The sequence below is a fragment of the Phalacrocorax aristotelis genome, chromosome 4 (assembly GCF_949628215.1).
Source record: "Phalacrocorax aristotelis chromosome 4, bGulAri2.1, whole genome shotgun sequence".
NCBI lineage: Eukaryota > Metazoa > Chordata > Aves > Suliformes > Phalacrocoracidae > Phalacrocorax > Phalacrocorax aristotelis.
This window is the reverse complement of record NC_134279.1, coordinates 53,675,880-53,820,058: the sequence shown is the minus strand read 5'-3', so window position 1 is coordinate 53,820,058 and position 144,179 is coordinate 53,675,880. Positions and strand designations below refer to the sequence as shown.

At 44.3% G+C, this 144,179-nt stretch overlaps 1 protein-coding gene and 1 long non-coding RNA gene across 3 annotated transcripts; both read left to right on the top strand.

The window, feature by feature from the left end:
* The first annotated feature begins 38,853 nt into the window (after positions 1 to 38,853).
* PDGFRA (platelet derived growth factor receptor alpha) lies at positions 38,854 to 74,339 on the top strand. Of its 2 annotated transcripts, none has more exons than XM_075091461.1 (23): positions 38,854 to 38,876; positions 46,531 to 46,591; positions 47,992 to 48,306; positions 51,325 to 51,588; positions 52,313 to 52,443; positions 53,801 to 53,972; positions 54,076 to 54,265; positions 54,779 to 54,894; positions 55,374 to 55,500; positions 56,461 to 56,654; positions 57,087 to 57,181; positions 57,281 to 57,413; positions 61,552 to 61,656; positions 62,355 to 62,465; positions 62,731 to 62,884; positions 64,002 to 64,168; positions 65,325 to 65,440; positions 66,015 to 66,137; positions 66,751 to 66,862; positions 68,644 to 68,743; positions 68,865 to 68,970; positions 69,657 to 69,892; positions 70,942 to 74,339. In XM_075091461.1, the coding sequence occupies exons 1-23, from the start codon at positions 38,862 to 38,864 to the stop codon at positions 71,087 to 71,089; spliced, it is 3,291 nt and encodes a 1,096-aa protein (XP_074947562.1). In that variant the 5' UTR covers positions 38,854 to 38,861; the 3' UTR covers positions 71,090 to 74,339. The 2 variants fall into 2 exon arrangements, with proteins under 2 accessions (XP_074947562.1, XP_074947563.1); XM_075091462.1 differs by lacking the exon at positions 38,854 to 38,876 and adding an exon at positions 39,200 to 39,372.
* A 10,763-nt stretch (positions 74,340 to 85,102) lies between these two features.
* On the top strand, positions 85,103 to 88,145 carry LOC142056941 (uncharacterized). Its single transcript, XR_012660488.1, has 4 exons — positions 85,103 to 85,181; positions 85,325 to 86,405; positions 87,232 to 87,332; positions 87,687 to 88,145. It is a non-coding gene; the product is annotated as an uncharacterized LOC142056941 (long non-coding RNA).
* Positions 88,146 to 144,179: the final 56,034 nt, after the last annotated feature.

Sequence of the window (144,179 nt, the reverse complement as noted above, 5' to 3'; positions counted from 1 at the left end):
CTGAGACAGGGTTGCAGTGCTCTGCAGTCGTCTCTGGGCAGCACCCGGCCACGGGCCCGCCCTGCCCTGCCCATCCTGAGCTGGGTGCAGGGGGCTGATGCAGAGTGGGATGGAGCTGGAGCTGGTCAGTCCCAAACAAGCCTCTGTATGACTTTCTGCCTAGCTCCTGTGATCCCAGCAGACAAGTTGTTCAGAAGTGCCTTTTGCACCCTATGTTATTCCCCACTCATGTTTTCCTTGGGTGGGTTTCCCACTAACCCAACTGACACTTTTGATTTCAGCCTCTGAAACTATTGCAAGATTTTTTTTGTAAATAATTCCCTGAACAATCCCTAAATTTCTCACGTTTGATCCCCAGCCTCAGAGCTTCAGCTCAGAGGTATGTCTCCAATTTCTCTTGCTTGCTCAGTCTCTAATCAGAAAGCAAGTAATAAGCCTGCTTGGGGTTTCTGTTGCAATATCAGGGACCCCAGCACCGTGGATGCTGTAGAGAGACACAGCCCCAGCACGGTGACACTCACTGCTTGCTTGTCTGGAGGAGAGGTCAGGTGCAAGGGGAGCTCTGGGGTAGGATGGGGAGGGACTGGTGTGGGCACTGCCCCACAGCCTGGGCCAGCTGCAGGGCTTTGGGCAGAGGCAGCAGCCAGCACACCCGCAGCATAACAGGAGGGGAAAGGAAAGGCAGGACTAAAGTTTCTAGCCTGGACTTGGGAAACAACCCTAAACCTCACTCTTCCATATTGCAACCATTTTGCTGCCTCAGCTGTGGGCCTGTGCAGAGGCCAGCAGCCCACACCCCAGCTCAGCCGGTGGGCATGTTGTTTACCCAAGCGGCAGCCCCTCACTTACTAAGCTGGGGAGACCAGAGGGCCGAAGGCCTGTGGGCCCTGTGACTTCCTCCCAGGGGACCTCATGGAGGACCTGTCTGAGGGGGCTGCTTCCTCTTACTCTAAAATCTGCTGAGGTGGGCTCTGGAAACTGTTGCACCTCTGCTTCCGTTCTCCTGTGTCTAGCTTGCTCCTATAATCCCACCAGGTCTTTTTCAGCCTAGGAGCTCTGGGAGGAGGCATCAGCACCATAGAAAGTCCTGCCCACTTTCTTGGCAGTGTCATCCCTGTCCTGTGGCAGGGAGAATCAACAGGCCTGCAGCAGCCTGGGAAGGCAAAGCTTTTCAGGGGGAGAAAAAGCGTCATGCTCTTTGAACTTGAAGACTGGGTGATATTGGAGAACTCAAAGATATTTTAAAACTGCAAAAATATTTCTTGGTAAAATGTATCTGTTCTCAGTGTAACTGTGTGGAAATACGCACTTCAGTGAATAAATGGTTATTTCCCTCCGCTTCTAGAAGATACACAAGAAGGGATCTTTTCATTGCCCTATTTAACAATTTTTAAAAAATAAAAGGAAAATGAAATTAGTAGCTATCTTTTGTGGTGATCAATGTTCCCATGTTTCTTTCAAGGGTTGAAAGGAAATAGTGGCATATTATTACCGCATACAACCTATACCGTTGAGGCAGTTGCTGTTATCACCAGATCTCTTTTTATTTCAAAATAAATGTTTCATGTTAAAAATTTTGGAAGAGGGGAACGATGTCTTGCCCTGACACATCTCAGAAGGCTGGTACAACCAGCTCAACCTGAACCTAGCACTGGGGAGTCGGAGCCAGTGTGACAGGAGCACTGCTGGAAGTTGTATGTACCCTTGTTGCATTAATGGTAAGAGTCTGAAGAGTGTCTGGGGGGAGACCCTACCATTGAGTCACGAGGTTCAGACAGGACCCCCTTGCTTTCTAAACTCCTTCTCAGAGAGGAGTCTAGGTGCGGCTAAGTCCAGTCTTAGCCTCAGACTTGGTCAACAGTTTATTTTCTAAGGGTTGTAGAAGTAACCACTCATCAGAGTATTTGTTGTTAGTAACAAATTTGCCAGGTGCCCTAGCCTGTAGCATTCAATGAGAACAATCGCGGCTAGATTAATGAATAGTACGATTTATTAAAGCAACAGATACAGAGGTTCTTTGGATTACTGGTGATAAGATTGCTGCTTACAAGACAGACACAAATACTAAGATGAGTAACACTGCTAGGCTGCAAATGCATTAAGCAAATATTAAGCATTGGAGATTTAAAGTGGAGCTATAGAGAGGTTTCTAAGTTTTCCCCGGGAAACAGTTGGTATAACCAGATGTTTTGATCTTACCCAAAGGCGTCCCAGTGGGGGGGGGGGGGAAAGAGGCTCAGCCCGTCGACTGGTCCCAGAAGTCAGAGTGGTACGGGATGGTATCTTCCCCAACACCCTCTTTCTCTTCACACATTTTATATTATTTTTTACCTTTCAGGTGGAGCTTGAGTGACTCTAGTCATACATACCTTTATTATGACTGGTGTAGAATTTCCTCACTTTACTTTTAAAATCATAGACTAGAAGAAATTCAAATCTCATGCCCAGTGAGGGGTGGTCACACCTTAGAGGCGGGTAACTTTTGGGATGGAGGTGTGTTTTGGTATCATAATGATATTATAATGAGCGAAGTTCACCAAACAGACAGCATTTTGTCAAAAGTATGACAGACTGTTGGACCAGAGTGGCAAATACGCAGTGTACCAGCTCCATGGTACCTCGAGTTCCCATTTATCACAGAGCCTGGCTGTGATGCCTCCACACCGCTCCACCCTCTGGACAACTCCTCTTAGAGTCAGTACGCCAAGTTCTCCTGGCATTGCTGACATCTATGGTTACTAGGGAACTTAATGAAATGGATTCCTCTCATGCCAGCTGCACTTCACCCTGACAGCTTCTACAATGCTGTACCTTTTCTAAAAACATAAGTTTAATTTCTAAGTCACCTCCAGCAATTATTCCACATAATCCAAGCCGTGACTATAGTCACTCAAGCTTCACGAGATTTGAGATGCACTGGGTGTGTCGCATGGGTTCTTGTGGTGAGGATTATCGAGGACATACATATCTTGTGGGGACATTTGGTGAGATAAACATTTCATCATTATCCAAAGTATAACATAAAAGGTAACTGTTAAAAATACAACACGATATGGTAAGTATTAGTAAAACTACAACAGGATGCAACATCTTGTTGAAAATTCCTGTTGCAGTCGGTGACCATCCAAATAAAGTGTCCCACCAGTGGTGGTGTTCTTCACTCTAAGACGTGGTGTGTCTCCTCTGCATAGGGATGGACATGAGTTCATTTTCCTTTGTTTTGAATTCTTTCCAGCAACTGGTTCAGATCATCATGTTGCAACAGTTTTTTCACCAGTGTGAGATTCATTCCAATGGGGGTAGGTAACAAGTCTTGTTATGTAGTCAGATTATAGTAATTGGTAGGATGTGACAACCCTAACTTGGAGGAAACCTACTGTAGGGTTTCAAAGTCCAGCATTCAACAGTTAGAAATTTAGGCAAATTGACGTTAAAATGTGTTGGGTTTTCTTCTTCTTCTTTCAATTCTTTTTTTTCTCCCACAAAGTGCAAAGTGCAGGTTCCCCTCTCTGCTCATTCAGTGCCCGAGACAGGCAGTGTTCAGCTCCCTATTTAGCATTGCTCTTATCGTTAGTTTTCTAAGGAAATAAGGATTATGCAGTCACTCTGCTTATCTGTCTGCCACTTACCCTCATTCCCTCGTAACTCTTAAACCCGGTGGTTGATACCAACCAGTGGGCTGACATGGTGGCTCTGCGAGGGTCTCAAAGATGTCGAGTTCCTACGAGTTCTGCAGAGCTCAGCAGCGGTCTGGGGAGGGGGACGGGACGCAGACCCGGGAGGGACCTCAGCTGCCACCCATCCAGTCTGGCAGGAATCGGGTAACCTGTATCTGGGGGGCAGCTGTGGTGCGGATGTGTGTTACCCAACAGCCTGCTGGAAAAGGATGTCTGCAGAGGGAGCGAGATGGTGTCATGGAGGCAGAACTTAAGCCAGAGGGTAGGGTCAGCAACAGGGCTGGGAACAGAAGCTATAGAGGAGGCTGAAGGGCCTAGGGGACACGGGACAGCACCCAGGTGACAGCTTACTGTACAGTGTGGTCCCAAGCCTTATTTGTTGCAAATGCAGTGAATAGGAAACAAATGTCACCCTCTTCTTTTACTCTGCTACTTTGTCACGACGATGTTTGAGAGTACTGGAAACAGGACTGCATTTATCTTTATTGCTCCCATGGGAGCAATAAATTTGCTTCTCTTGAGAGGTCGAGAACAAAACCCCAGAGAGGTTCAGACCGCCGCTGCAGCGCTGCCCTCACATCGCGAGGCTCAGCCTTATTCCAGTTTTTAGCACCGGATATGACCCAGGCACGGTCCCGACAAACTCCAGCTGCAGTTACTGCACTTAACTGCGCGTTTTCCACCAGATATGCCCCACTCCGGGCAGTCAGGAAAAGAGGAGCATGTGGCGGCTAGCTGCCACCGCTGCTGCTGGAGCCACTCATCTAGGTGTAACTGGACGGCAGAGGAGGTGCCGGTTCCCCAGGGCGGCCGTTTCGGGCGGCGGTGTGTCTGCCGGGTGGATCTCAGGTACGGGACAGCCCCGAAGGCGAGGCCCCGGCCGCCCCCCCGGGCAGGCAGCCGCAGGGGAAGGGCGCGCAATTAAACCCGCGCGTTTGCGCGAGGGATGCCAGTTAGTTTGTGTGAGTGACCCCGCTGCCGACCTTCTGTAACCTTTCGGGGCTTGAATGAGCAAACACAGCATTCCTCCGGCGAAGCTCCCCCCTCTTAGACGTTTATTTGCTTCCTTTAATTCGATTTAACTCTTTCCAATTAAAAAACTCGGAGGAGGGAAACGTCCGTCTTGAAGTTTCTCCCTAACCACCGTCTGCACAGCAGGGATCAGATCCACACCACACACCCCTCCGGCTGCGGATCCCCTGATTGAACCTGCTACCGTGCTTTGGGCGGACCTGTTCGCCCACGGGCAGCGCCGGCCGAGGGCTGGGGCTGCCGGCACTTGGCAGTGCTGAAGGCACCGCTCCCTCCCGGCTGCCCTCCCCAGCCCTGTCCTGGACCCCCCCCCCACCGAGCACTGCCGAAACCTTTCCCCGCTGTCAGAGCTCTTGCCGCAACGTCCATCACCGGCGTCTCGCACCTCCGTCCCGGACCTGAGGGAGTGCAGCCCTTGGTGGTCGCTCCCGGCTCCCACCCGCGGTGTGGCCGGGGCACGGCGGCAGGAGCCCGTGCCTCGGGGAGCGGGGATCCCAGACCGAAGGGCTCAGCGCTTCCCGGCCGGCTGCCGATCCGCGCTGGGGTGGACGGAGCGGGCCCGGCCGCGCCAGCCAGAGCCTGGGAGCTCACGGAGGGGAGGGGTCCCGGCGCAGGGACCCTGACACCCGCGCCCGGGGACTGCAGGAAACTCCTTTCTCAGCAGTTTTGGAGCTGGGAAAGAGAGGGGACGATCCACCTCATTCCCCTTGCATTCACCTCTAGCTTCCCCTAATTTCCTACTCCCGCCCCTCCGGCTGACCCGACCCCACGGGACATTGTCCCGGGGGCGGCACCCTGGTGCTGGCGCTGCCCCCGCGGGCACGGGCGGCCCCGGCGGCGGAAGCGCGTCCCGGGGCTCGCTTCGCCTCTTTGCACGGTTCAGCCGCAGGACGAGGCCACGGCCGGAAGGATCAGGCCCACTCGGGACTTTCGACCGTGCCCACAGGGACAAGACGGCCGGGAAGGGGCGAGTCCGGTTGCCACCGGCGCGGAAAGCGGGCGAGCATCCTGCCACCAGCCCGGCGGTGCAGGCAGGGCGGGAGCGCTGCCCTCCTGCATGCGGGGCCCGAAGCACGCAGTCCTTCGGGAAAGAAACCCGGCCAAACCCCTCAGGAGTACTATTATGGTGGGTTTTGGGTGGGTGGTTTATATTTTGTAAGTCTTCGTGGCTGCTCGAAAAGGATGCCGGGGCACTTGTGAAGGTTTGGGGTAGGAGCGCGGGAAGCGCGCCCCGCAGCCTCCGCACACCTCCGTCGGCTGAACCGGGTTTCGGTCCCGGAGGGGGAGAAATCCCCCAGTTTGCGGCCCGGGCCCGGGGTGCCCGGCGGGACCCCGGCCCTGGGAAGGCGCCCTCGCCCCTCCGGGCCCCCGCGGGGCGGAGAGCCGTGCGCCGGGCAGCTGCCGGGGAGTCCCGCATGACAGCGGAATAACAAACAGCCCGAAACCAATGTGCCACTCGGGAAACCTCGGAGCGTGTGTCCGCGCTGCAGCGCGCTAAGCCCTCGCCGTGAAAGCACCGATTTCACGCAGGATCTGCTCCGCGCCCCTCTCCACACACCCGCCCCCCCGCCCCCACTCCCAGCCGGCCCCGCTCCGGGCGATGCGAAACCCACGGCCCCTCCGCGCCCCCCCTCTTCCCCCCCCGCCCCTCCCCGACCCCAGCCAGCGGGATTTAAGCTCTTGGAAGGGAACCCAGAGAGATCGGAAGCGTGTGCTGTGTGCTCTGGAAAAATAACTAGTTTCAGATTAATGAAGGACTGACAATTTCAAGGCTAACGTTGGCACTGCCCAAGCCAGAGCGTGGGGAGCTCGCCAGGCTTTGCTTTATATTGTCTACTTTTCTGAAGAGCAGACAAAGATGGATAGAGAGACATTGAAAAGCAGGAGGCGTATTTCAAACAGCTCAATAAAGAGGGTTGTCACTTAAAGACAAGAACCATAGTGCTTTGATGACTTTGTATTAGCCTCACCGTTTCAAATAAGTGACTCTGCTTTCTTTGCGGAATTCACCGAGTTTTAGTCGATGACACTTCAGTGAAGCCGCTTTAGACGGGGACGAGAGCTTGGCACTTCGAGGCAAAACTCCTCCTCGGGCGGGTTTTGCAAAGAAGAGTTTTCTTTCAGCCCTAACTAAGGAACCTCGGTAAAATCAAGCTTTACAATTTACGCGGAACCGCCCTGGAAAAGGGAGAAAACGCTTCGGTACCGTGCGAATGTAAAGAAAGCGGCGGGGAGACCTGGAAACACCGGGGAGAACCGCGGCCTCCCGGCGGACCCCGACAATACAGGGCGGTCTTTTCTAAATCGCTTTCTACGTCCTCGGAGAAAGCACCGTCACGGGGGTCTTGGAAATAAAGTTGTATGTAATCCTCCGGAGCAACCCACGCGTGTCCTCGCCCGCGCGGGGCCAGGCTCCTACGCGTGGCGGCCGTCCCGCCTGTGCGCGCAGCCTCTCCCGCGTCCTTGTCCCCGCAGCTTCCCGGGCCTCCCCGTCCCGCGGGCGCCTTGCCCCGGGTGGGAGGACACCCTCCTCTGCCCGGGGAGCAGCCGGGGTGCCGCAGCCCCGGGTCTGTGGGGCGGGGAGGGACGGCGCAGCCCTGCCGGCTGGGGTTTTTCTGCCAAAACGGATGATTTTTATATATAAATATATATATATGTATTTAAGTTGGGGACCCCCGACGGCTGTAGCCCCCCAGGCTTTGAAGGCACAGCGAAAGGGCTTCTCTGTGGGTTTGAGCGAACCATTTAGTCACTGTTTCATTAGGCACTATTTGAACCTTGCAACATGTGGTAATTTCTGGGGCAAGCTGAAAAGGGGGGATTATGTAGGAGGGACACAAGGAAATTAGCTAACGGTTAATTTAACTCGTTTTCTGGTAGAATTTTCGATACATTCCTAATTGACTGAGGAGGCAGGTGAAGTCTTCAGTTCCAGGCAGACTCATTCACGGTGAGAATAAATGGCTCTTTTTCAACTCACACTGCTCACAATATATCATCAGGGAAAAGACATGCAATGAATATGTTGATTTTTAAAAATTATTATTAATGGAATTACACCCTGCTACGCAGGTGTGAGGGTAAAAACCTATACTGCGATGAAATCAGATTAACAATGAAATGAGAATTTTATTAGCTTTCTATGTCACATAGACCTGGATTTAAACTGTCAAAACAAGAAACAAGAGGGGGAAAAAAATATACTCTGAAGGCAAAAGTGCCAATCACCGGGCAGAAGTAGTGGCTTGGTATCCAAATAATAATTAGCTGTAATTCACGGTGAATATCCACACCCCACACTCTATTTATATCATATAGAGAATGTATGATTAGCCTATAATAGCAAATCTCTTTTGAGTCCGGGGTTTGCCAATTAACCCTAATCACCCCGATTTGCTCCGAAACGGGAACCGTTGTTCATAAAGTCCGAGTTTTAATAAAACATTAGATCGTGTCGGAAACAAGCCCCGGCTGAGAGACTCTTGCCGTGTTCGCAAGGGAAAGGGGCCCGGCCCGATCGCAGCGCCCCGGGGGCGGCGGGGCCAGCCCAGGGAGCAGCGGGGCAAGAGCTTGACCCCGCACCGGGCACCGGGAGCGGCGGGATGGGGGTGACCCCGCACCGGGCACCGGGAGCGGCGGGATGGGGGTGACCCCGCACCGGGCACCGGGGGAGCGGCGGTACCTGCGCGGCCTGAGGAAAGGTGCCGGGCGCAAGCGGGCAGGGCCGGCGGCCAGGGGAGCCCGCCACGTCTGCCAAGGGCCCCTTTGTAACCTGCTATAGAAAATGGAGGTATTCTGCATGACAAAGCCCAATTAAGCTCGCTATTCAGGACCTCTGCAGCTGGTAGCCCATTGGGAGAGTGGGAGGAAACGCGGACGTATTAATTATGCGAAGGGGCGGTGAAAAAATACCAACAACGGCCGTTCTGGGCTGGGTGTTGGCTATGTTTGTTTGGTTTTTTATGTGTCAGTCCCGTTATTTATTTATGCATGTGCTTGGCGGCAGTTAGCGGTGGGAGGAGGAGGAGCGGGGTGGGCACAAGCCCCAGTCCCTGGCCCCTCTCGGAGCTGCCGGCCGCGGAGCTCCCCGGGAGCATCCCCCCACCCCCCTCTCCTTCGGCCTCGGGGTGTTTGCAAAGAGGAGCAAGGGAGGCTGCCTTCCAGGCTGTAGGAGAGGCTTACAGGCTCTGGTAAAACCGTGGTTTAATACACCAGCAAACTTGTCTTCTCTAAGACTTCTGTCTCTCTTTTTATTTTTTAATTGTCACTCAACAGGGGTCAACTGTAAGCCTGCCAAAGGGCACTAAACCCTTGGACAGACTGAAGGCCAACCAAAGAAGAGAGAATACTGGAGACCTAAGGTTAAGATTGACCCGGACAATCCGTTTGCTTTTCAGTTTTGCCTTTCCAAGCCAACGGGCCATAATATACGCGTGTCTATAGTTGGTACCCAAAATCCAAAGTGTCTGCAAAATATCTTGCATGATACTGTCACCTCACTCGAAATAATTCAACTTTTGTAATAGCAAATGAGTTTTAGTTCAGAACTATGTGCCACTGTACATAGAAATGTGCTGCTGCTGTGATCACAGAGTTTTCAACCATGCCCACAAATGCAGGGACATGACCACAGATCCTTCTGTAGAAGGATACAATGACAGAGAAAATTCAAGCTGTTTTCATGCTATGAGTGCTCTCAATCCTCTCAAAATAGCATGAAGTTTAGGTCAGAATGTGGTCAACCATACATGCAGAAGATGCAAATAGTAATGAGCCAAGTATACTTGGCATAAGACATATGCAATGCATTTGAACAAAAATTTGATATTCTAATTTTTCTCCAGTAGACTTAGATCTTAACTAATCTATCACCATTATCCCATTCTTCTGGAACACTTGTCAGAGTGGTCATGGCTTTATATTCCCAGTGTTGCTACAGAAAAGCAACTAGACAACCTCAGTTTAGGTACGATGAAGGAGGGATACACTATACACTGCTTTTTGCTTCAGTTCCCCTGAAAGCAATCTCCCACTTTGTGATAAAAGGAGCAGATCTTTTTATCTTCAGAACTAACTTTCAGAATGAGTTTAAGCTAGAAATTTGTTTTAGGGAAACAACTTAGACCTTGCAGGATAGCTGAGTTTATAGGTGAGCATGAGAAAAAAAAATAAAACAGTTAGTTGAAGACCTTTTACAAAACAGGCACTGAGTCCTTCAAACACTTTGATTTAGGACCCGATGCTTTTGGAAATATTTGGGAACAAGGCCGAGACTGACACCTTGGTACTTGGAGAGCACCTGTGTTGCATGTATTATCAGTATATGTAATAGGGGCAGCAGATGCACATGTCCCTGGGGTAGGAGGACACGTGCCTGCATGGTGCTGACCTCCATCCCTGCACTGATGCTGCTGGGATTGGAGCATCAGCTCACCGTCCTGAAGGCACTGGCCATTGTGCCCATCAGAAAAGCAAAGGGGATGGCTACTTTTTATGTTGAGGGAAATTCTGTGAAAGTTAATGAAAGTGAATCTTGATAAGTGCAGGCTGCCAGGAAGATGCGTATCAGCCTTGTTTATGCTGGAGTCTTATGAAAGAAGCCAGTGTTGTTGCCAGAAAAGATGGCCTTTGCCTCCTGTCATTCCCTGCCTCTTGTTCTCTGAGCTGTCCCATCCTTTGCACTTGTTTCTTTCCTATGGAAACTTCTGCCCTTGCCTTCATCCCATTTCTTGAGAAGTACACAAAACAAGAGGATGTGATCAGGTCATCCTGCGTACAGCCCTGAACCTACATGGGAGGAGAGACCATCAGTACATCTTAAAGACTTCTACTCCTTTCTAATTGACATGGGTTAATAGATCCCAGAATTACAGTGGAGCTGAACGCGTGGGACAAGCTTGAGAGGCAGACAGAGGGAGGGACAAGTAGATCCATCTCATAAATTTAACCTCTTTAGAAAATGAAGTTTACAGTATCAGCTGCTGGCAGAAAATGCACTCCCATAGTTGCTAGGTCAAAATTGAGATGGTTTAAAAAACCTTCAGTGCAAATGTAGCCTTTGAAAGCGGTTTTCCTGGAGGAAGACTTCTACCATGCTTGAGGTACAGGAATATCAGCAGGAGCATACCATGCCTGAAGCCATAAAGCTGACAGGCTTTGGGGGTCCTTTGCCCCTAAGAGCTAGGGGGTTCTACCTGAGACGAAGAGACTTGCATAAAACCGCAGGAAGAGGAGAGAGTGAACACAGTGTATGCTTAGAGCAATGGACAGCGCAGATCGTTGTTTTGATAACTGTTTTTTTCCCTTGTTAGCCTTGTGTTTAGTTCTTCCCATAACTCTAAAGGGAAGTGGAAGAGATCTACTGTTTTTTCTGTATGTCAGTGTTTTCCCCCACGAGACAAGCTCAAGGGCATTTGAAGAAATCTGACATTGAAAATTAAACAGTAATTTCTGTGTAAAAAATAAACAGGAGATACAAGTGTTTGAATGCTTTTTCTGTTTTACCTTAATTTAGAACCAGCAGCTTTGGCTTCCCCCGGCTCTGCAGCAAGCCGCAGTCCTTGGCCAGCATGCCCCCCTCTGTATCTTCACCTTGGCCTTCCCATTTCATCTTATTCAGGCTACAGCTTATCTCCTAGGACATATTTTGCAGAAAGACTTTTTTTTTTTTTCCGTAGGAAAGCAGGGTGTATTATATCCCAGTCTTTCTACTATATAACATGTCTTTCACAGAACTATCAATGCAGAAAGGACTTGTTTTGCTGGATTTGTGTTATTCCCCTTTTCTGGTTTGGGGATCATTTAAGAATGAGATAAGGAAGCATTCGCTTCCCTTTCACCTTCTAACATCTTTATGCTTTGGAAGCAAGCAGAATAATACTTGACACTGGTTTATAGTTCATTTGTTCGTTATATACACATGCTTTCTATTAAGCATGTTAGTGCATGCACAGTTCTTTCTACTCACTGAAAGGAGCTATAGAAACTCGTAGGATATTGTGTGTTTTAAAAGATGATTTACACATAAAAAAGGTATACACTTGCAAAAGACATGTTTTTGGCAGGGGACGCTGGCAAGCCTACGGAATTAACAGCTCTGGGGATGGGGGACATCCAGACCTGAGACAAGGAGTGGAAGAAGACATGGTCCAGTCAACTCCAGAAGGGACTTCTGTGCGGAGCACAGTCCTTGGAGCAATTTCCTCCAAGAGGGAATTAGAACTAATGCCACCTAATGGAGAGTGGGAACCACTGCAGCAGAAGAGAGGATTGAAGTTCGGGGTCAGTTCAGGGGAGCTGGGTGGTGGTTCCCCCCGGGCTCTCTTGGGAAGGTAAGGTGAAGGCAAAAGGTGAAAGTTGGAAAGAGAAAGTGGAGAACAAAAGTTTTTCCTGCAAAAAGGAGTATTTTTATTCATCGGCGATTTTACTGTTCAAGCTGCCAGACTGTATTAAAGGGGGAGCAGGAATGACCATCAAATCAAAGAGGGGATGGGGATTTGAAAACTTCATTCTTATTGTAGCCAGAGGAGAAAATGGCACAACATGAATCCATTCTAGGGGCAATGATTGTAAATGAGAATGGGAATGGCACAAAGGTAACCCATTCCAGTCCTAACAAGGTACACTTGTGTGGTCCTAACACCCTTTGGCTCTTTACTTTGTGCAATTTGCTGGTTTCTTTGCTGGAACAACTGCATGCTCACAGCCCTGGAGCAGTGAGTGCATTAGCAAATACTTTTTCATCTTTGAAGAACAGAAGTTTCCACTTTAATTACATTAATGCTAATCAATAAATGTCTTTGAACTGTTCTATAGCATCATGAAAGCGATGTGCAGTGACTAAGGCAATACTTGCTGTATCAGCCTATTTCAGCCACTTAGAGCACTCCAAAAAGTAGATTTTTTGTCTAAGATGAGCTGTGCTTATTCTCAGCAGAAAACATTAAGGGAACAACATTTCAAACTGTGTGCCTGGCTCAAATCTGTGCAAACACAACTGCACCCTCAAACAAACGTGGAAGTGTCTGTACAGGCACACATTTGCACATGCAAAGCAGGATGTATACGTAAATGGGAGTTTGCTCTCACACGCTAACTAGCTGGAGAAGAAAACAGCATGAAAATATTGCTTTAATTGTTTTAGAAAGTGAAGCAGGATGGTGATATTTGCCTGGGCCACTTCATGCTGTTAGCCATTTCCCACCCTCCCGGGAAAGCACTGGGAAGGCTTTTCTGGTTTGTAGGTACAGCTTGCGGGGTTTGTATCCAGCTAGAAGATAAGCGGGACAGGAATTCAAGAGTGAATCACAGCGAGGGTCAAACAGGTCCTTATGGAAAGACTTCCTGGGGACTGTTAGAGAGCTGCTAAGTCTTAAAGCCAAAGTCAGAGTAGGGCTGGAGCAGGACTGAGAGTAAGTATGGGCCAGGATGAAAGCCAAGCCCCTTCAGTCAGGTGATCCTCTGACTCTTCATGGTATGTTTTTTGGAGAACATTCAATTTGTTAACAGAATTTATTAAAACCTGATTAAAGGATATGTGACATATATATATACACACACATACATACATATATATACATATACACACACTTGGCACCTTATCAGAACACTCAGGAAATCTCAGCATTATGTGCCATTTAGCAAATAAATGACAACTTTGAGAGGTACTTATGGGGGAAAATATACCCAGGATAAGTTTATACTGTACTTTACACTGGTTTTAATAAAAGATTCATAGTACAGATAAGACGGATGGGTGATGGCTTCACATTTAGAGCTTAATTAGGTTTTCCATCTAGCACAAAAAGTATTTGTATAATTCTGTTTTAATTATCCATGCCAGAGGAATTAGCTATTTTCCCTCATTTGCATTTTTCAGTACTTTCTGGTAGTTAATAATCTAAAAACTCTGCCTTTTTTAGGGCCCTATTGTCTTTCTGCTATTGTGGTATTTGGAAAGCACCCACCATGTATCTATAGTCAGTGATCTCATCTTAAATTTATTATCAGTATTCTGAATAAAAGGAATAGATTTTGAACAAAAGGAGTAGACTCAAAGTGCTATGCACTGAAATAAATGCAACTCTTTATTTGAATGGCTCATAATTCATTCATGCATTTCAGCAATGATAAGGCAAAATAATTTTCCAGATATGCAGGTTATAAAATGGCAAGCTAATTTGTTGTCTAAATGAAATGGGTTCTCTCTGAAGGTTTATATTCAAATGCAAATCTGAAGAGACTGATGTTTGTATTGCTTTTAGATACCTGATGGAAAAGAAGCTAATGCTTTTATAGAGCTATGGCAGCGTGTCATCAGCAATGCTGTGGGCAACCCAAAAGTAAAAGCAATTAAGTAAAAGACTTTACATCTGCTTTCTTTTTTTATTCTTTTAAGGTTTTATTAGCCCAATGTTAAGCCTCAAGGAACCAAACTATTTTGCTTCAATGACAATGCAGAGCAAACCCTTAGGTCAGTGCTGCACCCCGATTCAAAATAGTTCTCTGCTAAAAACGAATGGGAAGCTACTACTGCCTTTACACTGCTTTAGTTGATTTTATTTATTTATTTGAGTTTCTCCATTTCTTACAATAGCAGAAAGTATTGTTTGTCAGAGCTTTCCCTGATCTGTTTCTTAGAGAACAATTATTAACATTCCTTGTTCTTATGTTGAGTGAGGAGGATGAAAATAATGGACCACTGAGTACAGATTGTTGGACAAAGACCAGATTTTGGAAATGCTGTTGGCTGTATTACTCACCGCTCAAGATCAGCCCAATATGCAGGAGTGCTGGTGAGTGCTGGTGCACTTGTCTGTACCCTTAAGCCATCTCCACATTTGCATTCAACTGTTTGCCATTCCAGTCTTCTGCATCTTCATATAGGTTACCTAAAAGGTTTGGGAGAAGAAAGTGTCTCACATTGAGAAACGCCTACTCTTTTAGAGCACGGTTTTCTGAAATTGGTGACAAAGTAGTCTTTGATTTCACTGACAGCAGGGTCAGTTCCTAAAGTAAATATTGAGTGACATAAGAACTTTCAACATATAAAACCTAGACTATAGTATAACACAAGACAGTTATTCCTATGATACTGTTCTATGCATTCAATCATACGTTATTGCTCAAACACCTACATATTCAAACAACAAAAATGAAGGTACTTTATTAAATACACAGTGGGAGAATTATGACATTGAATTACTGTGCGCAGTTGGTTTTACTGTCATTTTGTCACTATCGGACCATTGTCTTTGACAGCCAGGAACACTACCAAAGCCTTACTGCGAATTTGGAAAGATGCACGTATCTCTGGTATTTGGTGTGAAAACTTGCAGTCATCACTCTGAAGATGGTGAGGCAGTACAACAAGTGCAAAAAGGAAACACAAATGCACTTTCAGATTGTAAGGCACCTTAGGTGGAATTTTCATTGTTATCTGGTTTTGTTTTGTTTTGTTTTGTTTTTTCCAAGCTGAAATGTGTACACAGATTATTTTCTGTTAATACTGAATGGTAATAATTAAAGCACACATTTGAAAACAATTTTACTCTAAGCATGACATCACAAGGAAAAATAAAATAACATGTAAAAAAATACAGGCTCAGGCCACTTCAGCACATTTATTTTCTTCTATGGACTGTATCCCAGCCTGCTTAAATAAATTCTTAGACTGGATGCCTGAAGCAAGGCAAATGAACCCTCACTGGCCAGAAGAAAACGAAAGTATGAAGATTGGCTATGCTATATATTTAACAGGGTATCAGAGCTTCCTGTTGTTTCACATTTACTCAGATGGCAGAAATGTGAGAACTGTCAAGGACAAGACAACCTCTCACCCTCTGCTCTAAATAATGATTATAAAATGTTGTGAGTATGCCTCGGCACTTACATACATACTTCTTTTTTTGTACTGAAATCAAGTATACAACATTGTCAAGGGACTATTTTTACTTTTTAAGGTGCCTAGCAACATGTTCAAATTCTTTGAGAAACATAATCATTCTACTGCATAGAGGATTTCAGCTTGAAATACTCAAAAGAGCATCAGAGAGACGGACATACACACTTCACTATAAGCAAACACTTCTCTTGCTTGGCACACAAAGAGCAGTCTTGTTTATAGTGTTTCAAGTGAACCATTTTAGAGGTACTGTAGTGGATTTACAAGAAGAGTTGACAGTGCTATTGTTAATCCCACTCATCAGTGTACCAGGATTTCCCTTGGGAACCAAGTCCGACAAGCCTTTGAATCAGAAGACTTCCTTATTTGATGACTTCTTTACAGACCTGATCCTGCTGACACTTCTGCAGTAGGCCAGATTAGCTAAAGGCATTGCAGGCATGTGCTCTAAAGAGAAATCTTTTAAATAGTTTATAACAGGAGGGAATAGTAGACTGATACACTTAGTATTTTGTGTCCATTGATTCTTCTTTCATCACTATGGCTATACACTGGAAACTACCCAGGGTTTTAATTAGAGAATTCAATATCATTTAAGCACACTTCAGAGGTTAAGTATGTGATTAAGTGTTTTCCTTAATCACGCTCTGGAGACACCTCTCTCTTTCCACTGATTACAGAGTCAACAAGCTCAGCCTGGGTACCTGAATGTAGATGGCTAGAGCCATCTGCTCTATGTTCCTTCTCGGTGGACGTAGCTCTAAAACAAGCTTGGACAGTTCCTATTTCCTGTTCCCATGTGTCAAGCTGCAGCAGACAGTGTCTTTCTCTCCAGGTCTTACTCGCAGCATGAAAAACCTAATTCAAACTGGTTATAGACTCTCTTGGGCAAGTTTTGCTGCTCGTTATGTTATAGCTCTGAAGGTTGCAGCAGGCTTCTTTGGCAGGTGCAGCATAAGTTTGTCTGCTCCCCGTTTGTTTTCTTACTACTAAATGTTAACCCTTAATGTTTGGGAGAAAAACTGTTGTGGATGTATTCCCTGCCATTGAGAAACTTTCCTGTCTTTGAGAGGGACATACAGAGGCATAGACGAGATTTTCCTACATTTTCCTACATTTTAATAGATTTTTCCTGCTTTACTTGGGTACAGAGTAGTGATGTAGTAAGAGGTGGAAGGATTTTCTGGTGGGTTTTTTTTTGTACATGGTGGGAGCTTACTTCACAGTGCTGCCCTCTCCTCACTCCATATCTTCATCTTCACCTCTGCTTGTGAACTTTTAACGGTCCTTCCTGGGGAAGATTATTCCTTAGAGTGAGTAGTAGCCTTTCAAAGGGGCTTTGTTTTGAATCAGGGGATCTAACAAAGGAAATCTGAAATAGCTTTGACTTGGGAATAGCAATTATGGACAGATGCATAGCCAGTCTGGGCTAGTAACTTGACATTCGTCCTTTGGTAGGCAAGAAATGAAACCCACTGGCAAGGAAACATGAGATAAGTGGGGTCAAGTCCCTTGCTCCTCCCAGTTCCTCCATCCCCATCCAACCTGTACCATGGCTGTCAGAGCATGAGCTGTGCTTCAGAGTGAGCTCATAAAGCAGCTCATGCTTGGTTGCTGTGTGGCAGGTATGTGATGGAAGAGTAATGGATGGGATTTTCTGCTGTCCTCATTGCGGAGTCAAGAGCTGCTGAGGGAATGCTGCTCATGCAGCCTTGGCAAAGAGGCAAAGACTAAGCCAAAACCAAAGAGGCTTGATTTATATCTACGATAATATTTTGACGGCTTTATAAGAAAAAAAGAGGGAGTAGTACCAGAATGATATGATATTGGTAACTACATGCTAACTTCTGTGAGGTTTTATCTAGAAACACCTTCGCACATGATATATAATAGTTCTAGATGGAGGCAGCACACACAGCACAAATTGTTAAATGTGCTTTTATTAATGACATCACTGCTTTGCATTAATGTTGACCTCAGTTTCAGGTCATCTTTATAAGTTTCCATACTGGGGCCAGAGTTACTCTGCTAGTATATTTTCCAGACTGGGAGGATTTCTTGGCATTCTTTGCTTCCTCTTCCTAACCACTGCTAATCCGTGGAGCACTTCTGCAGTACCACAAGGTTGGGAAACTCATTCTGTACACCAGAAATCAGGGCTGGGATGATGAAAGAACCTTTCTTGTGATGGGTGAGAAAGACTGATGCCTTTTTAAATGGAAAAGAAACTGTATTTTAAAATGCCAAACTTATATATGTATCCAGATATTTTTTTTCAAGTACAAATAGTATGTCTGAATAAAATTAAAGTGAACAGGTGTTTAGTTTGAGAAGTCTCTCAAGTGAATAGAAATTTCCTGGAGTAGTTTATATTAAATAGCAGGTAACATACACCTGCTTCATTCTTTTACCTGGTTCTCCTCTCATACTTAAGGCTTGCAGTGACGTGGTGGTAGTGCAATGGGACTCCTCCTGATTTGGACCTATACAGGCAAGAATGAGACCTCTGTATGCTGAGCTAATGAACGTTTTGTAAAATAGCTCAGGAAAATATTTTGACTGATGAGACAAAATGCCTAGAATACAGCACTTAATATGTTCAGTTGGCGTTGCTGTCATTTAAAACAGAGGGCTGAACTTTGTCAACATAAATTCCTCATATTTTTTCCCAGGAAAGCCAAAATCATTCTTGATTTCAGTGTTGCAGAATCTGGTCTATCAAGAAAGTAAGGTTGTTCCCATAGGACTTAGTCCATTTTCAGATTTATAGGGTAAACTCCCTTACAGTTTGATTTAAAATATTGTTATAACGGGCTGTGTGAAGGTTTCAAATGATTCATTATTAGAGTAATACTGCTTTTTGTAGTAAAATGACCAATTGTTATTTCCATTCCTCCAGAGTTCTTAAGAGTTATAGCCTCTTCCTGGCATAATTTGGAAAACGGTGCTGATTTTCTCCATTTTAAAAGCAGCTTTACAGCATGATGGGAAAATGTTACAAACCACATCTCCTCTCAGTGAAATTGCCACTGATGCCTTTTAATATTTAGAAAGTTCAACACTAGCAAGAATCCTGCAGTCATAGTGTTTCTTCTTGCATAGACACATAATCAACTGTCTCAAGAAGGAATAAGACTTGATGAAACCAAAATCTGGGAAAAATGTTACCCTGCCATGTCAGTGTTTCTGTGTTTATGATGATAGGAAAGTTCTCTGTTTTAAAACCAATAGCAGGTGGAATACTACCATTCTTCTCCTACATTTCCTTTCTCTCCTATAAAAATTGAAGTGTGATAAAAGAAATCAGTAAAGGATTTTTCTGTTTTTCTTTGTATCTGTTCCATGTGCACTTGATGCCTGTTTATCAACATCATGGTGAATTCCAAACTCCTGACCACTAGCTGAGCTGCAGCTGCGCTCAACAGTGAAACAGTTGTGTCAGTGTCCGAGAGCCTGGGTTACAGAAGGCTGCAAGCATTGGCTAGAATAAGATATTCAGGATTTGGTGCACTGCTTTTAAGAGAGAAAAAGGCACAGGCATTTTTAGATGACAGACCATGGTAATACTTCTGGGCAAAACTCTTTGGGGTAAATTCTTTGGTGGTAGCTGGGTGGCAGCAGACATCCTGGTGCAGCTGTTTGTCCTTACCCTCTCACCAGCTCCCTATCGCTTGCATCTGCCCATGGCACTGCTTCCACAAAGCCTTTCCCTTTTTATAGACAACAGAGATGGACCAGGTTAACTTAATAGGTTTAAAGAGGAGATTTTTGCTAACCTGACCCCTTTTGTGAGAAACATACTGGGGAGAAATCCTGCAAGCAGCTGAGCAGAAAGGACAGAAACTTGTGAAGTCTCCACATGGGGATGGGCACAAGAAACAGAGGAGATGAGAAGCTCTAAAAGCCGAGCTCCTATGACGCTAACAAACTCTGTGGCTCAGCAGGTCTTTCTAGCCTGGGCACGGTGCCATGCAGCTGAGGGGACAACATGCAGTCAGCAGTGGCTCTGGGATCTCTGTAACATGTCCTGCTGCGTAGTGTAGATGTCTGTGTTGTGTTTTCTTTAGACCATTCATGCTACAACTGTTTTTAAGAGGCTAAGAAAGCCTCAGACTTGACAAGATGCACAGAGCTGAAGTCCAAAATGAAGTTATTAGCTCATTTAATGTGGGCTCCCATATATCTCAGGATATTAAATTTCACCTATTTATTTTCTGCAGGCTGGAACTGATCCAAAGCCTACTGCAGCCTTTGGACTTACTCCAGCAAATTCAATGTGTTCTGATTCAGGCTTTGAATCAAGCCTTAACTTTATACATTTTTGATTATTGAAAGGACTCTAATCCTCTCCTGCCTCCATGTGTGCTGATACAGAGACCTCATTTTCCATTGGTTAATGCTGGAATTTGTCACTCTGCAGGAAACATGCAACATTTTAAATTGATGCAGTCAACCAGTGTATTTTTCTAATAGATTTTTGTGGGTATCTTAGTGGAGCCATGTGGCACAGACTCAGGACACAGTTGACATATATTACTTCTAAAACTCAATGAGCTGTGAGCATAGAAACAGAAGTGTCTTCCTTCAGCTTCAAAATACAGGTCTCTGTTCCCTCAGCCACAGATGATGGTCCCCAGAGGTGGAGGGTGAGTCACACACCTGCTGAGGTGAACCAGCATCCCTGTCCAGGTACATACTCCCAAGGCTTTGTGAAAAAAGTATCTGGCTGATTGCTAAAGAAAAGCAGGCATTTCCCTTACAGCATTCACAAAAATAACAATGAAAAGCAGAAAGTTTGGTCCAAGGCAAAACATTTTTTTTCTGGAAGCAGCAGAGAAGAAGGGGAGACAGAGAGATGACAAGGTAAACTCACAAAGCAAGGGTGGCATTTGCCCTGTGAGCCTGAGCAAGCGGAACAAAATATTTCCCTCCACCTTGGGGAAATCTCCGTTCTGTGTCTCTCAGCAACCAAGAGGCAACATGTATACACAAGTGAGAGGAGGTTGGCACAGTACCAGCCCTTATATACCATTATTTGAAGAAAACTAGATGTGAGTGCTGAAGAGAGAGAAACCCCTGAGAGCAAGCAATGATGGCAGCTACATACAGAGTTGCTTAAGAAATACCCACAAACTTCGTTCCCTGTATCATTTCAAAAAGAAAATAGAACCATTGTGTTGAAAGAAGAGTGCAAGGGTTAATCGTTTTACAGATATAAATAACATGAGGTCCAGATCACTCTGCAAATACAGCTTCCAGCTATGCCTGACTCAATAGCGTTCCTTGACTTGTGGTAGTGTAATAAGACGATTCAGCACATCGCCAAGGTATTTTGCGATATGCTGTCATCTCCAGCCAACTTCTGAAGGGTTGTGTGGTGAGAAGGGAGACTTCACAAACTGATGCACTAACAATGTGCGGAGTTGCTCTCAGCAGAGCATGCCAGGTCTCAGTGAACTTAACAGGTTGCAGTGTTGGTTCCAGTCCCAGCCTTTTTTCTGTCTCCTCCCCCAGCATTTTAATTCAATACTGCGGAGAAAACCAGCTAATTACTGCAAGCTTCAGAAAAGTGTAATCTTTCTGATGACCTGCCCAGTAACTTAGGAAATCCTGAGCAAACACTGAGCTTCTAACAAGCCAGTTAATGAACTATCAATGCAATCAATGGTTTCCTTTTATTTAGGACCTTTAAACATCATAATAGATTTATTCCTCTCTGCACTGCAGGGGTTTGTGGAGTGTCATAATTCAGCACTAATTCTCAGCATAAACAAATCTTTGCCTCTTCTATGTATCCAAAAGCTCTGGAAAATCAGCCTGCAGTTACTGCAGCCACCAGCAAGGGAAGAACTGGTTTGTGTATAGGGGAGGTTACTGGTGAAGGAGATGCCTCCTTCCCATAACAGGAGCCTTTGGCTCATAGCTTGGTTCCCCAAGCTGGGGATGGGATACAGCAGTGTGATGCCCTCTTGCCTTTCCTGTCCCATCCTCCTGGCAAAAGAAATGCTCTTCAGGATTATATGGAGCCTGGTCCTCTGAGACTACGTCATGAGAGCTTTTTCACCTCCCAGGTGAAGGTAGGCACAGCTCTATCCTCACTGCTCTCAGGCTGCTGCAGGGCTCCTGGTGACCACCCCACCATCATAGAGGACCATGTCTAACCTCATCACTTTGGTGCTTGGAAACCTTTTGTCTACCAGCCTAAATATGTGCATGATCAATATTTACTTCTTTACTGTTATTTTATTTACCATATTTATTCTTTTGCTTTTTTCTTAAATGGATCTTCTCCCTTCTGGTGTTTACTCTGTTGACACATTTACAGGACATTTATACTTCTTCAGTTTTCAGCTTGCCAGGTTGACACAGCCAAGCTCTTTAGATGTCCCCTTATCCTCCCACATTTAAGGTAGCCCTTCTTCTGTACCTAGGATTTACCTTTCCTAAATGAGCTTGGCTACGGCTGTACAGGATATTTCAGTTGAGATCTTACCCAGTGCCTTGTACAATGGCAGTTATTCTTCCATCTCTGATGTCAGTTCCTATCCTGATACATCCTGTTACCTGTTTCCTTTTAAAACTTTTTTTTATTTTGGCCATTACATGTCTGGGAACTTAAAATTATCCCATCAGTCTACAGGCTTTCTTATTCCACAGCAAAAATTGTTCATAGCCCATTGGTACATGACCTCGCACTTTCTCACATCAGATTTAATCTAATTTCTCTCACTTCAGACCTTAACTTTTTTGCCTGCTGTTCTGGTCCTCTTGCCTACCAGTGATGCTTCCCAATTTCAAGTCAATAGACTTTATTGGCAGACTCTTCCTTGCTGTGCCACTTCAGAGAGGCTTTCAGAGAGCAGCCGTGGCCTTCGCTGTCCTTTGGCCTCCTAGAAGAGCCACCACGGGGACTGCATGTCATTGCTGGCTGCTTAGCTCTTCCAATCTTGAGCTTTGTCACAGCTTTTAGACACACAACATCTGGAACTGGAAACTTAGTGTCCTGTAAACTCTGGTTTCTTCCAGCATTTTCATCCCCCAAATGGCTTCATGTTTATTAAAGGAAGTGGCCATGTTCAGGGCAGGCATCTTTCCATATTTCTGGTGATAAACACAGATGAAGTGAAATCACTTAGCTTCTTCGCAATGTGCTTATTTTGAGTTTGTCCTTTTGTCCTTAGTGACCCAGCGGGCCCCTGACTTCCTCCCATGAGACCCTCTTTCTGATATAGGTAAAAAATCCCTTACTGTTTGTTTTAAACTTTTTGTACCTTTCTGTATGAAATTTATGATGAACCTTCCTATTAATTTCCTCCCTATTATTTGCCGGCTGTAATTTATGTTTTTCTTTATTGGCATCCCCAAAAACTAATTTCCCCATTTTGACTTTGTCTTTGAGTCTCTCCAACCTTGCCGGTGTCCATACTGTTGTCAGCGATACTCATCTCTCCTGAGACTCTGCTCACACTTCTTTCCAAGGAAATCCTTGATGCTGGATTTGCAGAGGCTAAAAACCTACTGAGCAACAAACTGCGACTGGAAGAAGTCATGGACTTTGGGAACTATTAAACATGAAGGAACTCCCTCTGAGATGCAAACTTTTTCAGTCTGGACTGATACTCTGAGAAAGTAACATAATGCGTTTGCCTCTCTTTCTGTGTTACTCGCCACTGGCCATGGTCAGAGACAAGATGGGCCTCTGGTCCAGCTTGGTACAGCTGTTCTTAAAGTCTTATCTTGGCCAGAAATCCTGGATTTTACCTTTTCTGATTTCTTTTTAACTTTAACATTTTAAGAAGCTTCTCTTTTACCTGAAATCTCCCCTTGTGAAACCTGGCGTGTCTGTCCGAAGCATTCCCTAGTGCAGAACCAGCATCACTTTGTGTGCAGAGCCTCTCAGTCCTCATGGTTCAGTGCCACTCACTGCTCAGTAGCTCCTCTGTCTTGGCTGAAACCAGGACCAGAGCAGCTTCACCTCTGCATGGCGGCTGAGCCAGAGCTGAGCACTGCTGACTGCCCCGTGACTGAGGTCTGAGACAGGAGCTTTGGACAAGGACTGTCACACAGCCACTGACTTTATCGCTTATGTGACTGCAGCCTCTGGGGTAGGCTGTATATATATATATATATATATACACACACACACACCCCCCATATATATATACATAGGTGTATACAAAGCACCCATCACGGCAGAGCCCTTATCTTGGCAGGTGCTTACCACAATAAGAAATAAATTTCAAAATACTAAAAGCAAAGAAAGAGTTGCTGGAAACGAACCCAAGTGTGAAGGGAAAATTTAAAGAAATTAAGAAAGTTGCCAGAAAGAAAGTATGCTTGCACATATAAATGCATAGAAAAGTGCAATAATAAATTGCTTCTGTAGGTAGCTAACTCATATGTTTCCCTATGTTTTATTTTCCACCATTTATTCTAGACAGCAAGTCAAGCTGCTTTTGACACTCCCTGGATTAGTTAGAGGAGGAAATAAGAGATTATGATAGCCTTTCTCTGGAAGAGGTGTCTTGTAAAGTTATCTACAGAACTTCAGAAATGCTGCAATGCCTTCCTCTTTTGGGAAAAAAACATCTGTGCTAAAGGATGAAAACACAGGAGAAGCATCGCTCAACTTTGCTACTTTATGGGAATCTGTCAGGTCATGTTAATAAAAGAGCACTGTTGAAATCAAAGTTTAAGGTGACGCTGCCAACTTGAAATTATGCCTGTGCCTCAAAATAGGTAATTATCAAAGTGGCAAGTAATATATAATATCCTAAACAAACTTGACATATTTTTTCTTTCTTATGAGGGAGCTATTCAGATATATATTTTTTTTTTTGCTAAAAGACCCTTGTGAAAATATAAAACTCAAAGATTAAGAAAACAATCTGGTAAGAACAAATAATGTGACAAAAATATTTCAAAGGCATTTCAAAAGAAATCCTAGAGACAGCATTTCAAAACTATGCTATTGGGACTTGATTTTTCAAAGGTTTTCTCCAATAGGAATCATAACAACCTGATAATGATCAAAGTTTGTAATGATGCAAATTTAATGACACAATATAACTTTTTGATCTACATCACCACACTCTTTAGAAAAATGAATGACCTTTGCATTTCAAAATCCTTTTGATATAAGTATAGGAAATGAAAAATCTTTCTAAAATGCTATTTTCTGTTCAAAGCAGTTGTCAAATAAAGTAAAAATCAGTCTAAACCCAGCGTAAATATAATGTGTAGTCACATTCTCCTAAGTTTTTCTTTTGTGAATGTTATCTCCTTTCCTGAAAATACTGCATATCTCCTTTTCTTGAGGCAGGATACCATATATTTCTCAATATTTTCATAAAGTTATGTATTTTTTTCAAATCCTCCTGTCTTTTGATGTACCATAGGAACACATAGGATTACAGTCACTCTCCCTGTTGAACCCATACCCAGCCACATCAGCTCTAATAGATGATCCTGGTGGCATAAGGAGAAGAAGCTGGAAAGGATTTATTTGCATTTCTTCAGCCCTGTCCCTGGTTTTCACCACCTTCTGTTCTCAAAATTGTTTAGAGAAGTCTTGGATTCCCAGATTGACCAAACCCATCACAATCTCCTCCTCTCTCGGGTGCGTATCTCCTGACTCAGTCCAGAACTGCAGCAAGTACCTGCTCTGCCTTTGCCACCAGCACAGCTCAAAGCCTCAGCGCTGGTTTTGTCACAAAGGAGTAAGCATCGACCTGTCTTTCTCTTGGCCCAGTTTTTCTCTGTCCCTGGTCCAGTAAATGGGAACGTGCTTCAGTCTTGCAGACAGACAGATGGAGGAAGAGTCTCAGGATGTGGCTGTTTCAACAGCTTGAAAGCAAGCCAGCACAACTGCATCGTTGCACAAAGTAGTAAACAAGTCCAACCGGAGTACGGAGTTGGGATAATCTAATCTGGGCGTTCAGTGTCAGCTCTCAAGCTGGGGAGAGTCACCATGCAGCAGGGACGTTTGTCATTCTTCTCTCCTTTTTTTCCTTTTTTTTCTGCTCTGTGAAAAAAGGGGAAAAAAGCAAACATAAAGAAATGTTGAAGATAAGAACCTGACAGTGTTTTAAATGGATTTTTCTATTTTAGTTTTTGGGCCTTCTTAATTTTGTTAAAAAAGAAGAGATTTTTTTGAGAAAATTAAAAAGCACAAGCATCTGTTAAAAATTTCCAGCAAAAAGCAGTGTCCTGTGTTGGCTAGTTGAAGCTTTTTAATTTACGTTAGCAGCTACCAGAAGCCCATTTGGAGCAGGGGTTTTGCACTGTTAGCCGCAGAGGGATTTTGGATAGAAGCTGCCTTACTGAGCTATACTCACTGTCACAAATTTCTTCCATAGCGATGCTGAAAGAGGACCTCTGAAGTGAGGTGGTCTGTATACGTGGACAGCATGTTGTGAAGTTTTTTAACCACCTTATAGTGAGTTTTGGGAACACTGATCTTAACCCAGATCCCAAGTAGTATGGCCAAGCAAAAGGACTTTTTATATGAGATATCCAGAGGTATGGGTTTTGACCAAATGCTTATGGAGTCTCTGATTAATTCTTCTGTAGTTAGTACAATGATTTTTTTTTTTAGTATTTGGGAAAGAACAGCGCTTGCCAAAATATGCTATTGTGTCTAATTAATTATTTGTCAAGATTAAAAGCTACTATACTACCTCTGTGTGATGTTGCTCACTACTTAAATCCCTCAGCAACTTCAGAAAATATTTAGTAAAATATTTAATTTGGTGAGAGGAGGGGGAAGCAGGCAGGGTGGTTGTTTACTGGCATACAGCAGGCATAGGCATCCCGACAAATTTTAGATTTTTTTTGACCCAATTGTCTCCAGGATCAGGACCTCTAAATTTTAATAGCTGTCTGGTGATTGCAGATGCCTCTTTATCTGCATCCTTTCCTTACAGGATAGCAGCAAATCCAGCATCTCCACCAGATGCTGTGTGCAACCTCTTTGAAGAGTCTCAGATGTTGCTAGCATGATGCACCCCATACGCGGAGACTGTCAGCCCACTGCTCTGCAGGGAGGGAGGGACTGGCTTGGTAATATCTGCTAGTTCAGAAGCTGGGGCCAGAGAATTTCTTCACATTTTTGGGAGTATGTGTGCTAGATAGGTAGGATGCTCACCGCCTGTGCACAGAAAAGTAGAATAGTGGAAGGCACTACAGAGAGGAATGAAAGAAACAATACCTGAAAGCAGCCTTTGCGGGGCTGTGGAAGGATTTCATGAAGCTCTGAATCTACTTTATGAAATCTACTCCCCTGCAGGGTCGCGAGCTGGCATGTTAGCCTGGCTTCAGATAGCAAAGGATCTCCTGGCCCCATCACTCTATGCATTGCCACCAAGGGGCCTCTGGGCAGCATGTGCGTCCCACCAGCTCTGTCCCACCAGCTCTGTCCCACCAACTCTGCATACAGTGGAATCCCATTGTGTTTCTTCCAGAGGCGCCTCTAAATCCCTAGGGGCAGGAGCTGATTTTGGACAGCATGCGAGAGTGCTTGAAATGCCTGCTTAGAGCCTACTGCTCTGTTGTGAGAGGTTGAGGAATCTAAGCAAACGGTCAACTTCTTGAGATTTAGGAAACAGTCTGGTATTTAGGCTAGAGTAAAAACAAATGTTCCCTGCAAAAGCAGATGAGGATGCTGTGTTTCACTTCCTGGAATTTAGGGCTGGCAAAGACAGGATCCTTTTAATTCATATCATATCAAGGTCTTCTGCACATTCCTGCTGAATGGGAGATGCTGGAAGTGGAAAGTTGGCTCTGGTTTTTACGTGTTTCCAAAACAAAGTCCATTTGGTGAATTTCTTAACATAGGTCAAATGAGTGAAACGAAAACTCCAGAAACTTTTCTTAGAATATCACCTTTAAGACACTGATTTTTCTGAGACACATCTAACAGACCCCTGTAGATACAGTTTGTTACATATAATGTTGCCCTCACAGATTTTCTGTTTTACCATTTCAGTTTTCCAGAAGTAAAAAACATCATGGATGATCACTGTGACTTCAAAGAAAACAAGCTCATCCTCTTGGTCCGGTTCTTTGCTCACTGTAACTTTGGAGATTTCAGCAGTTACCCCTCATTTGGGCCAGCGAGGTCACTGCATCAGCAAAGTGACTGGTCTTTTTTCCCTATACAACTAGCACTGAACATGAGCTGATCCATTTCATTTGCTTGGTCAAACCCAGTCTCCTGGACTGTAACTCTGACAGGTATTTCATGTGTGATATACAGGGGCCCAAAGGTTTCCAAGCCAATATGAACAGAAATGATAGGCAGTCTAAGCTTGCACTTTTGTAGCCTTGTAGCTGTTTTAGTGAATTGCTAAGCACAAAATTGACTTAAATCCCAGCAAGAGCCCACAAGCCTCTGCCTATGCTTTCCCCACAGGCTTAACTGTTTCTTCTACCCTGAATTTTCCCTGCCCCAGACAAACTTATGCTCCTAATGTGAACCTAATCACTTTGTCTGCTCTAATCATCAGCAAAAACACTCCCCATCCAAATGGAGAATTTAATGACTGGCATCAATGCATTTGAATAAGCTTGGAGACCTGTCACCACCACCGTAAAGACTAGGAGGATGCAAGCTCTGCCTGTGTCCCCTGCATGCAGCATTTCTTGCACTGTGGTCTGGTTCAGGTTCCAGGTCTCAGTGTAATCCTTAGATTCAGGAGACCACAGACTGTGCCCAGATGTTTTCCAACAGACCTCAGCTTTGGAGATGCCTGTCAGGCCACAGGACACCTCTGGCATCAGGGGCACTTCACCAGGTGTTGGGAGTGGGCAAAGCTTCGGGTGGTTATGAACACAGGAACGAGAGAGGGTGGATTTTTACTATTTTATCATTATTGCTCCCATTTAATTTAACCACGCAGAGGAAACTCAGTCCCTCTTCCCACAGAAGATGTGAAACAGTGGCATTGCAGCCTGCTGTGGAGGGATGCAGGTGTAACACCACCCAAACTTCCCCTGTCTCAGCTCTGCCTCCACTGTTAACCTGAAGAATGAAACAAAGCATAAATACAAAACTGTTTCTTGGCTATTTAGAGCTTCTGTACAATCCCTCTTCCTCTTTTCTGTAGTCTCCAGTGCTGAGCCCTCCTGATGCTCATGGGCTGGAGCCACAGGGATGCTTTTTTCCAGGCTCCGAAGCTACAGACCATGACTAGGAGTGGCCTCACGAGCAGCCCATGGCCTCTGTAGTAGGTGGCTGCAAACCTTCCATCTGCGTTCTGCTTCAGGGACTGCCAGGTTGCTGCCAGCGCATGCCTTCAAGCGTATCCTCGAGCGTATTACTGACCTGCCCCTCTGGCCACATCCGCAGGCTCACTGTGTGGTGGGACTGGTCCTCAGGCCTCCTCAGCAAATAGTAGAGACCCAGGTCCACATGCGTTACTCATTACGTCACCATATCAATGTATCACATTCAAGCTCTGACACCAGGATGACACCAGATTTTTCAGAGCTGACTCCTTACCAAATGCCCTGGTTTCAGCTGTGATAGAGTTAATTTTCTTCCCAGTAGTGGGTACAGTGCTGTGTTTTGGATTTAGAATGAGAATAATGTTCATAACACACTGAAGTTTTAGTTGTTGCTAAGCAGTGCTTACACTAGTCAAGGACTTTTTCAGCTTCCTGCGCTCTGCTGGGTGCACAAGAAGTTGGGAAGGGGCGTAGACAGGACAGCTGATCCAAACTGGCCAAAGGGATATTCCATCCCATATGATGTCATTCTTAGTATATAAACTGAGGGGAGTTGGCTGGGGGGCGGCGACTGCTGCTTGGGGCTGGGCTGGGTGTCGGTCTGCAGGTGGTGAGCATTTGCCTCACTTGTTTTTCCTGGGTTTTTCCTGGGTTCCTCTCTCTTTCTCATTGTTTTCCTTTTCATTACAATTTGTTATTATTAATTTAAAAATTTTATTTTATTTAAATTACTAAACTGTTCTTATCTCAACCCATGAGTTTTCTTACTTTTGCTCTTCCAATTCTCTCCCCCATCCCACCAGGGGGGAGGGTGAGCAAGTGGCTGTGTGGTGCTTGGTTGCTGACTGGGGTTAAACCACAACACCAAAGAAAGCCACAATGCTTGGATATTTTGGATTTACCACCTGCTCTCAGAATCTGAACAGGGTCAAAACAGTCACTCCTGACACATATTAACCTCTGTAGAGATCTGAAAGCTTTTCTCCCTGAAGAATACCTCACCGCAGCCTACTCTGGGTTTGGCTTTTGTGGTGTTTCCTTTCTGCTGCGGCTCCTGTAGATACCACAGGAGCTGCAGAGCCGGCGAAGCTGTGGAGCTGGGTGGAGGGAGCCCATGGTGCCTGTGCTTACAGCCGCCACTTGTTTTATTTTTGCATCTGTGTGGGAAGCCAGCAGTTGGTTTTAATCCCAATTTGAATGCGTCTCTCAGAGTCTGGCTCTCTTCTTGTGTAATACTGCGACGCTGAGATATTCTGGGACACTTTTACTAACCATGGCAGAGATGCATTCCTGGAACAGGAGCAAGGGTGTTTTTCAGAGCAGAGCCACATGTTTGAGTGATTCCAGCTGGGAAACCCACTCTCTCTGGTGGTCTGATGGAGGCCAGGTTTACTGACCTTCATAAAACTGTGCCACCCGCTGCAGTAAGACCCCCCTCCATGCCTCATACGTCTCCCTTCGCACTGCGTACCCCAGTCACCTGGGACTTCTCACTTCCTTCTCCTGGGTTTGGGCAGGCAGAGGCCTTTCGAGGCAAGGATGTCAGCAAGGAGAAGGGAGGAACCAAAACTACGCATGAATGACAGCAGGCTTCACCCAGGGTCCAGTGGACTCTTTGAGAGATCCAACATAGTCTTTTGAAAGCAAACTTGTTACATCCTTAATTACAAATAATCCCTGCTGCTGAAATGGGATGCAAACGTCTTCCGCTGTGATCCTGCTTCTCTTCTACTCTTCAAAACCATTGAGGGGTGATACTTACACAAGGTGACTGCCCACCCTAACTCCTCTTGTCCCCCTTATCTCCATTCAGATGCTAATAATGGTTTAAACCAATGCTTGTGATTCACAAGCCTAAAGCAAAGCTAGGCAGAAGGTCTGTAGACAGTACGGGAACTAGCTATTTTTAACTCTCCTTCTTTCCTAAGTCAATATTGGGATAGGCGGCAATGAAAAAAGCCAACATACGGAGAAGGAATTTGAAGCTGGGAGAGCTTCAGAAGCTGTCAGAACAAGCAGCCCCACAGGGCAAAGGGCAACGGAGAGGCACTGGCAGGTGCTAAGTGGGCTGGGGGACCATTTGTCTCCCAGAAAAAAAAAGCACTTGACTCTTCAGATATTTACAATGGCTTCTGTCCACTCAAACTGTCTAACTACCTATATATTTTAACATCCCATAGGCAGAACTGCGTGCTTCCGACTTTCCTGTTAATGGCAGAGGCTACAGTTATACTTCCGAGTGCTGTTTTGATCAGCCCCCAGCTGTACAGCTGCTGACGCTTCTGGAGTAAAGCATTTCCTCAAATGCTTCATCTTGTCAAGTGACTAAATCCTACCATGTTTTGGAAAAAGATAATCGGAGCAGGCTTCATAGATTCATTCGGACCACCAGAGACTCTGCTTGTAGCTTCCTTAATGAGAAGTTCCCAACAAAGTTTCGTAGAGGTATGGATTAAAATAATACCTTTTTCTTACAGTAGTATAAAGCACATTGGGAGAAAAATAACTAAGATGAGAAAATACAAGTTCGGTGATGGATAGGAATTGCAAGAATTTATTTGGATTTACTTTGGCTCTACAAATGTTTTCTCCCATCACAAAGACAGAGGGAAAGGAAATTCTGTATTCTCTTGACAATGAGGACAGCACATTTCTATTCCTTTTGACTATGAAAATAGAAAACAGGGATGAAGTGACCTGTTCCTACTGTATTCCTTCTTTGCGGTATCCTCGACTGATGGGCAAAGAGAGCGAGCAGAAAGCACTGTTCTGATTTGGGCATTTTTTGTATCCTTACCGCTATTCCTTCAGCCCTTAGACTATTAATGTGGGACAGAGGAAGCAAAATATGGATGGGAATAGGCACCAGGAAGGTGAGGGATTATCCAACAATACCCTTTCTCTGAAAGAAACTCAAATAGGTAAAATCAGAATGGGCCCCATCTTCTGAGGTTTTGCAGTACAGGTCCTTTCAGGGCTGCGGTCTGGGCTCTCCCATATTTACTTCCTGCATCTGTCTAAGGCACCTATGCAGGGCAGAGGAAGGATGGTGGATAAACAGCTTAAAACATTGCCCTGTGAAAGAGTCAGCTTCACCAAGATGTCTTTGTTCACTGATTCATCAAGGAGTCCTTTAGCAAAAAGAAGGCAGACAAGGCTTGATATCCCTGCACTTTTGAAATAACAAACAAGATTTGACTCCTCCTACCTCCCACCCCACTTAAAAAGACAAAACACATTTTCCAAGTCCGCATTCTCCATACACCACAAGGAACCAAAGACAGCTGATTCTTTTTTTCCCCCTTTTCCTACACACCCTAAAGAAATATCTGATTAACCTGTGGTGAAAGTCTGGCACCACTCAAGAGAATGACAAATGTCCTTGTGATTTCATTAGGGCTGAATGCCAGACCTGGGAAAAATTGGCCAGCATCTTCTCGCCAAAATATGGTATGGTGGATTATTATTCTATTCTAATACTAAAATACTCTATTAGGGACATGGGCCTAACAAATGAAGTGGCATCAGACACAGAAAATATTAAAGGACATCTTGTCATCTGATTCATGGGAGCTAGAAAAATGTCTAGTAATTTATGGGTCTTCAGTATTTTAGCATTCCTTTAGGGACTCCTTTCAGAGTTTGCTTCGCAGGGATACTAAGTAATCACCTTCTGAAAATTGCTCCTTCTCAGTGTGTTGAGTTTAACATTCAAATAACAAGGTTTTCATCATAAAAAAACCTTGTTGACAAGTGAGGTATAAATTCAGATTCATTGCAATGTCTGTGTTGTGGCTAGAACAGTGAAATGTTCACCAGCAAGAGGAAGCTTGCTACTGCCATGGCAGCAGTCATGTAATTTGACTAGAACACTGTTTGTTGTTGTTATTTGGACAATGTCCTGCAAAATTATAAGCTTATGTACATAACATATTTTAAACACGGTTATCAAGGGTTAACTTGGTTAGCGGAACCAAAGCGAAAGTTTTAAAATACTGCTGCCATGGAGAACAAATGCCTTCAATGCTCCTATAGCATATGTTATTTAAAAGAGCACTGAAACAATGCTCTGGTTTGAATTATTTTTCTTCACAGTGCTTCTCTAACTTTATTGCCAAAGAAAAGACTTCCAGAGCCAATTTTTAATCTTAATTATACCAGATTCAATCTGGAATATTTCCCTTGAAGTTAGAGTTACACCAGATTTACACAAAGAAGAATCTGGCCCAGTTTCCACATTAGACACTTTCTCAAAAGATAATTTAGGTTAAAAACTGGGCTATCTAACTAAAACAGCTAGCAGACTAAGGATCACAACCTGGCTACATGCTCTTGTATCCCCTGCTCTTGAGCCATGCCAGAGCTCCCCTCTCTCAGTGAAGCCCGAGCTGTAGATCTGCATCCATGGCTGCAGGGAAGGGACCTATCCCTGCATTTTCCTCTCATCTCACTTTCTCATTTCTCCCTCTGCAACCGCCTCGCTGAAGTGAAGTACATATAACCCAGTACTCTAAAGGACTGTCAACAATGGACGGGCAAATACACACGTAACTGAAGCAGGGAGTGCTCCCTGCAGAACTAGATGAGGTACAGACTAAAACCGGTCACCTCAGACAAAGGAAAAGCCCAAACAGCTTTTTGTAGAAGTGACAGAGGAACAGTTTCCCCTGTTTTTTTCAGTGTGTCAGTCCCTCCTGTCTCCCAACTAAAGAAAGAAAACTGTGCATGTGGGCTTCAGTCACTGATAGCTCTTGGAATGGCTCTAGGTGCGATTGGCACCCACTTGATTGCTTCCATCACAGATTGGGGTTATAGGACTAACCTCAAGCTTGTGTTTGAGCACAGGAAACACACAGTGCTACAAGAAGAATGACAATGTGATTCACAGCTCCTCCTAATGCACCTCCAGCACTGTCTTGTTAAGTAAATGTAAAATGAATGCCTGAATTTAATGACTAAGAGAAATTACTAAATTAATTTCCAGGTCTGGAGCTTTTGGCTGGCTGTGTCGACACGGGTGCTGGTTCTTGCAATTTCTAATGGTGGGTTAGGGGTTGACCTGTTTTGGAAAGTATTGGGTGAAACTCGTAACCTCCACCGCCTCCACACAAACCCCAATTCTGCAGGTTCTTTTAGGAGGCATTAATGGCCTTCCCTCCTCTTTATCCTTGGGATCTGTGAGACCCATGCTCAGAATCTCTCCATGTCACAGGAACAGAGGGATGGTGTTTTGCTTGTTGTGGTATGTTGGAACATGTAACATCCAGGGAGGAGAGGGATTATTTTAGAAATCCAGTGACAATTTAGAAGCCTTGGCCATAGCTCCAGTTATTCTACAGCAAATCATCCCAAAGGGATGTATTGTTAATCACTAAGCATCAGAAGAAAAACCTGTTCATGGGATGAAGCAGAAAAATTACATCCTGTGTCTGGAGCTGGGTAATACGGGGTAGTCAGTAAACAGATATGTTGGGTCTCTCCTGAGTTTGCCCCTTCGTGACACACAGCCCACCTTGGTGCTTCTGTGCCCACGGGAGGGATGTATGGTGGACGTCGTCAGCCCAGGCACGTGCCAGGCCTGAGGCTGACATCGACCTGCATTGGCCTGTGCCCATCCTGTCAAGGATGGCTGACTGTTATGCCCAGGGTGGTCTCTGCCCCAGCCAGCTCCCCCGTGCAGATATCAGGGCTGGGTCCCCGAGCACAGCAGCCCGAGGGGGCAAAGCTGGTGCTAAGAGTAAATAGACCCAGAACGAAAGCAGCCTGGTATGGCTCTGGTTTTGTCCTGCTCTAATCCATTAATTGCTGGAGCTTGAAAGAACAAAGGCAGAGATAATGGTCTCGGGAGTTACAAACCGAAATCAAACCTGGGCTGAATCAGCAGAGGAGGTCCTTTGATTTTAGAGGGAAAACTTCTCATTTGTGGCGCGGGACGAATTGCTCTCTCTGCTTTACTTGCAGCATGCCACATCCCCCGAGCTGCCGAGCCCGGCCCACGGCAGCCCGGGGCTGTGCTGCGCTGCGCTGCGCTGGACCTGCAGGGACAAAGCTCTCAGATTCTCGGGGATGGGAGGACGGCCCCTCTTCCCCATCCTCTCCTAAACCCGGTCGATCCCTTAAATAGCAACAGAGACCCCAAAGGTTGGCGGGGCGTGCGGTGCCCCGGCTCGGCGGGGCTCGCTCCTCCTGCGGGCTCCGGTGCCCTCTAGTGTCGCGGGGGGCGGCGGCGCTGCCCGGGGACCCTCGGCCGGCGGCGAAGGGCATCTCCGGAGGGGCCGAGGCATCGAGGCATCCGGCATCGAGGGCGGCTCAGCCTCCCCGCCCCATCGGTGCGGCGGCGGGGACCGGGGCTCCGCGCCCCGGGGTCTGGGGGGGTCTGGGGCAGAGCCAAGGGCGCGGTAGGGCGCGGTGAAGGGCTGGCTGGAGGAGCAACCCGTTTTCCCCTTGCCTTCTGGGCTGCCCTGCCTCACCCCTAAACCGGAATCGGGCCGCTTCTGGAGCAGAGCAGCGTGTTTATCCTGCCCCAGTCAGAAAGTCAGGGCGGGAGCAGAAGGGAAAACAAAGTCTGGTTTTTTTCAAAGAATAAGGCTTCCACGGCTGTTTTGGCATCTTTTAACAGTGGAAGCAAAACAGCTCGATGCTGCGGCAGCCACAGCTTCAGCGGGAAATGGACGGGCATGGGGAACTACCTTAGCCAACTATGTGGGGAATCAAAATAAAGGCCGGGGAGGGCAGGCTGGGCAACGTTAATTTCTTTTGTCTGGCTCCCTGCTCTCCCGGTGACACGGGATCCCTGCTATTCAGAGCCAAATTCTGTTGAACAAACAAAATGAGGGAATCTGGTGTTGCAGAAAGAGGGAAAGAAAAAAACCAAACTAGTAGGTCTGTAAATGCACACAGGGCCCTCCTGCGGGCAGCACACGCCTCCCGGGGGGGCCGGGGGGCTTGGCGGTCCCCCGATGTGCTCCCCTTCTGTCTCAGGAAGCCCTCACCACTGTGTTCTCGTCCCTCTGCGATAGATGCAAGTACAGATTTATACAGACAAGCGATGAGAGGCCGCTCTGCTTCCTCCCTCTCTCAGGGGTTTGAGGGGGGTCTGCTCCAGGCTGGAGCTGCTCTTCAGCACGCAGGGGTTCCTGCTCCAAAAGGTAGAAAGGGTGAGCAGGCTGCGGCTGACCCCCGCACCGTGCATTGCTGCAACGTGGGTAACGGTAATCAAACCCAGACCTGCCTTCCCACCGAGACAAAAGGCTGCGGCCCCACGGCGGGACGTCCCGCGGGCCCCGGGCACCCCCTCTCACCCACCCCTGTGCTGCAGAAGACCCCTCGGACCCCACATGAGCCACCTATTAGGCTGCCTAACAGCCCCAGCCCGCTAAACGCTACCCGGCTCGCCCCTGGGAGAGAGCCGCAGGAATGGGCTCATTACTTGCGGCAAACTGGGACTCCTCCCGGGTGGGGGGATGCTGAGCGGGGCGGCTCGCAGGCTCCCAGCCCCCCCTGGAAACCTCCGAGAGCGGAGCCAGCTGCCCTGCAAAACCCGCCCCGCAAAAACCCGCCCCGTCGATGCCCGCTGCCCGGACCCCGACAGCGCTGCGGGCCTGGGGGGGGGACGGGACGACACCCACCCCAGGGGGGGCGGGGGGGGCAGGTTGGAGCATGAAAACGGGAGAGCAGCCCTAGCCCGCAGTTTTGTTTAAGATGTGCAGCTTCCATCTGTTGCCGCATAAACACGCGCTAACGGCATGCCTCATGCTCCAGGCCTTCGGGGGGAGGGGAAGGGGGCTGCAGTGGTGAAAATCCAACATCCCCCCGCCCCAGCCTGTCCTCTCGCTAACCCCGAGTCCCCCGTGCCTCCCTGGACGGGACCCCCCTGCGCCACACGGGGCAGGGGGAAGAGCTCAGCAGCCGTCCTGCAAGGTTTATTTTAACTACCACCTCCACTGCGCGGGCCCGACCCTCAGGCACCGCAGGCACCTCGGGGGGGATCGGCCCAGCAGCAGCTGCCCGGCCCCGGCCCTGCGGGCACAGCCGGGTCCCCCCACCCAGGGCGGCGGGCGTGGGGCCGGCGCGGCCCGGCCCTTAGCGTGGGGACGGGAGAAGTCACGTCGCGAAGGTGTCGCCGGTTCCCCGAGGGGCCCTGGGAGACGGGGCACCGCCGTCCCCGTCCCAGCGCCAGGCTGGCCTGGCAGACAGCTTTGCCAGTCCCCGAATTCGCAAGTTTTATTTTTCGCTGGGTCTTGTGAGATCCCACGTGGAAGCCGTTAACGACCGCTCGATAATGATCATGACAAAGCCATTATTCAAATGAGGCAGGTAATTGCAACCAGAAGGCGCCTTCCCCTTCCTTTTGCTCCTTTCTTTTTGCAAGAGGTACTCTTGCATTACATCCCATCCTGAGGGTACCTCGCCAGGAATCACCTCCGCCACCCCGCACGTTAGACAGGATACGTTCACGCCGGTAAAGCAGGGCCCAGGGCCGGGCGGCATCGCTTCGGAGCTCACAGACAGCTGCTGCCGCCGGTCTGAACCGCACATCCTCGTGGGGCTTAGATCTGCCAGAGCCCGCAGGTCCGACCCAAGTCGTGATAGGACCTTTCCCTCCACAAATTAAGGGGTGCAGGCTGCTGGGTGCGCTCTCCCCCTCGCCTCCCTCCAGGTGGAGAGTTCCAGGTTGCAGCGGGTTGTTTTCCAGGGTTGTTGTTTTTGGTGTTTTGTTTGGTGGTGGGTTGTTGTTGTTTGTGTGTGTGTGTGTTTTTTCCATGCTTTTGACTCACTGGGAGCCTGTTGTTTATTCACAAGCATTACGGTATCCTGTTAGCATTCCGACCAGGGTCTGCTCACAGCTCTGACTCCGATGATTTCCTGGAGGAACATGTGGAAGCAATAGCGGGGTTGTGCACTCACCCGAGCCCGAGGATGCACTAGTGGAGGGCGTGCAAAGGGGCCGGGAGCGCCGCCGGGGACCCCGCGGGCCCGGCCGGGGCACCGCAGCCTCCGCGCGCTTTTCGCGGGAGTTCGTTCTCCTTTCTGCCCCTGTTCCCTTCGGGGCATCTTCGTTTCAGAGTTTTAATTCTCCTTCGTTTAGAAAAGAGAAAAACCACCGGATCCTGGCGCTTGACTTTGAGGAGAAACTTTTCTTTTGTTTAATACTAAAAGGAAAAAATGGAGGGGGGGAGAGGGGCCAGACTCAGGAGGGGAGGAAGTGGGAGAAGCCCTGGGGCGCTGGGGCGCTGCTCTCGGCCCGGTGCCCTCCCCAGGAGGTAGGCAGACGGGCAGAGGAGCAGGCGGGCAGCGGAGCAGGCAGGCGGGCAGGGGCCTCCCCCGCCGCTCCTTTCCTGGGGCTGCACTGCCCCCTCTCCTGCGGCCGCCGCATCGCCCCGCCGGCCCCGCTCGCCTCTTTCCGCACGGAGCCTGCAGCAGAAGGGCTGCCAGGGCAGCTCCCTCGGCCACCCCTTATCTCCAGCAGATAGCGACGGCCAACAAAGCAGAGATACCCGGTGGTGGCTCCCCGGCGGGGATCAAAGCTCCGTCTGGAGCGTGTTCAAAGAGGACGGGCTCGGCCGTGCGCTGCCCTCGCCTCCGCAGGCACCTCCGGCCCTCGCCGTGCCCCCCGCCTCGGTTATTACTGGGATTTCTTTGCGCTGGGCAAAGCAAAGGTGGAGAAGAAGAGAAGAGCTTTCCCGGTCCCGTCGGAGCGGCGGGGCTCGGGAGGCCTGGCTCCTGGCGAAAATTACCTTTCGTTGTGTCTTTCATTCACAAATGCTAGTGATTCGGCTCTCCCCCTCTCTCTCAGTGCCTCCTGCTTCTGGCTGGCTCACTGCCGTCCATCCAGCTCTCTAGCCCAAGCCCGAGCTCAGTGGTGTACAAAGGACACGAGGAAGCCGAAAATTCGTTTCCAGATCAAACTCCCATCCATAAACTCACACTGTGACCGCGGACACCGAGCTCGGCGCCCCACCGGCCTGGAGGGTCTGAGGAGGGAAGGCTCATTCATGAAATTGGGAGCACTCGGAGTTTGCATGAAAGTTTTTTGGGTTGGTTGATTGTAGTTTTTTTTTTTTTTTATTATTATTTTTTCCCCCTGCCGTGCAAAACTCTCCGCTTCCCCCTTTCCTCCCCCTCGCCCCTGCCATATGGCTAACCTCCCCCTCCCCTGCAAGGCTGGTGAAATCTGGAGGCAGAGACTGGCCCCCCTGCCTGCGTAAGAGCCTCCCGCCGTCCCGCCCGCCTCCGGCCGCGGGGCTGGGGGCGCCGGGCGAGCCAGGGCGGCTCTTATTCTGAAGGGGCCGGAGGGGGGGCTTCATTTCCTGACAGCTATTTACTTAAAGCAAATGATTAGTTTTGGAAGGATGGACTATAACATTGAATCAATTACGGGACGCGGTTTGTGAGACCATTACAGTCGGATCGGGAGGGAGGGCGAAAGGGAGGGAAAGAGCGCGGCTGAGAGGGGAAAGTCACAAAAGACGTGGACCTATTTTGGATATTTTACAATCTGCAGGACTGGGGCTGCGGATTATAAAGGAGAAGGTAAGAGGTGAGGGGCAGTTTCCCCACCTTTTTCTTTTTTTCACCTTTTCTCCCGCTTCTTTTTTTTTTTCCTCTTTTCTTTCTCCTCCTTTATTTATTTGTTGTTGGTTTGGGGTTTCCCCCCTCCCCCCTTTTTTCCCCGATGCTCTGAGCCGGGCGGCGGTACTCCTTCCCGCGGGGCGCGGGGGGCGGCGGGCGGGCGGCCCCCGCGGAGGGGAGCGAGGAGCCGGCGCTCGGCGGGCCGTCGGGGCGCGGCGGCGAGCAGCGCTAATGACAAACACATTGGGACGGCGGGGGCCACCGCGCCGCATTCCTGCCGCGGGGGCGGGAGCGACCCGCCGGGCCTCCGCGGGCAGCCGCGGTGCCCGCCCGGGGGGACCCGCACCGACAAAGTAAGGTAGGGTCGCGCTCAGAGGCTCCCCATCTTCTCGCATCCCTTGCTGCCTTCACCCCGCCGCTCTCCCCTCCCTTCCCCCACCCTTTGTTTTTCACCACCTTCAGATTCTCCCTTCCTCACCTCACTCCCCCTCACCGGGTAGCCTAAATTGCCCCGAGACCCCGGGCGGGGGCACAGACACCCCCTCCCTCGCACGCCTCCCAAGGCAACACTGTCTCCATCCCTGCGCGCCCAGTCTTTTTTTTACACGTCTCAGAGGAAAAGAAGATGCTGAATGTAGGCAGGACTGGTACCTGGAGCCTTTCCAGCTTGCAGCCCCCTCTCGCAACGGGAACGCCAGCCCTGCCGCACGCCCCGCCGGACCGCTGGAGCCCACCGCCTCCTGCCCCGGGGGAGGGCAAAGCCTGCGCGGCCACCGTTTGGATTTTGTCAAGCGCGGAGGTTGCAAACTTGCCAGCCTCTGCCAGGCTGGAGTCCCCTGGAAAAGTCCTAAAAGCAAGTAGGAAATGGCTTTTTGGCCGTTCGCGGCATTGCTCAACATTTTTGGACGCGGATCCCGCGGCCCAGGAGCCGTTCCAGAGAACAGGACTTGGACAGCTTTTTCTGGAGCCAGCAGCGACACATCTAGCGAGGCGGCAGCAGCAGCCCCGGGGCGCAGCCGCCAGCCCCCGGGGCTTGCCTGCATCCCGGCGGGCGGCTGCGGGGCAGAGGCGGGGGCGATGCCCTGGCCCCCGCCCGCGCCGGGGCCACGTTTCCAGCGCCCCTCGACGGCATTTTCGGCGCGTCTCTTGCAGCGCTCCAGCTCCCCGGCGCTCCTCCGGGGCCCGAGGCTGCATGCCCGGGGCAGGCAGGGCATCGCCTCGGCGCGCATGGAGACCGACGGAGCCGTCCCCGGGGTTGTGGGCATGTCGCTCTCCCTTGGTACCCCACCCATCGAGCCGGGGCACAACGTCTGTCCCCCCTGCCGAGACTCCCGCGCCCTCGGGGTCCGTGCCTCGCCCGACTGAGAGGGCTGGAGAAGAAGCCCCGGGTGGCAGTGCCAGCAGAGTTAGCCAGCTCCAGAGGGAAACACGGCTTCGCGCTGCCCTTCTCCATCTCCCCTATCCCGCTTTTCTTTTTCCTGGCTACCTCGCATTAAGAAAAAACCAAAATCGCTCCAGCTTGGCAAAAGCTTTCCTATTGTTTCCCAGACAAACAGCGAAGTGGCTGGGAGCTGCCATCTCAGCTAGGTTTGCTTGGTGTCCCGGGCAGCCTTTGACCCGCGGTGGCTCTAGCTGTCGGGCTCCGCCGAGGGGCCGCGGGACAGAGGGGTAGCGGGGCTTCCCCCCTCCTTGGGGGCTGCCGCTTGGGCTCCCCGTGGGCAGGCAGGATCTGGCAAGCGCCTGCAGCCTGATGGGGGCTGAAGCGTGTGCATGTAACCCCCTCCCACCATCTCCACCCCAGCCCTGGCTGGCTGCAGGCGGCTCGCTCTTTCCCCGACAGGGAGCACCCGGGGAAGGGGGCGGCTTGTTACGCCCTCGGCATCTCCTAGGGCCAATGCAGAGCCCAGCTGGGTTCCCAGCTCGGCTGCCATAACTCTGTGCCCCTGGATGGGGCAAGAGACAGGTTCAAAGCAAGGAAACGGGCATCAAAGGTTCCTCTGTCATCGGCTGATCAAAATATGAACTGTGGAGATCTGACTTTTAACTCTGGGTCTGGAAATGCTAGGGAAAGATTTCCCAGCAAGGGACTTCAGTTTTAGCTTCTAGTTAACAAAGAGCATTTTAGAAAGGCCCTCAGCCAAACAGTGGTTTAGCCAACCTCAAAACTTGGGGGAAAAAAAAAGTTTGAAGAAAAATGAGACCGCACAAAGCACTGGGATTTAGGAGTCCAGAGGCAAACAAGCTCTCCCAGCCTGCAGGCGCTCTCCCACTGCTTTAGAATGAAACCCCTTGTTCTGGTACTCCTCGCCAGGCACCAAGGGGCAGGAGGTGTGCCAGTCTGTCTGCCTTTGGACACTGGGGCCATCTTTGCTGTTATTTGCTTGTTGAAGTATGGGAAGTCTTCATGTGCTGTGAGCGTAATATATAGGTATTACATTTCAAGTGAGCAGGAAGTAATAAATATTTTAATAAAATACCTCTTCACACTGCTACAGTATTGAGCTAGGTTTTGAGTACAATGTATATAGACAGAAAAAGCCTCGCATACCCCAGGCCCTGCAGGTTATTTCCAGCTATACTGCTTGGTCTACAAATGAGGGTGAAATGTATACCCTTATACAAGCCTCGCCTCGCTTGCATCCTTAGATCATCATGGCCACAATGACACTACTTCTGCATGTGAACTCTGAAAATTTTAATAGAAGATGTTAGCTTCACTTGTTTTAAAGAGCAGGGAATGACTTCTGAGATGTTATTTTTCCTGGTGGTGGCAAGAATTGGTGATAATTTAAAAAAAGCAAGCAAGTAAGCAAACAATCCTTTCTCTCCCTCTTGCCTTGCGCTCCTGCTTGACTCATCCCTTTCAAGCCAAAAAATCTTTGCATGGGCACCTAAGGGAAAAGTTTGCAACAGCTAGGCTTCCTAGCTCCTGAGGTCAACAGAGATGGATCGGTGTGTTCAGACGCTGCTTCTGAGCACTTGAGTTGGGCACTGAGGTGTTCTTTGGTCTGATCCTGAGAACCTAAGTGAGATCTATTCCTTGGAAGTACCAGTCTTTTTGTCTGTTTCCTGAGACAGTCTGGAAAATAGTCTTTGGACCGAGTGGGGAAATTTAGACTTTGCGGATTTCCCCCCCACCTTTCGTTCCTGGAGTGGTGGAGTCTGTCCTTGAGGGCTAGGCTGAAGAATCAGGGCTGACTGGAAGGCTCCCTGGGTAACTGCATGTCCTGCGTGTCCTGCAGAGCCCGAAGTGCACTGCAGGACCCCAGCACTGGGCTAGTAGTGGTGTGTAGTCCTGCATACAGGCTATGCTGGATGCAAAGACTTATAAAGGGATGTGGAACAAATCTCATTTTAGGACAAAATTTATGCCAGTCTTTTCCACTGAAGAAACTTCCTTGTGTTGCTTGCGCTTTTCCCCAGTAAAACCTTCAGACCCGCTGGTTACCACTGCAGGGCAGCTCTGCTCTTGCAGATAACTGAGTTTGCAATTTGGGACTTGAGAACCAAGAAATATTGCAGGAGGTCCTGGCTGAACTTTTACGTTCAGCTAGTGACATGTATGACAAGGAGGAAATGTTCCTCTCTTTTCCTGGGCTGGTGTTAGCTCTTCCTGGCAAAGATCAGTCTTCTCAGAAGGACAGACTGCTGCTCTGACAAGATCACCACCAAAATTATCCTGCCATCTCATAACAAAGATAATCACATCATCGTGTGGCAAGCTTTGTAATCCAACTACTGCTGTAACCCTTATGTAAACACAGAATAATAGGCACCAGTTTGGGTTTTTTTTTTTTAAATAGGTGGACTCGCATGAGATTAAAATATAAGAAATTTGAATTTTAAGTTGTTTCAGGGGACCCAGTTTAGATTCCATTAGCTACGTTGAAGATTAGCGCTTCTGCTCGACAAGACATTTGGCTCATTAATGTGGATCAACATTGCCATCCTGTGGCCAAGAGGATGAACTGTAGTGACCGGGCTGCTGGCAGGAGATGTCTGTTAGTCTCCGGTCTTCTGGTAGATGGGCTAATTTTCTGTCCTGAAAGAGGTCTTTGATTTACAGCAGTATGAAAAAAATACATACAATTGGCTCTTCTTGGTCCACCAAGGTGCTTTCTCCCTAGGTCATGTAAAGAAATCACCTAGAAGTAGCATCATTTTCTAAACATGTATTTCCATTGGCTTTCCGGATGTTGATTTTACTTTGTCTTCTATGGTGCAGTCAATGAAACCCTTCTTGGTAGGAAGCCAGTGCTTGGCAGTGAGTGTTTGGAAGATTGACTCCTTGCTGATAACAGTTCTTCAGATGTTCTTTTCCTGATTTTTTTATCACTGAAGCACACAAAAGAGATATCAAAATTTCAGTCAGATCCTTTGAGAAGCCAGTGGTCAAAGTAGATGCAATGACTGTTTTACCTCGGGCAATCAGCCTCCCCTGCAGAGTTTGGCAAACCCTTCATGGCATCACATAGCTTTCACTATAGAAGACCATGTTTCTATTTTAGCTAGCAATGTTCAAGGTATGCAAGGAATTAAGGTTGGCTCAAACTTATGTTGTATGTCTACTGTCAATACTGGTCTTCAGCTTGCATAAATCTACCGCCTTCAGTGAGGTTACACCAATTTTTGGCTTGATGGTGCGGTGTTAGGAACGGAACCTGGTGTATTTATTCAGGGCTGAGATTTAGGTGATTTGGAACAAAGAGGACTGCTCTGTCATAAGGAAGGTTAAAAAGGCAAATAAGTGCATACAAAAAAATTAGGTGATCATAAATAAACAAAAAAATGGTAAGCATTGGGCGTTGTGGGAATGAGTACACTCTCTTTTGCCCAGAAGTGTGAAATTGGACCTGCATTAAATGTTGACTCCAGCACTGGTGGGTGAGGATACGTTGGAGATGGGACTCCAGCATGCTTAAGTTGGATGCACAATGTAATTAAATCCAATTCAAATAGATTTTGAGTACAGGTGATGGTGAGTCCTTAGTACATTATTCTGTCTTTCACAGTGAGGAAGGGTTGCTCTGGGTCTTGATGAGATTAACGGGTCATTGAGGAAAGATCAAAGCTCTGGGTTGTGAAAGAACAGCCGGCTGGAAAACACAAATTTAGTTAAGTCTTTGTGTTTTTAAACTGCAACGGTAGATTGAGGCACTCAGCTCTTATTGATTTCTGCGGCAGCCCACCCAAGACAGCAAATTGGAAATAGCACTTTGGAAATGCCATCACCTGTACTTATATCAGTATAGTCACAGGGCTTCCCTCCTCACTTACACACACAGCTCTGCAACGGGGTAAGGCCACTTCAGCAGAGCTTCTGCGGACTGATGTGCAAGAGCTGAGCTAGCTTTGTGTTTTTTTCCTTCTGTGCTGCATCACTTGCACTGAATAGTCTGCAAAAACAACACAAAAGGGGGAGAGATCTGCCTTTTCAGAGAGAAAAGGCAGAAGGAAACTTGGCAGCCAGCGGGGTAACATTGTCTGGTGGATCTTGGGAGGTTAGGGGTCAGATCAATAAAGCAGACCATGGTGAGTCTTTCAAGATTTACAGTGGGTTACTTTATCAGAAAAAAATTACAGGATATAAATGTGATAAAAATGAATAAAGAGGCTGAGCCAGAGGGACTTCTTTGATGTCCGAGAGTCTGTTATCAATGGGAGACAGATACATAAACACATGGCAATTATTGCTAATTGAAGAATAGGCAAAATGCCTTGTCTCTGATGGAGTGTTGTCAGCTGAATTGCCGAGGTTGTTTGTACATGTTTTTGGGGGTTGGTAGTTTGTAAATTTTCTGATCCTGCTTCTGAGACCTTTATGTTTGATTGGTGCGTCAAATGCTTTTTGCTTTGCAGAAGTGCGCTGTCTGCTCTGCATGTTGCAGGAGGAAAGAGGGACTGGTTCAGAAACCCTCCTTGGCATCTTGTACGCATTTAACTCCCATAGTCGTAATAACTGGATTACTTACGTGCTTTCCTATCTCAGCATCGGGAGCTGAATTCCAGAGGGTGAACAGAAATTCTCCAGAACCTTTGAAAAGTAGTCCCTGTCTTGGCACATCATCCTTTATTTTACTCCTTGGTCTGTGTTTCAGATTAGGGGTCCTTCCGTGCAGACATTTTTTAATCTATATTGGCTTTGGGCCAAATCCAGTTACTATTAAAGTCACCAACAAAAAGTCCATTGATTTCAATGGGAGCAGGGGTTGTAGAAGCTCCTCCTTTGGAAATTATCAAGCAGGCTGCTTGAGGGTTTTAAGCAGAAATGTCATTAGATGGCACAAAAATTACATATATGCTTATTGCTACTGCTGCCTCTTCAAGACTGATGCCTTAGGATTATGTGTTTGAAAGCTCAAATTATCGCATATGATCCATGACTCTCTACGCTGGGGGTGAGGGGAAGAGATGTTCTGTGAACGGCAGTGCTGGCCTACAGTCTGTTGTGGATTTACTCCATTAGAAAATTTCAGCATGCATTTTAAATAGCATGTCTCTTGATCAAGGAAATTCTTGCTAAATAAGCAATAAACACTATTGTATTGCATTGTGTTCAGAAAGCTATATATACTCATATGTACAATGGCAAAACAAAAATATCACTCAGGATTGTACTATTTGTAATAAAAGTAGCTTTTAAATATGCTTTTTTCCCATAAAAGCTGCTTTTAGCTAAAAGACCAGAACTTACTGTATAAAGCCATTGCATCCTCACTGATGTCTGTGAGGGTACTACCTACGTGCAGGGCTGTTTCTGTGGACTGAGTCCTGGAGGCTGCCATGGGCATCAGAGCTGCTTGAAGGGTATTTGAGAGAGGGATGTACTAGGACTTGGCTCCTTACACTGCCAATGGAGAGGAGGTGTTATGATGCCTTAGCTGCATTCCCCGTGGTGGTGATGTGTCCGTGGCCTCACATACCCCGCGGGAGGCAGTGGCACATGCCTTAATGGGCTGTGGGAACGAGGCGGGGTGCCTGAGCTGTTTCTCTCCGTGGCACCATGTGGAGTGCTGGGGATGCTGCGCTAGGGCACTGCGGGAAAGAGGTCCTGCAAACTCTCATTCCTGTTGTCAGTCCATTAACTGGATCCCTCTTGCCTTCTCCTTTCTGTTTCAGTTGTTGGTAGCTATGGGTACTTCCCCATGGACGTTCCTGATACTGGGATGTTTTCTCACAGGTAATGTTCCTCAAGCCTCTAAGCCTCTCCGCTCCTACTCCTTTGTAAATCCTTATTTAAGCTTGCTTTCATTGTCCCCATGATAACAAATGCCAAATGGTTGCCAGTTGGCTACAGGCTCGACTTTTCTGGCCATCCCTTTGGTAGGCTGAGACAAGAATTACTGAGAAGATGGTAATTTTGCTGGCCCGTGCTGGCCACTTTGACACCCCTACAGCTGCTATAACCTCCGTCCTGGCTTGTCTGCCTGTGCAGGGAAAGTGAGCCTGCCTACCTCCAGCTGTCTCCAGCAGCGTGGTGCAGGCAAGGCTGCCTGTGTGGGCTCCCCGCATCCTCCCACGCCGCATCACCGAACCGCACTCGCCAGGGCTGCCTGCCGAGCCTCCCAACATCTGCCGAGCGAATGGTGCCGGGAGGGGAGGGCAGAGTTTGTCACAGGGTGCCAAATATAGAAAGGGCCTGTAGACTGAGATAACACATGCAGGATTGAGAAACTGGTTTCAAAGACAGTCTGGGTTCCTGCTGCTGGTTTATTGCACAGAGCCCACTTTCACGCCGTGGGCCTAAATGCCTGTTCATCATGGACTACCCTATCTGTTTTGCATGGGTCATTTCATAGACTGAAACAGCAAATCTGTTTCCCTGGTGGATTCCCCATTTTTTTCTGTAGGCCTTAGGGTGTGGATCCTCTAACTTTCCTTCTGGGAGTTGGACCTGCACCAGTCCCGCTACAAATTACCTGGGCTTACAAATCTGAGCCTCTAACTGTAGATTGCATCTGAAAACCAGTGACACCTACAACATCTCGTTCAGCGAATTGCAGTTTTATTTGGCTATAAACCTCTGTACATTTTGGCTAGAGGTTGACCTGATACACAAATTTTGGATCTAAGCCCCTGCTCTGGCCCTTTGCAGAAATAGAAGCCAGATGTAAAATGCAGGTGCTGGTCTTGGGAAGGGGTTTCTAACTTTCATTTGCAAGCTTAATCAAAAGCTGATAGAACTGCTGTTTTCCTGACCGTTGCTGTAAGGACCTGTAAGATGCCCGTGACCCAGCAGCCAGGGTGTGGCATTCACTGGTAAGCAGCAGAGCTGTGCCCGCATTTGGGGCTGCGAAGCTGAGGTGTGGATTGGGAGCCATCTCTAACTTCACCTCTGTCTCTCACCTCTTGACCTGACAAACAGACGTCAGCAAGCAAACACTTAGCATTTCAAAGGGAAGTGGTTTGCCTTCCATTGGGCGAAGCTCTGACTATTAACAAGGGCAAATTTCCTGGTATATCAGCATGTCTGAAATGGTCAGAAAAACAGCTGCTCTGGATCCACTCTGCTTTCTTTCACGTCCCCCCACTGAGGCTGTTCTGTGTGATCATATGCTATTTATTCATGTCTTTTTGCAGGACCATTCCTAACACTTTGCCAGCTTCCTCTGCCGACTATTGTTCCCAATAGGAATGAAATGGTGGTACAGCTGAATTCCAATTTCACACTCAAATGCTCTGGAGACAGTGAAGTGAGCTGGCAGTACCCAGTGACCGAGGGAAGCCACAGGATAGACATTAGACATGAAGAAAACAACAGTGGCCTCTTCGTGACAGTGCTTGAAGTAGGAAATGCCTCAGCTGCTCATACGGGCTTGTATGTTTGCTATTATAACCACACTCAAGTGGAGGATGGGGAAGTGGAAGGGAAGGACATCTACATCTATGTTCCTGGTAAGTGGGGGATGCTACAGCCATACCTGGAGGTTTGACGGGAGGGCTGAACTGTGGATGTTCAGAAGCAGCATATTGCTGGTGGCAATTTGCTGCCAGAGAAAGAGAAAAGACCCAGGGCCATTTCCTAACGTGTAAATCCAGACCAGCCCCTGTGAGTCTATGGATATGTTCCTCTTTCTTTCAATTGGTTTTTACTTTTTTTGGTAAGAGTTTTAGTTCTCAAGAATAGGGATGAATTTGCAGCTTCAGAGCTGAGGTCTTCTGACCATGAGAGGCTGGGCAGTGGACCTTGGTGGGTAAGCCTCAGCTCAGCTGTGGGAGTGTGTCCAGCCTTCAGGTTTGCCTGGCTCTGGGCAGGGATTAACATCAATGTTGGTCTTTTCAGGCATGATTTGGGTGGATGTTTTGGGATGTGTACTGACCAAACCAGTGCCATGTCAAGCAGCTGTCAGATGAGGAAGGCCATATCTCGGTTTTAACCTGAATTAGGCTTGAACCAAGAACTGGAAAATGCTCACATGTGCACAGGGCCTGGGAAGCATAAAGCAACAGAAATGTCTTGGTGGGGGTGGCTGTCACAAGGGAGGGTGAAACGAGAAGTGTTACTGCTGGCCAGTCTGACGCAAGATTAAAAATATGGTGCTGCCATGAAGTGCCCTGTAATTTTCAAAGCAAACAGAGCCTTCCCAGGCTCTGGGCCACCTTTCTCTTTAGTGGTGGAAAACCCGCTGGACCCAAAAGAAATGGCATCCCTTCTTTTCTGGAATACATATGCCCAGCTTTGCCCCCTTGTTCCAACTGGAAACGCATTTAAAGGCTTTCCACACTATCCATGGGATGAAGATCTTTATTGTCGTAGCTGAGAGAGGCAGCAGAGGCTGAGGAACAACTGCTGCCTTTGTAAAGCCCTGTCTGGATGTTTCGTTGGCTTTGGCTGGGGTTCAGGGAATGAGTGGCACAGCTGCAGGGCCAGGTAAGATCAAGCCCCTAGATTTGTAGTAAATATTTTGAAGAGGAAACGAAAGAGAGATTGCAAATCATCCTGCAAAACTGCAGTATGATGTGAAGGAGATGATGTCTGAAACTGCAGGAAGACTGCAGAAGTGGAAAAAGTCAGAAAGCACTAATGGGCCTTACTTTAGAGGCAATTTTGCAGTGGCATTAAGTTTTTGCAGTTCACAATGTGTGATTCAAGGACAGTGATTCTTCCAAGACTTACTCCATTTCCCACTACAAACATAAAGCATTTCTATTCATTCTTGAAGCAAGAAGATGCTTCAACAGAGGCTGCAGGCTTTGGCACATGTATCTCAATTTCCAAACAGGTCTAGCTGTATCAACAGAAAATTTTGTTGGTGTCCAGCAGTCTTGTAACTCACTCGTGAAGGAATACAAAGACAAGAAACAAGATTTCTTCAAGAGGGCTTCTTGGTTTGGTTTTTTAAATGCCTCTAGATATCAGCCTGCCAGATTTGAAGGGCAGAGACACCCTGTAATTTTTTCCGCTCACTAACCATCAAGTTGTCATAAATGCAGAAACATATCCTTTTCTCCAAATTAGAAAGAATGTTTCTGTTTGCACTATAGACTTTGTCCTTACAATTGTTTTTCCTGCAATAAATTAGGAGGGCAATGGGTGGCAGCAACCCACTTTAGCCAAGGAGGATTATGTTGAGACTTCACACAATATCCTATTTTCACTAACACAGAAAACCAAGCTAGGTGAATCCTGCTTCTGTTTTAAATTACAGTGGGAAAATGAATACATGGAGTTGGCAGCATGTTTGGGATGGAGCGCTGTGTTTGGAATATTGCTACAAAGAGCCTGCCAGCGCAGCAGAAAGTCTTTTGTTGGAGGGATTTAGGTTGCTATTTATTAAATTTTATTATAAAGCTTTGCACAGAAGCTCCAGGCTAGCAGGGATTATTTGTTTATTCCAAATGGCCAAATGGAGATAATTTGAGGGCTGTGCTTTTTAAGTTGGATATGTTATGCAATTATGTTTTAAACTCAGACTTTGGATTGGCCAGATAGAAAAGCTGGCATGTATTTTGTTGACTATAAAAGAAGTAAAACTACCAGGTGTTTGTTAGCTTTTCTTCTGGTTGAATACCATACTTTGAAAACCACATGCTGTGACCATAATTAACTATATTTCATAACTGTAACGTTGGACATGTTAGAAATCCATGAAGATAAGTGCCTTGTACTATTTTTGATGAAATGTGGCTTTAATGGTGTTCAACATAAACAACATGAAACTAATTTCTAGTTTTTGACATTGAAAGTGTTTGCATTTTTTTTCTACTTTTTTTTTCCCCCTGCTTATATATTGGTTAGGGGACAGCTGCTATTACCAGAAGAAAAAAAAATCTAACTGAAGAAGGTGAGTGATTTGTGCCAATAAAAGGCAGGATCTTTAATACATTTTTGTGTGCAGTGAATGTTGCACCTCAGAGCAAAATCTTGTGTCATAAAAATAGGACATTTAAGTACAAATTCTACCTTAAGATCTTTGCTGTACATGTATGTTGACAGAATTGTGTATGATAAAGTGAATTTGTCTTTACTTTGGTCCCCAGCAGTTGCATGAATGTTTTCACACCCAGTAGTGATTTTCCTGCTTTTTGTCATTTAATATCCTTTTACCATCACCATAGAAATGCCTCAGAACCAGGTCTAAGGGGAATGATAATACTTAGCGGTGTTTTTTTTGGGGGGTGGGGGTCTTTTGTATTTTTCATTCTGCATCCTGAATTGTCACGAGGGAGCTCAAGCCCCCTCCTGTTCAGTGCTTGGGTCAAATGCCTTGGTACATGTCACAACAAACAGCAAAACTGAGATACTGCATGCAGTTACCATGTCCTACCTCTGAAAAAGTGGAGTAACGGACTGTATGAGTTTCAGTTACAATCTAAAAGCAGTCAGTGATATCCAGTTCTTGTACGTGGACTTACTGCAAAAAAGATATCGTCTGATTACCTCTTGGTTTTGTTTTTTTTTTTTTTTAACAGACTCAGACATGCCTTTTGTTCCTTCTATACCAGAAGACCAGTTCATCCTAGTAGAAGAAGGTGATCCCACCATTATCCCTTGTCGGACAAGTGACCCAAATGCTCAAGTGACATTAGTTAACAGTTTAGACAAGGCTGTCTATGCTTTCTATGACAGTAAACAAGGCTTCATAGGGAATTTCGCTGCAGGGTCATATACGTGCAAAACAATGGTTAAAGGCATGGAGTTCAAGTCTGATGAGTTCCTCATCTATATTTTAAGAGGTATTTATTTTTGTTCATTAATAAAAAAAAGTAATAATGTTCAGCCCAGTTCTTTCCTCACACTGTAAGAGCCCTACTGGCACCAGCACCACAGGGTTATATCAAATAATCCCCTGATGATGAACTTCTTGCTCCTGTGGCAGTATTGCTAGTTATTTAGTTGCTAGTTTACTTAGCAGTTACATACAGTTTTGATGAGAATAGTGTGTCCTTAACTTTATCTCCTCTCCCAAATAGTTGCAAGAGGAGTTTTTTGTAATCCATGTATTTTCAACCTGTTTGCTGAAATGTAACTTAAAAGGCTGGTGTTTCCCAGTGGCTTCGAATTGTAGGACCTTTGGTAGTCTGAAAAACAGCATGATTCAAATATTTTGAAGTCAAGGCTTTTATTGGCCAGCAATGGATTCTTAAAGACAGTCAGTGATTTTCAAAAAGGGAAATTGCTTTTATACCAAAAGCCTTTTCAGAAAGGTGTTTGAGATAGGAACTTCTAATTGACATTTTAAGCATAGATCATTCTTTGTGGTATTGAATTTGATGCCTGTACACTTCATGCTTTAAAAACACAAAGTTTATATCAGTTTAAATCAGTAGTACTTTCACTGAATTTTCCAGGTAATTCCTCAGTAGAGGAAGTGAAATGGAAATCTCCCCTGGAAATTGCACCATGTGAAAACTGCATATTGCTTTAATCTAAGTCTGCTCTCTCTCTCTTTTCTCTTAGCTACTTCACAGCTGCCAGTTGAAATTGAAGCTCTTAAAACTGTCTACAAAACAGGCGAGACCATCGTAGTAACTTGTGTGGTCTTTGACAATGAGGTGGTTAACTTACAGTGGAATTATCCTGGGAAAGTGGTAAATATCTCTTTTTTTTTGGTTTGAATATTTGTAGTTACTTATTGGGGAAGAAGGTGGGGTTGTAAAATAGTGTTTTCTTCTCTGAGTGAGGACAGCTGAGGAGAGAAAACAAAGTAATTTCTTTTACTTTTAGATCACCACAAAAGAAAGTCTGTTCCAAAAGTTACAATTTGCTGTTAGTAAGTATGCAAAGCATGAGAGGAGGGTAAGGTGTGACTAGGAGTCCATCCTCTGATGGAGGAATGCTGTCTCTCAGGTCTTGTGCTGGTTCAAAAAAAGAAATGTGGACGTAGAGAGATCTAGGAATGTGCTGGACATCTGCATAAAGCTGTGCTGCTGGAGGTCTGAACCTCTAAAATGGCTTTCTTAAACCCTGGATTTTTGGGCATAATAGAGGACAATGCAGAATCAAGTTCATAGACTTAATTGTTCCTCATTATGCAGGTGTCAATTAAAATGACTCTTACAGTCAATGTAGCTACTCACTAATGAGAATCACCTAGTTAGAAAATATTAAAAATTTTGGACGACCTCAGAAATTTTTGAACTGGCTTAACATCCTTCTGCAGTGGAAATTTTTGTTTAGTAAAACTTTGTTAGAGCCTGTCCCAGTCAATTTTCAGAGTATCCCATGTAAAAGGTCTGGTCACTAAAGAGATGGAGTAGTTGAAGTGACTGTCTAATTGTGACCCCAAATCCCAACTTTTATTCAAGTAAATTAAGAGCCCAAGAGGAAAAATTATTTTAGAAAGTTTTGTTTGATTTTCCAAGTTACACATAATATTCTTTGCTATATGCCACCTTCCAAAATTATCCCCAGCATATTTTTTGTTCCAGGCTCTCATGATAACATGGTCTGCTATTCTCACCATCCTTTTACTCACAGAAGTCTCCTCCTTGCCAAAAAATTATTCTTGTTTTGAAAGCATCTAGCAAGTGGTTAGTTTTTGTCTGGTGGAGGGGATAAAGACTCACTCTATTTCTTGGGAACTGAACAAATAAAATTCAAAATAAAACCCCACAGCTTTTATATCTGAGGAGAAGGTAGTGTGTAAGCAGTAGAACACTCTTTTGGGCTGCTCACCCAAATTTTGAATGGTATTTAGTTTCGAGTGAACAAGATATCAGCTCTCAACCTCCTCACCATTCTGTGCCTGCCCCACAAAGGGTCTATTTTCATAGACACACCTTTTGTGCCTGTGGCTGAAAAATACATCCCTGAATGAGTAAACAAGTCTTCTGTCATACAGGGTTTAGACATTTGCTCTCACTCCAGTGGCATCATAGATCCTCCGCCGTGTACTTTCAGCTCAGTTACTTAAGTAAGGTTTTTCTTTCCTTCTCCAAACTACAGAAAGAAAAAGGTCTGATAAAACTTGATGATATCAAAGTCCCATCGCAGAAGCTGGTTTACACTTTGACCATTCCTGAGGCATCAGTGAAAGACACAGGGGATTATGAATGTACTGCTCGGCATGCAACAAAGGAGGTTGAGGAAAATAAGAAAGTAGTCATTACAGTTCATGGTATAGTCTGATTTTAGTGTCCAAATATTATTAATGTGTTGGAAAATACCATTCTTGAAAGAAGCTGCACAGCGTTGGTTACGCGAGGCTGTTTTTTTTACAGACAAAGGGTTTGTTCACCTGGAGCCTCAGTTTAGCCCTCTGGAAGCTGTCAATCTACATGAAGTCAAAAATTTTGTCGTCGATGTGCAGGCGTACCCAGCTCCAAAAATGTACTGGTTGAAGGATAACGTGACTCTGATTGAAAATCTTACTGAGATTGTTACTAGTTCAAACAGAATCCAGGAAACAAGGTAAAAATATTCTCCTGACCCTTATTTTGCCATGTTGACTTGAGTTTCTCCCCCAGAAACCTGGGCACTGCTCTTGTGCTCTCTTTCCACCAGTTTGTTGCTTCTTCCTCAGTGGCATTTAAAAATAATTTCTTGTTTTCTGCTCTGAAGGGTGATGCCTAATCTGCTTCTTTTTATTCCCTCAAACCTCTCCAAACCATAGAAAACTTGGTTTCTGAGTGCTAAACCTATTCAGTCCCTCCAACATGTGCCCACGCCAATAACTTCTAGCTCTTTCCAATAACATCAGGGGGTTTGTCAGATCCCTGCAAAATATAACTGTGCCCACTTTTTTCTCAGTTGTATATTGGTAGTTATTTACCATTGAGTAATGATTTTAGTGTAAAGGCATGCTAGAAATGCCAGATGTCACTACGTTATAATCTCCACATACCCAGATTGCATATTGCACCAAAGTGATTTTTTTCCTAATGCATGCCCTAAAAATACAAGCAAAACCTCTCATTTCTACAGGTTTCAGAGTATACTAAAATTGATCCGGGCCAAGGAAGAAGACAGTGGATACTATACTTTGGTGGCTGAAAACGAAGATGAGATTAAAAGATACACCTTCTCCTTGCTAATACAAGGTAAGGAGCCCCAAAGCCTTGCCCACCAGAACTGACAACACACAGCAAAGACTTGATCCACTTACACATCAGATTCCCTGGAGTATTGAGATAAGAAAGGCGTAAACCAGGGTGTCGGAGGAGTGCGTGCATGCTGAGTCCTTGGAGCTTTCCTACCCTGTTCCTGGCTTTCACTTTGACTCTGGCCTTGAGCCAAAAAGAAACTTTATCCTCCTGCCTAAGTTATTCCAGCTGACAGCAGGGATGATAGCTCATTTAGTATGACATGAGGACGTGGCATAACCGCAGCACTTCCTTTTTGTGACTCTAGCTTAGGATCCACTCTGTCCTACAGGAGTTAAGGACCTCCTGGACAAGTCCAGGTTTCTAGCTGTTGCTAAGCTGTCAGCCAAACAATACCTGTCCTGTTTTCTCTGAAATTTCAGGCTGCATTTGTAGACCCTGATGAGTATTTTAACAAACTCCTGTCTCCTTCCCAGTTCCAGCCCTGATCTTAGACCTTGTGGATGATCACCATGGCTCTGCGGGGGGGCAGACGGTGAGGTGCTTGGCAGAGGGGACCCCGCTTCCTGATGTGGAATGGCTGGTTTGCAAGGACATTAAAAAGTAAGAAAAGCAGGTGCTTTGTTATCTAAAATATGACTTGTTGCATCCTTGATTAGCTTAACATTGTTAGTTATCATACCATGTTTTCCTCACCAAGGACCAGTAAGTTATACATGTTTTTTTTTTATTTTTAGAGGCATGTTGCTTGTATTTCAAGAGAGGTTGTCAGTGCCCTTCCTATTGCATCCTGTAGGAGCAGATACAATGTATTGATTCAGGAGGTTTATCTCATAAAAGAGATAAGCGAACTCAGCAGATTTCACAGTCACAGTTTGAATAAGGATCTCAGGGAGTAGCTGTGCCTCCAACCAGGGAGTTCTTGTCATTTCATAGATAGCTCCATCTGCCCCATTAACACTCTTGCTTGCTTCTAAATTTTCACTTGTAGTTATTTCCCCCCTAATTACAATTTTCACTTTCAAAGTATTTTAGACATGTGGAGTAATTACTCAATTTTTCCCCAGTTCTAGACTGGCTCCTTCTGTGGCTGCCGGGAGGCAGGGTTTTCCCTGGCAAGTTACCCACCAGGGAGAAAGAGACCACACCTCCCAGGTGTGTTCTGCTCTCATTTTGCCAAAATCTCTTGCTGCCTGGTGAGGCGATTGTCCTCCTAGCCCTGCCCCAGGAAGCCTTATACAACACTAAGGATTCAGGGAGAAATAGAGGTCTTATTTCCTACTATATGTCTATGGGTTACATAGTGAAACCAAGGTCTATGTGTACCAGACCTGCTGGGCTGCATTGTCAGGCCCTCAAAGTGGCAGCAGTAATGAGGATCATAAGGCAAATTATTCTGAGGGAAGAAAGATGTAGACTTTTGACAGAGGTCATCTTAAGCATTTCTGGTCTTTAAACTGATCATTGCCAGAAGAAATAGGGAAAGGTTACTGCTGTTCTGTTCACTCTTCTTTATCCATACCTACTCCCAACTTCCATTTCCCCTGTCATTCTCCTCTACAGGTGCAGCAATGACACTTCATGGACTCTTTTGACTAACAATATCTCTGATATACACATGGAAGCCCATCTGGATGAGAAAAACATGGTGGAAAGCCAGGTGACCTTCCAGAAGGTAGAGGAAACCCTGGCTGTGCGATGCGTGGCAAGGAATGACCTTGGTGCTGTTACTCGGGAACTGAAGCTTGTGGCTCCCAGTGAGTTTGCTTTGTCCTTCTGTGAAATTACAGCAGCCAGTCTGACCCCTCTCTACCACACACCAGTTCAGCTTTAGCAGATAAAAACACAAATTGTTGCACTTAAAAATAAATGAAACTGGATGGGACATCTGAGGGTGACGCATTTTACAGGTCTTTATGGTGCATCTGTTTTTTGTTTATTATGTGGTTGCATGATTAATTTTATCATTTTATGGCCACTGGCTATGGGAAGTTCTTCTAGACAATCTCTGCATTTGGTTTCCAAGCTCTGGGCTTGGAAAGACTTTACAGTCACCAGCCCCAGGAACTACTCCTGCCACATCTGCAGGACACAGGAACTGCGATGGTAGGGGGAGGTGGATGTCTTACGTGTGTGTCATGTTCCTCGTGGCTCAGGAGGAAAATATGGTCTGTCTTTTTACTCCACAGCCTTGCGATCGGAACTAACGGTGGCTGCTGCAGTCTTAGTGCTCTTAGTGATAGTGATAATTTCATTGATTGTCCTGGTCATCATATGGAAACAGGTAATGTAGAAAAGTATTTTAGTTTGGATGCTGAGCCCTGCTGATCTGCTTTGAAGGCCCAGAACTAATGGTTGGTTTTGCATTAATTGTGCTTTGCAGAAGCCAAGGTATGAGATAAGATGGAGAGTCATTGAGTCTATCAGCCCTGATGGCCACGAATATATTTATGTGGACCCAATGCAACTGCCTTATGACTCCAGATGGGAGTTTCCTCGAGACGGGTTAGTGCTTGGTAAGTTTCATCTAAGGGACTAATCCCATCCTTCTCTGGGGAGAAGGACATTTAAGGACAACTCTAAGGTCTCTGTTACTGGGATCTGACATGTAACTTATGGCCATGAAGTCCAGAGCCTCTCTGTACCTGTCTGTTCTCCTTCCACATCCTCCTCTTCCCCTACAGTGGTGCCAGCCTTGAGCTCCTTGAGTTAGTGCCTCCCGCCCCTCCGTTCCAGCTCTTCTCCGCATGCCCCGTGTGCAGCGCCCACCTCCACATTGCTTAGGTGGCCTCTTCCAGTGTTAGATTTCCTCTTCTACACTTACTTCTGCTAAGGCACCCACAAGAAATGCATTAGCATTTTTTACTTGCAAGACATTTATATACTTATGTGTAGAGACCAAGGGAAATACGCAAGTAGTTATGTAGTTTTATTATTTTTTCAAGTATTAATCCATGATGTGCATATATCAGTGCTGAGTAACTACATTACTTATTTTTGTGGCTACTGTCCTTCTTCCTTCCCTTTCTGCTTGCTTGCTTTGTTATCCCTGCATTGGAGTTCATATAGATTTCAGTAAGTAATTACTTCTTCAGGGCTGGCCCAATCTATCATTTATATCAATCGAAAATGTAATGATTATAGACAATTTTAATGTTCTATCCAGATAGTGTTTTAAATCCACTAGGCATCCCTCTCTTGGAGGCGTCTGTGCACCAGGTTGTATACGCAAAATACAGGATCAAAAAACTAAAGATTTTTTTGTTTGATATATTTTAAGAAAGACACACCCCTAGTGTAATTCTCCTTCCCCGACCACAGAGAAAGAATTGATGTTAATTCTTGAAAGAATCAGCAGAAAAATTTCTGGTTCAGGAACGATATCCTTTAATTAAATTCATGTTGCTAATTGAAAACTAGAAGAGGGTGGATATTTAATGGAACTATTTTATTACAACCCAGGCTTTAATTACATGCCTAAATAGGATTTGTCAGATCCGAGTTGTTAACAGACCACCACTGTGACTTTGTCTCCTTCTGACTCATGAGCACCAGCCTACTTCAATGGCTTCCCATTTACAAGCATATTCAGAATAGTCAGTGCTTTAAAAACTAATGCTATATGTTCTTTTAGTGATCTGGATTGCACAAGTATTCTTCTTGGCAGGGTTAACATTTACCTGCTGGCAGTTTTGCCATATGAAATGCTTGCTGGTGGGGAATCTCTTTTGTTTCTGGGGCTGATAATTCTGGTTTGTGTGGGTTTTCTCTTATTGAAATGGGAGAGGGCAGCAAAGCAATTACACCTTCAGCTCAGGGAGGCTCTGAAGCAGGATACAAAACCGTTTTGGCTCAGTCAGATGAACATTTCCCATCCTAGCGGTGTAAGCCAGCTGGCATTTATTTGTTTTTCTAGCTAGAGGTGCCTGGAGTGCAGTGCTGCGTTAAATGCCAACCCTGAATGTTGGCAGGATGGAGCTTCAATTGATAAATTTGGGTTACACTGCAAATTTCCCTTTGTTATCACCCCTCCACAGTGTATGTAGAGCGCTGCTGTTTAAAGCGCTCAGCAGCCAGCACAAGACTAGGCGATTTGTAACAGACTGAGAAATGCGATAATGCAGTGAGGTGTTTGAACGCCACTGCCTTCTCCTGGCTCTGCTGAGAAGCGGCAAGGTCCCAGCAGGACCTGGACCTGCTCCTTCAGCTGAGGTGGCCAAGGGCAGGGCCTTTTAAGGAGCGGGGTTGGGGTTGGCTGTAGAGAGGTGGCATAATTGCTCCCATCGCTTCCCAGCAAGCCACCCATTTGTCCTGGTGGCCTTAATAAAATGAAGTGCTGGTCTGACACAGAATCAGACCCATCCCCATTTGCAAAAGGCAAGTTAAGACTCAAGTTACACAGTATTTAGGCATGTGGTACCTAATTTCTCATGAGTCTAGAAACTGGATGTAGGTGATAAAGCTTGTCACTTGTTTGGCTTTTGATATAGACCGAGAGAGTTATGGTTTAATTTGGGGTGGGCTGACCATCCAGGTTCAATTTTAGCCAAAGAAGCATCCAGCTGAGAAGGCTGTGTCTGGTACAAAATCACAGACTTCACCTTTGTGGTTTTGTCCCTCGAAGCAGAAAAACAGCACTTCTCCAACAAGCTTAGCAGATAAGCTCTGTGGATGGGTAGCAGAGGCTGAAATAGCTCTTACCCACAAGTGCTGTTTCTCTGCTAGTTTGAGGAGCCTTGAGCTGCTCCTGTTTCTGCATAGCCCTTCCGTGGCGAAGAAGCAGCACTGCTCCTCTGGCAGGCAGATCACAGCGGTGCCTTTATACTAAGAAAAGTAAACACACACCAAAATTTTGGGCTCCACTGAAGGCCACAACATCAAGAATGTGATGGCATTAGAGATGCCTCCAGCTCTTAAGCAGTCAGCTCCACCTGGCTCCAAATTTCAAGTGTAAAACACATGGAGCTTGGGCTACGTCTGTGGAGAGGGGTGAAAAGGGGAAACAGCAGCGATCGCTCCCCGCTACTCCGGAAGCGCTCTCACTGTTTCCACATGCACCCCGGCTCAGCAGAGGTGACAGAGAGGGAGATGTGTGCCTTGTGCTCAGCCAAAAATATGGTTTGGGGAGGAATTGGCTTGTGAAGACAAGAAGATCAAGGAGCATCAGCAAATGCCATCACATTCTGAAGGGCTGCATCCTGCCATGTGGCTCCCAGACCTTTGGTCTGAAAAGTTTCAGGGGCCAAATTTCAGACTCAGGTTGTTTGAATTAGTCTGAAATTTAGTGGCAAGCTTTCTCACATCCTGACTGGGAAGAATAATCTTTGGAGTACAGGAATCTTGAAAATAAATCACATAGTTTTTGTGTGCATGACAAACTACACTGTCATAGTCTTGGAGAGGTTCTTCAGTGGTAACTCAGCTGAGTATACTTTAACTGCTTCTTGTGCTTGTTAATGGTGCAGATAGAGTTTGGCTGGAAATTTTCTTTTAAAAGTGTGTATACAATAAAAGTGGGGGCTGTTGCTAGAGGATAACAGAAACATATGTCATTGCATGCCACGTAACACCTTCAGAAGTGTAAAATGTGGCAGGTTCAAACTGCAAATATCTTATGACAAAATGCCATATATCTCTATAGTAAAAGTCACTGCTTATTCTTCCTGTGCTGAAAGTTAAAAAGTAACATAAAGTAAAATACAGAGCTTGTCAGGAATATGAAAATATCCTGGCATCTGGAGCTCATATATGAGTTTTTTCACTGAATAAGTGTTGCCTTAACAAACATCCTTTTCAGTATGGAACCTATGAAATATAGTATTTTGGAGTATGTTTGTGCAGTTCATATTTCTCTAAAATCTCAATCAATCTGTACACAGTTCTTCTGCACACTGTATCCATATCAGGACACAGGATATGATAATCCAAAATTTTTGTCTAAATTGATTTGTGGAAAGAGTAAAGCGTGTATAAATATTAGCCATTTCATTACAGCACTTGGAAATTTGCAATAAAATTTATTCAGGCATATGAAACACACTTGTGCATTAAACTTCAGAGGAGTTTCCCCTCATATGTGATCAACATGCACTTCAGCTTCTTGCAGATCACTGATGGTCCTGCCTATTTCTAAATGTACTGTTGATGTGCTTCAGTCTATCTTACTGCTACATGTACCCAGCATTGATAAACAGCCCAAAATTACAGCTAAGGAGCTCAATTCAGATTTTTAAGTAAAGGGCACAAGTGTACGGTGGTCAGGTGCTCACTGAGGCAGAGAAGTCAACTCAATCATAGGAAAATCAGTGTTTAGAAAGGATAAAGAGAGGGTGGCAAGGCAGAGTGGGAGATGAATTTGAATGAATTGAGTTGTTCCTCAGAGTCCCTTTCCTACAAGCTCCCATGTGCAGACGTGCCCCTGGTGTTTTCTTGCTTGTTTTTATTTAAGAATTGTACTTAATAACAGCATTTCTTTAAAATATATTTGCCTTTTCTGCTTAGCATCAACAGCAATAATAATAATAATACCAATGGTCTAGCTAAGTGAGTGTGCTTTTTCCACACAAGAATCACAACCTGTAGAGGAACGGCAGTGGGAAACAGGGTGAATTGCTGTAGCTTTCTGAAATAAATAATGCTCTCCTCTGTGTTCAGGTCGAATCCTTGGTTCTGGTGCATTTGGAAAAGTAGTTGAAGGGACTGCATATGGACTGAGTCGCTCTCAACCGGTGATGAAAGTAGCTGTGAAAATGCTGAAACGTAAGTTGTGACAGTCCCATTTCCCAAGCTAGGTAAGGCACAGTCCCACAGAGTTATTTAAGCATTGCTTGTGTATAAAATAGATTCTCCATATCTGAAGTTGAAAATGAACTGTGGAATGACTGAAGTTGAAAACGATACTTTAGATTGTTTCATGATATTTCAAGACTGGAATTATCCAGGCTTCTGAAAACATCCATGGTTTGGTTTTAAAATCTGTGTGGCCCGTAGCAGCCGCAATAACTCACAAAAGATAAAATAACCACGAATGTTTGTGAGCAAATGAAAGCAATACAACGAAGGAGAAATAGGCAGGTCTCATGTGAGAATCTTAAGTTCACTGAAGATTTCCTGGTTCATGAGAGCTGAGAATCGGATGCAGTGATTCTGGAGGAACCATGAGGAGCTTCCTTGCATTGAAATTAGCAGCTTGTAAAGTGCCTCTGTGCCACCTGGGCAATCCACTGTACCCCTGGAGAGGGACAAACAGACTGGGTCAGCTATTGAGCTGCATCAAATGAGTTCGTTATTACTGATTTGTGACTAGTCTTAAGAAAGCCCATTGTCAAGTAAAGGACAGAGTCTTCTTTAAGAACCATGGTAGCAGTGCTCTAATGAGGCATGCGAGGTGAAATAGTTTATTATTGTGAAGAAGGCGATTGCTCTCACTGAGTGGATGGTGTGGTTTTTTTCAACAGCTACAGCTAGATCCAGTGAAAAACAGGCACTCATGTCTGAACTGAAGATAATGACACATCTTGGCCCCCACCTGAATATTGTGAATCTGCTTGGAGCTTGTACAAAATCAGGTGGGTTTGGCTGGCAAAACGGAGGTTTGCTGTGGAGCCACTGTTCACACAAATTTCAAGTAAAGGGCTTAACGATAAATATAAACAAATAAAAGGTTTCACAAGCCTACTTGATATTTGGTAGCAGTTGCAGTCATAACTTAGTAAATAAAAATGTATTAACCTACAATATTTTTAATGTTTTATATTCTATTTTCTACTATTTTTGGAATATTTTCTTTAAAGAATCCATTCACCAATGCATTATTTTTCTTTATTTCATCAGGTCCTATTTACATCATTACTGAATACTGCTTTTATGGTGATTTGGTGAACTATCTGCATAAGAACAGGGACAATTTCCTAAGCCGACACCCAGAGAAACCAAAGAAAGATTTGGATATCTTTGGGATGAACCCAGCTGATGAAAGCACAAGAAGGTGGGGAAAAGGAAAAAAAACCCCGTGATCAGCAGCTTAAGGAAATGTCATTACTAACCCTTACTCATTCCTCTTATTCATTGGTTTAGAGCCCTCCATAATTGCTCTCATTAGACTTTCATTTATTAGGTTTCGTAGATCTGGGAAGGCTTCAGCACTGTTTGTTCAGTCTCCCTGATGTGCCCTAGATGCATATTTCCCCTGTGTAGAGATGCTGGCAGTCCTAGGACCACTGAGGGTTCTCCAGGGACATCCTGAGGTCCCAAAGAACTTTTCGATTAATAAAGCATGGCCCAGTGTTCCTTTTTTTCTGTAAAAACATCCCTTTGCCTCTATCCACCCAAGTTTTAAAAGTAAAGGGCAACTACCTGGTTTCTTTGTTTCCCTGCCTGGGGAATTTCCACTGCCTAAATCTCCATCCCTTCAAACAGCCTGGCAGAGCTTGTTCTCTAAGCTCAAGTACTCTCCTTTATTTACCAAAGGCTTAGCCAGCCTCAATAGTTTCCTTATAGTTAATGTTCATTCCATAAATTTTTCCAGATGACGGTCGAGGAAGATGTCATCATATATTCAGCAATAAAGCAATGCCATAAAATTAGTCAGGATTTAGAAGGTGAGCAGAGATTCCTTAAAAAAAATCAGACAAATGGATCAACTGACTTGGTAGCTGAGTACAGCCAGGACTGTTCATGTGAGCATGGGTTTGCTCAGCAGGACTGGATTTGTTGCAAACTGTCTGGGTGAATAAATTACATCTATCCTTGAACCTCGAACTAAACTATACTTTGAACTAAAAGCTTGAACAAAAATACTTGAATTCAGTGGGACTTTGGGAAGTTAGACAATATATGTTTACATACCTGGCTGTTGACAAAAGGATAGGTTTGAAGCTCATATGTTTGACTACAGTGATACATGATAGCATGTACTAATATGTGATAATACATGGTTATGTTGTACATGATCTTTATGTATTCCCTATCAAGTATACAGCTCTCATATTTCACAGCAATACAATCGTACGCTGTAAGAGAACTGTTAGATCTACAGGATGCTGTGGCAGGGAAGTCACCTGGGCAATACTGGCTGATACTCCTGTATTTTCTTCCAATTTCAGTTATGTGATATTATCATTTGAAAACACTGGAGAATACATGGACATGAAACAAGCTGATACAACTCAGTATGTGCCAATGCTGGAAAGGAAGGAGGGGTCTAAATACTCTGATATTCAGAGGTCTGTGTACGATCGGCCTGCTTCATATAAGAAGAAATCTGTGTCAGGTAACATAGAATAATGTAGAATTGTCCCTTCTGCGTACATCATTAATAAAAATAATGCTTGCATAAATGCATATCTTATTTTTGCCCTCTATATAGACGTAAACTACCCAGCTGTGTTCTGCAAGCGTGTGAGTGTAAGCTATAAGCTAAAAGCTTATGCTTGCATTCTTCATTACGCTCTGAGGATAGCAGTGTGTGCTCCTGGAGCAGAAGGAATTCAGTTGTGTATTTGTTTCCATGCTGAAGTGCTCAGCGGCTGTGCTTTGCCACGGGGCTGTAGGCACTCTTTGGAGGCAGTGATTTTATCAGTCTTGTAAGATTTTGAGCAATAGCAATGAAAAATAATAAGAGTAAATTTATATTGCTCTGTTTCCACTTACATTTCATGTTAACTGACACTTAGCAAATGCACAACACTCCCAAATAGTTTCCTGGATTATACAATGAAGATAATGAATGCATCCCATTCCCTGGCCCTGTTCTCAGAAACCAAATATGCTTTGCTTTAAAAATAGGCACCGTCACTCTGCCTCTAGGCCTCAGAAACTGAACCATATCCAGTCCCAGATTTACATGGCAGACTAATGTACTCATATTGTGCTCTAGGACAGTTGGGGTAAATGAATCACTGAATTTTGACTGCTTTTTTGCTGACATCTTTCATAAAAAAATAAGAACTGTTGCCATAGAATTCCTGACCCTTTTTGCTGGTATTGGATTAGCCCCAGTGAATACTTGCTGGGAAACATAACAGTGTTCAGCAAAAGTAAACGAATAAGAATGTACATGCATGCACAAAAACATAATTAAGGCACCACCTCTAAATAAATGTTTTTGTATCCCACACTGAGTATTGTAAACAACCTATAAAACACTTCAGTGGGCCTTTTCAACTTCACCTTTTCCTGCAGTTCTCTGGGGAAAAAAATACAGACAGGAGAAAAAACAAAACCTACATTTAATACTGGATGTTTTTAAGAATGCAATATGTGTCAGTGAGTGATGCAGACATTAAAAGTGGTTAGTTCTTATGAAAAGACTGGTTTGGTCATGGTACTCTGTTAAAGTCATTAGCTCAGAATCTTGATAGGTAGGGGAGATGGATGTTGCTTTCACACTCCACAGCACAAATATGTTTTTGTCTCTTTTTCAATAGAATCGGAAGTAAAAAACCTCCTTTCAGATGACAGTTCAGAGGGCCTCAGCCTACTGGATTTGCTGAGCTTCACCTACCAGGTTGCACGGGGAATGGAATTCTTGGCTTCTAAAAATGTAAGTAAATAAAAAAGTAAGTAAAATATAAGAAAGAGCAGAAACATCTTCATGTCCAACTATGGGATTCAATTTAGATTCTGAAAACGTGACACAATATAATATTCTTTCTGGGGTTGTAGAGAGCTTTCTCACTTACCTGGCAACTGAGATCACCATGGTTGGAAAAATCAAAGCAGCAGTCCTCTTCTCCCGTTGCAGCCTGTGACATTCATGGAGGCAGCGTGCCAGAGATGGTGGTGGATCTAAGTAGGGTCTGGGTGGAGGGTCCATACAGCCACAGGCCAGCATGGTCAGACACATAGACATATCATTAGTATGTGATGGGTAGAAGGGGAAAGAGTGGCACCGCTTTTGTCTGCTCCCCACTGCAGTACACCTGCACGAGCCTTCGCTGTTTCTGAGGACTGGTGCCTCCCTGCCTGTGCTAACGGGGCGTTACAGGTGCCTGTTGAGGAGGCCTTGTTAAGACTGTGCCCAGAAAGTCAACAGATCTTTTTCAGGGAGCTTTGCGAGGAAAATGGCCCTTGTGGAATTGGCACGTCCTTGAACAACTTAATTTCTCTCCATACAGTGTGTGCACCGTGACTTGGCAGCTCGTAATGTCCTCCTGGCTCAAGGAAAAATCGTGAAGATCTGTGACTTTGGGCTGGCTAGAGACATCATGCATGATTCCAACTATGTCTCCAAGGGCAGCGTATGTACTTCTTAACCTCCTGAGCTCAGCTTTAACTGAAATGAGAAGTGTCAGTTTTAAATGCTGCTTGATGTTCTTGCCGTTCATTGTTGGTTACACTAATTGACAGTTGGGATGGATGCTCCTGAGAACAATTTCTCTTCAATTCATTAATTCCTGTAACTGTCCTAATTCTGCTTTAAAGCTGAAGAGTACTTGATCACACTTAGTAATTCAGAGGTTTACATTTTAACTGGCAAGTTCTGTGACTGGATAAACTATTCAGGAACTGTCACTGTGATATGTAGAGTAGTGGTGCATCAGTCAATTATGTATCACACCTAGATTGGCCATGCCAGCTTTTGTATCATGCCTTCAATCAGCCTGGTCGTTTGCTAGTAATAACATGAATACAGTTGTGGCTTAATTAGTTTTTGTGGGGAGCATATAGTAACATTCCTTATAATCCTGGTACCTCTGTGTTATATGGAATTAAAAATAAACACTAGCCAGGTTAACACAACTTTTCTGGTTAGAGAGGAGTTAATCCTGGCTATCAAACAACAGCTGTAATGGAAAGCATTTCTACAATGACTTATCTTTGTTGTTTGGGGTTTCTTTCTTCCTGCTACAGACTTTCCTCCCAGTTAAATGGATGGCACCTGAAAGCATTTTTGACAATCTGTACACAACATTAAGTGATGTCTGGTCTTATGGCATTCTGCTGTGGGAAATATTTTCTCTTGGTATGTACTGTGGACATTTTCTTATGTGTAGTGATTAAGCTTTTTCAGTTCAAGCTGTTCTACTTAAAGTGTTTCAAATTCTACAGTAAAAATATATCTGTGAAATCAACTGTTAATTATTCTTCTGTATGGGGTTTCAGATCCCAACATTAAGTGTGAGGTAGAACATCTATACTCTCCCAAAATTCTCCTTAGATTTTTTTCCAAGGTACTTTTTTTTTTTGCTAGAAAACTGAAAGCACTGAGTGAAAAGCTTTTGGAAAAACTTTTGTGGAAAAATATTGGTATGCCGGCCCAGGATGGATTTGCTGACTAATACAAGAAGGAACATGCTTTCCTTTTGCAATGGGGCACCTGGGGCTGCAGTCAGCCCAGTGGCTGGTTTGAAACAATCTCTTCATATACGTTTCAAAAGATCTCATCTTAGTCCCATTACAGAATGAAAACAAATGTCAATCTTCTGGGATGTTGATTTCTCATTTCCAGGTCAGCAATGTTCACACAGTTGTTTATGGCAGAGTAAAGTGGTTATGACAATGTATAGCAGTTACAGACAATGTACAGTTCCCAGTTGGGAACAGGCTGGCTCTTTCCTCAGCCTGATTAATTACCCTCCCGGGTGGGTGGCTGGCCTGCTTCAGTAAACATGCATCGACCAGATTTACTCTGAGCAGAATTAATCACGCCTGTATGGTATCTACTACTGCCCAACAGCAAGCCCAAAGCTAATGTCATTTTCTAGAATAAGTTGTCATGTAGCTACTTCTCAGAAAACAGCAGTTGTGCCAGTATTTACGGTATTGATTCCTGTAATCTCTGAGCATCATAGAATCCTCTAAATATCCATTCACCAGCATCCCTGGGAGGAATGGGAGTGTTGTTGGATAGCTCAGGAACTGAGGCACAGCTAAGCATGTTCTTCACTGCCCTGCCTGTAAGGAATGGTTCTGAAGTCCAGTTTTAGGTGAAAATCCTGCTTTTGAAAGGGCTGAGGTTTCTGGTGTAAATAAGGTGTTCCTCCTCTGCCTGAGAGAGATGATGTTTCTCAGAAAGCAAAACATATCCTTGGCAGCATTTATTAAGAAAGTCTACTTCGACATCTTGCTGCAACACTGACTTTAGCTTGAATGATCCTTTTACACATCAGCAATGCCTGTATGCTGTGGTCCCAAATGATCGCTCAACTGTATCGGTTCGGGGGCTGAGCCCAAACTTCGAGAACCCATGCACCCGATATGTTAGTTGTTGTCTAAAGCTAGCTGCCTAGGTGGGAAGACTTGGGTATGGAGGGGACTGGCTCATGCTAAGGCTTTGCCCTTACAGTTGCGATGAGGTGAGTAACTCAGGCCACGTCACTCTCAGCTGTTAGGCAGGTGTCAATGGCAATGAAACCAGACAGAGCAAGTGACTTGCCTAAGGTCACACAGAAAGTCAGTGGCAGAGCAGAGCCATGACCTCAGATCTTCCAAATGCAGGCTGATGACCTGTCCCAGGTATCATCCAACTTCTGTGCCCAGTCAATACATTCTATAAACACTGTAAAGGGATTTTTTTTCTAAGTAGTACCTACTTCAATCTTTTCTAGCCAATGTTTCACATCAGGGCTTAGTGTGGTCAAGACAATAGCCCTGATGTGAAACATGAGCTAGGAAAGATTAATTCTGATGGCACGTTAAATTATAACATTAACACTTTTTGACATGAACAGCAAGACAGTATTTGGGAAATCTGCATGGATAGTCAAATATAGATTATTACTTTTTCTTCTCTTTTCTCTACAGGTGGCACACCATATCCTGGCATGATGGTCGATTCTACTTTCTACAATAAGATCAAGAGTGGATACCGAATGGCCAAACCTGATCATGCTACCAATGAAGTGTATGTGTGCATTTGGCTTTTCCACTCCTGGCCAATCTCCAGACAATTTTGGGTTTAGTTTCTGTTTCGTTACTCATTTTTCTTTACAAGTTGGTTAAATTGGTTTCCATCTTGTCTGCAGGTATGAGATCATGGTGAAGTGCTGGAACAGTGAACCAGAGAAAAGACCTTCTTTTTACCATTTGAGTGAAATTGTGGAGAGCTTATTGCCTGGAGAGTACAAAAAGGTTTGCTGTTTGGAATTTTCTCTGTGTTTTCTATATACGGTTTTAGAGGGAATTATAAGTGTCGTTCTAGCCGGCAGAGCCATGAGCACTGAACTGACATATCCTAACCTACGTGAATTACGTGATTTGGACAGGGACATTGCATGTTCAGTTTCCGCATGCAAGCTTACTGAGAGAGCAGTTCTGCAATATCAGCTGGGAAGCAGAACTCTGTATTTCTAATGAAATCCTACCAGATCAATTGTTCTACTAGAGAAGGGGTTTTATATATTTTCACGGGATTTTCTAGGCAGTGAAAGAATTCTAGAAAGGGACTACTTGGCCCATGGATATAATCTCCCTATCTCCCACTTTGGGCCCTGACAACAGCAAGTTTTCCCCTCATACTTCTGATACCTCTGGATGAGCTCTGCCTGCCCCATCATTCAGTGTTTCATTTTCCCCCCTCTCCCTACCCCTTTTTCATATCTGTTTTTCTGCTCTGTGCTGCCACACTCACTCCTGCATCGTCTAAAACTTATGTGTCACTTCTCCCTTCAAATCATTTGAAGATGCTGGGCTTCTCTATCCGTTGCTGGCTCATAGGGCAGAATATTTGCTGGGTTAATGAATCACAGCTATCCTTCTGAAGAAAGGCAGCCTTAGTCAATAGCATCTAATAAGGGGTTTGAAATGGATATTTTCAGAGCTATGAGAAGATTCACCTGGACTTCCTGAAAAGTGATCACCCAGCTGTCACACGCATGAGAGGGGACTGTGACAATGCTTACATTGGTGTCACCTACAAGAATGAAGACAAGTTAAAGGACAGGGAGAGTGGATTTGATGAGCAGAGGCTGAGTGCTGACAGTGGGTACATCATCCCCCTGCCTGACATTGACCCTGTTTCTGAAGATGAGCTTGGCAAAAGGAACAGGCACAGGTAGGTGCAGTTTACAGATGATGTAGCCCACAGTCACTGTTCGGGGTCATGTTTGGCAATGTGTATTAGCACTTTTTAGCATCCTGCTCCACAAATGCTTTCCTTAGCTCTGTTGAAACTACTTATTGGGAAAGTCACATGTAAATACGGTAGTGTGACTTGCCACAGTATTTTCATGGAAAAAAACTAATTTTGCTTCTTTTGTGACTGCCAGGGGAAGGGGACTGCTGGATGGCTGCTCCTGTGTGTCACTGGGACTCCCTTGTTAACTTGGACAAGTCCCAGCAGCTGTCTGGTGGCTCTGTGGGCACATTTTGCAACACAGCTTGCCCCTACAGCTCAGTGCCTTGGAGCTGCATATAAGATCTCAAGGGATTGATTTGTTCTGTGTGAGACCAGCTCCAAAATATGGAAGAAGTTGTTTTTAATACCTTCCATAGTATTCTTTCAATTGACAGCAGCGTATCCAGGACTTTTTACTGGTCCTTGTCAGCCTGCATGACTGATTCCACTACAGCACAACTGTACAACTCCCTTGCTGTGAATGGCGGGGGTTTAATTCAGCACTTAATTCATAGAAACCTAGAAACTTTTTTTTTAAATATTTTTGTGCTATTTCAAGAGGGGGGTGAATGAAGTCTCTAAAAAGCACTATCCAGATTAAGATTTATTACCTCTCTCTGTTATTCTTATTATTATCTTATTGTCTGTTATTGTTACCTTATTTTCACCTGACCTCCCTAGATTTACGTAAGTGACCTATTGTCACAGCAGCATCATAAATCTATTTCTCTAACGAGCCTCTGGCAGAAGGTACTCAGAGGAACATATGAACAACCTGCTCCTTTGAATTCCAAGGATATTCCAAATACTCCAGATACCTCATTACTGAGATAGAAGATGTGCCGTGTCCTAAGAAATGGGCAGTCAGAGTCGCCTAAGATTGCACTGTGGGTCAGAAAACATGTGGGTGTGGGTGTGTTCAGTTCTGCTAAAGACTCAGCCACATTCGCCGTGGATTTTACCTCTGAGGTGTTTGTCTCTTCCAGTTCCCAGACATCTGAAGAAAGTGCCATTGAAACTGGTTCCAGTAGCTCTACTTTTATCAAGAGAGAGGACGAGACCATTGAGGACATTGACATGATGGACGACATTGGGATCGACTCCTCAGACCTGGTGGAGGACAGCTTCCTGTAACCCCACAGACACCTTCCAGCTCTGCACACGGGGAAGCTTGCTGTGTCGTCTACAGACTTCTGCTCCACAGAGAAAACCACTTTATTGAAATGTCAAGGATGTGAAGAGGAGATGGATTTGTACAGAGAAACTCCCAGCGATGGGCAGAGGAATCAGCCTGCGTAGGAATGAAAGAGACATGTTGAAGATGGATTTTTTTAGTGTTGCTTCTTGCAGTACTTCAGTAGCATCTCAGTGTTGTTTGCCATTTGACCTTGTAGGAGGATGAAGGAAAAGGCCACAAACAGACCAGTTTTGTGTTTCAAGGGCATTCATATAACTTTGATGGATCAAATTTCCACTGCAGCAATACTTCACCATTGTAATTATGTAAATAACTGTCTACTCAAGGATCTTTTGGGGTGCACATTGAACATTTGCCATGGATTTTAGAAAAGATCGTTCATGAATTTTGTGTACTTCCTCCCTCAATCTCAATGTCAGCTGCTGTTGAACTATCATGTGAATTGAAGAACATGCAAAAACCACTTTTGGACCAAAAAGATCTAAAACCACATGAGACTGACCGGTACTACAAAACATGTAACTTTTTACCATTAATGCAAGTAAAGAGGAATAATAATAATAATTATTATTAAAACCCAGTCTATAATAGGTGTTAGAAACCTAGTAAGTCTTTATTAACTATAGAAGATAGCTGTTTTCAAGAGAATACTACTACTGTTTTCAGTAACACTAAATGTATATTTTATAATTCATTGTCCTTCAGTAAAAGCACAGTCTCAAGAAACTTTTTGAAGTACAAGAAAAAAATTTATGACCTGAAAATTTTAATGAAACAATTTTTTTCTTCAGCTGTACACACTATGGTAAAGGCTCTGGTTAGGTAAAACTACTTTAACATGGAGAAAAATTTAAGATTTAGTTCTCTATCATGAGCTGAGTAGTTTTTCTAATCAGATATACTAGAAGCTATTATTGCCCTCTGATTAAGTTAGGTTCTAAAAATTTAATTAAAAAAATGTTATGCCAGATTTCCAAGGTGCTTAAGAATGGAAGGTTATGATAAACCACCAGCAACATCCCAATATTAGTGTTTCATTGATACTTAAAAGAAATCTTATCCTGGGTTTAGCTGTGAAGAATCAATCTGATATTTGAACTGCTTAATGAACAAAGACGTCTCTCCCAGCCTGCAACTCCAGATTAAATAAGCAGAAATAATTCTGCAGCAAATAGTCTTGTCTTAGTTTTCAGGTTTAAATAGGAACAGAAAACTCTGACTGTTATCTTTGCAGACTGTAACAACAAATGGTAATTGCTTCCAAGAGTGTCTTTCAGAAGAAGGTGCATGAAAATGAACCTGCTTTTAGCCTGCAATAGTTGTTTTTTGACACCACTTACAGGAACAAAAAGTATTATGATTACTGCTATCACTGTACAATATGTTATTGAGATATGATGCTTTGGAAGACTTACATGTGAACAAAGGTACATCACTGAGAAGGGCCCCATCCTTTCTGGTGCTCAACTTTCAAGCTTAATCTTAACTCAGTGCGATGAGCACCTTGCAGGGCGTGCTCAGCCTCTGGCACGACACAAGCAATGCAAATGCAGTGCACACTCATCCCTGTGTTGCAGTATTTTTCCTAGGAAGTGTGAAAGCCGGACCAGCAGTAACCGACAGAACAAGCTGCCACGTTAAACTACAGTTTAACTTGAAATGGCCCTAAGAAAAGCTACGCAAGTCCCCTTGACTTAACTTGTTGTGGACAGTTGTGGATCAAATGAAAGCAAATGTAGTATTGTCAATGTTACAGGCAAATAATTCTGGTTCTGGGTTTCAAAATGTCGCCAGCTGAGGCCACCACGTACAAGCGTACTGTAGATGTGAAAACAGGACTTGAAGCGAGGCACCCATGTTTTCAACCCTGATGGAGGCTGACAATCAGAAAGAACTGTGAGTGATGGTATATCCTCCATCTCTTGCAGTCAACAGATCAAGACCGAATGTCTTCTTGGGAGCCATGCTCTAACCAAACACGTGCCACTGAGCTCTGTACGGGGACAACTGTGAAACATAAAGACTCTCGATACAGCCAGGACAGATGGAGATGATATAAAGTCTCCCTCCAGCTATGAACTATGAATTGAGGAAACACAAATTGTCTATTGGATATCCCAGATATCTGAATGGCCACTTGAGACCACACATGCCTTAATTTGCATGTGTAGTCATTACAACGACATATGCAAATTAGGCAAGCAATTTCACCTGCATTTTTGCACATGGCCTAGTGTTCTTCAGGGTTTGAAAATCAGCCCCAGCACGTTTTATTACACCAGTTACTGGAATCTAAGGACATTTTCATGCAGTCTCCCTTTTCCCTCACCGGTTTCATTCTGTATCTCACAGCGCATCTCGGGGCTAGACCCAAATGGTGGATGTGAACCAGAGCTGGCTCACTTTCCAATGCATGATGATGTTGATTCTCCATCCTGTCATGAATATCATATAGATGAACTGCATCTGTGGCAGGGGTCTAGCCAAACCCAGCTCACTGCAGGCTTGGAATCAGATAAGCTGGCCTGGAAACTGGAATGAGAAGCAGAGGACGAGAGGGATTTACTGGAGAGAGAGAAGTGTGAGAGGATGATTTGTTTAGTTTTACAATGTTATCAGTATTACAGACTTTTTCTTTTATGGCTTAATTTTTGAGAAGCCACTGGAAGAGATATTCCCAAACCTTTTGCTACAGTAATTGTATAACGACAATCAGCATTAGCCTAAGAAACACAGCTTTTGATTTGGAATGGCCAACCAATTCCTTACAGCGTGGTCTGCAACTTGTACAAAATGGTCCTATTACATGATGAAGGACGTGAGATATGGTGATGTTATACATCAATATGTATATAAGTATTTTTATATAGACTTCTAGAATACTGCCAAAACATTTATGACAGCTATATCACTGCCTTTGTTTATATTTTTTTTTACTGTGATATATTCCACAGGCACGTTAACTGTTGCACTTTGAATGTCCAAAAGTTATATTTTAGAATAATAAAAAAGGAAGTGTTTCCAAAATGGTGGCTGTTGTGAAATGTTTGAAGAAAGGCAAACTGGCCAGAGTGATGGTAGGCACAAAATGTATTTCAAAATGCCCCTGTTGATATTTTGTCTTTGAAAAAAATCCTGTAAATTAAGATCTCTATATTTCAATAAATGATATATAATTTAAGGATATGTGAGGGGTCTATACTCACTTATTGAAAGATGGTTATAAAGAATCAGTCTTGCTTGCGGTTTTCTTCCCCCCAAAGGTTTTTGGTTAATTGAGTGCTTTGCAAAGCCACTGGGCAGCAATGGCAAGCAGGTCTCTGAGCCCCTCCAGTGGGCAAAGTGGGGAAATGCCTGTGGCATATGACCTGGATAGCGAGTGACATATGTGGGGAGCCATGTTGTCCCCCAAAACATGGCAGGTGCAGTGATCCAGTGGCTGCTGCCTGGATGTGCCCTGAGATGGCCACTGGGTTCTCTGCACAAGATGAAAGCCTTCTTCACCTTGGCACTGTGTGTGCTGGGGAGTTCAGTGCCTGCTGGTCTGCACACACTGAGGAAAGGGGGCACATGGGGTGCAAACAGACATGCTGCACTGCATGTTTGCGATGTACACTCACCGCTTCTAGCACCAGTGTACAGCAACGGGTTTTATGCAAAGGTTGCTTTAACAAGGGACTCAAAGTGACTTGTGTCAGTCTTTAGCCTAAATCTTTTGATGATTACAGAGGATTAGATAGCCCCACCTTGAAACGGCCATGGTTTGTCTGCCTCTGGCTGCAGGGTTTTTTTAAACTTATGCTGAGCTCACCTTCTTTATGAATCAAACCAGATTTTGTTCTATGATTCTGTGCTCCCGCAGTAATTAATTTTGCACAGTGGATGTAACTAAATGTGAATTAGAGAATTGCAAGATTTCAACCTGAAAACAGAGTTAAACTTGTCAGCTGCACTTCCTGCACTGGAGCCTGTCCTGGCTTGCCAGCAGGAGCCAGGCAAGGATGGCCGTGGGAAAGCCTTGTGAACAAGCGAGTTAGCAACCTCCTGTCCATGGAGTGGTCACTGTTGTTAAAATATGCTTGGAGATCAACTCTCCGTCTAACAGCTCCTCTCCTTCACCACTTCCTCACAAAGTAAAACCTTTCCTTGCTTCATACAGGGTACAGCAGCCTGGGCTCTTGCCTTAGATAAGAGTTAGAGCAGGTTCCTTCTCCTTTGCATTCTTGCTGGAGAGGAGTCTTTATCCTATAACACTGCAATGCTTACTGCCACCCTCTCATCAGGGGTTTGGGAAAGAGTCGTGGCAGTGCTTGTGTTTGTATGTCTGTCCTGCTCAGTCATGCACCTGCCCTTCTGGAAGTTCAGCAGCTGTGTGAGACATGAGGACTGATGGACTCGTTATTCCTGCTGTGCACAGTAAAGGGTGGTGGTACTAAAATCCCTCTCTGTGCAAGAGCCTGCAGCTGGGTACAGAGCTCAGATTCAGTTCTCCATCCTCATCTCCCCCTTTGCAGAGTGGGAATGCAATCTCCCGTGCCTAGGGTATGGCTGTGTGCATCCACATCAGGGAGCGTGGACAGTGAGTGTCTCACCCTCTTGCTGAAGTAGATCCATTTTGGGCAAAAGCCTAACCCTGATAACCCATCACCACTGATAACTACAGTCTGGGTGTCTGGCAGGAATCCTGCTCATTATCTTGCTCCCTGTGTCAAGGCCTCTGCAAGTATTTGGCTGGAAATGTACCAAGGGAGTGCACTGGCATGTGGCAGAGGCAGTCTGCCCAGGAAAGAGGAGCTGGGGGGAGAGCAGCACTGTGCCCGGAGCAGTGGAGAGGGGCAGGCTTCTGGCCGGGATGGGAAAGGAAAGGTAGGGAATGGCTTTCCATGTGGGCCCTATGCAGGAGACTTCAGTGTACGCAGGTAAACAGACTTTGGGCTAAGCTTCTGGATTGCTATGAGCGGTGCAAAAGGGGAGCAGTGGGTTCATCAGCCAGAAGCAAGTTATCCACCCACCCCAAGATGCTCCTGGTGTCTCTAGACACCTGAGGCACAGTGCCCTTGCAACTGTCTCAGCAAGACAACTGTCTTCCATTGTCTTATCTCCACTGTTAGTGGTTGTGTGGTATGGGAGCTGTGGCTGGCGGAATGCCCAGGGAAGATCAGAGGAAAGCACAGGGAAGCCTTTTGTGTGCTCAAAAACAAAGAGGGAAAGTCACCTCATGGACCTGGGCTGGCCCATGAAGTTGGCATCTGAAGCACAGTCTGTATGCTGTGGGAGCCCCATCACCAATGCCTACAGCAAGGCAAAGGGTTGAACTCGACACTTGTGGGCTTGTCAATCTGGCCCCATCTCTGTCATGCACGCCTTGGCACAGCCAGCTCGCATGAGACCGAAACACAGTGGGTGGCGGAGGAGGCACCAGCCCCTTCTTCTGCTGACATTGGTGTTCAATGCCTTTCAAAGGGAAAACTCATCTAACTTCCAACCCCAATTCATCTCCATCCATATACATAGAGGTAAGGATTTAGGACACCTTTAAAAATTCCAATTTTTCCTTACCTTTTTAAACACCTTTACTGAAATAAAGAGCCAAACTTTTCCTAGTTGGCCACAAGATGGAAGCATCAGACAAAAATCTGTTAAACAGTTCTTTTCCTCATCCCTCTTCTGTTTTTGTTCCTACAGCACCACAGATGTGCTGCCCCTGCAGAGGCAGAGCAGCTGGAGCCTCTACAGCAATAGGATGTAAAGGAATACATACGGTGTCCATCAGCTCCAAATGTTTTGTCTGGAACAACTTTGAACCTGTCATGATAACCATAGTTTTCCATAGGATGAGAACCGAGGCAGACACTCCTTTTTAAGAATAAGTATGTACTCAAGTCTACTCTTACAAAAGGGAAAACTGAAACAGCATCATGGAAGTCAGGGAAGTTACCTGGGATTTTTCTGGGCCACAGTTACCCATTTTGTGTTACAGCATACAGCCTAAATTCTGCAAAGCTGGAAACTTCACTGGCAACGGCCATGCTATCCCTGATGGAGCTGAAGGACACTGCCTTTTGCCTCAAAAAACTTACCTCTAATGGAGAGAGGGAAGGTTTTAGAACAAAATACAATTTTAATTATGGTTAGGAGCGAGACCCTCAGCTGAGACTGTGTCTGTCTCCACTGCATTCATTCTTTTGTTGATTTAGTGTTGTGCTGATGTTAGATGAGGAGCCATATGCACTGTTGAGCTGAGGGACAGATTCACGTGCCTTTGTGGTATTCAAAAAAATAGAGAGTTGGGACTAATATAGCCAGACCCCCAAACTCTAACCCCCAGAAGGCATGCATGTTCAAGGATTATAGAATAATAGGATGTCCTGAGTTGGAAAAGACCCACAACGATCATCGCGTTCAACTCCTGTCCCTGCAAAGGACAACCCAAAATTCACACCGTGTGTCTGAGGGTGTTGTCCAAATGCTTCTTGAATATTGTCAGGCTTGGAGCCATGACTACTTCCATGGGAAGCCAGTTCCAGTGCTCCACCACCCTCAGGTTAGTTCAAGTTTGTAAGCTATTCTAAATCCTGCATCTATCTGATGTATCAGACACTGCTGTATTCATCCTGCCATTAACACAGCTGTGCTCTGCCAGCAGGAACATCACCTGCTTTATCATTTCTCCATAAAAGTGATGCTAGGTTTGTAAGAAGAGGAATGCGATTTATTAGACCAGCTGATACAGCTGGAAAAAATGAGTAGTAACTTACATCAGGACTTGAGGTAAAGCTTGGGAATCTAAAAACTGGGCTGTGTTTTTCAGCTCTATTAACTGGCCTCACAAAAGACATCTGCATATCACTTCTGGGTGGCTGAGACAACACCCATTGTATTGCAGCAGTAGCACGTGTCAGCTGATGCCCAAGTCTTAGAAACACCTATTTAAGGCAGCTCTAACCTTTAAAATTGGAGCCATTTTGCCGAAGTAAGCCAAGTGTGTGTGCACTACCAGCAACAGCTCTGCAAAAAAGTGGTTTCCACCAGCAAGTGTACTTGGGTGTATTTGTATTTATTCCAAGTGCATTTGTGAGTTCGTTGATTGATTGTTCTCAGAAGTAGAGGGGATTTTTTTGCTCACAATCTATTTGACATGCAAAATGATGGGTGCTTTGGTAGGTAAAATGCTGCTGTATTGATATGGGAACAACGTCAATGCTTTAAAGCCAATCTCCAATTATAAAGAAGAGTCTACTGTTGTCATTTAATCTGGCATGCTCTATGACACAGACCAGAGGGTTTTCCCAAATTAATTCCCATTTGAACCAGAGCCTGTCATCTAGAAAAAAAGCAGTCTTTTCTCATCTCTGTGAATCCTTGTGTAAATATCAGGTTTTGCAGCTGCTTACAAGTGAGACAAGTGATATTAGTTCAACACTCTGGGCATGCACCAAACCAAGACACATATTTCCATACTGTTTGCTCAGAGGAGCTCAGGAAACTGTTAGCCATCATTTCTAGTCTGATCAGCTGGATGAGCAGGGGAGTGGGATTTCATCAACATATTTCAATCACTTTCAGTGTATTTTCTGGTGGCTGCCTTTGGCAGTTTTGGTTATGTATGTACAATACTCTGATGCTCTGTGTATGAAACAGGAGTTCCTGTGGCTGGAACTGGCCTGAAGGAGGGAGGATGCCTGTAGCTAAAAAAATGGTATAATGTTTCTACACAGTATGAAAATGTGGTTGAATTTAGTTAAACGTGAGTGTTTTCCCTCCCTGACCCAAGACCTTCTCATGATTTTCCTAGCTGTGCCTCCCTGTTGGATGGCCCAGGGAGATTGCTCTGAGCAGATCAGGAGGGGTAACACTGCCAACTCCCCCGCTAGGCTTCGGTCAGAGCTGCTTGCATTTGGCTTTTATGTATGCAAAAGCAGGGATGGACAGAGGACCCTCTATACTAAACCCAGCTACAACATGATGTAGCAACACAGAGGACTGGGCCGCTGCCTTTAGCTGCAGACACAGGGGACTCTCCATGCTCTGTTACAGCTGTGGGCTGGTCAGGAGATGCTCTTCCCGGCTGCAACGCTGCTGCTTAAAGACTTGGCATGACTGGTGGGATGATAGAGTTATAGAATCATAGAATCATTAAAGCTGGAAAAGACCTCTAGGATCATCAAGCCCAACTGTCAACCCAACACCACCATGTCTTCTAAACCACGACCTGAAGTGCCACGTCTACACATCTTTTAAATACCTCCAGGGATGGTGACTCCACCACCTCTCTGGGCAGCCTGTTCCAATGCCTGACCACTCTCTCAGTCAAGAATCTTTCCTAATATCCAATTTAAACCTCCTCTGATGCAGCTTGATGCCTGTCACTAATGACCTGGGAGAAGAGACCAACACCCACCTCACCACAACTTCCTTTCAGGTAGAGAGCGATAAGGTCACCTCTCAGCCTCCTTTTCTCCAGACTAAACAACCCCAGTTCCCTCAACTTCTCCTCATAAGACTTGCTCTCCAGACCCTTCACCAGCTTTGTTGCCCTTCTCTGGACACACTCCACCACCTCAATGTCCCTCTTGTAGTGAGGGGCCCAAAATTGAGCACAGTACTTGAGGTGCGGCCTCACCAGTGCCGAGTACAGGGGCACGATCACTTCTCTGCTCCTGCTGGCCGCACTATTCCTGATACAAGCCAGGATGCTGTTGGCCTGGCATATTCTGGTGGTTTTTTGTTGTTGTTGTGGGTTTTTTTTCTGCTGTCTTGCTAAGACTGCATGATTTGTTCAAAGGTGCATTTGACTTGGCTTTTTTTCCTCCCACCCACCCTTTTCAACTTCCCCTCTGGAGAAGTGGGCTGGGAGGTCTGCTGTATCCTTGCCCCGCTTCAGGCCTGGACCACACCAGCTGCTGCCAAAGGCCAGGGTTGAAGGGGTCCAGCACCACTCCAAGCTGCTCCTGAGAGTCTGCATAGCTAATGGGCTTCCACAGAGCCTCCCTGGATCCTCGGCTGTTCCCCTGGCAGTGAGAAACCCTCAGAATTAAATACCGTGAAAAAGCGTTGTTGAAAATGTTCAAGAGAAACTGCATTTTGAGAGAAAATGCGTTTGAAAATGTCAGCATTCTGTAAAAGAAGAAGAAAAAAAAAATGGTGCGAATATATGTTGCTTTGCTGTCAAAAACTGAGCAGCCCAAACCTGTCCTGAGCTGCCAAAAATTAAAAACTTTATTTTTTGGCTCGAATATTTTGGTATTCAAATTTTCTCCTGAAAGTGCCATGTTCACTATGGAGAATGTAGAAAGCAAGCTTTTGGTTTTTTTCCCCCTGTTGAAATACGCTTTTACCTTCTCCCTCCTGAAAAGGACCCCCCCTTCCCATCCTGCATGTTATGACATCTTGTGCTGAGACCAAGACTGTGCTGCTGCAAGGACCTTTCATAGGAACAGCTGTTAGAAGTTGCCTTGCAACTCCAAGGAAGTATTTATCAGGATTTCTTAGCCTGGCAGCTTCCAAAAAAATTACCAGCAGAGGACTGGGGCATGAGGGCTGCCTCCAGCGGGGTGCCACTCACGCTGCGGGCGGGAAACCGGCAGCGCCTGCCCAGGCATGAAAGATGCATTTTCTTTCTCTGCTCTGTCCTGCGGCAGTTGGCTATGGGAGACAGTAAAAGCCTCCTTTTCTGGGAGCATCGCTGACGCAAAGGCTCACACGCATGAGCGAGAACACAGCGGCATTTTTGTGCGGGCACATGCCTGCCTGCCTGCCCACAGGGCACTCCCCTTTATATCCCAGGACCGATGCAAAGGAGGGCTCTGAACCCCACCATGGCCTTGCAGCTTCATGCTGGTCAGAGACACTGCCAGCACTGCCTGGGTTTTGCCAGCCTCCGGGGCAGGGCTCATGTATTGGGTCTGTCTGAGATGGAGTTAATTTTCCCTTTAGCAGCCCTCGTAGTACTGTGCTTTGTATTGGTAGCTAGAAAGGTGCTGATAACACACCAGTGTCACTGCTACTGCTGAGCAGTGCTTGTACAGCATCAAGGCTGTTTCTTCAGCATTCCTCCCTCACCAGTAGGCTGGGGGTGGGCAAGATCTTGGGAGGGGACGTAGCCATGACAGCTGACCCAAACCGACCAAAGGGATATTCCATACCATATGATGTCTGCTCAGCAATAACAGGTAAGAGAAAGGAGAGGGAGGAGGGGGGCATTTGTTATTATGACGTTTGTCTTCTGGAGCAACTGCTACACATACTGAAGCCCTGTTTCCCAGAAAGTGGCTGGACATTGCTTGCTGATGGGAAGCAGAGAATAGTCTTTTGTTTTCCTTCGCTTCTGCATGTGGCCTTTGCTTTTGCCTTATTTAACTGTCTTTATATTGAGCCATGAGCTTTTTTCCATCTTATTTTCTCCCCCCACCATCCTGATGAGGAGGGCAGTGATAGAGCGGCTTGGTGGGCACCTGGCATCCAGCCAAGATCAACCTACCACAGGTTGTAAAAGACATCACCTCTGTCTGTGAACCTGCTGCATGTTAATCTTGAGACCATCTCAGCTAAAGGAGCTCTGCTGCACCAGCACTAAATTTTGTCACAATGCTTCTAAGGTTGTCTTCTTCTGCACCAAAGACTGAGCAGGGGGCTTGTGAGAGTGCTAAGTCAGCAGAAGGGAAGGGTTTTCTCACATATCTACAGAATGGTGGTGATGTAGCTCATGGCAGACCTCTCTCCTTGTCCCCTCCTCTCTCCAATACTATGTGTCTTGTCCCAACACCTTGTCTGCCACGCTGTCCCCAGGCTCCTGTTGTGTTCCTCCAGCCACATGCGTAGTGCTGGCCTTACTGCTGAGACCTGTCTGGCTCATGCCACAGGGGAACAGTCTACTGGGTCTGGTTTGGTAGACCCCTCCAACAACAGCAGGTGGGACTGGATCATCTGCTGATGAGGGAGGTAGAAGGACCCCCATACAGTTGTGTGTGGTGGAAGAGGGAATGGGACCATGGAAGCACTAGGACAGGGTAACTATCATCATATAACACACCCTACAGTCCTAGAAAGGCTCAAACCCTGTCACCATTGTCCAGGACAAAGCACCTCTGTCTTCATTCACACAGGAGCATTGAGCAAGGATCTGGCCAAGACCAGTAAGTCCAGAAGTGTGACACTTCTGGACCACCTAGAGGGACAATTAAGGATTTTGCCTTGAGGAAATCACCAGGAGAACTTCAGAAAACCATAAAAGCAGCCACTTTGTCCCAGCCCTGCACTGAAGGAGGCTCTTTTAGGGCTCAGAGGATTTTGTGGTTCTGCCTTGAAGTTTCTTACTTCTAGGTGTGCTTACCACTGCTCAAGACACCCTCCCTGAGTTTTGTGCATTGACACCTCTCTTCTAGTGAGTGGTCTGAGAGCTTTTTTGGCACTGTCCAGAAACTAGAGGATAGGTAACCTAAAAATATCATAGCAGTCCACTGACTGATTTTACTTAAGTCAAACAGCTGCCAGAAGGTAATAGCAGTGGTAGTTCCCTTACTATAATATTGCTGTTGGCAATCTGGGCTGGATTTGTCCAGCTGACAGCTGATCCTCCTGTCGATGCTTCAAACCACCCATTCTTCTTTTTAGCTACAGTTTTATGTCAAGTAGCCATGCAGCGGCTAAAATGCTCATAAATTATGATTTTACGATACTCCTATATTGTTGAACTTGATGTGATGTCATGAGATTGGGTTGTTTATATATATGTAACTGTACCTTCTTCTCTCTTTGAATGGTCAAGAACTCCAAATATAGGTCATCTGTTGCATTGAAATATATCCTCTGCATCTTTCATGAAATTAAAATAAACATTTTTCTTATTTTTTTATTTCATTAAAACACCTGCCAGAAAGTTTTGGGAATATTTGGAAGTTTTATTTTTTTCAATGAATCTGGAATAAACAAGGTGAGAATGGGTTTAATTTAGTAAAAAACCCCCCATCTTTATAAAACATTTTAACAACATCAATGACAAATCAATTATTCTCTATCTTATGTGACTCACAGCCTAGACTGAGATCAAATCTTTTTAGTAGAGCAGGCACATCTTGAAGACATTCCATTTTTGCTAACCATTGAATTTTTCTGGCTTTAGTAGTTCTGCAACTAGAAGTGCTCAAAGGCTGGACACAAATACTGGTATTTCAAAGCAACAGAGAATATGATTTTGTCGCAGAAGTTATACATCTTTCAAACTTTTCATTATGTTAACTTGACTACATCAAAAGGGTTTGTTGAAATTTTATCTAAAATATAGACATGCAGTTTCAGCATGTGACCTTAGTTGTCACTGATTGTGTAGAATAAATTCTGCTAAATACACAGATTCACAGCTATATGTCTGCTCAAAAGGGCCATAGTTTCTCTCTGGAGAGAAAACTTTGCATGAAAATTAAATTATTGTTTTGGATGGAGTAATGAAAGCAAAAGCTGCCAGGTAATAAAAGGGCCCTAGGGGAGCTGGAGGAGCAGGGACTATCTGTACAGTTCCAGTATACCCATCCCCACCACGCCCCCCAGCTCGGGCTTCAGCAAGTTCAGCTCTTTTTGCAAAGAAATTGGCAGAAAGGTTCCTTAGCATGCAACAGCTAGAAAGAGGCAACTGGCACATGCTTGCCTTTCCTGCTTTCCTCCCTCTTAATTCTGCAAACAGGTGATTATGGAAGTCACAAATCAGCAATACTATTGTCCTTTCTTGTCCTTCCTCTCCCTTAAGGCCACATCACCTCCATGATATGTTAGTGGTCGGTACTTTGGAAAATCAGTTTGATTCCTTCTTCCTGCAGGTGCTGTGACTCATTTGCCTGAACAGTGCTCTGGAGGACACAGATGCTTTACTTGGTGCTCACTGCGGTACTTTGCTCCATGCTTACTGGAATACTTTGAATCAGAGCTCAGTCTTGGGTTTAAAACCTACAGATTTCGAAGGGACATACACGTGAGTGACTGTTGAGGAACACAGCTAGATTGTCTCTTTAAAAAAATAAGTATTCTGATGCAAAAGCTGCCCATTGGAGAAAAGAAAGAAGAAACAGAGAAACAGTATTATCAAAACAATAAATAGACAATATGCACCAGTCCCCCAACACCATCTCCAGAACTTGAGTTCATGACCCCTCGGTCCTTTGTAAATGGATGTGCATTCCCATCTCTGCTTCCAATATATTATCAAAGAGTTATCCAAGATGTCCTCATGCACTGTTTCATCCCTATTCACCTTCTGGTACAAGTCTGGAAAGATTCCTACTGACATAGAAGGATTTTGACTCCAAGTCTGTCTTGATTATATAGTGTGCAATATACTTCTCACTGGCTGACCTTATTAGCCCTGATAGATGTCTAGGGGGCAAAATGATGATGGTGCTCAGGAAAAAACCTGAAGCATTGCTGTACTGAATAACAAAAAATCATAGGCTGGTCCTCCAAGGCATGATTTAAAACCAAGGCAAAACATGCTGGGTTCTTTCAGTGCCATTTGGTGGACTTTCAGGTTTTGCTTGCTTCACGTGATGATGGTTATCTGCAATGGTGAGAGCTAGCAATGCACTGTGTACAAATGAAAGTGAAGAAGCTGTGATGCCAGCAGCTGGGACTTCTCCATCCAACGCAAAGACATGGCAAAGCAATCTGATACAGTACATAGCCAGTCCAACTCTCCTTCTGCTAGCACAGAAGTCCACAGGAGTTCACAAAAGATTTTAGGGCTGCTTCTCCAGAACTTCATTCTCTGGGAGAAAGTAGTATTATGTGCATATTCACCTGATTTGGCAGGGAAAAAAAATTCCTTCCTTTTGTCTTTTTCAGTTTGCTAGTAACTCTGTAAAAATGAGAATCCCAGAAGCTGTTGCTAAACAGTACTAGAGTTTTCCTGGATGAGGTTTAATAATTAACAGTAATTTGACTAAAACCAAGAGAAAGTTCAAGGGCTATACTCAATAGGAGATCCAGGAACTGCCTTCAGTCTCAAGTATTCACACCTATAAAGCAGAACTTCAAGAAATGGTGATTAACTTCTATTTTTCTCCCCCATTTTCACAAAGGCCAGATTTATAATCTGCTTATATGCAGTCATTTGCATGTAAGAACATAAATACCCGTATTCCCCTATCAGGTTGAGTTGCTTGTCTGCTTTTTGTCTTCTGCAGGTTCAGACATCTGTGTGTACACAGTCGCAGGTGTATGTGCAGGGTCTGGTTTAGATCTGATACTTCTTTCATCTCATCCATTCCTAGGGAGGCAGCATTGAGCATTTCATATCTCTGGAGTCCGTTTCCTTTAGCGGCTCCTTGTCATTTCCTAGCAGGATTTGTCTCTGTATGTGAAGGCACAGCTGGAGAGGGGTGGCGTTTGTCCTTTTTTTCCTACAGCTACCCAGTCTGTGTGCGTGGAATCTGTCAAGGAGGCTGCAGGCCTGGATCACAATGCGGAGCAGTAGAACAGGGTGACCTCAAACTCTTCCCAGGACACAAATCATCTCCCTGGTTTAAATTTTGTACTTCTTGGGGTTTTAGATGTATATTCTTTTTCACTTTTTGCTTCTTGGAAATTAAGTTTATAAGGAATGGAGAACTGAGAAGCAAAACTGTGTTTTAGGCTAATGAGAAGTGGCAGGAAAAGGGCAGAAGCACGTCCACAGGTAGGGAAGGTGCTAGAGATAAAATGAACCAAAGTTAAACCTTGCTCAAAGTTTGCAGCAAAGGAGCAGCTGCAGGTAAAGAAAGGGCAACATCAGAGGCAAAGCTGGTGTTTATACAGCAGCTGTGAAATCAAGGGCAGATACTAATAGACTTCCTTCAATTTGTATCACACTATAGCCATCATTTAACAATAATGTTAAATAGCACTGAAAGCTGAACTTAAAATGTACTTTTCTAGACTGATTTCACAAAAACTCCCATCCAAGCTGTGATAAAGCTGGCACTATTTATCAACAGAATGAGGACTGGGTCCTCTAGGAAGACCACATCTTACCATGGGAATCTCTACCTTTGTTTGCTAAAGGCATGCTGTCAAAATGATACCTGCTTATTTCCTAAAATGAGCTAAAAGTAGCTTGAGGATTACACCTGTCTTTGTCAATTTCTGTCATTAAACAACTCCCTGTCTCCGGTTTCATGCTTTATTCCCTGCTGGTGTCTAAAGGATGCATGCTGACAGCTGAGGAAAGCGACTGTTGTGAAACACTGGCACTGCCTGTGGGGCCGTGATCAGCAGCAAGACTAACTGGTGAGTCTGGGTGAGTTGTTTTCTTTTGTTTTGATCAATCATTTAGCATGAGAAAAATGTGGCTTTGGCGGATCTGGCACTGCTCACTAATTGGGCTGGATGTGCAGATTGACTAAAGCACATGCTTATGGTTTGGGAGATCCAAGTTCAACTCTGCCATCTGCTTGAAGCCTTGTTTTCCTGCCATCCTGGTTGTGCAGGCTCTGGGTTGAGCAGGGCTGGCAGGTGCAGAGTCTCTCTCACTGAAGCTGTTACACTTTGCATATGGAGATTAAATATTTATTAGCGCTGATGGTCCTGGGTGTCCCAGCTCCCACCTGGGTGCCCTAGTCACTGCACTGTAATGCTCCCTCTGGAGCAATCAATTCATGTTCAAATGTAGTGTGCGAAGCGAGACCACATCAAGGGGAGAGACTGAAGAAGCTTTTCAGTGCTGCACAACAGTTTGCAAGGGTAAGACAGTCTCCTGGGAAAGGGATGCAGGTACAAATCTCCTCGTACAGAGGAAAGCAGGGCAGAACTGCTGTTTCCTTCACCCTGAACATGCGCTGAGCCTGTGGCTCTGTGGGGTTCCCCTTTGGGTGTGGAGACTTCTCCAGTCTCTGAGCTATGCAAAGGGCTGCAAAAAGCATTTAAGAAGCTTGACCCTACAGGGAGATTTTAAATCCTTTGCACTAGGGTCCTCACCTGGCTACTTTGAGGGATCTCTGTAGATCAGATGAGCTGGAAACAAGTGGAGGAGATACTTGGGAAAAGAGGCACAATACCTGGTAGAAGAAGACGAACTAGAAATAGCTGCATTCTTTTTTGGCTTTTATCAATTCAGGTGAGATGCATTAAAGTATTTCTGGGAGCTAGAGACCACCACAATCAACAGCACAACTGCAGAACTGAATCCTTCCTTCAAAACCTCACAGGCCATAGTGGGTAAATATAGTTCAGACACAAATATGTTTTCAGATGAACAGTGTTCTTTTAAATCTTTTTTTCTCTCTTCTAAGGGTGCCAAGTAGTGCCAGTTTGGAAGTAATTTCTGAAATGTGGACATCTGTCTTCTAGGATCTGTACTGAAAACACCATCTTTTTTCATATGGCTCACCAAACAAGCCATTCATTAGTAACTAGTTTCAGTCTGTAATGACTTTGGGTCTGATTCATAGTTGCAACTCTTGAGCTTTGTGCCATTGTCAGTGGGGTTTGCATTAGCATAAATCTGGGGTGCAGAAGTGAATCTGGCCCTCTTTCTGGTCAGACTAACGATTTACATATGATGTTTCACAGATCGTCATCGATCCCCAGAGCCCTTCTAACGTCTGAGAAAGAAAAAGCTGCAGAATAATATCTACACCATAAAATTGCTCTAAAAATAACAGCTAATCTCCTGTTTGAGATGTTAATTTATAGAAGGAAAAGCTTTGGAATAAACCCCAAACCTTGTAATTAAGTGACTTTTTTTTCTTGAGATATATAAGCAATTCTTCAGTCCTTTGCTGAGAAAGTATGTGCTGTGTTCTGCACCCAGAACTTCCAGAACTAGCTAGAAGGTATTCCACACCAGTCCACATGTAAGAAAAAGCTTTTAATCAGTCTGAAGTAAGGTATAAACAACCTCAGGAAGTTTGGAATATGTTATTAAAACTGTTCTCTAGTATCCTTGTTACAGGGTGTTCTGGCATCATGTCCTTTGGAGTAAGCTTGTTATGTAAGTCACTTGTTGGCTAGCCTCTGATCTGTCCCATGATCGCTCATCACAAAATCACATCCTTTTGTAAGTAGGGTATGAAAAGAAAGACAGTGTGCTGCTGTTCATTTAATGAATCATCTGTCTTGCTTTCCTCCTGTTCTAACCCCTCTGTGTTTCTAGATTTTAACCTGCCTGTGTCTTGGGCATTTCTCTTAGCTTTCTCCAGCCTGTGCCTTGGGCACACCTGCACTCAAATACATCCAGGCTGGCTTTGGGCACCTCCCTGAGTGCTGCATCAGGGATGTGCTGGGCCTTGGCCCTGCTCTAGTCAGGGGAGAGGCTGTGGCACCTGATGGGAACAGTGCACACCAAAGCCGGCTTTAAAAAAATTAAGGAAACTGAACAGCAGCCCCTTTACTCCCCTGTTATAGGGCATGAGCTGAGCCTCCCAAGGAGATGGCCCTCTCCAAGCCCCGCACACTGCCCCATTGCAGGGACGCTGCTGAGTTCAGGTTTTGCAGAGTGAGGTGATGTAGCCATGCCTAAACTGCTGAAACCAAGAGGTATTTAAACGCTAAAAAGGGAATGGGGCACCGAGATATCTGTGTTTCCAGCTTCCAGTCAGTGCCTCTGCCTCTTACCTTACATTTGACATATTAAACTAAAGGATGTCACAGGCAGACCCTGTGCCTAGGGAATTTTGAAGATCAACATCAGTCTTGGAAAATGCTCCAAGGCCCTGTAGCTGTGGATGTGGCAAGTGCTGTGTTTATTATTGCTAAGGAAGTACAAGTATAGTGATTACAAGAAAATATGAAACTATGGAAACATGAATATGAGGCATTTATAGTGCTGTATGAGGAAAAGCATCAGGTAGTTATTTTCTTTGATGGCATATCTTGAAATGAATAGGTCCATGTGTTCCTAGGATAACATCTGATACCTCATTTGTTCTCAAGAGAGGTCTTCAAAAGTCTTCAGACTTTTGTCACAGGTCTGTAATTATCTGTCTCTTTAAAAGTTCCTCCCCTCTGCCTTTTATCAGTTGTGCTCCTTACCCTGAATAGAGCAAAGATTGTAAACCACTCTGCAGATTAAGTAACGGGGCTGAAAACAGCTGGGTGATGGGCGCAGCAGAGCATTGCCACTACCAAAGCAAAAGTCGGCTCGGACTTGCAGTGAGGTTACCAGAAGTGCCCAGAAGTCCCAGAATCAGTACAAATTCAGCCTCCCTCAGGGCTTCCTGCACTGCCTATGGGTTCATCAGGTCCAGCAGTGCTGGTGGTGGTGCTGCAGGTGCTGGGGTTTGTGGGGTGCGGGAGCGGCCACAGGAGGAAGAGGAGGAATACAGGGGCCAAGTAAACCTCCAGAAATCTTCCTGTGGTTTCTAAGGTATTGCTAAAGTTTGACACACTTGTGCAGGAGCAACAGGAATAAATACATTGATGGTAATGAGTATGGTAAAGAAACCCGTGAAGGGGACCCTTCCAGTGTTTGCAGATACTTTTTCCAAAATTGCTTTGGAGGTGGAACTGACCCTAAATATTTCTTTCCTCTTCTTTACACAGAGACATGTTTAACACATTGTTTTGAAAGGGTTATTACAGAATCACAGAATCACAGAATGGCAGGGGTTGGAAGGGACCTCTGGAGATCATCTTGTCCAACCCCCCTGCTTGAGCAGGCACACCTAAGGAAGGGGGCACAGAATGCATCCAGGGAGGTGTTGAATATTTCCAGGGAAGGAGACTCCACACCCTCCCTGGGCAGCCTGTGCCACTGCTCTGGCACCCTCACAGGGAAGAATTTTTTTCTCATATTGTGGTGGAACTTCCTGTGTTCCAACTTGTGCCCATTGCCCCTTGGCCTGTCGTTGGGCACTATTGGAAAGAGCCTAGTCCCATCATCCTGACACCCACACTTTAAGATATTTATAGGTATTGATGAAATCCCCCCTCAGTCTTCTTTTCTCCAGGCTGAACACACCCAAGCCTCTCAGCCTTTCCTCATAAGGGAGATGCTCCAGTCCCCTGATCATCTTCGTAGCTCTCCGCTGGACTTGCTCAAGCAGTTCCATGTCCTTCTTAAACTGGGAGGCCCAGAACTGGACACAGTACTCCAGATGTGGCCTCACTAGGGGGGAGTAGAGGGGGAGGATAACCTTTCTCAACCTGCTGGCCACACTCCTTTTAATGCGTCCCAGGATACCGTTGGCCACCTTGGCCACAAGGGCACACTGCTGGCTCATGGTCAAGTGACTATTAAGTGGCTGACAGATGCTATGTCAGGGTTTTTGTTAACAGAGCTGTAGCGAGGGTGAGTGAGGAGCAAGAAGCAGGAGCAGAGAGGCTGGAACCCTGTGTTGGGATGGATGGTGCGGCTGGCGAGGAGCGTGGGTGACTGCGGTGGCCAGGAGGGAGGGCAGCAGCATTCATCACTGTGGAAAGTGGAGAAAGCCTACTCAAGGAACACACCAGCAGAGGGAGAGATGATACAGCACCCAAATATCTAGTCTGTCCTCCTGGCAAGTTGAAGCCCATTGGTAAAAGCTGCTATGGTTGATATATGCTATAGTTATGAACTATCTATTGTCCCTCAGAAATTTAGCATGTGTTAATGATATATTATCTATTACTAAGTACTATCCTTTACATAACACAGAATTTTTCTGCTCTTTCTCTGGCTCTACATTTTGCATCCACTGAAAGATGCAGGTCTGGATCTACTTATTTGCTTATCTGAATTGCTTTTGCTGCTTTTGCTACCACTGCTATAAATTTCCTAGGAAACCACCCCGCAAAGCCTTGGTGGAAATTCAAATCTTTTTGGCTGATGGCACCATAAATAACAAGTTTCTTCAAGGTCAGTCACATCAGAGGTGTTGTTCAAAGCTTTTAAAATAGCTAGCCTAGTGCTGAGTCAAACATATTTTTCTTGACTTGATTTGTATTAAAGGCCTGAGCTACAAACCTTACTCAGGCAAAATGCACATTTCTTTTAACCAAGCACTTGACTCCTGTTGTGTCCTGGTTTTGCTTGCTTTGGTTGGATTTGGAAATCAACTTGCATAATATCCTGACCTGCACAGACAGTGGGACACTAACCTTTAAACCAGCCACCCTTGCTCACCTAGTACAGGTAGCAGTTATCACAACAGATACTGAAGCAGCAGGGAGGGAAACTACCTGGCCACAACCAGCTCCTGAACCTTGGGCACAACAGAGTAAGGTCATCTTTGGGACCTGCCCATTCTCCTGGTACAGCAGGGTGGATTTCAAGGCTGCAAAGGTGGCCTTAACTGCATGTAAGGATACACCTTTCCCCAGTGATATGTAAGATTGTCCCAGATGAAGAGAGTGTTTCACTTAATACTTGTTATCCTCATGCTTGGTACCAAGGGGCTTGGGGGCATAATTACTGCCATATGGTACCAGTGGGTTTCCACAGGTAATTAACTCCATGAACTCTGTCTGTTCAAGCAACTCTGCTTGCCAAGAGCAGTCAGATCCCTGTCAAAAATCCCACCCCAAACTGGAGTTTGCAAATCCAGCCCAGCTACCTTGTCCGTGGCTAATGCGTCTTCCAAGACCCTGAAGTTTTCTCACTATACCAGAAGTTGCTTGAAATGTAATTTTCAAGCAGGAGGAAAGAGCAGGAGGGTGAAGGGAGGCAACAATAAGTGAGGTGAAAAATGAAGGTGGCCCGTTCATGCAGCACAGATGTTCCCAGAAGGTCCCGCAGCCCCTGGAGCTGTTCTGACCATAGGACTGGGCATGGTGCTGGGGCTCCTGAGCTCTGTGACTGTGCGGAAAGAGCAGAGGATCTGGCTTGACTCTCAGATTGGTGTTTACAGGGCAGGCAGAGGAAAAGTGGATGTTATACTTGAAATGTTATGAAAATCGCTGAGAAATAATGCCTGTAAGAGGCAGTTCTCAGAGTCTATTTCTGTTCACAAGGGACAAAAAGGCATGCAACAGAACCAAAAATTCTGCAAATCCATTTCCTTTTATTTTATCACTGCAAGGTTCACGAACTGAAAGAGGAGTTTGAGAAATAAGACTCAGTTTCCAAGTGGAATTATTAGGTTTAACTTTGTTTTTGTACTCAAACCTATTTTTTTTTTTAAGATAAGCTTGGATTTTTCCCTCTATACAACAATAGTTAAACATGATACTCAGTTGCTTGGCTGAGAGACTGATAGGATTAAAATCTAAAAATACAAAAGATAGAAACCAGATTGTGTTATCTAAAATATACATCCTCTCCTGTCGTGCTGGTAACTTAGGTTCACACAGTGTAAACAGAGAACTAACAAGCTCTGGTATTGTCATTTGGGCTAGGGTTTTTTTTTAACATAAACTACCTCGAAGCAGCTCACAGAGCTGTCTGAGAGATCAGGTACATAGATTTCAACGCGTCTTCAGTCCACAAGAGTTTGATTGATATAGTACAGTACTGCTATTCATATAAATATTTGAAGTTGGAAAACACTTCTGGTTTTAATTCTGTTTTAAAAAAGCCAGTTTAAGCTAACTTCCCATAGCAGAACAGTTCTTTCACACACACACATCTCTGCGTGGCTCTGCTTTGTGTATGTATCTGTAGAACCCTGCCATGAATGATAGGTTTTGTATAGCTACTTGGCCCTTGTTGTTTCTTACAAACCAGCAGGAAGGTGGCAGGGGCCTGATCCAAAGCCAGCTGATTTTGCAGAGCCCCCATTGACTTTGGAGGACACTGGATAAACAGAGTTGTAGGACTAGTCACTTTCTAGGTTTCACATATTTCTAGGGAATTCAGTTCTTCTGCTCACAGCTCATGCAATCTGCCGTCCCAGCACAGCAGTTAGAGAGGTGACTGCCATCACGCCAAAGGGCTTGGAGACCTCATGAATTCATACAGCAGCTTTTTTGTTGCATTCATTGCTTTCTGAAAACATAATGGTTTTTTTTTTTTTTTGTTGTAGTTTCCAACTAGAGAGGCCTCTCATAAAAAAATATCTGAGAGAAAGGAAATGGGGACACTGCAGATTCTTGTCATCCTGGGGCACGGACAAATACAGCGAGCAAGAAAACCCAGAAGAGAATTGCCAGCAAAGTAGGAATTGCAACTGACATTAAAAATGATTTCTGAGATTCTTGGCTTGACAAATTAAGAACTGGAAACCATGTGAAGAAGCTGCAAACAAAGAAAACAACATCTAAATGTCAGAAAAATCAAGCAGCTGATTCCATAATCAGTGAAGGCAGAAGACGCAGCAAAGTCAAAGGCACGAGACAAAAATGGACTCCCAGGCTCTGGGATATGCCTGTTCTTGAGTTTTTGTTTTTTCTTCTAGCTTCTCGGGTTCTCTAACAGGACTTCTCCTTGCTGACACTCTAGCACTGAAAATACCACCCTCCTTGTTACCAGTGGCACCTACTATGGCACTAATGAGTTCAGTTATCACAGACACGGAGGAGTTGTCTGAGCTATTCCAGTCCCAGCCTTGTAAGGACCTTCAATTCAGGACTAATAAACCCATGCACCAGCAGAAGTCAGAAGCGGTTTTTCAGATGCAGCTCATGTGCCAGCCATAACTGGATGGCTGCAGAAGCCAGTGACAAATGTGACTCACCATCCATGATGCCACTCCCAGCATGGCAGGGAAAGGCTTGGAGATGCCACCACCACCTGATGTGTGTCCTCCGGCTTCTGCCAAGTGTGTTGGGAGTCGCAGCCCAGCTCCCAGTGAGGTGGGAGCTTCAAGGGCTTTGCCATTTACCAGCCTCGCTCCTCCATGGGTTGATGTAGCTTTGTCCACAGCTTTTCCAGGGAATTAGAGATTGCCTTGCAGTGGCAGTATTTTCTTTATTTTTTATTGTAGGCGGGATTTTAAACTTTTTTTGCACTGAGTATCTACCCAGCTAGGAGGTAGGAGCCTCCCAGCACAACCAGGATGGTGAGAGCCATCTCCACTGGTTTCACTGTCAGAGTGGCCTTCATCCTTTGTCCTGCATAGAATCATAGAATAATAGAATGGTTTGGATTGCAAGGGACATTCAAAGATCACCTAGTCCAACCCCCTGCCACGGGCAGGGACATCTTTCACTCGATCAGGCTGCTCAAAGCCCCATCCAACCAGGTCTTGAACACTTCCAGTGATGGGGCCTCCACAGCTTCTCTGGGAAACCTGTTCCAGTGTCTCACCACCCTCATGGTAAAAATTCTCTTCGTTATATCCAATCTAAACTTACCTTCTTTTAGTTTAAAGATGTTGCCCCTTTTCCTATCACTACAGGCCCTTGTAAAAAGTCTTTCCCCGTCTTTCTTAGCTGCCCATGCCCACACAAAGCTGGTGATGCACAGAGGAGGTAACAAACGCATGGCAGCAGTGCAAGAGACAAGGCCACCTCACTATGAAAGCTGAGGTGAAACAAGGACACTCGTAATGTTTATTCAAAGCTGTCCAGATCATGTCAGTCATACACCTCTGCACGTTGCTTCCCTGCAGTAGCCGGCTGGTATGCTGTGATTTGCAGCTTCCCTCAGCCCCGCACCTTTGTGCCAGACACCACTTTTCCGGGATAAATTATTTCAGAGTCAGGAAGCCTGTGGAAGGAATAAAGGCTACCTCTAGTGAGAAGGGAGGTTGAAAGCCCACACAGAGTGGGTTTGTAGCCTTGTAGTGTCTTCCTGACACTTGCAAGTGAATATAATTTCAAAGTTTAAGATGGGAGGCTGTCTGCTTTAACTTAACCTTTGTGACTTTTTATTTATTTGCTGTTGTTTTTTTTTAATTCTGGCTTATCCAGGTGGACCCAGCCTATGCATTAGCTTGTTCCTGTTTGCCTGTGTCTTAGCTCTATAATTTAAGACTGTTTTTCTTTACAGGAAACGGGAAGCTGTGGAATGCAAAATATCATTTCAGTAAAAATAATACTGCCTAACAAACCCCAAATGATTTAGTGTATGCAAAAAAGCAGATACACCAGAAAGACTCACTTGGAAACAGTATTTGGTGAAAAACTTTTTTTGCACACTGCATTATTTAAAGTTAGGTGGATGCAATCCAGAGAGGCTGACTTGAGTTGGCAGTTTGTTACTCATCACTTATTTCCCAGCCATTGTTCCAAGCATACACAAAATACAAACAAATTCACCCTGCACCGGTGTCCCCAGCAACCCTTCTGCTTCCAACACAGTCAACCTGAAGCCATTACCCTATATAATACAGGATTGCCATGGACAGCATGAGGTCCAAGGAAAGTAGGCAGCTGCTTATCCTTTGGGACAGGTTACAGGTGGTCTAAAAGCAAATCTGAATGTATCAGCCATTACTTCTTCACTGGTGAGAAATCTTTCTTCTTAAAATGGTAGGAAGCTACTTCTTTTAGTATTATATTGAGGACTGAGAACTTAATAGAGAAGGCAATACAGAGTGTTTCTAATTACCTAGAAGGCAAGTTAGTGGTGGGGTAGGTACTGGTCTGCAATATATGGCTGCGGTCTAGCCATGGCACCGTCGCGTTTCGCAATAACTAATTTGCTGTAATTTATTTCACCTCCTCAGCGATCTGCCTGCCCCCCCTTCCCTCCCTGCCTCCCCATGAAAGCATAGGAGAAGCAGCTCAGCTAATCAAATACAAGATGAGCCAATTTGTGAATATTTTCCATGGGCAGAGGTGAAAATTGCTGCACTGCGATGTAGAGAGGGCAGATCCTTTCAGTTTGGGCTTGGGTGTGTGGCACAGTTATCACCCCTGAATGCTTTGCGCTTGCAAGCGCTGAAGGTTCATGATGATGACAGCGGTTTGCCGTTTGCAGTTCTCACATCAGCTTGCCTCCTTCATCCCCCAGGCCCCAGGAGAAGCAGTGCTGGTGACTTGGCAGAGATGGTGAGTGGCAGAAAGGGCCTACGGCCAAGCTGCCCACCAGCTGTGCCCGGCAAAACCTTATGTGCCAGGACGTCTTCAAGAAAAGCAGGGAATCCGTTTGCAAGCTATTAGTTCATTTAAGCTGGAATTAGTTCCTCATGGCAAACTTATTTGCACTGAATAATTCCACCCTCACCAGTGAACAGTTAGTTTTGTTTGTATACGGACTGCAGGAATGAATCAAGACTTTCAGCATCTGTAACTGCGTTTTGGCCATGTGGAGTAATTAGAGAAAATATACTAAATAAAATACGCTTTACCTTGCATGTTGCAGAGTCTTCCCTTCACGGATACAATTACTTTGAAATGCAGTGATAGGGTAACATTGTTCTGGCAGAAACTCTCCACTGTAAGGTTATCAGGTTGACTTGAAGCCAGCACACAGGGACAAGAAGTCAGCCCAGGTTCCATAGGACTGGGAGCATCCCTCAGAGCCCTACGGCCCTGGTTTGCTTGCCAGGGATGTGTGTGGTGTCACAGCAGAAAAGAAATGAAAAAGAAGCTGTGAATCCACTAACAAGCAAGGTAACCATACCGAGCATATCTCTGTGATGCAGCTGTGTCAGTTTGGGGAAGATATTTACATTCAATCCATGACAAAAATCTAAAGCACACTACTGTGTCTGTAGTAGAAAAAAAGAATAATTTTAATAGTCCAGGTAAGAGAGATAACACCTTATTTTATTAATAAAGAAAAAAATCTGTAGAGACATTTATATGAATGCTTATAATAAAATATCAGTGGGAAAGACATAGGCCATTAATATAGCAGATCACCATTTGTGCTGACCATAGCATCAGTCAAATACAGCTTCCTCAGAGAGTGTTTGGCATCACAATTTTGTTTCCCCTGGACATCATCTTTATGTTTTGAAAGAGGGAAAAGAAAAACCACTTTTGCCTGCTGTTGTCTCATGGCTGCCTTATGCTTATTCATTTAATTTTCTTGTTTTCCATATTTCAAAGTAAATGCATTCTTCCTGATAGTGCTTGGTTCTTGTCATGCACCGGAAAAAGATTACTGCTGGCTGGTACCTACCTTCTCTTCTGCTGAAAAGGAGCCCAAACCAGCAAAGCCTTGCACCTGCGAGTAATAATTACTCAAATAAATGGGATACTGCACAGAAAATACTAACGCGAGTAAAGATTGCAAAGCCAGTTTTGCCCTTGTGAAAACACTCCTGAGCCTGAACAGGAAAAGGCAAAAATGCAAGCTGAGAGAAGAAAAACTAGGAATGAGAAAAACGTGAATGCTGGATCTTTAAGTCCCAGAATCTACCTCCTGTACAGAATTTGGAGGTAAACAAATTGCAGGCATAGATGTTATGTCCACAGTTAAGCATTGGCGAGTTAATGCCATTTAGCTACTTCAGCGCTTGATATGTGGGTACGACCGGATAATTGATGGTTACTTTATATCAGTCACACCTGGTCATGAGCACTGGCTGTGAAAATTACACCTTGGTGTTTAAAATGCCAAAAGCAAAAGAGATGCTGGCATCAAGGTGGCCCCAATAGCATGCCACATTTATTTCAAAGAGTTACAAGTGAAAAACACCCCATCCGTGCCAGTTTCTTGCTTCCAGTGGACCTGGGTCAAGTGATCACCAGGAAGAGGACACTGAAGCACCCCAATGTGAACTCAAGTTTCAAACTAATATTGACTGCCAGAAGCATCACATAAAGTCTGCCGCTTTCACTGAGATACGATTAAAACTCACACCAAGATCACCAAGGGAAGGATGGGATCCAAAATCTGTGGTCACAGGTACTGTTAGAAATTTCAACATTGTAAGAATGAGCTTTTACATCTAGGGATGCTTCCCAGATCCCCAGAGTGCTCCTCACTCCCAAGCGGGAGTGCTACCCTTGTTCAGACAGGGCTGGCTCTGATCTTGCTAAATGATTATCAGGTAAGCTTGACTTGCCACATTTTCATTAGAGTGCCTGTGCAATATCAGTTTGAATAACCGCCCTTTTCATTTTACTTGCAAACAAAATGAGGCTTTTCTCAAACTGAAACCACAAGGGTAGATACAGGCTTTTCAGTAGCCTGTATTTAGTACTACCAAACTGCTCAGATTTGTTTTTCAACCATTTACAATTTCCTTCTAGTTATTAAATGCAAAGCCTTTGTTTAAGGCAAAGTGAGAAAACAAAAATTTGGTTTTGCCCTTGACTAAACCTTTTGAATGGAAATGATGGAGGATCCCACAGGGTTTGGTTTTTTTTTTTTTTTCCCCTTGTCTTTTTCTATTCTTCTTTAAAAATATGACTACAGAAACATCAACAGTGTTTTATCTTGGCCTCTCTGCTTCGGCCGAGGAATGCCTGTAGAAAGCTCGGGAAATGCAGGAGCATTAGGCAAGCTTGGAAGCACAGCTGCTGTACCTCTGCCTTTCCCAGGATGTCTCCACGTCGCTGCAGTGGTGGTGGGTTGAGGTGACTCATGCTGTATCTCACGGGCTGGTCAGGCAGCTGTCAGGCACAACTCAGGTGCTGTTGCTGTTTGAAGGCCTCAGTAAAAACAAGGAAAATCATCACAATCCCACTTTGACCTGATGGTCCTCAGCTATTAGGCTAAGGTACCACTTCAGAGGCCCAGCATGGTGGAAATGGGTGGAAATGAGGTCATTTCCAGAGTATGTCTGTGTCCCCCACACTCCCTGCTATCTCGGTGTGAGACTGGTAAAAGGCTTTTTGCTAAGTTCCTTGGGTTCAGCAGCTGAAACCCTGCATTAAGATATACTTCTGAGTTGTGGTGTTGGGCCCAGCTGTCTCCAGAACACAGAGAACTGAGAATGCTTTTTTAGCTAGAAAAGGCCTTTAATTGAAATTTTATTCAGTGTAAATCAGTCTTGCAGAAAAACTAGCTTTGACACACTAACTCTCAGTGACTTCTTTCATCACAAAATACGTTCCTTTCATATGAATTTCATCCTTTCAATTGGTGTTTCTTATTCTTACTCTAAAAGGCACATATTTGTTGCTTTATTCATGCAGTTCAATTGCAACAATGTAATACTAAGATTATAGTGCAAAGGTATAGGTTTTTTCCTTCTTTGTGTTCAGTTTTGCTTCTTGGTATGGAAGTCTGTACACCTAATACGTATGTATGAAAAGCGCTGCTATGGAAGATTCAATTTGTTGAAAAGCATAGACATTGATTTGTGACTCTTTTCTTCTGCTGTAGTCTTATCCACTGTATTAATGCAAATCAAATCACATTCTTTGTGAAACAATAGCTTTTATACACGTGTATGGCATTTTTATTACAGCTCCATTTCATAAAAGGTATAGATTTACTTTAGAAATTCAACTTCCACATTTTTTTTTTGGGTAATGAAGAATTTAGCCCCAAACAAGTGTTTTCAGACTAAGTTTTGTTAACCCTGAATAGTCCTGGTTGCTTAAGTGTTAGAAAATATGAAATTTCAATTCAGGGGAGCACTTTCACCAGTGCTGGTAGCATTTGGTCCAGGTCTCCATTGCTGCAAAACTCTGAGGGAAGATGTCAGTAGATGAGCTTGTATCATACTTGTATGTGAATTGAGTTGTGAGATATGAGCTGGGCATTGCTTTGAAGAGGCTTGTTTCTATACCTTCATGTAAGTCCCAGATTTCAAAACCTTTGTTTTCAGAAAATATCCTTCACGCTATTTAATGACTGCCAGCCTCTGAATTGCTTTCCTTTTGGCAGACTCCAAAGTTTCCATGACACCGGGTTACGGTACCATAAGAAGTACGTCGTACAGATTCAGTTACAGCCTGAGAGAAGAAAGATGAATAAGATGGAAACTTGCAGCCATGGAGAGAAAAGCTTCTGTGTTTAAACAGAATCCAGAACAATATACTTAGGAAAGGAAGGGTTTTACCTTAAATGCTGTGAAAGAATGGAACAGCAATTGCCTGAAAATAAAATGAGGCTGCCGTGTATTCTCTTGTGTGTGTCATTTTTATAGAGCGTATCTTTTTCAGAAGCTGGTTAGAAATGAGATACTAATTTGCATGTCAAGCAAACTGTCTTAATTTCCTTGTTCTTGCTTCCCTCCTAGGGTGTTACTGCCTGGTATGTGTTCTAACAAACATGTTTGTCAATGAAGAAATCACCACAAATGCTCAAGCTAATGACAGTGTTAGCTGTTAGTTTGGCATCCTGCTCTGACTTCATTGGCAGATCTGTCTGTAATGATAGCCAGCAACACATGTACTCAGAACACATAGACGGGGTCAGGGAAGCCGTGCAATACGCTATAGCCCAATATTCCTCTTCACAGTCAAATTAACTTTGAATTTGAAGTGTTTTAATATTAGCAGTTCAGATGGGGGCTCTGTACCTGCACGCACTCCAGGTCTGAAATGCATAGAAAAGCCAGTCATACAGCTCTAATTTAAAACAACTTTGCTTTTCATAGTGTTAAATTCTGGGAAACCCTAAATGCATTGTAATTATAATAAATCCATTGGATTTTCCAGCCCATTAAAAATACAAATGAGAAAAAATAAGTTCCTCCCTTCTCCCCCTTCCCCAGAGGGCAAAGGGTTTTTGAACTGGGAGACAAACGGATATTTCAGGAACTCTAGGTGGTAATATTAATGACCCTGCCACTTCCGCTCGAAAGCATTCTATTGTAGCAAGTATAAAACAGTGAGTGCATACTGATTTATAATCAGTAATACCACATTGATAAGGAAATACCTTTTTCAAGAATAGTTTTAATTACTGGCATAATGGAATTGCTTAAATTAGGAAAATCCGAAGGGGCAAAAAGGGAAAAAAAGAAAATTCAAAAGGAGAGGGAAAGAGTTCAAAGGCAAAGCCACGCCACCATCTCAGAAAGAGATTGTAAACTAGGTAATATCTTCTCATTTCAGGGTTCACTGGAGTTAATAATCTTGAATGTTCTGCTCATTCCTGGATCTTCATGGTCAAGTAGCAAATACCTAATCAAGACCCTTTGAAGTGAAGCAACATTAAAATGCATTCTGCACACCAATATTAATACCGTCTTTCACTTATGGCTCCAAAGTCTGGGTCACGTTTTCACGCTGGACACTGTGTAAGCACCTTTGTCCACCCTGGTTGAACTGCTGCCCTCTTTCAGCACAAAGCTTCTAGATGTATCGGAAGATGCTCCTTGCAGATCGGCTTTTGGTTTAATCAAAACAGATGAAGCATTTGTTTTGAGTGTTTGTCCTGGCAATGTCAGTCTTCTGATGTGCCTCTGCATAGTGAGAAAGTAGTAGTAAGATATCATAGAGAAAAAGTAGCGCAGGTGAGAGCATACCCTTGGGTACACCTCCATGTCCATGTGTTTCCAGCCTTAAACTATGCTGGCTTATGGAAATATGGTGTTTATGGAGCATGACCCTTGTATCAACAAAGGTCGACTTTTCCAAACTATATATATGAGTTGTACAGCTTAGCCCCGTTCCCAGTAAGACTCTTCACCTTCACTAAAACAACCAAGGCTCAGCTTGGCCACCTGCAGCCCAAATGAGAATCTAGCCCTCTGTCTATGAAATAAGCTTCCTTGGGCTTATGGAAGTATGAAAGTCCTAAAAAGCCTATTCAGAAATCTGTTTCATTTACGTAACTGCATATCTTTTGCACAAAAATCAGATATTCTTGAATCCTACCTGTAAGCACATCTAGCTCACCTCGAATAGCATCTCTCAGACACCACCCTGACTTTGAGCTTGAGGCAGTGCCCCTTTGGGGGGACGTGCTTTGCATTCACCGCCACTCAGCTCAGAAGTTAGAAGTGCATTGCAGCAGGCTTATTTCAGCTGAAAAGATTTGGGATTTTTTTCAGTTCCGGACACCAACCACATGACTTATGGTAAATGCTTCTGCTTTTTGGGTTGTCTGGGCTCTTTCTCTGCCTTTCATCCAATTGTGTGAACTTTTTTCACTAAGAGTCCTGCTTAACTTGATGTAGGTAGCAGTGAGAGCCAAGGAGGGCTGGTGGTGCCCGCAGCTCTGCAGCAGGGTGTCCCTTTGCTCAGTTGCAAACCTCCCTCCCACGTCCCTGGGCAGGAAAAACACCAGGTCCTTGCAGAGCCCCGGGCACAGTGAGGGCAAGAGTGCCAGGGCTGCTGCTTTGCAGTGGTTAGCAGAGCTGGACAAGCACCACGAGAAATGATTCAGTAGTTACATATCATCTCCTTTCTGAGCTGCACCAGAAGGCACCTCTTTGCAGGGTTACACCACAGGGCACGATCTACCATAGAGCTGTTTACAGTAATATCCCTGGTGATTCAGGCAGAAAACCCCTCCCAGCAAAGTTTTCCCATTGGGAGCAGAAGCCAATGGATTTCAGATGTTGTGTCATGTTGCACATGGCAAAAAGGGTGAATGTAACTACTGACCCTGTTACACCGGATCCTAGCTTCAGTAGGCATCTACTAGGACACACCAAATCCTCAATGAATAGTCAATACTGTTGAAAAGATAGATGTACCTTGAATGTCTTTTGAGGTTGAGCCTGAAAAGTCCAAACTCTTATAGGAAAAAAACCAAAAGGATGGCCTCCAAATATAGGTAGCCTACACATGTAGTTTCAAACCATTCTTGTACTGGTTAGTCTAATCCTTGCTTCCATAAAAATCCCCCAGCTATACTAAACATCCAGTTCTTCTACAGACGATGCTTCTCAAAACTGAAAGGCACTGGAGGAATTAATTATAGATGAAAAGGATATATCTCATCTAAAAAAGTAAGTATTGGGTGCTAAGCAAACAGGCCACATTTTTTATTTATTTAAAATAGCAAGATCCTCTGTCCCTGAGGGTGATAATAAATATTTTACTGCACAGGCTTTAGGTAAAATTGAAATGCTCTAATTGAAAGTCACTTAGGGCATGTGTATTGAAAATTCACTTTCCAAGAGGGTAGCAGTGGCTTTTCATGGTGTCAAAACACAATTTTGTAATTTTCTAATCCCAACAGATACCTATAGACAAAAAGCTGTCCTACAGTCAGCCACCACTTTTTGTTCAACCTTCCTTTCAAAACCTTAATTTTCTACACATCTGTGTTGGTGCAGAGGTACATTAGCAATTACAGTCACTTGCAGATGTGTGTTTTATAGTGCACTGTAAAGATTTTTCCCCTAAACTTCCTTTTGCTCTGCAGCGTGTGTGAACTGAACTGAATGAATTTCTCAGTGTCTCACTGGGCTCAGCCGTTGAGAGTAAAGGCTCTTCCTCTGTCTTTGCTGATGCTTGTGCATTGAGCATTGTTGCTGCATTTCTATCTTTCACAGATGGATTGCTAGGAAATGTGTGAAACTGCTTTGGGCACCAAGAAAACAGGGGCACCAAGCCAGGACCATAAAAGACTATTTCCAACAACTGCAGCTGCAAGGTGCCTTGCTCCACACTGAGCTCCACTCTCCTACCCTGGCTGGCGCGCTTCTTGATCTAAGAAAGGGGGCACATTTCAAGTACAAGCAAGTTGGGGAATTACAGTAAAAACGCAAAATGCAATCTCCTTTAAAGCATATACAGATTCTTTGCTTAGTGCTGCAAATCTATATATTCCCACACCTCAGATGAGCCATGAAAGTGCTTAGAGCTGAGCATCTTCATCAGATCCCTCCCCACTCATGCAGAAGTGCAGAGAAGGCAAAGAGCAGTACATAAATACCAAAATTAAAGAGTAACTGGATTTCAATTTCTTTTAAACCCTATTTTTCACTTCTTATTTCTCACTATTTGACTAGAGTGATGGTCCCCAAAACAATTTGAGAGAAGATATTGGGAACAGGAGAGCAGACGAGCCAGCTCAGCATCAAGCTGTAAGGAAAAACAGGAATTACCATGCCATCTCAATGCCCAGCTGACCTGAGACACCTCACAAGTGGAAGCAAGCAGTCCAAATCTGGATGTAAATTGGAAGCGTGGGAGGCTATGAAACCAGCTAATAACAAGCTCTAAGAGGTGTATCTGTCCCTGGAGAAAAACAGAACTGGGGGATAAAAGAAACCTTGCAAAATGGTAGCTAAATGACAAAATTACAAATACTATTTAGGCGTTTAAGGAATTCTTAAGAAAACAAAAAAGAATACATCTGATGCCAATAGGAAGGTCATAAATGCAGTCTATGTTAGTGTCAATCATACTGTAGCAAGTCCAGGGCATCATTTGTCTGTGTTACAGTATCATCATCACTGTATTTTCTGCATATTGTAATTCATGTCATCATTCTGCATCTGGAATGCAAAAAGCCAAGGACACCAAACTGGAAACAGATGGTATTCTCCACCTAGATTAATATTTACATTTCTAGCCACTTATTCTGAAAGAAACATAGCAGAAATGGAAGGGGCATCGGGAAGTTGCAAAAGTGAGCAAAGTACAGGGAAAACTGCCCTGGTAAGAAAGCTGGATTATAGAGTAAGGAAAAAATATGGAAAATAAACTGGTAAATCCTGTTTCATATTACAAGGACAAGAGAGGGAGCCAATGGGACTGAAAATCAGTAATCAGAAAACTAATTAAATCACCATGCTTTGTCTTTACACAATGCATAATTAATCTATGTCACAGATGTTCTAGAGTCAAGAGAAATTAGATGATTGTATACATAATATGAACATCTGCAGCCATGTGATATAGGATGGAAGCCCTCATGTTGTACGTTATCATCCAGGTACTCACTGCTGGAGTTTTAGATCAAACTTCTCCTACTAACAGGTTATTTTCTATCTCCTCTGGGTTTGTGGTATCTTTAAAGCAGCCAGCAGACAGCTGTCACACTGAGCTCCTGATGTCCTAAACTACTTGGCCTTTTCTGACCTGTGCCATTTATTCCACTTTGATTTAAAGATAAGTATATATATCAGCCTCACACAATAAAAATACTGTCCTGAAAGAAAAATAAATATGACTTTTTTTGTGTGTGGCTTAAAGCAAAGATTGCATTTTAAAGACTTTGATTAAATATATATATATTAATTCTGCATTTATTATACAGAATTCATCGTACGGATGCAAATCTCTTCCCTCAGAAGGCTGGCTGCCTTTAAGCAGCTTTTGCCTTTGAAAACCTGAACTCTGGATGTGACAAAACCATTAGTTTGTATTCTAAAAGAATTACAATGAATGCTAAAGAGAGACCCCTACTTCCCACATACAAACTTTCTAGCAATAAAGAGCCTTTTCAGACTGTATAATCCTATTTACTGTTCTTAATTGGAGAACTGTGTTTGTCAAAAAGTACAGAAGTCTTCAGTTGTTTGGAAGTGAGTCTGGCTCATCAGCTCCCAAGGGAAGAAAAGGACTATTTATTTTAACCGTTAAGCCTAAATGCAAACTGCACAATAAATCTGTCTATCCAAATACTGACCTATTTCATGTAATGTCAGGATGAGGCTAGCCTTGCTGTATAAGGCTATTGTTACTAATAAAAAAGCAAACCCTATTACGGAGCCCTGGAACCAGCTTTCAGGAGGCGGCAGGATGAATGACTGCCAGCCCCACCACCTTCCTCAGCTCCTCTGCAACCCGCAGCCTGCAGGGAGGCTGGAAATGAACCTCAATTATCCAGCTCCATCTAGTGTTTGGGAAACAAATCACTTGTTTAAACCCACACCACCTATTTATATTAAATGCCACCAGTTTTCTATTTTCACAAAGAGGAAGAGTTTTGCAGAGCAGCTGGCAAACAGTGGTGCGGAGATGGGTATGTGTGCCCGTATATGGATGAACACGGCCAAAATCAGTCTATCCTGTCTGGCAAACCCAAACCAACTGCGTTTCTGTGCCAAGGATCTCACTTTGTGGCAGTGGGGTTTTGCTCCAGTCTGTGAACCCCTGGATATTGGTAAAATATTTCCAAGGTGAGCAGGCAAAGCTAGCTCATATGAGGAACGTATCAATCTGGGCATACACAGCTTTTTAAGGGATCTGCATTTCCACTGGAAAATTTACAAGGTTCAGCAACAGAAAACCACTGTTCCACATCCAAAGAGGTGGTCAGTAGGAGATGGTTTTGAAGCTCCTCAGAAATGCACCGAGGTGAGGAAAATGCCTCTGGATTTCTAGACAAAAGGCGAAAAGGTCCAACCCAGTCTTATCTCCATTTAATTTCCCAAACCAAGGCCAATATGTAGAAAGCAGAGTCCAAAGAAATTGCAAGAGAAAAGGTCTCCGCATCCTCCCTAGCCCAAAGAAATCCTTTCTGAAAGTGTGGTAGTTCCCTTCTGCCCACTTTCTCTGACTCACAGGTGATTTCTTTTTGACAATCACTAACAGAGCTTCTGGAAAATGTGCAACAGCTCAGCTGCCAGTCACATTTCTCTCATTTGACATGATTCAACTGTATTTCTTTAACAAGAGACAACTTAGGAAAAAGAAAACCATGGCACATCCTTGTCAGCTCTCCAGTCTGAGCATTTTGAATAGTGCTGAGATAGAGCAGTTTAAATAACATGATACCATTTTCAGGAAGGAACCAACCGTTAATACTTGTAAAATTTCATGAAAAGTCTCCATTTAAAGCCAGTTAGTTTTCTTTCTGGTCAGCTCAGAAATAAAGTTGCTTGTTTTTTTCTTTCCTTAATACTTTTATAAGCCTTGATTGGCAATGCACTTCTGCCAAATTTCCTTGGGGGGGATTTATGGTTTGGTCCAGAAGAAAGAGGGCTATCCCTGCTCAGGTTCTGTAGATCTGCTGGCCATCAAGCTGGCCTTCTTCTGAATCAGCTGTGGATGCTTCCATCAGACCTTGCCTTCATACTGCAATGGGGTTACTTCATCGGATGCAGAGATGGCTCTTTTCCTGAGTCATAACAATAGCTGTAACTCCACAACAGCAGTTGTGCACTCTTTGCTTCAGGGTATCTGATTTGCATAATAAGTAGAGAGATGGTTATTGTGGGAAAAGTGGGCCATTTTCAAATCCTCATGCTGTGGGAGGACGGCAGTCTTGGGAACCAATACCAGAGGAGGGATTTGAGTAACTGCTTCACATATATTTTTTTAGGGATAGGTTGCCTGTGAGTTATTTTAAGGTGGCACGGCTACAGGCCACCAACTGTCCATCCTTCTGCTGTCTTCCCAGGCTCTCTTCCCAGCTCTACCCCTCACTTTCTTTAGGAAAGCCCAAGGAAGCCAAGTTTGCTTCCCAAGGTACAGCTGGCTCATGCACTGGTTGAGCCTGGGTGCCTTCTTGCCTAATGGAGGATCCATGTTCAGCTCCCCTTCCTCTCAGCTCCAATTGCCAAAGGCCAAGAGGTGCCAAGCACCCTAAGCCCACCTCCAGGGCTTCCATGCAATATTGCAGGCGTATTAATGCACAAGCCTTTTGCCACAGCAACATGTTGCTCAAATCTCCTGCAGTGTGGCTGGATCTGCAGCACCTCTTCCTTTACCCCACACTGTCCCCCACTGCTTCTTTCTCTATTGTCTCCTTTAATCAGCCCACAGCTAATCCCATCCATGCCTAAATAAACGTGAGGTAGTATAAGCTGCTTAGGTTTACTTAATGGCCCGTAGCTCCTCTTCCCATTTTCCTTCAAACTCTCTCAGCTAAAAGATAATTCTCACTCAGATCCATAAAACAAAGCATATTTGTAGTTCTTCAGTAGTTCAATTTTGCAGATTTCCACAGTTAATGTTTTGCCTCTAAAAAGTGAAAATAAAAAGGGAACATTCTTTAAAAACATAATTTTGTACTCATTTTCTTCTTGTCTGTAGGATTAAGCTAGAAGGCAATACTTAGTCTGGTGAGACAGTAGCATGGGACATTTCAGAAAGGATTTTTTTGGCAGAGAATAGGGAACACATTGCAGATATTGGCAGCTGGACCTGCGTTCAGCTTTAAACTGACCTGCCATAAGCTTAAGCAATGCACAGCTGAAGGACAGTCAGCTTTACTAAGCTTTTCTAACTAGTATATCTTTCTGCAGAGATAAGAATCAGTATATTCCTTTATCTAGCAAGCTACTGTAGGTATCATGAGACCTATTGACTCATGATCATTAGTAAAGTCACAAACCCACAGTTGCATTTATCTACAGTAAAACATTTTGCCATCTATGCTATCAAAATACAGCAGAAGTCAAAAGAAAATATGTAAATCATTTTAGGAATCTAAAATGTTTTGTAGCAATTACAGTTCAGTGAAAACCAGATTGGAAAAAGGCTCACACATCCTTAGGTTGTTAACTTGCTTACACAGAAGACGTCAAAGAGTCATTTTAACATGGAATATGATTGCCCTTGAGGACAAGTTTTCCTGAGGACAAGTTTCTGCAAATCTGTAAATGATAGCGAAAAATGAAACAAAGGAATAAATCTGAACCTTTGACCAGACATATGCAGAAGAATTTCACCTTTCATTGTCCCCACACTGAAATTTTCTAATTTTTACACTTCCCAGTTTTGACTAGTAATGACAAAGGCATGCTGAGAGGGAAGAGAAATGGGTTTGCTGGTATTTTGCTGAGAACAGACCAGGAAGTGTCAGAAATCTAGATAAAAAATAAATTCTGAATGTAAGAGATTTCCAGACAGATTTCTCAAGCTCGAAGTTTCAGATCAGTGTGGCTAACCTTAAGATAAGTATTTCAGCTTGTCTTAAAAGATAAGCTCTCTAACCTGTACCCATTAAAACCAAATAGACTGTTTTTGTGTGTTTTGGATTGTTATTCTAGACTGGAGAATAACCACTGGAAAAAACCTCTTCATTATATTAATCAGCATGGAGGGTATGCTTGTTGCTATTTTAATAATGTTTACTAAGATCCCTGTTTTTGCATAACAGAGTATTGACATAATGCATCAACTGAAGTTCTTAAACAGAACATAATATTCACCTGTTAATGAGAAAAGTGACGTATTATGGTGGCTGCCCACGTGTCAGCACAATCAGCCCCTGAGCCACAGTCACAGCATTGCTGCGGGAGCAGGGGTAGCCGCCCCAGCTTCAGGCTACCTTCACGCCCCGAGCACAGATCTCAAACTACAGCAGTTTTTGCATCATTTAAAAGGAAATTGAGGTGTTTCTAGACACCCCGAGGGCCTTAGTCACACTTTCAGGATCCTCCAGGCAAATCCTTCAAATTCTGGCATATGGCACCATTTCCCAGGATGTTTATCTAAGCAGAAAGGAGGGGAGCGTTCTGCTCTGCTTTCCTCCTTAGCAAGAAGGCTTATAGCTGGAGATGAGGCAAAGCATCTCAGAGCCATGGGAAGTAACATCCCAGTAACACCTGGAGAGTACCTCCATAAAGAAAGAGCTGAATTCATGCAAGAAGTAGTGGCAACCAGCGGATGAAGTTTTACTTCTTATAGCCAAAAACTCTGGCTGTAGGTCTGATGATTTGACTTCTCCTGGTTGGGTACCAGAACCAGCTGATGGGGTGAAGTTTTGTGCCATGCCAGTGAGAAGGATCAGTGGCCAACGCCAGATTATCAGACTGCTCAGCCGCTGACTTTGTGGCATTGTACCCTCCTTCCCCCAGCTTCCCGTTCTCCTGGCTACTCTGGGAAATTATTGAAGCAGTATGCAGTTGGGAAGTCACCGGTGAGTGCTGTGTTCGCATCACGCAGTAGTAAAAGCACTGAATCTTCAGCTACCACCACTCCTAAGCTCTGTCAGAATGAAACTCTTCGGTGAAAACTGTGGGTAGACTCTGAGTTTTCACATTGCCAGCAATGGGGGTATATCTAGGGGTATATCGGCAAGAAAGAGATACTGCTTGGTGCAGTCCAGACTTTCTAATGCAAGTCTGAATGTCATTAGGAAGGCTGAATTGCGCTGCCATGAGAGGATGTTTGTTAACATGGACAATCCTTCCATCCTTTGCAGGTCTTCTGCAATTTCTCCTCTGATGCAGATGGCAAAGGATCAAAATAAACATCTGTACACCTGAGGATCAGCAGAAGTTGTCCATTGTGGTATCGTACCATGTTCATTTTGTCCTGGTTCATTGTATCCAGGCTGCGATGCCGACTCCACAAAATACTTGAGGTTCAGAACGGCAGAAGAATGTGACTTTGGGAGGCTACAAGGAAATTGGAGCTGTCTGCTCAGTAACTAATGTGCTGATTATAATATCTGCCTGCTGAATTTTGCATAATACATGGGAGACAACTACAGAAAAGGAAGTCAATAGACTTGGATCAATTTGTATGCAAACAGCTAGGTGATCTGCTGCTGCTGAACTTACACAGATTTGGACAAGACAAGGGCATCGTGATGCTAAGCTGGGATTGTTCCCTACAGGTGTTTTCAGACCAGTGCCAGGAAACTGGAAATAGATGAGTGAATTTAATATTACATTTGGTTTAAATGTGGGGAGGAAAAAAAGAGAAGAACTAATTATATGTTGCTGGCTTGATCTGTGCTTTACAAATTTGCGTTTATGAATTTTTTTCTCACGATTAGCAATTTCTATTTGAAAGGGTGAGGAAGTGCTTGGAAGAGTGAATTACTGCTCACCACTGCTGCCAAGTCTCATGTTTTAATTTAAAATTTCATGATTTTTGATGCATTTCTTAAAACTCACATTCTTGGAATAAAGATTCTATAACATTTGCAGCTTTTTTAAAATGTAAAACATGAAGCGATTTCACCTAGAAGATCAGATCAGATCTAAAAGCAAATAGAAAGAATCCAAAATGTGTTATTTTAAGCATGCTTCATGATTTTAGGTAAGTTCAATGGGATTTTGGAGGCATGATTCCTGAGGGTTTAAGGAAATTCTATTCTTTATTCATACGAAAAATAATATGTCAGTTATGCAGGAACTTTTTCAAACTGTCTGCAACAGCCAAATGAAGACAAATGTTTGCAACGACAAATACAATGGAGATGTTGTTTGTTTTACTTTTTCATACAGTCCATTTCAGTCAGCTCTCAATTTTCCTCCTCTTTATTACAGGCAGCTGTCTGAAGGAAAGGCTCTGAGATGGTTAGAGACCAGCTGTTTAAGAAGTAGAGTTCTGTACCTGTTCTGGACTTGGGCAGAATCAGATGGGAAAAAAAAATTTGTTTCCCATTTAAGAAATCTTTGGAATTCTGGAATTTTTCATTTTGGAAGCATTTCTCAGCTGGTCCCCTCTTTTCTGTCTCAAGCTCTGTGTTCTTGCAAAAGTGGCTTATTCAGAGAAATACTTTTGATCTCAAGTCAGGTTAATCCTGTCAATGCATAGACAGGAATTAGGTTTTTATTTCACTTGTATTTGAGGTGTCTTTTCTCCTTCTGCTACAGATCCAGTTTGCCTACTCCAAACAAGTCTATTTGTCAGTGATTACCACAATGCATCAGCTGTTACTCTGTTACTGAAGACATTAATGCAGATTAAAGAGTACATTGCCGTAGGAAGATTCCATTCAATCCTGGAAAGACTAAATAAGTGTAATAGAAACAGCATCTTCAGGCCAGTCCCAGGTTGTTGCAGCTCTCTTCCCCATTTCATTAAAGGTAAAAGAGCATTTAGCGTGGAATATGCAAGAATGCTAGAAAGGTTTGCGAAAAATAAGATGAAAGGAATGAATTAAAGGGAAGAAATAAGACTGGGAAGACTTTCTTCTTATCTGGGCTGATTGTGTGAACACAGCGTGGTATGCTATAAGAGTCAAATGACTGTTAGTGTTGCAAATTTCTCCACTGTATGTCAGACTGAGGTCAAATCCTCAGTTTCTAAGAGACGGTTTGCTCTAGATCAGTGTTGATTCTTCATGCAAACAGATTATTTTTTCTTCCTTTTATTCTTAAGGTTCAAATATAGATACTGTAAGCTTTGCTTCCCTATGTTCTCAGTATAAAAAGAGGCTGTTCTGTGAGCTTTTTCTCTACATTCCTAACACTTTTTTTTCCATAGCAATAGTACGTTAGCCCTCAAGCTGGATGCAGTGCAAGCGAATGATATAACATGATCCTTGTTCCCAAGAGCTTATGGTGCAGGTAAAGCAGAATTACAATACAAGAAATGCAGTTGGAGAGCAGTTACAAAAAAGCAAAATTCAAGCCCTTCTTCAGTGAGGGATGACGGAAGTAAAAAGGATGGTATGTGGACAGATTTGGCCCCTGAAATACAACAGTCAATTTTTGCTGCTTCTCTTCTGAAGGCACAGAAGGGAGGTCACTTACTGTTAACAGGGCTGTATTTTGCCATGTGGTCAGGCATGTCCCAGAGGCTACAGGTTTCAAGATTTTCTTATGAAAACATAGCTGTGATCTTTAAAATTTGGGTCTTGAAAGAAAGTAGATATAAGTGAGATAAGAGAACATACAGTGAGATATTGTAAATATTGAGGATAGGACACATAAGGTTCATGATCACATAAAGAGACAGATGGCTCCACTTGAAACAGTCACAATGGTTTCTGCCCTGTTTACAGGGAATCACCAAGTCAGGGCTTTTATCTCAGAACAAAATAGTCATCGAGCCTATAAATATTTTAAGACCTGTCTGTCCCAGTTTCAGCTGGGAGAGAGTTAATTTTCTTCCTACTAGCTGGTTTAATGCTGTGTTTTGGATTTAGTATGAGAACAATGTTGATAACACACTGATGTTTTAGTTGTTGCTGAGCAGTGCTTGCACTAGTCAAGGACTTTTCAGCTTCTCATGCCCTGCCAGTGAGAAGTTGCGAGGGGGCATAGACAGGACAGCTAACCCAAACTGGCCAAAGGGATATTCCGTACCATATGACGTCATGCTCAGTATATGAACTGGGGGGAGTTGGCTGGGGGTGGCAACCACTGCTTGTGAACTGGCTGGGTGTTGGTTGGCAGGTGGTGAGTATTGGATCACTTGTTTTGTACATTCATTTATCATTCTTATTCTTATTTTCCCTTCCTTTTCTGGCCTAATAAACTGTTGTTATCTCAACCCCTGAATTTTACTTTTTTTCCCCCTGATTCTCTCCCCCATCCCACTGGGGGAGGGGAGTAAGCAAAGGGCTGTGTGGTGTTTACCTGCCCGCTGGGTTAAACAACAGCAGTCCTTCTGGCACCCAACGTGGGGCACGAAGGGCTGAAATAATGACAGATCTGACCAAAGCATGTTAAGGCAAAGCTGTTATAAGTATTCATCATATTGGTTTAATAGTCACTGGCCACAACGTTGATTTATTTGCTCTCGAAGTTGTCATGCTTGCTTTCAAAGTTGGGTTATGTAACACCTTACTTGCTGCAGATGTTCCCTGTTGTGTTGGTGTTCACCTCGGGGAGCTGGATCAAGGTTATAATTTTGCTGCAGTGTGTAACACCAGTTTATGATATAACTATTGGTTGTAAGACTAATCTGGTATTTGTACTCAGCATTGCTGTCATCTCTGCACCTCAGGAGCCACCTCTTGGAAACTATTAATAATTACACTCTTTATCTTTTCTCCTCAGACCAATGACCTGGAAAGACAGGGACAAACAGTGAATGAATTGGCTGACCAACTCTGGCAACATGAAGAATGTCTGTCTTCCTTCCTAGGGCCCTGTGTCTTGGTTGTGGAGAAACTGTCTGAAAAACTGTTCCAGGAGTCCCAGCAACTCAAAGAGGATAGGTCCTACTCCCCACCTGTACGGACCAGTATCTCAGCTATTAAGAGTGAGCGTTCCTCTGCTCAAGAGAGGATATAGTGGATACATACCGTGGGCCACCCCGTGGTTTTACCTGCGTGACCACAGAGAGGACATGAGGAAGTGGGAGGGAAAATCTACCTCAACCCTAGAGGCATGGGTACATGGGTTGCAAGGAAAAACAATCACAAAAGGTTCTTCCAGGAAAACTGCTGCTCCAGTTTCCAGTGGGAAGTTCCCCAGACAGAGTAGAAGGGCTCATCTTATTCCTGATCTTCATGAAGAGACTTCTGATTTGCATTTACAAGAGGTGAGTAATGAACACTATGATCAGGAATAGAGGGGTCCTGTGCCTCCAGCCAGGCGGAGGAAGGAGACAACTGGGTTTACTGGACTGTGTGGATTCGATGGCCTGGCCCATCAGACCCACAGGAGTATAAGGCTTTAATGGACACTGGTGCACAGTGCACCCTAATGCCATCAAGCTATACAGGGGCAGAACTCATCTGTATTTCTGTATTCAGGCTGAAGTGAGCCTAATCAGGAATGAATGGCAAAAGCACTCCATTGTGACTGGCCTAGAGGCTTCATGCATTCTTGGCATAGGCTACCTCAGGAGAGGGTATTTCAAGGACCCAAAAGGGTACTAATGGGCTTTTAGTATAGCTGCCTTGGAGGTGGAGGAAAAGAAACATTTTCTACCTTGCCTGATCTCTCAAAGGACCCTTCTGCTGTGGGGCTGCTGAGGTTTGAAGAACAACAGGTGCCAATCGCCACCACAACAGTGCACTGGTGGCAATATTGCACAAACCAAGATGCCCTGATTCCCATCCACGAGCTCATTCATCAATTGGAGAGCGAAGGAGTGATCAGTAAGAGCCACTCACCCTTTAACAGTCCCATATGGCCAGCACAGAAATCTAACAGCGTGGAGACTAACAGTAGACTATCATGGCCTGAACGAAGTCACTCTGCTGCTGAGTGCTGCTGTGCCAGACATGCTAGAACTTCAATACAAACTGGAGTCAAAGGCAGCCAAGTGGTGTGCCACAACCGATATTGCTAATGCGTTTTTCTCCATCCCTCTGGCAGCAGAGTGCAGGCCACAGTTTGCTTTCACTTGGAGGGGCGTCCAGTACACCTGGAATCGACTGCCCCAGGGGTGGAAACACAGTCCTACCATTTGCCATGGACTGATCCATAATGCACTGGAACAGGGTGGAGCTCCCGAACTCCTACAATACATTGATGACATCATCCTGTGGGACAACACAGCAGAAGACGTTTTTCAGAAAGGGGTGAAAATAGTCCAAATCCTTCTGAAGGCCAGTTTTACCATAAAACAAAGTAAGGTCAAGCGACCTGCACAGGACATCCACTTTTTAGGAATAAAATGGCAAAATGGGTGTCATCAGATCCCAATGGATGTGATCAATAAAATAGCAACCATGACTCCACCAACTAGCAAAAAGGAAACACAAGCTTTCTTGGGCGTTGTGGGTTTTTCAAGAATGCATATTCCAAATCACAGTCTAATTGTAAGCTGTCTTTATAAAGTGACCCAGAAGAAGAATGATTTCAAATGGGGCCCTGAGCGCCAACAAGCCTTTGAACAAATTAAACAGGAGCTAGTTCATCCAGTGGCCCTTGGGCCAGTCCAGGCAGGACAAGATGTAAAAAACATGTTCGACGCTACAGCCAGGGAGAACTGTCCTACCTGGAGCCTCCAGCAGAAAGCACATGAGGACTCAGGGATACAGAGTATCAGATGCATACTATACTCTTAGAAAGGGATATTGGCAGCATATGAAGGGCTTCGAGATGCTTCAAAAGTGGTTGGTACCAAAGCACAGCTCCTCCTGGCACCCTGACTGCTGGTGCTGGGCTGGATGTTCAGAGGGAGGGTCCCCTCTACACATCATGCAACTGATGCTACATGGTGTAAATGGGTTGCACTGATCACACAAAGGGCTCAAATAAGAAACCCTAGTCACCCAGGAATCCTGGAAGTGATCATGGACTGGCCAGAAGGCAAAGATTTCAGAATATCCCCAGAGGAGGAGGTCATGTGTGCTAAGGAGGCCCCATTGTGTAATAAATTACCAGAAAATGAGAAGCAGTATGCCCTGTTCACTGATAAGTCCTGTTGTCTTGTGGGAAAGCATCAGAGATGGAAGGCTGCTGTATGGAGTCCTATATGACACATCACAGAAACTGCTGTTGGACAAGGTGAATTGAGTCAGTTTGCAGAGGTGAAAGCCATCCAACTAGCTTTATTGCTGAATGAGAAAAGTGGCCAGTGCTCTATCTCAATACTAACTCCTGAATGGTGGCAAATGCCCTGTGGGGCTGGCTGCAGCAGTGGAAGCAAAGCAACTGGCAGCGCAGAGGCAAACCCGTCTGGGCTGCTGCATTGTGGCAAGATATTGCTGCCCGGGTAGAGAACCTGGTTGTAAAGGTATGGCATGTGGATGCTCACAGACCCAAGAGTTGGGCCACTGAAGAACATTGAAACAACCAGCAGGTAGATCAGGCTGCCAAGATTGAAGTGGCTCAGGTGGGTCTGGACAGGCAACATAAGGGTGAACTATTTCTAGCTCGGTGGGCCCGTGACATCTCAGGCCATCAAGGGAGAGATGCAACATACAGGTGGGCTCGTGATCAAGGGGTGGACTTGACCATGGACGCTATTGTGCAGGTTATCCATGAATGTGAAACATGTGCTGCAATCAAGCAAGTGAAGAGGGTAAAGCCTCTGTGGTATGGAGGATGATGGCTGAAATATAAATATGGGGAGGCCTGGCAGATTGATTGTATCACACTCCCACAAACCCGCCAAGGGAAGCGCCACGTGCTTACAATGGTGGAAGCAACCACTGGATGGCTGGAAACATATCCCCTGCCCCATGCAACTGCCTGGAACACTGTCCTAGGCCTTGAAAAGCAAGTCCTGTGGTGACATGGCACCCCAGAGAGAATTGAGTCAGACAATGGGACTCATTTCTGAAACAACCTCATAGACACCTGGGCCAAAGAGCACGGCTTTGAGTGGGTGTATCACATCCCTATCACACACCAGCCCCTGGGAAAATTGAACAGTACAATGGACTGTTAAAGACTCCACTGAGAGCAATGGGGTGTGGGATGTTCAAACATTGGGATACACATTTTGCAAAGGCCACCTGGTTAGTCAACACTAGAGGATCTGTCAATCAAGCTGGCCCTGCCCAGTCAAAATGTTATTTACTGTAGAAGGGAATAAAGTCCCTGTAGTGCATGTAACAATATGCTGGAGAAGACAGTCTGGGTTATTCCTGCCTCTAGCAAAGGCAAACCCATTTGTTGGATTGTTTTTTCTCAACAACTTGGGTGCACTTGGTAGGTGATGTGGCAGGGTGGGAAAATCCAGTATGTACTTCAAGGGGATTTGATTTTATTTGAGAATAGCCAATGAATTAAATTGTATAATGTTAATTGCTATATAATACTGTATATCATCACTTCTATGGTTGCTATATGCCATATTAATGGTATTACAGTAAGAATCACCTAGATTAATGAAGAATGAACTTTGATGAAATTGAGCAAAGTGCAGCAACGATAAAACCAGGCAAGCACAGCGGTGTTGGAACCAGACTGGCTTCAGCATGCAGCAACCTGATACCACACACCACCTTTCCTGCCCTGAAGGACTGTTATGACAGATGCAGCCCAAAGTCATGGACTAAATGAACTCAAAAAACATTTTAAAGGCATGGCCCGTAGACTAAGGGAATGATATCTTTGTGTGTGTATTAAAAGACAGGAAAAGTGGCAGTGATTAATTGGTATGTATCGGAAAGTGTGAGACCTGGCCATGACATAGATGGTATAGAATAAGGGGTGGACACTGTCCCGGTTTTGGCTGGGATAGAGATATTTTTCCTAGTAGCTGGTATAATGCTGTGGTTTTGATTTAGTATGAGAATAATGTTAATAATACACTGATGTTTTAGTTGTTGCTGAGCAGTGCTTGCACTAGTCAAGGACTTTTCAGCTTCTCATGCCCTGCCAGTGAGACCCAAACTGGCCAAAGGGATATTCCGTACCATATGACATCATGCTCAGTATATGAACTGGGGGAAGTTGGCTGGGGGGTGGCAACCACTGCTTGTGAACTGGCTGGGTGTTGGTTGGCAGGTGGTGAGTATTGGATCACTTGTTTTGTATATTCGTTTCTCATTCTAATTCTTACTCTTATTTTCCCTTCCTTTTCTGGCCTATTAAGCTGTTGTTATCTCAGCCCAAATTGTCTCCCACATCGCACTGGGGGACTGGAGTGAGTGAAGGGTTGTGTGGTGTTTACCTGCCTGCTGGGTTAAACCACAACACTGTGTCATGAAAGCAGTAGGGAGACTAAAACAGATTTTAGGATTGTTGGCTTCTCACCTCCTTTTGAATCCCTCTGTTAAATTATGAGGCTCTGTATTTTCCTTTCTTTAAAGTTTTTTTCAGCTCCCTTTTTTGTTGTGTGAAAGACCCACACAAAGCAACAGGGAAAAACATGCCAGATAATGGATATACAAATAACACTATCTGATGCAGATATAAAAAATTATCTTTTTCTATCATTTCTCGGAATAACCTAAGTTTCATGCAGCAGAGCGAAGTTTCTTAGAAGTCACAGGAGGTTCTGTGAGGGCAGCCAGAGCAGCAGAGTTGTTTCTCCTGTCGTCCTCCTGCCATCCGGACTAGGAAGGAGGTCAATGGGGCTCTGAAGACCTTTCCCTAATTTCTGAGCTCCAGCAGCAACCCTACAATGACAGGCAAAGGAAAGAAAGCTAACAGGGTTTGATATTCTTAATGGAGAGCTTATAAAGCTAGTGTAAAAACATATCACAGAACAAAGGAATAAAAAGAATTCGATCTTTGCACTTATGTCTCTGGCACCATATTCTGTGACTTTGAGATTCTGCCTTTTTCACCTGCAACATAACTTTCCAGACTATAACTTACCTTGTTAAGTGTACAATTACCATGGCAACCACAAATAAAAAATTTTAACAGAACTAGTTCAGAACTTAGCTTTTTTTTTTTTCTTTTTCAGCTTTGGTGCCTACATGTGCTGAGCTCTGCACTGTGCTTTTGAGACAGGGAAGGGGAGATCACAGTTCCTACACAGCAGGATTATCTGTTGTGTTTACACTGATGTTCTTATCTGCAGTGTGGTTTACGTAGGGGTGTAATCTAACAGCTAAACTTAAAGGTCACTCTGCACAAAAAAAAATACAAGATTGACCCTACTCGGAGGATCCCATGTTCTAAATGCACAAGTCATCCAGGACATGGGAGGAAGAAAATATCATTGTTACTCACAGTATGTAAACGTATTTATATACAACACATTTTTAAAAACAGTGAACTGTCAGAACATAGTATTTCTTGCTCTAAGATATATTTGACCCATATTTCATGAAGTGGTTGGAAAGGTGGGCTGTCTCTCCATTGGAGTATCCACACAGAGACACCTTAAGTAAAACTGATTTTCACAAGGTAGTGATGGTCAGAGTAGCTTGAATGTACCTCCAGGTAAGCATCTGGAATAGCTCAGCTTGTGTCACCAGCTTTCTGATGTCTAGCAGCAGTAAATATATTTCTTTCATACCTGTTGCTACTGATGGTTTTACTGAGCTGAGCAAAGTTCACCTTGTTTGGTCTAAGCTGCACTTACAAGACATTGCCTGCATGGATGTCAGATAGCAACATGAAAAAAAAGATCATATCCTAACTTATGCATAGTGCTGAAAACTCTGTTGTAGATCTAAGCCTACATTAAAACAGTCCTTTTGCTACTACAGTTTTTTCTGAATGGCAAAAAAATACAACCTGAACTGGCACAAAACCTCTTTTCTGAACGTAAGCTGACCCACAGCAAGGAAGATATACTGCTCTTATAAAACCATATTCAACATTTTCTAATATAAACAGGGTTTGGAGGCCAAATGCAGAAAGGGGTCTTAATTCCATTGAAATCAAGTGGGAAAATTGTTTAGCGTAGTCCTATCTGCAAAGAAGCTGAAGAAGGTATGCCAAAGGTTATTTCTGCAGCCAGAAAATACTGTTAAAATAGACATTGCAGAACATATACAAGCTTAAGGAAATCCATTAAGAGACCTTAAATCTTCTGACAACATATATTTTTTGAGCTTGCAATATTCTTGCAGTATACACATAGGCTTCTTTGCACTCTGTTAAAGACAGCAGGTACCTGTGTAACCTTAGCAAGTCCTGTCATCTCTTCTGCCTGTTCCTATTCATGTCCTAAGGCTACAGAAACATTTTCTCTTCTCTGTCACTGCAAGTCATGCCTACTTCAGAGATGAATTTCTGGAAAAAATCCAATCCTCAAACCAGCATAAACCAGCAAACAGGGTGAGAAAAGGCAGCACTTGCACGCTTATAGCTTTAACCCCCTGCTACAGGAGGATTAATGGGCTGAGTGGAAACGCCATGTCTGCCAGTTTCTGAGTGGAGACAAGTATTCCTTCAGACTACGCTGCTTCAAGCTGCTACTGATTTGTCACCCATTTCGTCAAACTTGCCTGGAGACCCCAAGAGGCAATAAACTTGAAAGTAATCAGGAATGACTGAAATAGAGAAATAAGAGTAGTTGAGCACTGTGGCTAGGAAATCCTGGCTGAAGTTATATCTGAGTTTATCTGATGACTCTTTGTTTTCAGTGTTCAAATGTAATTTAAATGGGGAAATTCAGGTACCTAAAAGTAATGCCGTTGGAGATGGCAGCAGTTGCTGGAGTCATCTAAATGTGTTGGCAGTTTTGACACAGGATTTACGGCAGGATTTGTGCCCTGCTGGAGCAGCAGCTGCAAGCCAGACGGGCTTCTCAGAGCATCTAAAATGACATTAGACAGCTCTTCTTATATTTAGGCACCTGAATCTCTCTAAATGTTCCTTTCTTGGAAATAAGTGTTTTAGAATCCGTTCAACGCTACTTCTAAGTTACAGGAACGATATGGTTGTGTAATCAAATACAGAACAGAAAATGACTGAAAGAAGGTGCCTCAGGCAGTCTTGACATGTCTTCTCACAAGTATGCATCTTGACACAGTCCTTAGGATAGCAGATAATTTTTCTTACAAAACCCACGTTGCATTCAGTCTTCCAAAGGTAGCTACGTATGCAAACCTTTCCGTCTTTTAATTACTGTGTACCTTTCAGACTCTGCAGCGAATATGAAATTATTAATTTCCTCATGGAAAATTATTAATGAATACTAATGAATACAACTTTACAGTGCCTCTCCCTAAAAAAATTACCTCAATTCCCAGTGTACTGTGGTAGCTGTGCTGTCAAAATCTTTAAAGTGAAAACAGGGACAGGTACTGTGGACAAAACACCTTGATGGTGCACCTGTGTTGGGTCCATATGGGTCTCGCTGAGAATACACTGCATTTCATAGACTAACAGAAGGCTTGTCCTATTAATATGTTTCACAGTTGCATGCTGCATGCTGTTGCAACTTAATAAAGGCTTCAAAAGGTGTGTTATGTCACCTAGACTCTCCTAGAGAGGGGTGCTAATAAAGGGGATGATAAAGTTCAAGTCATTAAGTTTACATTTGCAGTGTAAGCAAATTAAGAGTGGGAAGACAAAATAGAGCAACATAAGAGCTAGGATGGAGATAAATGATTCAGGTGAGAGGAGCTAGGCAGGGAGAGGGCAGGACAGGAGATGGATGGCTGTGGGAATGCTCACTTCCCATCTCTGCAGCCCGGAGGACTGCAGTCCATGTTGGAGGACTTTGTGGTGACACACTATGAAATGGCACAGACTGAGTGTTTTTGGGTGCAGAACAGTACTGTGTTTTACCTCTGATTTGATCCTGGACTCTCTGTTTCTAATATTAATGATTAGTCCTAAAAGCCTAGCCTTAAGTCCAAAATGTGCTTACATTTAAAAGGCAGGGTGAGTCTCAGGGAAACTGGAGATGGTGGGGTGCACTGTCTTAGCAGCAGCAATGAATAAGCAGAGAGGAGGAAGCCGAAGTGCCTGCTCCTGTTGAAGCAGGAGATCCTGCCTGGGATGGGTGCTCCTGTCTTGTCCCCACTGCCACCAGCGCGGTGTACTAAGATTTTCTGCAAGGCTCTGGGTGAACCCTGAGATGCCGCAAGTGTCAGGTCCAGGGGCATGGAAAAGGTTAGTATGTACAAGGCTTAAATCCTTTGTAGACTCAGCCCCCAGTCCTCTAGGCCAACATTCAACTGCCTCAACTATAAGCCTGTCTTTTTTGTCTGTAAACCACTGTCTCCTCCACAATATGTCTTTCCAGTATCTTCAGTGAATGAAACAGGCCCCGTGGGGTGAAAATAAAGGGTTGTAGAGACCAAGCTATAAAGTATGTGCATAAAGGAGATCAAATGAAGGCTGTACAGGAACTCTTAATTTTCCCATTTCCTAATTTCTTCACTTTTTTGTAATGTGGTATTTTAAAGAAAGCAAGCCATTTCCTGTTCTCACTCAAAAGAATTCCAGACAAACCACAGAAAAAAATTAATTCCATAATGTGACTCAGTATTGACTCTTACCAGTGGGGTTGGGACCTTTTTAGATCCATGCAAATCCTCTATCCTCTTTCTGCTTTTACATTAAGGTGAAGGATTTTTTCTGCCATGTGCACACCTCTGAGGCAGGAAAAGATTCAATTCCATGTCCAGGAGGGCAATATAGCCTAATGACCAGAGGGTCCCTGTATCTCCTCTTCTTCCTGTCTCCCCTACCATTCCTGCACATTCGTCACTGTTCCTGCCAGTGTCCACCCCTTCCCTTGTTGTTCCTGACTAAATTGCTTTAAGGATTTTTGTTGCATGTGTGAAGAAAGATTTTATGCCACATGTTGAGAAAAGACTATTTGTTAGATTTCTGTTTTCTTTATAATGTTACAGAGCTGGCTTGGCCAAAGGCACACAGTGTTTACTCCAGAGGCACATTTCCTGTAGCAAATTTAATATTGAATTAACAAGGAGCTAAATCCATACAGAGACTGAAGCTTCCCAATGCTCAGTGTTGTAATGACTGACCAAATCCCAGGCTTTTCCTGAGACCCAGAACAAGGGTCCAAACTTTTCCACAGCCCATCGTGCTCTTAGACTGTGATGGCAGCCTTGGAGTGGCCCTCCAGACCTTTGCAAGGACGGGCGATATGTCTGACTGATATTAGCACACTGGGATGTGGGAGAGCTGGAGACTTCACAGGGTGTCAGGGCCATTTACACCACCCGTAAATGTGCATTAGTGAGAGGCAGACAGGCACACCCCAGATTGATGCTGGGAAAATTCATGCTGCTTCTTGCTTTTAAAAAATGACAGTGCTGGAGTAACATTTACTTGTGGCTTTCATCAGGCTCCCCTTTAGGAGCTTAAAGGGGAACTGAGCTCTTTAAAGCTACTGTACATGGTGTTTAGTACCTTCCTTTTGCTCTCCTGCCTTAGCAATTTTTCACCTGATCATGTATTTCAGTGATTGCTGGGGCCCTCCAGGGCTACTGCCAAGAGGACCTAGGAGCTAAACCACCCACTGCTTGCCTCAGTGTCACAGTACATGTGAAAAGACAGTTGCAGCTGCAAGGTTTGGCACGCGCATCCCTGAGCCATTGTGGGAACTGCACTTATTGCATCCTTGACGTTAGGACCAGAGCCAGCTTCCTCGCCAGGGGTTGCACCCTCACCACAGGGCTGCACATCCCTCTGTGTCAAATTACAGTCCCTTCAATGGAAGAGGCTGAGCAAAGCCTGCTCCAGCCACCCTTTGCTTGTGGTTAGTGTGGGAGATGTGGACACACACCTCTGACCCAAAACAGGGTGGGGATTTGAAGCTAGTGCCTCACTGCCCCAGAGGTGCAGATAAAGTTATGCTCCATGCTGTTACTTACGGGTCACTTAAACCTACCAAGACAAGGTAGGAGAGGCTTTGCAGAAAGTATTGTTGGGACTTTACTGTGAACCAGAGCTGATTCTGGGCAACTTCTGGCAATTTGTACATGGCCACTGGGAAATGCGGCACTAGCAAAAGATGAATGTGGCTTTTGACATTCATCAGCAGGCTTCAAATTAGTAGATAAACATGTAATAAGATCCAGTGGCAGGAAATCAATGATCAACTTGGTAAGTCCTGAAATGTGCAAATTTTTAAAGATTAAAATAATTAAACACTAGAAAACCTTGTCAGATGATTGGTGAAATCAATAATAAGATTTTTATTTTTAATCAAGAGTAACTATTTTCTGAAAGGTATGCTCTAATTGAAACAAGAACTGACTTGAAAATGTCTAGTAGTTTTGTCTGGTAGGTTTGACAAGACACCAGGCCAGGTAATCAAAACTGATCCTTGTTAGCCTACAATTATTTGAGAAAGAGGCACTGGATACTTCTATATCTCTGGAGGGTTAGACTAGTTCTTCTTTGCACCTTAAATGCTGTTGTATGAACTCAAAGTGATTTGAACATAAGTATGTAATGTTGTGCTTGTATCTTCCTGGAAATTCTTCAGCACTACCTTTTGAATGTCCTTCCCTTAAGGCAGATGGCTATCAGCTACTAGCAATTACATGTAAATTTTGTTCAGTTCCTGCTAGTCAAGTCCATCTCAATTAATGTCAATAGAGGAGAATTTCTCCTTTTGCCCCAACTCATCTCTCTTGTTTCCTTAAGCCCATTTCCAGTTTACTCAAATCCTGTTACACAACATTCTTCTTCCTCCAAAAGGAAGTCACAAAAATTAATATTGAAGAGCTCATGTCTTTCTTTAGACAGAAGTAGTGCAGATTTCTAAATCTGATATGCTGCCCAACTTTGTATTTCTTCCGTTAGACTGTAGAACTGAAATATCTCTGTGAGTAGAGGTGAATGTGTTATAGCTAAATTTGCTACAGACCAACTGATCAGGCATCCATGTGTCATCACGCAAACCCATGAGGAATTTCCTGAGTATGAAAAATAACATATTGAGCCACATTTATTATTTTGGTGAAATATAAGCGTGATATTTTTAGAGGTCTTTTTTCAGTAATGCAGTCCTGAAGTTTATTATATGAAATGCCATTTTTATTTGCTAAATTATAGCTAAAATAAGTTTTATTTTCCTTTTCTCTTTCAGTTTAAGTAATCAGTTATTGCATATGCACAACCTGTGTTACATAGCAAAATTGTACTGTATAATACTTGTAGTCCATATATAAAGTTAAAGCAACACCTGAGATCTTTGTAAGTCCTTTCTAATAGTGCTTATGGATATTCGATAGCCAAACCATATTTATTAATCTCCTGTTAAATTCCACAGACAACTCCTTCTCTCACATTAGAAACCGTCCCACCTATTTTCATGTCGGTCAGCCAAGTTTTCTTATCTACGTGCAGTATAGGTCCAGGCCATGCAATAGTTTCCATAGAGACCTATGCAACACCTTTCTTCAACAGGAAAGCCATTTACTTGAAACAAATTGTTAAAAACCAAATTGTAGCACATGTTAAAGCACAGTTTAGGAACCAGATCAAATCCACTGTGCATCTAGTCCAAATTCCTGGCTTAACAGAGTCATCATGGCTTATTGAAAAACAGGGAAAATCTCCAGCAGGCGGTAATGGGCTAAATAGCAGATCTTAGTAGTTCTCACTATTTGGTGTTGGTACAGATTGCAAACAGGACACAGAACAGGAAAGGATACCTGAACCATTTGATTGGTTTTCTTGCAATCATGCAATCACATTCAGAAGCATAAAAAGTTCATCTTAAAACCAGTTTCCTCTTACCCACCAACTCAGCTGCTGTCAGAGGCTGTTGGAGAGCCTCTCTGCCAAGGGTCAGCTTTTCTCACCTCTTGTAGCATGTCCACTGGCTGTGTCTGGAGCGATAGTGCAGTTTGATGTGAGCCCTCTGTTTCCATTTACTTATGTTACTTTGGTGCCTAAAGGGGTTTTGAAGCATGAGAAGGAAATTAAATGAGAAGCTCCGTTACAAGTGTATTTTAACACTTGTGCATCATTGGTCCCAGGTACGTGTGTGAACTACAGCATCATGAGATCTTCTGGGAGGCAAGTAAATCCTTGAGAGTTCCTGTGACAACTAAGAGAATACCTAGTCTGCTGTATTGCTATCTGAGGTAAAATGGCACATAAACACATTTTAAATAAACAAATTTCTGTTGGTTGTCCAGTGACAAGGTAGGCTGGAGTATGGTGCAATGTTTGTGTTATGATTTCCAGCCCTTAGGCTAGATGACCAGCAACGCAGCATGGATGAGATGCACAGCAAACACTAGTGGGGTGCCCCTGCTGTGCTCAGAGGCTCCACCCACCACCTTGAAGCACTGGAAGCAACAGGAGATTCTTGACTCTAAAAAAAAAGGCGTCAATATTGACATGAAGGCATCTTTCTGGCCTCCCTACATAGCCCCAGATCTCCATTTCCCCCCCCTCTTCCCTGGACAACCCTGAAAAACCCTTCCCTCCAAGTCCCACCCTGACTTTTCTGACATGCAGAAGAGGAGGTTGCAGGAGACAGTTTTGTCACCCATGGCACAGAAGGGACATACCAGTCCCTGCAGCATTGCCCTCTTCAGAGTGGGCTTTCCCTCAATCCTCACAAGAAAAGGGTTTATCCCAGTCATCCCACAGAAAACTGTCCTTGACCACTTGGGTCTGCAGGGTAGGTAGCCACTAGCAAGGGCAGCTGGCCATGTATTCTTGCAGGACTGCTGGGTTTGTGTCTCTTCTACAGACCTCTATGATCAATAGGAGGCTGCAAAAACCCTTCTCCTATCCCTCTTTGCCCTGTCCCCGTACTGGAGCGAGTGTGAGGCAGGTACACCTGGGAGTCCATCCTGGCGGGAGCACTGCTGGAGCAGGAGGTTTTTCAGAGGAGGGGCCAGGGAGACCGAGGTAGAAAAGGTGCCTGTTCCTGCAAGGCTGGCGGCAGCTCCTGGCTGCTACATGCCAGACCAGCGAAAGCCTGGAGAGGAGGTGCAAGGTGCAGCTCTTCCCCCGTTTCTCAATTTATAGCCCACATTGTCCTTCCAAACCTCTTCCCCAGCCTTAGGAGCTATGGACCACAGTGGTGCCCAGGAAATAGATTTTTTCTGTTTGATCCTTTTGATTTGACTGTAGGAGTTCCCCATTCGGTTTTCAGCCTTTGCTTAAAGCTATGTGCCCTCCTTGCCCAAGTGCCCATGGTGGGGGGGACTGGCAGGAAGCCAGGGCAGGCCGTGTGGCCCATGGGCTGGGTCTGCCATGAGATGGGATGGCCACCCCCACTCCCCAAACATCTTCGGTCTTTGCATGTGGAATGGGTGTGCAGGGTGTGGTCCAGGCAGTTTTGGGAAGCTAGTTCTTGATCTTTGCTTTACTGTTACAGTTTTCTTCCTTACCTATTCCTCTTTCTTTCATGCAGCTGGAGAACCTTTTGCTGTGTCTTTTAATATCCTTCGCAGGTCTGACTCAGCTTGACTTTTGGTAATGCTTCTTTTATTGAACACAGATTTCTTTGCTGATCAAATCCTTTTGCAATACTTCTGAGCTCTCTGTTACTCATAATATGACTTCTGAGATGCTGACTCAGTTCGCTTAGTCTGGAGCCGTTTCTGAAAGATTTTCTTTTGCTTGGGATAAAAGTTGAAGATACTATGGAACATTTGTCTTAAGTGCATTTCTTTCCATTCATTCTTTTCTACTTCCTTGGTTGGTAGAATTTGTTTCATTACACAAAAGTACCCCTTAAAAACTGAAAAACTTTTAAGTCTTCCATGGAATTTAAGCTGAATCAGGTTGCAATCACAAACCATTTTATAACCAGAAAATATAGAGGTTACTCTACATTTTCTGACATATTCTCTATTATCTAAGCACCTTTCCTAAGCAAAACATGAGGATTTCCCTGTAGCCCCTTCCCTCCCTTCCTTGCCCCATTGTGAGTGGCCCAGCCTCCCCACCGTTTCACTCCCCAGGGGTGTCCTATGATTCCTTTTTACTTTCCCCAGAAAATCCTTCCCATACACCTGACCATGAAGCCTGGTGTCCTTTAAACTGTCAGTGTTTGATCTCTCAGCTTTACATATGAAATCAGTGTCTCTCCATAACATATTTCCCAGCTGCATGGGCCAGCTGTGACCTATACTTACATGCTGACCTGAATCCATTGGTCTTGGAGCAGGGAGCTACATGAACCATCTATTTCCTCCCCACAGGTCTCCAATCCAACTGTATCCTTATACAGGCTTCTCCTGCTTATTTCCTTTGGTCTAGTATGGCAAGGCTTGGCCCTTCCCACCCGAGGTAAGATTGGAGCCAGGACTGGGGACAAGCTGTCAGACAATGCCGAGGGGAGCACGACATTTTTATCTTATTTCCTGATGTGTCTACTAAGTCCCGACGGAAGATTGTGATTCTGAGGATGACGTCTCATCATTAGCAAATTAGATGCTGTAATCTGCTTCTAAATGAATCTTCTTAGGGGGCATTACTCAGGGTCAGATTAAAATTAAGTGAGGGAAAGACTGATTAAAATGTAAGGTGAGCTTCCGCTCTCTGAGCTTCTGGCGGGTGTGACACAAAACCCTTGAAAGGGCAGAGGTATTTTTAAACAACTTTTTTGTGGCCTGCCCTGGAACTGTCTCTAAATTATGATGCCTCACAGATCCTATGTTGATGCGCATCTCCTCCGTTCCTCTGGGTTCCAGGCACCAGGTCTGTAGGGGACCAGGTCTGCCCGAGACCACACCTAGAGAGGAAAATACCTTCACCACTGAGGGGGGACTTTAACGGCTGCTGTAGACACTTGTCCTGGGGCTGCAATCAGCAGCAAGAGCCCTTCCTGTCCTTTCCTAATCACCCTAGCATTAGCGTGCAGGGTTGTGGGAACTTGGTCTAGCCAAGGATTTCAGCTACCCTAGTGGTGTTTCCTTTAAAATACAAGATCCCAAGTTGGATGATGCATTGGTGAGGGAGAAAAAGAATTAATTCAAGGTCTTCTTGGCCTAGTTGTTGATTTGTTTGGTCTTTCTCTGATTTCTGAGAGAGAAATAGCCAAAACCAGCAAACAAGAGGCTGTGAGAGGCCAGTTGCACTTTACCAGGGACCCAGCTTATCCAGGGGTGTCTCATGGCTGCTTTTATGCTCCCTGACCTAGATCAGCCTTTATTTACCTTTTGTAATCTCAGATTAATTCTGACTGAATTCAGATGACTGGGATGCCACACTGGTGCCATTAGGGTAATATGGAGCTCCGCGAATGGGACAATAAAAAAATATTTGCTTTTAATTTTGACTGAAATAAATGATTTAGCAAGACACTGTATTTCAAAGCTTTGCTACAGCAGATCAAAACTGTCCTGTTAATTAACTGCCATGTTAATTAATTAGACGTGTGCAAGCTGATGTTTAGCCGCAGTCAAATAGCAGCTTCTTTATTTTTCGCATGCTTTACAAATGGCATTAGCATTTCTAGTTTCTTGTCTCATATCTGCTGCCTCATTTCATAACCGAACGTGAAGGGTGTTTATGACAAATAGTGCTTTAAACTATTCTGATGTGCTCTCCTTTCTGCTCCCTCCCCATCTGCTGGCACCAGAATTCTGCTCCATGCCCACGGTATGTCCCACATGGCTCCAGTACCACAAGGACGGCCTGACTGTGCGTGCTGAAAGAGAGCATCCCCAAATGTCTGAATACAGCCTTCTTTACCCAAGTTAATTACTCATGATGTACTCTAATACCAGTCATTGAACAATGCATGCAGCCGCTCATCTCAGTGCAAGGTGGGCAGGGGTACACGGTGCAGCACAGCTGCACTACCCGGCAGCTCATGCAAACTGCTGCTAGCGGCTCCAGGCATCGGGTCCAGCGCCTCAGGGGCTTGCATCTTGTCCTCCCCTCGCTTTTTCACCTCTTTTTGAAAAAGGTGCTGGATGCTCAAGGGAAAACAGTTTGCCTTTCTTTTCCAAATCTTCTCCTTGAAATGGCAGAAATTATTTCACTGCTGCGTGAGACCCAGAAGGAAAAATTAGCCATTGTAAAAAGCCATAATTTTAATTCTCAATGCACAGTCCTCCAAGGCACCAATTCACACCTTGGTACTAAACTCTGCACTTTGGCTTTTGCTTTTTCTGTTCCAGACGATAAAGCTCCTTGTAGTCTTGGTAACTGTAGCAGAAGCTGCCTTTCCTCACTGCTGGCTGGGCTGCACGGGGCTCTCCCAGCCGATTACTACTGCCTTATTTAAAGCCCTCCTAATCTAATTAGGTGTCTCTCGCGAACATACTAACAACAAAAGCCACACATAGAGAACTGTTATTCGAGGCACAGAATAAAGCTCGTTTGGTGATTTTGCTGTTCAGGGCTTCTAATAGCCAAGCTCCATGTTTGCTGGGTGATACATTAGGTTTTCATGCCAGGGAGGCATGATCCAATTCCTACCAGAGTCCATAAAAAGGCCCCTACTGACATTTGGCTGGGGCTCAAGACCCACATCTTTAACAGAAAGCTTTGTTGTCTGACAATATTTTTGAGCCTAATGCACGTATTCAGGCAAATACAGGGACAACTGCAAGAAACACACTAATGAAACCAGGCAGTTATGTGTGCCAGTAATCCAGCTTCAGTCTTTTTACCTAAGTATTTGACACAACAGATTTTATCCTTTTCTCTGAAATATCTGAAAAACAAGTTTAACATCTGGCCAATTTTCTAAACATCATGACAGTATTACTGTTTATTTCCAGGCTAGATGATAATGCTGTTGCATTTAGGAAAAGACAAGTACCTGAACATTTTCTATGTTGTCAATTGGTCCAGTAATGGAATGAGGTGTTAGAAAACAAAAGCAAGATCTTAACAAGAAATAGTGATAGTTATTCAAGATGCAGCATTTTCTTCTCTGAGTCTGCTGGAAGTATTTATCTCCTTTGGGGAGTGCCCAATAGCTCCTGATATTTCTGTTGTCTTTCTTTTTAGTGGGGATTTGAATGATGTTAAAAGTTTACTGTATCATAATCATGTACAAATGTACATAAAGTACAAATCGTAAGATGGAAGCAAATATATAACCACTAGATGTAGGTGTGAGTGTACTTCACAAGCTTCTCTGTAAGTCAATTTGAAGTGGAGAAAAAAAAAAGCAGGGATATCAGCTTTCAGGATAGGATGAGGACAAGTTCAGATGAGCCTGTGCTTATGAAAGTGGGGACTAAACAGAGAGGGACAAAACAGGCTGAACTCAAAAGTACAGAAAAGTAGTTCTCAATAATTTTGACAGCAAACCAAGTGGGCTGCAAACTTTGTTTGCCGTTATGTCCTGCCAGCTATATGCAAAATGGCTATGGCTTTGAAAAAATCCCATTTTGGATACTTTTTTGATTGTATGAATGTATGAAGGAAGGCAATTGGTGAAAACATGCAGAAAGCTTTCATGATCAAGTAATAAATGGTCCAGGATGAACTAATTAATTCTGGTAAATGATTAGAAGAAGTTAGGAGTTGATTTGCCTGTGATTTCCACTGGAATGAAACAGGAATAACTCTACGAATGTCAGTGGACTAAATTAGTGAGAACAGGAGAAGAATTACACCTCAAGAATGTTTCTCAGTTTCAAAGTCCTACTACATTTCTGCAGTGCCTTGGGATTCAGTGAGGTAAAATGTGCCGTACAAATGTGAATGTGTCTTATTATTAAGTGTCTGCTAATTTTATTCAGGGAAATAACCCTTGCTGCTCTGAGTTCAGCAGTGATTTGCATAATCTCAGGTAAGTGAATCAGAAATGTCTTTTAAGAAGGAGGCTAAACCCTAAAGAATTTAAAACTAGAAAGGACATTAAACTATTCAAACTCATCTGAATTGCCAGGCGCTTTTCTTTATATTTCATCTTTCCAGAGGCGTCTTACTCCAGCTGGGTGAACGGAATGGAGGAGGAGGGAAGATAGAAAACATAAACAAAAACCAAGCAGTATATTTAAAGGAGAAGTCGCATACATGAAGACTGAAAAACTACAAATTAAAAAAAAACCTCTGAGAAAAAGCATTGCTCACTGAGCATTTTAGTATGTCACAGGGAAATTACATTTACAGCGTCATGGATAGATGGAGAATTTTTTTCAAGGCCAAAGAAATCCTTGAGCTCCATTCTAATGCCATCATTTTTGTTTTGTCATGTTTTCTATATTTTAGGGCATAAATACCTCTTGACCGTCCTACCAGGTTCTGCCTCTCTTTCTGAGACATGGTGACTAACAGCAAGCATGAATGTATAAGTGTCAGAAACATGTGAAAAAAAAAAAGGCTTGAAATCAAGGACAGTACTCACCTTGACTTCACTGAAGCCAGGATCTAATCGAGAAGTAAGATTACTGAACACAGCACAACCCTTCATGTACCCTGGGTGCTCCTACCATCAACTAATTGCTTTAGATTGTTTCCTGCAAATTTTACAAATGGCAAAGAGTATCTATGAGAAGCCAGAAAGGAAATGTCTGGCTTCAACAGATATGAAGCTTTAACAACTGTAGACACTCATGAGCACAGTCTGCAAGGTGCAACCGTACCAGCAGCACAGAGTGCACATCGGAAAAAGAAGAGACGAGTGCTCATAGTGGGTCACACTCCGTTAAAAGGCACCGAGGTGCCCATCTGCCGATCTGACAGGGAATCACGAGAGGTTTGCTCCCTTCTGGGAGCTACCATCTGAGACATCACTGAGTGGGTGCCACAACTTGTCAAGAGCTCAGATTACTAACCACTGTTACTCTTCCATGTGGGCACAAATGATGCTATAAGCCAGAGCATGGGCAGAATCAAGAAAGGCTATAAAGCCCTGGAGGAGCAAGTGAAAAATATTGGTGCCCAAGTAATCTTCTCCTCGGTTTTACCAGTTGGAGAAAAATGGGCAGCCAATAACAGACGAATAATGCAAACCAGCTCTTGGCTACATGGCTGGTGCTGTTGTGAGGGTTTTGGCTATTATGACAATAGGACTTTCCCCAGGAACCACAGCCTTTTAGGACAGGATGGAATCGACCTCCCTAGTAGGGGCAAGGGAATCTTTGGCAGCAGGCTGGCCAGCTTGATGAGGCTGGCTTTAAACTGAAGGACTCAGGGGACAGGGTCCAAAGTGGCAATGCTAACGCCATCACATCCAACGGGGGAATAAGCCAGGCCAACCAGAGCGGTGACAAAGGTGCCTTAGCTGCCTCATGAGATGATAATCAGAAGACCAACCACCTCAAGTGTGTGCATGGCTATAGTGGGTCCTCATGCAACCCTCCAGGGAAACCTGTGTGCTCAATTACCTCTCTGAAATGCTGGCGGATGCTCTCACTAAGCCACTCTTCATTATCTTTGAAAGGCCATGGAGGACAGGAGAGGTGCCCAAGGACTGGACAGTAGCCAGTGTCACTCCAGTCTTCAGAAAGGGCAAGGAGGACCCCAGAAACTGTAGGCCAAACAGCCTCACCTCCATCCCCAGAAAGGTGATGGAACACTTCATTCTGGAGGTCATCTGCAGGCATGCAGAAGAAAAGAAGGTTATCAGAAGCAGTCAAGATGGATTCACCAAGGGGAGATCATGCTTGACCAACGTGATAGCCTTCTATGATGGCATGACTGGCTGCGTAGATGAAGGGAGAGCAGAGGATGCTGTTTATCTTGACTTCAGCAAGGCTTTTGTCACTGTCTCCATTAACATCCTCATGGGTAAGCTTAGGAAGTGTGGGTTAGATGAGTGGGACAGTGAGGTGGATAGAGAACTGACTGAAAGGCAGAGCTCAGAGGGTCATGATCAAGTGCACAGGGTCTGTTTGGAGGCCTGTCAATAGCGGTGTTCCCCAGGGGTCTGTGCTGGGTCCAGTCCTGTTCAACATATTCATCAATGACCTGGACAAAGGGACAGAGTGTAACCTCAGCAAGTTTCCTGATGATACAAAACTGTGAGGAGAGGCTGATACACCAGAAGGCAGTGCTGCCATCCAATGAGACCTGGACAGGCTGGAGAGCTGGGCCAAGGGGAACCTCACGAAATTCAACAAAAGCAAGTATACTGTCCTGCACCTGGAGAGGAACAACCCCATGCACCAGTTCAGGTTGGGGGTTGACCTGCTGGAAAGCAGCTCCACTGAGAAGGACCTGGGAGTGCTGGTGGACCACAAGCTGACCCTGAGCCAGCAATGTGCCCTTGTGGCCAAGAAGGCCAAGGGTATCCTGGGATGCATTAAAAGGAGTGTGGCCAGGAGGACAAGAGAGGTTATCCTTGGCCTCTACTCCCCCCTAGTGAGGATACATCTGGAGTACTGTGTCCAGTTCTGTGCTCCCCAGTTGAAGAAAGTCAGGGAATTACTGCAGAGAGTTCAGCGGAGAGCTACCAAGATGATCAGGGGATTGCAGCACCTCCTTATGAGGAAAGGCTGAGAGACCTGGGTTTGTTTAGCCTGGAGAAGAGAAGACTGAGGTGGAATCTTATCAATGCCTATAAATATCTGAAGGGTGGGTGTCAAGAGGATGGGACTGGACTCTTTCCAGGGGTGCCCAACGACAGGGCAAGGGGCAATGGGCACAAACTGGAACAGAGTAAGTTCCACCTGACTATAAGGAAAAAATTATTTCCTGTGAGGGTGACAGAGCACTGGAACAGGCTACCCAGAGAGGTTTTCGAGAGTCTTTCTCTGGAAATATTCGAACCCCACCTGGATGCGGTCCTGTGCACCCTGCACTAGGTGTGCCTGCTGAAGCAGAGGGTTGGACAAGATGATCTCCAGAGGTCCTATCCAACCCCTACCATTCTGTGAGTCTGTGATTCAAATTGCTCTTCAATGGTCTTTGAGCCAAAAGAAAAAAAAAGTGTTTGGGGTCTAGGTGAAATAGCATGTCCCTGGCTTGAGGCTCTAAATATGCATGGCTACTCTTTTGGGTTACTTTTTCCATCGACAAAGACCTTCTCATCAACACAATGTTGATCTTTCCTTTTTGCCTGTAGTCTTTTAAAAGGCAAAGGCAGGATACACTAGGAAACTGTCTACTGTCACTTAGTCACAACAAGCCCATTTTAAAAACCTTAGACATCTTGTTTCCCTACTGCAGCTGGAAATACGTTCTAGGGTATCTAAGGATGAGAAAGCGCTTTTTAATTCCCACTCAGAATTGTTCATTGTCACCTTCTTCTCATTTGTCCTTGTGCCAGTGTTGCCATCTTACTTAAATAATTCTTAATTCTTTAATGACTACCTGGTGATAAGCCATTTAAGCTATATACAGAGTAATTGTAACTCAATTTTCTAGCCTAAGCCACCCACACTGTTTTATTCTGTTCTTGTGGGATGAGTGCTTCACCTCTCTCTTCTTTTTAATGACCCTTCTTTGCCCTTCTCCCACCTGAAATTCACATTTTTGGGTATGGATTTGTACAGAGTAGTGTAGATTGGATCATAACAGTCACTTGTTGAGTATGTCTCCAACTACAAGAAATAATGAGGTGATGCACCCCACTATTACATCTGTGCTTTTCGGGTTGCATCACACTGATTGATTGCATATATCCTGTGATTGCCTAAATACCTAGGACTTTATTTTTCCCAGTCTCTTCACCCTGACGGTTTTGGTTTTGTGTGCCCAGCCATTTCACCAAGGATGACATGAAGTGTGCAATCACTGAGTTAGTTCCTTTCATACAAGTCACCTGCCAGTAATCTCAGTCTTTAAAGTTGAATCTATCCTAAGGAGAAGCTGACCATGGAATCTGGCATTTCCTTATTGTGCTGTACCTCTCATAAAGATCACACTCTGTTCCTGTTTCCTGGAGTCATATGTGGAGGAATCACACACCAGAAGAAAGTTTCTGTGTTGGCCACTCCAGTTGTCCTTCCAGCCAGCATAGAGGTCTCTCCCAATGCTTTTCCCAGGTTTTCACAGCAACTGCTGACCATGGGGCTTCTTTGCAACTCTTCTGTCATTATTTTGGCTCTTGCTCTGTGAGACATATAACACCACCAGAATAATATCCACCTCCTGCACTTGCATGCATCCTAACCCAGTGAAAACCTCCTCTCCATCTAGCTCTGAGTAGTCTTGTCCCTGTCCTGTGTTTGTGGCCTTTGGTCTTAATGTAACTCAAAGAGGAGATTCATTATTCTGACTGAAAAAGGTCTGCTATGGGAAACCATAGTGGCCAGGAAGGCTTTATTTAACTTTCACAAAGGCAAATTTGTAAACATAGGGGAAGAACCACAATGCCTTTACTCAAAATGCTACTACTGAGCCACATGTACCTGGAGAAGAACTGACATAAGACCATGAAGATCCATGTGAGGCTCTACTCGTTGTTTTAGAAGTTGTGCTGGCACTCAAGCTGCCAGTGTAGAAGTCTGGGGCTTCAGGGATTAAAGTTGTCATTAGACTAAGAAATAAGAAGAGTTTATTGACTGTAAGACACTGGCAATGGGGAGGTTGATTGTACAGATACCTGTAAATCCTGCTGCCTGACATAATTCTCACAAAGATTGGCAAGTGCCTTATTTACACTGCCAGTGTTCATGTTGTTTAAAAACCCCATGCATGCAGAGGATGCATGCTATCCCTTTTAAAATCCCAAGGCAGGGCCCCTGCAACTGCAGGTGGTAGATACTTGGTAGTTCAAATATGTTTGAGAAGATTTCCTGTTATCATCCTTCCTTGCTCCTGTGGTTCTGCTACCATGTTCTAACAACACAAGATGTTTGGGTTCTTAAAAAATAAGGAGACAGTTATTATACTTTGGAAAATGTCCAGTATTGCTTCTAGGAATGATATTTAGAGTGACACTCAGGAGTCTAGTCCAATCCTAGTGGATTCAAGAGGAAGTCAGATCTAGATGATGTATCGATGTAAAACCAGATTGGTAACTTGTTAACATCACACGTGGTGAAGGTTGAAAAATGTTGATGAAGAAGATAATTTTAAGTTTCTTCAGCATAAATCACAGTAAATGATAACATAAGCAGGCCACAGCCACAGTCCAAGAGCAAATCTCAAAGAAATAGCTGCTGATTTTCATAATGCCTTATTTACCCAGACATTATAAAGACAGTAATGATAAAATGGAAATTATAATACCTTCCACCTGAAGCAATGCCAAGCAGGAGTTTTAGGGAAGATAATAAACTTGATGGGAAGGATGTTTTGAAAGTAGCTTATGGATGGAAAAGCCCATCTGTGGGGTCTAGAGTACCTTCCAGATCAGAAATGAGTCCACTGGTGTGAACTTTATCTGATCAAATGTAGATGGCTACAGTGAAAACATCTGTATCTGAGCTGGTTGTTAAGCATATTCATTGAAAGAAGCACTTCAGGTGTATGATTAATTATATACCAGATATTTACTTTGCTTCTGATTAATTACTCCCTAAAAATCGCTGTTTTCCTTATTTACCCTGAGCACTTCCTAAATTGGTAGCCAGGAGGAACACAACTGTATTATAGATATAAAGATACATGAGATGAGCTTACCCTGGTGCCTGCAGCTCATTGACACCTTGGGAACCTTGGAATAGTTATTGCTGTTCAACAGATAATCTCCTGCACTATCTACATTGTGACCAATAAAACCATTGGACTTGTGCAGGATCTTTCCACTGTTTCTGCTTCTCCTGCAAAGGGACAGACATGCTACAATTCATGAGTTACCATGACCTAATATATTAGTGCATTGTATCCAACACACTTTCCTATCCTTCATCCAGATAGTAGTGTAAATTTTACATTGGAGCAAAGAAACAGACAATATGGGAAAGGCAAAAAGAAGTTTATGCTGCTTAAAGTCAAAACAGATCAATGGTGTTTTGCTTATGAGACATCATGTGCATTCTTTCAAAGAATCTCATGCTTCTTTAAAACAGCAAATTAAACATAATTTCAGATAGGGAAACTGATGTTAAAGACATGATTTCCATACCAGGTTGCCAGTTTGACTACTGCATAGAGAAGTACTGCACTGGAGTCACAGAAGCATATTCCTCCATTGGGGTGTCAGTGAGAATCTACCATAAAACTTGCAGGAAAAGATCAAGTTACTTTCCTGCAGCAGAAATCACAAAACCAGTTAAGCTCTTCAGCAGATCCCAGTCAACTGTTACACTGCAGTCCAAAAACGCAGGCATTGTAACTGCTTGGGATTTGCAGTGCCCCTCCATACAGGAAGTAGTAAAGGGGAAAGAATATACATCTCCTGCCAAAAACAAAGTCATCGAGGCATAATGGTAAAGGTAACTCACCACAAGAGGAATCCATACTGAAAAATACTGGCTATAGCTGAACAAGGGTCAAAATGATACATACACATACACACTTTTGTCACAGGGAAAAGGAAGGGAATAAACCAAAGCTTAAGGGAAAACAAAATGGGTTTTTTCCTCTCTTTCATTTCTTATGGATGTGGCAGGTAATGAAAGATATTCCTCTGTGAACAAGAATGTTGTTTCCTTTCTTTCCTCCCTCAATTTTCTTTCCCCCTGGATTTCCATTGCATTTCAGGGTATTTTTCTTCAAAACACAGTTTTGCTGGAGAAGTGACTCTGGAATCTCGAAGTGTAGAAAGGGAAGTGTTTTTTTTCTACAGGTAGGATGGCACTACCTGAAAGCAAGACCACTGATTAGCAGGGAGATGCCACCCTTGCAAGAATAAAATTGCAAGGGAGTCTTGACATAACAGCTTCACTTCAGAGGTGAAGTGGTGAGCAAACAGCTCTCCTATCAGCTGAACAGCACTTAGCTGTCAGGGGTGGACCAGCAGCAGCAGTAGGTGCTTGCAGACAGTGTGCACGGTGCCAAATCTTACCACAAAAAAATAATCCACACCCAGAGAGAAAGAATTATTCTAAGGAAAGAGGTGTTGAGATGATGCTAGTGCCATCTCTTGTACCAGCAAAGCAGTGACATACGCTCATTACTAACGGTGTGCTAGATTACCCAGGAACAAAATTTGCCTTTCCCAAGCACTGAGACATGAGGAGCCAAACTGACTCCAGCAGCCTTAGCCCCAGAAGGAGGGGTCCATACTCACTTGTCCAAAGGCATGGGGGTTTCTCCAACAGCTCCATCAGTCTCAGAAGGTGAGAATGGCCTTGTTTTATGTGCTGTATGTACTGAGAAAGCAACCCCAAAACTGAGGGCTCACAAGTAATCAACTAAAAATGGACAAACAAACACTGATCTACCAGTAGCTATAAAAACATAGGGATTCTGTTATTTGTTATCCTCTTTTTTTCCTACTCTTTGAGGCTTACAGTATATGCATGGCCCATATTTGAGCTTTTATCTACAGCCATTAGGACTGGAACTTTTCTTTTTTAAATGAATGCTGAGATTCTCACATAATGACAAGAGCTGGGGAAAACATCAAATATCATGAGACATGTGAAAAACATCTTAAGTTGGCAGTACTGCACATAAAAAGAGACAGCTCTTGCCTTGAAGAGCTACAGTCCAAACATGAGACAAAGAGTGGTAGACAGTAACATTACCACAATTCTACAGATACAGCAAGATTAAGGATAAACTTGTCAAAGGTGAAACCAAGCACAAATCTGATGTGGCTGTTTAGAGCCCTGGTTATAAGGATACATTTCTTCTTCATTATACAGCCTTAATTGCCATAGGAAAAATAAAATATTTTGCATGTTACCAGAAGATTATGTTTTGCTTCCTAAAACAGGCAAATTAGGCTATTGTTGTGACAAGTCAAACAAACATATTGCTTCAGTGGGCCATAAGCTTCGCAAATAGAATTTGTTGTGTAATGGGATGTCAGTATTTTTCAGTGAAACCAATGAAAACAAGTTATAGCACCCAGCAAAAGCAATTTTGAAATAGACTCAGCGAGTATTTCTCAGGTTATTTGTGTGGGTGTCTGTATGTGTGCAAAACCAAACAAAACCCCATGCCCCGCCATTCCTCAAAGCATCAGGAAGGTGACAGACTGCGACCCATCTTGCATTGCTCTGCAGAATACATTCTAAGCACTGACCAGAGCGTTGCACATAATAAGCCACTTTTACCCATTGAAGTGAGTACATAATTTTCACTACAGGGTTAATTTGCTTCAGTTTGCCATATTATTTTAATCAGAAACCTAGCCAGTTCTCAGCTGTAGCTTATTTTGACAGTCAATGACAACAGAGTGTTCCTTCAAGTTGTGGGAACATTGATTACAGTGGTTATAGAGATGAGATAAAGCTATACGTAGTTGTTCTCTATTATTTAATGACTCAAAATTAATAACTGTCATGTTCTTATCTTGCATTGCAGTCGAGAAACACATTGGTTACAGTCAACAGTAAGTGGAAAAGCTGGTGGTTTTGTTAATGGATCTGTTGCACTTGTGAGCTGTGCAGTCACCACTCCGTCCCCAGAATTTTACTGTCTTTGTGTTCTGTAAAAATCTCCCAATATTCAGAGGCTATTTTTTAATTACTTGATTATACCCTGTTTCAAGTTAATGGAAGCACATGCATCTGTGTTAGTATTAACGTAATCCAATTAATCATATTTAAATTCATTTGCTGGTATTTGCATGGAATAATGAATTGATTAGCATTGCAGCATATGTCATCTTCATCAATGACCGATGGAAAAAATAAAACCAATACTGAAGTGAGACTTTGAAGCTTTAATCCATATAAAAATCTCTAACACTTTATTGATCAATGATCTTACAATAAAACTATTGAATCAGATATAACCTAACACTAATTATACTGTAGATCTTCATGGCACTTATCACTGTGGCTTTTGTTGCAGTCTGACCCTCTTCCATTTAAGCTTTTATTTTAAGTATCAGATGATGAGTGTTTGAATTAAAACCATGTAATAATTACTTTATGCTGCTTTTCCTTTGTTCATATCGAAAAATTGCCTCTGAGAGTTTGGGGTGACTGTGCCAGAGCCTGTGCTGGCAGGATGTGGCATGTGAAACGCAGAGGACCTCCACTCCACCAGAAGCTTGGCCTCAGTGACACTGAGTCTGTTTTGCTGGTTTCATTCAGGGAAATTTGATCTTTCAAAACACGGCATTGCCATATCTTTACTGCCTGCTCTGTCCTGCATGAACAGGACTCATGGGTCCATGCTAGAGTCTCTGATAACAGCATGCAGGGAAAAACTTCTGAAGATGATGGAGCACTTTCAAGTCCTTTCTGGAGGTTGGTTTTGTCTTTCTTTTTACACTTAATGGCTAAGTACCTTTGAAAAATGTTTCTTCAGTTGCCTTAGAAAAGTACCATAAAAAAATCCCCACAGGTAAATAGGTATTTTTTGCACCAGTGTTCACACATCCTCCCAATTTACACAGCCCAGAGCTATTCCTCCCTCCCCATCCCCTGCACATAGAGCAATTCTCTGGTTACTCAGGAAATCTCATTGCTACAAAGTAGGCCAAAGAATTTGCTTCCCCCAATAAGTCAATCTGATTGATTTTTCTTTCCGTGTCCATTGATTACAAACCTTAAAGAACATTGCTATTGTCATGGTTGCCTCAATAAGCGAAGATGGAAGGGAAACAGAATAACAGCCTTCAGATATGTAGGAAGTAGCTGGAAGGAGGACAGAGCAAACTCTTCCTCTCACCCCAGGTGGACAGGGCAAGAGGTTTAGGGGCTTAAACTGCAGCAAGACCGATTCACATTAGGCAATAGGAGAGCTCTTCTCAGTGATGAAACATTGGAAGACATTGCTAAAGGAAGCAAGGGACCCTGGCAATGTGCCTGGACAAACTTCTCTGATGAATTGTTCAGGGAAAGCTAAAAGTGTCTTAGGACAGCAGGATGGTGTAAATGACCTCTCAGGTTTATTTCCAAGCCACTGGACACGACAGTGGGAGACAAGCTCTGTCCTTGGACTCTCCCAAGGTACAAGTTAATGTCAAAATGGACATGGCCTGCTTTCATCTCCTGCAGCCAGATTTATTTTGCTGAGGTGTCACCACTGGTGGCTACAGCAAGCAGCAGTGCTGGTGGCAGTCAGGCAGCATGGTATGCAGGCAAGGAGGTGGCTGCAAGAAATTTTAACCTCTCTTTTCTCTTCCTGGGGACAACCTGCTCCTTCCACAGCACCTCTCCTTCCACTGTATATTCCATCTCCCACAAACCCAAACCCAAGTTTGTGCCCCCTGCCACCCCTCTGGTACTGCAATGTCCCTGCCCTGCCTCCCATCATGGCAGGCACCCTGCCACACTCTTATACCCCTGCATATATGCATTTTGCCATGCACCCTCTGTGCTGGGGGCTGCTGACATTTTGAGATACCAGTGCTATGCATGCTACAGTAGCAGGCGACCAGTCAGTATTACAGGTTAAGAAAAAAGTAACATCACTAGACAATTCAGTGTACTCCAAATAAATTCCATGGGTTAATGAAGCAATAAAAATTAATTAAGCAGTACTACTCAGCACAACTTTTTGCAAAGGAGACTTCTGCCCGCAAGATAAATCTTCAAAGAGCCTCCTACCATGTGGCATTTTGCCATCAATTTGCACGGACACAGGACAAGGAATCTAGTGGAAGTCATTACCTTTGTGGTGTGAAAGATAAGAGAAAGCTTGGTTTCCACGCTTTCCATTCCGTCCTGGCCTTCTGGTGCAGTGTGCGTGGCACCAGAACCTTCTCTGAATTTTTCACTCCACGTAGCAGCCAGGAAGACCTTGGGACTTACGTGCTTGGTGGCGTCGGTGAAGCTTTGCGGCCAATGTCAGCTGGCATCCAGGCACCTGCTCCTTCCCCGACCGTGCATGGTGCTTTCCCACACCTGCAGCATCTGGACTAATATTTTCCTGTGTTAGACTGTGGGTCAGATATTTTCATATTCAAGGTGTCCTGGTTCTGGCAGTGAAAGTAGCTCAAACTGCGATGGTGTAGTGGCTGTTGTCAGATGTCTCAACGCTGTGTGTTAAATGACATCTCGTCACCACATGCAGACAGGAAGAAGCAAGCAGGCAAGAGAGAAAATATAACACAAATGATTTCTCTGTCTGCCAAGGGAACAGTCCATGTGCAAAATCCTGGCTGCTAAAAAGGTAGACATCAGTGTCAGAAACAATAGCTTCGGATTTTTAGTGCCGTCTTCTTACCTGAATTTTCATTACGTATCCATAAACTAATAACATGTAGGTGAATGCAAATGTCACTTGAATATTTTCCTAGGCTCCCACCAATTAGCTTTTTCTAAACAGTATAGTATTTCTACATCTGCTTCTGCATTTATGCATCTAGATTTTAGTTACCTCTATCACACTGGAAGCACATCGTACTTTCTCTCTGTTTTTCAATGGATATGTTTTTTAAAAACTAGGTACATTAAAAATGTGAATTTTAAATCACTCCTTTTTTACTTTACAAGTGAATAAAAATTGCCAACATCCTCCTCCATTTCTGTTTCACCTCTGGATCTAAATTCACACATTCCTCTTTTGATCTTAAAAAATTTCCATAAATTTACTCTGTGGCAGTCGTAGTAAACTGTAGCACTTTAGAGAAGACCTTCTGTGTTTTCTTTTAACATGGATCCTGTTCCCAGTAAGATTTATGCATAAGCAAAAAAGAAAATCACGCTAGGTTTTTCGGTTAAAATTTCCCCCAGATTTTAAGCACTAAACCGATCATAGCCTGAAAATGTCTGAAAAATGAAAATCTCATGAGTCTTATCCAACTTAAAGCCTTCCAAAAAATGTTGGCATTTTTCGAAGCAGCCACTTTTGCAAAAAAAAAAAAAAAAATCATATGTAAATCTCCATTTTCCTGATGAAAAAGATTTGGGTGTTATGCTTGTCACCTGCTTACCCAGTTCCTCAGGCGCATTAGGAAATTATTGCCTTTAGTCAGAGATACTGAGGGTTTTGGAGAGGAATAAGCAAGCCCATTGCAGAAAACACTCCATGGACTGGGACTCAAGACTTCTTTCTGAGGAATGCTTTGTGGTGTCCTGTTGCTTTCTTCTCTATCTCTACTCTAGATCTCCTTCACTTTATTTCAAAATTTATTTGAAGAGGGTTTTTTTTGTCCCAAATTGAAGATATTTTTTTTTTACAGAATAGTTTGTGTGTGTATGCATCTCTTTCAGTTACCGCCGGAAGATAGAAAATTACATTTTGTTTTACATGGAGACATGTAGACATGGTGAACACACCAAGCTGGTGTGGGGCCATGGACAATATCTGCAGCAGCAGCAGCGCAGTGCACTAAGGGTGAACTGCAAAGCAAATCAGTTCTGGTGCAGAGGACCTGGTGTTCATGATACAAAGGCTTACGGAGGTTTTACTTCAGACTAGCTCTAGCCTGGTCCATTCCCCCTTTTGTGGGAAGAACCCCATGGGCATGCTCCTAATTTGCAGCGTCTGATCCCAGAACAACCCAACTTGTGCTTTCCAACATGCTTCACAAAGCATTCGAAACTGGGATGTGCCATTCAAAAGTGCCCTCCTGATCCAAATGGAAACACTAGCACAGCTGCACCCTGAGCTGCCTTGGGGTACAGCTCAATGTAGGAGTAATGGGACCACCAGAGGAGTCTGGTGGCAAGTATAGCCCATTTTATTCATTTAAGCTATCCTGGCAAAAGTTCTCTTTCTTCCAATATAAGCTCTGACT

Excerpts from the sequence above, each read along its gene's own strand:
- PDGFRA (XM_075091461.1), top strand. Across the intron at positions 48,307-51,324 it reads CATCTACATCTATGTTCCTG|ACTCAGACATGCCTTTTGTT; the intron begins GTAAGTGGGGGA and ends TTTTTTTAACAG. Across the intron at positions 66,863-68,643 it reads GTGGGAAATATTTTCTCTTG|GTGGCACACCATATCCTGGC; the intron begins GTATGTACTGTG and ends TTTTCTCTACAG.